Consider the following 144,179-nt stretch of genomic DNA (forward strand, 5'->3'; position numbering starts at 1 on the left):
AGAAGGCTGGTACACACATTTTGGCAGAATGGATCATTGCCGATTGTATGGCAGCGGTTTATGGATTTCAATTCAAAATAAAAGAAGAATAGAAAGAAAGAAAGAAAGTTAGTGCTAAGGCAAAAAAAACATTGATGAAGCAGTCAACATCGCAACTCAGCATCGTGATGGCCCACGCCACAGGCGAGTCGGGTGCGGATGCGACGACTACGGGTAGACTTCTCTGGCGTAGAACCGTCTCAGTAAACACAGGCAAGTGTGAGTACAAAAGTACTCAGCAAGACCAACCCCGCCCTATGGAGGGGGATAAAAGTTCATGCATAATGGAGTACAAGGAAGTGACTGGGGTTTATTTTGCGAAAAGCAGGTTTTTACCCATGCAAGGTTAATTTTGTAAAGGCATTTTAGCAAAAGAGTAATATAGTCATATTTATAAGTATTTTTAAAAAGAAGTGAGTTCAACTTTTAATGCTACCAGACACCCCGTCCGCAGTAGCCCACGGCACTCTTGCCGGATATTTCCAAAAACCAATCCCAAATCCCATTTTTTTTTAAAAAGATTTTAAAAGTTCTAAAACCGGCGACTAGTACAAGCGCTCTTGACCGTGAGCACGGATATTCGAATAGTTTTACACTCTGCAGAGGTCATACACTTTACCCACATGATATGTTTCGCTTTGACACCAGCGCGGGATCAGCGCGCATATACACAATTCCTTAGATGTGTCGGCAAGCTAACATGACAAAGCTGTTATATCAGCCGGACCCAAAATATGCTACATGACAGACTGCCGGAGTATCGTGGCTCCGTACATCTGACCAGGTTAGCTACCCCGACACCGACGAGCTCCTCGAGCACTCGGGCGGTAGCATCCTCTCGAGCCGACTGACTTAATAAGCTAAGACCAGTGCCCATTTGGCCGTATGGTTGCACTATAATACTTGACTAGAATAATGTCAATTATCGGTCCTTAATCGAGATAAGGCGGACAACTACAAGTCCCTACCACACAGGCTCGAGTCCAATCTCCAGTGGTCCCACACATGGACCCTATTCCGCCCCATCTCTGTATAATCACCATCATCGTCATCATGTTCATTATTCTTTTTAAAAATTTAACTCACACCTTTTAAAAATAACCAACCCATTTTTCTCGTTTATAAATGATTGCATTTGGTAAATGACAGTAAGTAATACTGTATAAATAAATACTAAGCATGCTAGCATCATTTATCAAGGCATTCATCTAAACAGAGCTAATCATATTTAGAGATAAACCTTAGGTTGTCAAGGGATAATCAGGATGCAAACAATAGCAAGGTATGGCCTTTCAAACGGGTATTTAACTACATCAAGGAGTAAAATATTTCAAGGTTTCATATACCAATTGAATGCACTTTTAAATAGGCTTCTACGGGTTGTGTTTAAAAACTAGGATAAACATGATCAAAAGGGGTAAGGTTGGACTTGCCTTCGCTCAACGAATGGGTAGCTCAATTCGCGGTACGTGTTTCGATTTACGTCTCGCGGTACTAGTCCTCGTGCTCGTGGTACGTACTCTGGGCTTCTGCTTGCGGTACGGCACCGGACTCCAAGCTTCTTCTCGTCGTCGGTCGTCAGCTCTCGGCGACTACTACGCGACACAAACCAAATAAACAAAGCATCCATAATAATAAACTGAACTCCTTAGTTTATAAAACTAACAAAGACAGTTAAAGCTTGATTTTTGATGAATTTAGGAAGAAGAGTCGAGCCAGATAGCATGCAGTGCTTACCAAGAGCACAATGAGCTTGCTAGGATGAGAGAGCGGAGAGCAAATCCTTGCTCTAATGGAAAAGATAGGGCGAGTGAGCTCAGGTTGGAAAGATAGCTGAGTTGGTCGGGAATGAGTTGGGAGTGATGGATGAGCTATGCAAATGCGCCTTTTATAGACCAAGAGGAGGCAGTGGCCGACAACGGCGTGACGGGGTACTAGTGTGAGAATAGAGATAACACTGTAGCGAAAAGCGGCGTTGCCGACACACATGTGACGAGACGACAAAGCCGGCACGAGCGGCAAAGCATCATGGTGCCACAGTGTGGAACGACACCAAAAGCTGCCGAACAGTGATGTGCAGTCTCATCGTGGGGCCAAAGTGTCGCGACGTGCATGAGTGCGGTTCACGCGTGTCATGGGCTCAGCGAAAGGGGATGCCACCGCGAGGGGCACCCTAAGTAGGATGTTGGCACGTGGCAACGAGTCGGCAACATTTCGTCCAGCGAACGGCTCGGCGTCCGTTCTACCGAACAGAAGCGTGCTATGTGCACGGTTGGATAGATTGTACCTTTAGATTATTTATGGAAAAAGAACGGTTGTGCAGGTTTGCGCTCGTGTGTCCAGCGACGACTAGTCCACGGCGACTTGGCTCGTGCCCGGGGCGTACGAGGACGGTGGCAATCGTGACGGCCTCCGGCAGCATGCATGCGCACGGTGCCCGGCATGGCCGGTTCGTGACCTGCCCACCCGCAGCGAAAGTGCGGGGCAGAGCGGCCGTGGTACCGCAGGTAGGCTTGGCAAGGCCAATCATGCGTTCGCGGTGACTAGCTACAGCTAGCTCGCGTCGCGACATCTGCGACGACGGAACGTTGTGCCTGTTTGGTCTGGGTCGGGGCGTGTTCCATGCATGGTCGTGGCGCTGCGGTGTGTCAGTGTGCTGCAAGGACATGTTCAGCTTCCTCGTGCTCGTGGCCGTTGACGTCGTCGTTGCTCCCGGCAATGGCTTCAGCTCGGCGGCGGCGTCTTGACATTGTGGCAGAGCAGCTCGGCTAGGTTGAGCGGCGCAGAGGCAGGGCCTTTGGCCGTGCGCAGGCACGCAACTCAGGTTGGGCTTTGAGGAGTAAAGGGAGTGCCTTGCTGCCAAGGGTGAGCACTAGGACGTCGGGAGCGGGACGGCGCTCACCGTGGGTCGACGGTGAAGGCGTAGCCGGTGCGGTGAGGACTTGCGGTCCGACGACACCGGATGTCTGGACGGCAACACGGCGGCACCCAAGGGCAGTGGCTCTCATGCCGCGAGACCTCCACGGCAAGAGAGCAGAGGTAGGCCGAGCTCAGCCATGGCGGGCGCAGGCCAGCGTGGTGTGGTCTCGCTGTTCTGCTCGTCGCGGCCGTCGGCACTCGCGGTGGCCGTCGTCATGGTCCTGAGCGACGGACAGGTGAGGCTAGGAAGAAAGAAAGAGCTGGCGCATGATGCTTGGCTGCTGTGGTGGTTGTTCTTGCGATGGAGAAATCAGTGGAGGGTGCTAGCTGTGCTCGTTTGCCTCGGTGAAGAAAGAATGGAGAAGCAGTTGTTCTTGCAGTGAAAGGAGAGAAGAGAGCAGAGAGCAGGAGGGTGGCAGGAAGGCATGCTGCAGCTGTGTGCTGCTAGTTGTTTTGGTGGAAAAAGAACAGGGAGGGGGAGTCCGAGAGTTAATGCTGCTGCATGCATGTAGAGAGTGCATGCATCAGTGCATGCTGCTTGCTGCGGTGGAGAGCAGAGAAGGAGAGAGAGAGAGCGCTGCTGCATGAAAGAGACGTGTGAGAGAGAGAGTGAGAGTTATTGCTGCTGCTGCTGCCTGCTAGTGTGTGAGTGTGCATGCATGTGTGCAAGGAGTGAGAGAGATTAGAGAAATAGAGAGAGAGAGTAAAAAGTGATTTGATGATGGTTGTTATGAATAAATGATATAGTTTAAGTTTGAGAAGGGTTTTTCATGCAAAGAAAGATGAGCTCGAAAAATTTGAAATTAGATTTTGAAAATGAATTTTGAATTCAAGCTTTTTTTTGTGTGTGAGATTTTGGGCTGTTATAGAAGTAAGGAACAAAGAAAACGTGGCCCATTAGTAAGGCCTGTCATTTTCTTGATCCTGCCCTAACTAATTTTCTTAATTATCTAGTTACTGTTTAATTTACCTATAGTAATCTATTCCCTTCAATAAGTTGCCCTCTGGATAAATCTTGTGCCATAACATGCCTGTTGGAAAATAGGCCCTCGAAGAGGCCCATTTCAGAAATCCAAAATCAAAAGTGCATGTCATCCAGAAGTCACTGCTAGTTTGAGTTAGTGCAAACCAATTTAAATAGGAGAGCTCTCCCCTATTGTTGAAAGAACAACTAAGGCAAGAATGGGGCTGGTTTACACACGCACACATATGGGCTATATATTCACTCTAACGGGTGCTGCAGTTATGTGGAGGTCCTGCAAACAATGTGAAAACTGAAAATAATTTGGCAGACCCTTTCACAAAAGAATTATCAGGGTATGTGATTTCTGTGATATCTAAGTACATGGGTACGAGGCCCATTTAAGTATGTGACACCATAATGGGGATTATCAGGGAATGTGATTTCTGTGATGTCTAAGGACATGGGTACGAGTCCCATTTGAGTATGTTACACCACAATGGTAACCCATCATATGTGATCGGAGATTTCGTAAAGTAGGAAATAGGAAGAACAAGTTGAGTGTGTAACTCAAAGAGTATATTAAAAACAATAAAATGTACCTATGTCCAAATGACAACTATAGTACTTTTTACTGCTTGGAAGGATGCCATAAAGCCTTAATATTCTTCGTTGAAAAGATATCAGCCAGCGGTATATTCTTGAAGGAGAGCACCTACATGAGTCTAACTGTAGATTGCAGTTCTTGAGACAGTGTGCTCTCATTGAAAACTCACTAAAAGATACGGGAGCAGACCTTTAACGCCCCAGTTAGGCGAGGTCACTTTGGCAGCCTAGTATCAGCTACGACTTCAAGTGAAGTCTAACTGCGCTAAAGCTAGGAATTCAAGACCTAGTCCATTCTCCGGTCGTAGGAAGATAAATCTTGTTGTTCTAGGTATAAGTTCAACGTGTACGGGACTTATGCTAAAATGTTGGTATATTAACAATATTGCAACACATTGTTCATTCGTCCTTCTTATTCTTACTTTGGCATTGGTTGGGGGGTTGCTAAAAAATAGGCCCATGAAGAGGACCATTTTAGAAATTCCAAAGCAAGAGTGCATGGCATCCAGAAGTCCAATACTGCTAGTTTCAGTTGGTGCAAGCCAATTTAAAAAGAAGAGCTCTCCCCTGTTGTTGAAAGAACAACTAAGGGAAGAATGGGGCTGGTTTATACAATGCACGTGCGCGCATATGCGCGTATGTTTTCGCGTGAGGAACCGCGTAACTTGTGACTTGCGACGCCGTGAGCAGCCAAGTTAAGTTGGTGTAAATCTTTTGTCATTTGCATATTAATCTTTTGACTATGATCATTAGATGTGATTAGTATGCACTTAATGCGATAATCCCGAGTAAAATGAGCAGTATCAATCCGAGTTATTTGGGGGATCACTACTACTAATTAATGGTGAATTTCTAGCAAAACGGTCAGCAGAGGGTTGCCTTGTCTCTATAAGAAGTCCAAGGGACATCTAGGAATATACACACGAAATCACCTACATTCTTCTCTCTCTATTTCCATCTAGTAAACTGTTTTGTGGTACTGAGCTACTGGTTCTCGCCAGCTCTTCTCCTTGGCATGCACAGAAGGGTGAGCGGTATCTCCGAGCTGTTGTCGTCGTAAAGCCTGCACGAGGGATGGCAATAAGGTTTCTGGGCAGCGCAACTGTGCGACCGCTCGAGGCCGATCGACTACGTTTTGTGCTATCTCAACTACGATCTGCACTGCATCGTTTCTTCATGAGGACGGAGCGCTGACAAATAAGTGTAATAGATTTTTACATGGACTTATTTTTAGCTCGTTTTGCTCTATCTGCTTTTCAAACTGAGGTACACAGCAGTAGCATTGTTTTATGTAATTTGCCTCAAGTTAAAATCTGGTCTCTTTAAACACATATTTCCATCAATCCAGAAACAATATCTATGCATTTACTGTAATTCACAATGGCTAGTGCTTCGGATGCAATGAAACTTGAGAGGTTTGCCTGGTAACTTCTGTAGATGGCATACTAAAGTCAAAGTTTGGCTCATGTCTATGGGACTGTGGTGGGATTTTGCCAGATTCACGGTTGAGTAGACCGCGGCTTTTCTTGGTGAGAGTGATAAAACACTCGAATGTATCTTATCCCTACTATAAGATTAGCTCTACAATCAGTACATGGATTACACAAACCCCATAGAATTGTGAGATGCACTTGAGAGCAAATATGCGGTCTCAAAAGGTTGTCCCTTACTTTACACCTGTGAGCAGTTCTATGACTTCAGCATTGATGCTGCAAGTCGATAGTTGCACAGGCGCATGAGACGCAGCTACTTGGTTGGGGAGATTGCAAGTTTGGGTTGTCCTTTGCCAGGTTTGTGGCAGCGGGCATTATTGCCAAACTCCCTGCTTCGTGGAGGGATTTTGCTACAACCCTGAAACACAAAAGAGAGGATATCTCCATCGAGGATCTGATTATTGCCCTCGATGTGGAAGAAAAGGCAAGGGCAAAGGATGTCCCAGGAACATATGCCAAGGTGCAATGCAAGTGCAAACATCATAGTGAACAAGCCTGCTTACAAGGGTAAGGCAACAGGTAAGATGAACTATGGTGGAAAGCCTTAGAAAACCACTAACTTCAAGAAGAAATCTGAGAAGGATGAGAAGATCAGAGCATGTTATGTGTGTTTCTAAGAAGGACATCTTGTGAAGAATTGCCACTACCGCAAGGACTAAGATGATGGCAAGCCAAATAAGAAGGTGAACATCACCATTGGTGACGGTGGTGAGGCCGGTGGATCTTGGTATGGTAATTTTCTAGTTGTATTTTCAGTACTTCATTCTACAGATTGGTGGGTTGATACTGGAGCGAATATACATGTATGCTCTGGCATGTCCTTGTTTACTTCTTACCAGGGAGCGCGGACTTCCTCCATCTTGATGGGAAATGGATCAGCTGTGCCTATTCTTGGTATTGGTACAGTCGAACTGAAGCTCCTAAGAGCATAGTGGGTTTTGGCTTTATTTAGGACAAATATGCATGTAATATATTTAAGGGGCTTTGGTGTTTCTACCATCATTTTTAGCCACAATGGTGATTTTACCTCCGTTTTTTTAAACTTTACATTTTTACCCTCACTTTTTCAAAACAAAGGGAGAGTGTACCCCTCATCTGTTAAGTACACCTAACGGTGTTAACTTTTATGCAAAAGGACAAGTCTACCCCTACTGCTTCCCTCTCTCTACCTTCATTGACATGTGGGCCCAAGTCGTCAGATTCTCCTTCAACCTTCAGCCGCCTTCATTCTTTCTTCCATGGTGGCTGTCCTGGGGGTGAGGAAGATGGGGGAGGTGGGGAGGGCGACGAGAGAGGGGTCGCTGCGCGGGAGCACCACCGCTGGCCGCCCGGAGCACCACTGCCGGTCGCCAGGAGGAGGAGCACTTTGTGATGCCCCATGCACGAATCGGGATGAGAGGACGAGAAGAGGGGACGACGATGATAGAGGGGCCGCAGGCTGCCTGGAGCAGCGCCGATCGCCGCCGGGAGCAGCAATGCCGCCGGTACCCGAAACCCTAACCCGCCCCCCTTTCGAAGGGAGCCGCGCCCCGCGGGTCGCCAGGCGTGGAAGTCGGGCGGCAGGAGCCGTGTCGTGCAGGTGTGGCAGTTGGGCCGCCGCCCTCGCCACCAGCTGCCCACCCCCATGCCACACCGCTGAGCCATTGCACCGAGCCGGCCGGCAGAGGAGCAGCCGGTGCGCAGATCCGACCGCCGCCGCCCTGGACGGAGAGAGAGAGGGTAAGGAGAAATGGGACGTCTGGATCCAGCCGCCTGGACGCGCGGCACTCATCCCCTGGCCGGAATCGGCGAGCAGAATCGGGGGTGGCGGCGCTCATCCCAGCACGATTCGAGCTAGCAGCGGAGAGGAAGGAGCTCGAGGGCCACGCGCCATGGCCGGAGCTCGAGGGCCGCCGCCATGGTCGGAGCTCGAGGGCGGCGTGGCTCGGCGGCCCAGCGCCTTGTGCGGCGGTTGACGCAAAACTGTAGAAGAGGAGCCTGGCGTTTTTCTTTTTTTTTTGATCGGAGCCGCCGGACGCTGCTATGCGTACAGAGTATGCGAGCGAGGAGAAAAACCCTCAGGGGCACTTTTGTCCTTCCGACCGCCTGTCTTTTCTTTTCTTTTTCTTTTTCTTTTTTTGCAGTTTATTTTAACCAATACCAATGGTGTTATATAATAGGGGTAGATGGAGGGTTCGTTTGAAAAAAAATGAGGGTAAAAAAGCAAAGTTAAAAAAACGAGGGCAAAATCAATATTGGCCTTAAGGGTAGAATCATCAAATTCTCTATATTTAAACTCTAAAGATTTTCTAATTAAATTGACGCTTGGAATTGATCGTTAACAAGCGTCAACAACCTCCCTCCTCTCCACCTTCCAGTGCAACTCCATCCTCCGAGCCCTCTTCGACCCTGCGGACGCGCTTCACTTCCTCCGCCGAATGCGCGCGCTCGACCGCCATGGGAACGCCTTCACGCTCGCCATCCTCCTCGTGCGCGACCCACGCACGCCAGCTCCACGCCAACGCCGTCGCCGAGGGCCACCTCCGCGACGCCCTCCAGGCGCCTCGCTCATGAGGTGCTACGCGAACGGCGGCGACAGGGATGGCGCGCGCTCAAGCTAGCCGTTCGAAGAAATGCGGGTGCGGGACGCGGTCACGTGGACGGAGAGTGAAGTAGAGCCGGATGATGTCACCTGCATCTTGTTGCTCCAGGCGGGCATGACTCTGGGCGCGCTCAACTTTGGTTTGCGGGTGTGGGCGTATGCGGAGGAGCGTGGTTATGCTGCCGAGCTGAAGGTGTGCATCTCGTTGATCGCGATGATTTGATCAGATGTTCCTCCTGATGAGCAGGGTTGGCGTGTGTGGATAAGCCGTACCGGGTGTTCTACGAGACTCGAGGACCGTGGTCTCGTGGAGCGCGATGATCTCGGGTTTGACAGCGAATAGATTTGGGGAGGATTCTATCTTAGTGTTGGAGGAGATGATTAGGTCAGATGTTGCTCCGAATAAACAGGCTTTTACCGGCGTGCTTTCTGCATGTAGCCATAGTGGGCTGGTTGATGAAAGTTTTCAAGTATATGACACGCTGTGAGTACTGATTGAAGCCAAATGTTCGTCACTACTGAGTGCATTGTTGACCGGTCGTGCTGGCATGCTTGATGAGGCTTACGAGCTTGTGACAAAGGAGATAAGGGTTGCACCAGCTGCCACGATTTGGCGAACTCTTCTTGGTGCCTGTTGAATCCATGGCCATATTGATCTTGGGGAGCGTGTGATAGGTCATCTGATTGAACTGAAACCGCAACAAGCTGGGGAGTATGTTCTATTGTTGAACACATATGCAGCAGTTGGGGATTTGGAACAAGGTAGCAGAAGTCAGGACTCAGGAAGTTGATGCAGGAAAAAGGAATACAAACTACACCTGGCTGTACAACTGTGGAGCATAATGGCGAGGTTCATGAGTTTATTGCACACCTAAGAAAGGTGGTGATTTATGAACTACACCAAATGTGTCATCGGAGTTGCATGATTTGGATTAAGAAGGGAAGGAAAAGTGCCCTCACCTATCATAGTGGAAAGCTGGCAATTGATTTTGCTCTCCTTGTGATGCCGCAGCACACACCAATACGACTTGAAAAGAATCTTTGTGTTAGATCCATTGGACGCATAGTCACAAAGTTCCTGGGTCGACCAGGTCGAGGAACGGGGTCGAGGGTCGTCATTTTATAAAATTGTGGTACGAAGGGGGTATACATCTATGGAACGATAAATTATTATGTGGGACGCGACCCTGATTCATCGGGGTCGATATCTTCGGGTCGATAAAGACAAAAACTATATATGTGCTACTAATCAAGAAACTAATCTGCACAAGCATATAAGAAACATATAAAAGAGTACATTTAGACCATGCTACACGTACTCAGCTCATTGTCTAACAAAAACCACACCAATACACTATCCTTAACCTCCTTATCCCAATTAAATCTGCTAGCAATGGGGCTGCGACCCCTTTCAAACCGGGACACGATCCAACCTTGAATGGGACACTGACCCTCTTTGACCCCGACCCTCGAATCGGAACGACGTTCCCGGGTCGAGGGACGAGGCATCGACCCCGAATCCTGTGACTATGATTGGACGTGGGTATATTACAACTCGTTTTCCAGAAAAAATTCTTAAGATTAATCTGCTATTGTGCATTGGCAGATCTTGCTTTCAATTTCCTACAGAATATCAGGTGATCAGTCGGCAAACTCATATCTCTCATACCAAGTGCTAATGTTTGAACAAGTGCTAATGTTTGAGCCTATAATTGATAGCTGAACACCAACAATAGTTGTAGCTGTGCTATAGCTGATTTTTTCCTTCATTGGCATGAAACATTGTAGTTCAGGGATTGTGGTGTAGTGACACTGGCATGGTGTTCTTCGATTATCTGAAATTTGATTCTATCTTTGGATTCCTAAATATTCAGATAATATTAGTCATCTTGCTTTGTAGACAGGGGCGGATCCAACGTGGGGGCAGGGCTAGAGCCCCCCTACCCCCATGGATCCAATGGAGCCCCCCCAAGAATTTTCAACCATGATCCAATGGAGCCACCCCCCCTAAAGCCCCCCCAAGAATTTTCAACCATGAATGAAGAGGAGGAAGAAGAAAAAGTGAGGAGGGAAGAAGAAGAGGAGAAATTAGCCCCCTAGATTGAGATTCTAGATCCGCCACTGTTTGTAGACTGAATGCATTTAAGAGTTAAGTTCAGTGATCAAGATATTTTATTTTATCATCTTTTGCTCAAATTCAAAATAAAACACAATTTTCAAAGGTTACTATCATGCTTTCTTTTTTGGAAAAAAAGCCTACTATCATGTTCTGAGTAAATCTTCACCATATAGCTTATATATCTTTCTTTGCAGTTCCATTTGCAGGCATGGAAGACAAGTTGATCTGCAAGGAGAATCTTTCTCCATGGTAAGAACCAGATTTTCTCCTCCAAAGCTTGGTATGTTGTAGCGATGGTATTTGTTCTTAGTATGGCAGGTTTAATTGCACTACATTTATATTGTATCTTTATGCTGGTTGGAACCAAACCTATTATACTAAAATCAACCTCGTGGTTCCCATGATTCATGTATGTATTGAAAGTTTTTTGGTTGCATATGAATATCAATGAGTCAGAACATACCATGTGTCGCAGGTGGGTTGTGTATTGCTCCGAAACTTTTTTTTTACTAACCGTAGGACAGACCTACTCCCTCTGTCCCTAAATAACTATCGCTTTCACTTACCGAAAAATAACTTTAATTAATTTAATATAAAAAATATTAATATTTATGATATATAATTAATATAATTAGATATATCTTTTAATCTATTTTTTTAATAATTTATTTGGAGATACAAATGTTGTACGTTTTTTCAATAAATCGAGTCAAATTTGTGGCATGCACACCGACAGCGACACTTAAAAAGAACAAAAGGGAGTAGTTAATAATTAAAAAGAAATTCTATGCAACCTCAGTGGCGGCGACGGCGAGATCAGATCGAGGAACGAACTCCTGCGCACGGTATGTTCCTGTGCTGAGTCGAGTCCTCCTTACTAGGGTTTTTTATACCAACCGGTGGGCTCAAACCACCACCCACAGGTAGCAGTTTACCGGACCAGTTTGACCGGTTACCGGTTAAAACCGGTCAAATTCAAAATCGCATGTTCAACCGGTTCCGATTGGCTTACCGACCAGTTTGACCGGTTTACCAGTCTGGTTTGACCGGTTACCGGTGTTTCAACAAAAAATTCCGACAGTTTTGAAGTGGTTCCCAGGTGTGAAATAAATGAAAATTTTGGCATGAGCTATGCACATATTAATGTAAAAGACCACACCAAAGCAACAATATATAATCATGCATACAAATACAATAGTAATAAGCGTGCATACAAATACCGTAGTCATAAGCGTGCATACAAATACCATAGTCATAATCGTGCATACACTAATACATATCAATAAAAGTTCAACGTAGGAATGAGAAGACCCCCATTTGGGACGCGGTTTGGTATTCGGCGGTGGACATCACAGCGATATCTCGCACTCTAAGCAGCTCAGCCTTGTAGTGTTGCCAAGTTTGGCCCATCCATACCGATGTTGTCTCTCATTCCTGAACTAACATAGTGTAAAAATGAGAGTCTTCCCATTCGTACACCCATCTCGTCGGTGGCTGCATACTGATGTCAGGTATGGGATAGTGAAAAGACTGCAAGTATTGCTTTAGGAGGAAGAAGAGTACTGTGGAGTGTCGTAGTCCGTCGGTCCAACCGTTCTCCTCTGCGATTGCGGTGCTCCATGGTCGGTGTCCTGAGTAGCATGTGTGAACTGAGTCTCCCCTGCAATCAACCATATGGTGGCACGCTGAAAGAACTCCCGCACATCTGGTGGCACATTCCTGTAATGGACCACCTCCGCCCCGCGCCCAGCCAAATGTTGTCTGAATCTAGTCGCACCACCTCCTCCTTTCTGCGTACGACAATAGTTGCATCGCCATCCGGGATAAAAATTTTCACCATGTTCCCATACAACATCTCTATCTCTGTCTGCCATTGTCTATCTGTATAAATGGACAACAAAAACATATTATCTAATATTGTAAATCCTAAGTCATAGTGTAAAAAATCATCTAATACACCTAAATCAAATCTACCTAAATCCTAATACATAGTGTAAAAAATCATCTAATACAACTAAATCTTACCTAAATTCTAAATACACCTAAGTCATATGCCTAAATCCTAAAACAAATCATATAATATTCTAAAGCATAGGGGAAAACAAAAATCATACCTGCCCGTGGCTAACCGCCGCTCCGGGCCGGTAAACCAGGCTGCGCGACCGGTAAACCGCTCGGGACCGGTAGATCCGCTACCGGCCCGTCTTACCGGCGCTCCTGCCCGGCTAGCCGCGTGCTCCGGGCGGCTGGCCGGGGCCAACCTCCGGTCGACGCGTGCTGGCAGCGGACCAGGCGCGGGAGGGTTGGGGGGGGTCGGGCGCAGGGCTCCGGGGGACCTTAAGTGGAGGCTGCCGGCGCTATGGGCCCAAGTGGGCTTTAATGGACCGTCCTTTTTTTTCTTTTTTGATTTAACTTCAAATGCCTGCAAACTATACTAAATGAACGAATATTTGACACTATTAAATTCGTCGCACTTTAAAGTAATTTTAAGAATTTTTTTTGAAATTTTCTATTTTTTAAAATTTGAATTTTAAATTTGAGCCGGTTTCAAACCGGCTCGAACCGGAAACCGGTCCGGACCAGTTTAACCGCTAACCGGTCAAACCGGACCGTTCGGTCGGGATTTTTAACCCTGCTCCTGACTCGAGAGTCGTGAGACACAGACAGAGACACTCCAGTCTCGCCTTGCCTTGGTTGCCGAGCCACGCCCACGCGTCCATGGTATGCGCGGGAACCTCCCGTCCGCCGCTGCCGCTGCCGCCACCGCCGCGTCCAGCAATGGTGCCGCCCTCCCTCTCTCCTTCTCCCACACGAAGCAGCTCCACGCGCGCCTCATCCTCGCCTCCGCCTCCCACGCCGACCTCCGCCTCCTCCTCCTCCGCTCCTACGCCGCGCGAGGCGACCTCGCCTCGGCCCGCCGCCTGCTGGACGAGGCGCCCCGTCCGGCCTCGCCGCTCCTCTACAACGCGCTCATCCGCGCCCACGCCCTCTGTCTCGACCTCCCCGCGGCGCTCGCGCACTTCGCCCGCATGCGCCGCTCCGCCACCCCGCCCGACGCGCGCACCTTCGCCTGCGTCCTCCGCGCCTGCGCCGACTGCTCGCGCCCGGGCGCCGTCAAGGTCGTCCATGGCGTCGCGTCATCCCGCGGCATGTGCCCGCATCCGATCGTGGGGAGCGCGCTCGTCAGCGGGTACGCGAAGCTTGGCCTCTTGGACGATGCTCGCCGCGTGTTCGATGGATTGCGTGAGCCGGACTTGGTTCTCTGGAACTCCATGATGTCTGCGTATAGTTACCGGGGGATGTGGCATGATGGTCTGCAGATGTTTTTGGCAATGCGGAGAGCTGGGGAGCAGCCGGATGGGTATTCAATGGTTGCCTTAGTCTCATGCTTCTGGGACCTGGAGGCACTTACATTTGGTCAAGCGGTTCACGGATTGTGTGTCAAAGGGGGTTTTGACTCCGGGCACCATATGAGAAGTGCACTTGTTTCCATGTACATGAGATGTGGGTGCATGGAATCTGGCCAAAGCTTGTTTCATAACTTGCCAGATGCGGATTTAGTTACCTGGTCATCACTGATTACTGGACTAGTGCAAACTGGCAAGTACTTGGAGTCATTTGATTTGTTTCGACAAATGTGCTTTACTGGGAGAAGGCCTGACAGAATATTGATTGCTAGTGTTCTGTCAGCATGTGCTTCTACAACTGCTATCAGTTGTACCAGGGAGGTCCATTGTTATGTGCTCAGGCTTGGAGCCGATAGGGACATTAGAGTCTCATCTTCACTAATGGATGCCTATGCAAAATGTGGTTTCGCTGAGCTCGGATATTTTGTGTTCTGCCAAATACCTAATAAGAACTCAGTCATGTACAACACGGTCATATCAAACCTTGGATCTCATGGTTTTGCAACTAAGGCCATTGAAGTCCTTGATGAGATGGTCAATGATGACCTCAGGCCTGATAGTGCTACCTTCTCTGCTTTACTTGCTGCTTGTTGTCATGTGGGAAACTTGGAGGAGGGATGGAAGTTGTTCAGGAGAATGAGGGATGAGTTTGAGATAGTGGTTGAAATGGAGCACTATGTGTACATGGTGAGGCTTCTCGCAATGTTTGGCCAGCTGAAGGAGGCATATGATCTTATACAAACAATGCACATACAACCAGATTGTGGTGTGTGGGGTGCATTGCTTTGGGGTTGCTGTGTCCATCGTGATTCCAGCCTTGGCAGGATTGTTGCTGAAAAGCTTTTTGAATTCAATCCAGACAAAGCTGCTTATAGGGTCCTGCTCTCAAACCTTTATGCCTCACAAGAGATGTGGTGGGATGCTGAGGAGATTAGGGATGAATTGTCAAAAGAAGAAATGTATAAGAACACAGGGATAAGTTGGGTTGGTGAAGTAAAGAAATGATAGTTAGCATCAGCCACTGAAAAGCATGTCAGATATCAAGTACTCCATTTCAAAAGGTAATTCGTGGTTTGAACTAATGTGTTCTCCAACGTCATACTCTGACCATGAATATCTCATATATTATAATGTATATAACCATAAAATTGACATCATATGAAAAAGTGTTTCCAAATACAAATCCAATGGTATCCAATTTTTATGGTATGATTACGTATTGGTCCAAAGATTAAAATGTTTGAATATTGGACTGCGTATGCCCCATATATTTTGAGATGGAGGGGGTAGATATGATTATATGAACTACGTATTATAATATTATTATCATATTATGTTCTGGGAGAGAAATTCTTCTAACCCCATGATAGCATGTTCTTTACTCTGTCCTCTGTTATAATCATGCAAATAGTTTGCATGCTTGAAACTGCTTACATGTTTGTTGTGGGATAAACTAAAATTTGGAGCACTAAGGGCTTGTTTGGATGAGACCCTGATACAGGAAAGCAATCTAGACCCCAAGCTCATGAAATCAAGATGCGCTGCATGGCACAGACAACGGGAGCACGCAAATGATGAGACGGGAGAATAAGCTGAATAAATGATAGGAAGAAGTCTACATAACCCCCCAACCTACTGCAACTAGACTACTTTAGCCCCCCCATACTATAAAAGCGGATATTTAATCCACTCAACTTTGTAAAACCGTTTACTTAGTCCCTTCTCGTAGTTTTGCATAGTGGTTTTCGCCACGTGGCGTGTTGAGGTGGATGGAGATGCTGAGCTGGACAGGCTTACAGGTGGGGCTCACTTGTAAGTGGGCAAGCAGTCGCCATCAGTCATGGGCTAAGCCGCCATGCCAATCCTACCACACTCCTTCCACACCCCAACGACAAAACACCACTACCACTGGGTCGGACCTTGATGTCCGGTCACTACACCACCGTGTCAGCTTCCACCCGTCACGTGTAGGAGCACAATAGGCATGTTCCGAGTAAGAAATGAATGCCGCCCTTGCCGTACTCCTCTCCACCATAGACCTTGTCTGTGCTGCCCCCGATCGAGCGTGCACTGCTTGATTTCGCTTGCCGCCTTGCTTGCTTTGAACTCGCTTCTCACCTCTCTGAATCCACCTGCCTGCTCGGGATCCACCTGTCACCTCTCTGAACTTGGTAGTGCTACTGATTTTGCGCATTCGCATGAGAAGGCGATGCGCTCCTAAGCTCGATGAGCTTGAGTGGGCGCTTGACGCCATAGTCAAAGAGAAGAACAGAGAGAAGGGAGAGATGATGCTGGTGGTGATTTGTGCTTGAGCTCGCCGCACCCAGGCCGAAGCCCGCTGCTATCTCGAGCACCTCAGGCCCGAGCTCACCCCAGCCTACCTCCCTGCGCAAGAGCTCCATGTGTCCAACATTCTCGAGTAGGACGGAATCGAGCGGGGATAGCTCGAGCAAGGCCCTTGGGGCGGGGGAGAGCTTGAGCACGAGGGCCTCCCCGATGTCGATTTTACCGACAAGCTCGTTTTGGGTGGGCACAGGGAGAATCCATGCGTGGTGGAGGAAGGAATGGAAGTCGCGAAGAGATGCTCTTACAAGTGGCCCCACGTATCAGCCCGTCCACCGCAGCGTCAACCATTATGGAAAACCATTAGAGCAAGCTAAGTAAATTGTTTTGCAAAGTTGAGCGGGTTAAATACTCGGTTTTATAGTTTAGGGGATAAAGTAGTCTAGTTGCAATAGGTTGGGGGTCATGTAGACTTCTTCCACCAATAGAGCACCTTATGATGTGTTTGGGCTTCCACATTGCTAAAAAGATTTCTATATATGAAAGCAAGGGCAAATCGCGCCCTTTCAGGCTGTCAACGTCGCCCTTTTTTCTGCCGACCATTGGATCCTCCATCGGACGGCTCCCATCGCCCATGTGCAGTCCCCACGACTTGCTACAGCCCGTCAACGCGTCCGTCCTTCGTTCCCCCCATTGCGTCTGCAGTGGTCGTCCCGTTCACACCGCACTGCACTGCATGTGAGCAGCCTGGCCACCTCGACCAGCGCGTGTCTTCTTTTCGCAGGCGCCCCCGTCCTGCTCCTTTGCTAGGCTTTGTCTTCTTCCCCTGTGCTCCTTTTTTTTTTGAAAAGCCTTCCCCTATGCTCCTGCCTCTCGCCAGCCATTGTTGTGTCCCAAGCTCAGGTCGCTGGCGAGTAGCGGCACGGAACGTACGGCGGCCTCCTCCGCTGCGCGCTTGCCGGCACCTCCCTCCCGGGCATTGGCAACCTCCTCCGGCGAGCCAAGGAGATAGGCGGGCCGGCCAGATCCGGCGGCCTCGTGCTCGGGCCACGGCAGCGGCAGCCAGGTTTGGCGGCCTCGAGCTCCATGGTGTTGTGGCGAGGGGCGGGCACGCAGCCGGAGCATCGCCGGCGGGCGCGTGAAGCAGCAGCTCCCCCCCTCATTCCACGGCGAAGCAGGGCCCCACCCCCGATGGCGGGCCTGGCGCGCGGCGGCCGCATCCTTGTCCGCCTCGTCGACCTAGGCGCCCACGGGGCTCTTCCACCGCGTCCCCGGCCTTGCCTCGCAGGCACTCCTCGAGCTCGGTCCTCCTGCGGTGGCGCCCCTACTCGATTCCCGTTGCATCCTGTTGCGCAGATTCCTCCATCCCGCTCTCCCCCTTCCTGTCCTTCCTCTCTCCCGACCCTTCTCCGTCCTCATCGACCGCGGCGGCGGCCACTGGCTCCTATTTGAACACCGCCGTCGATCTACACCGCCGCGGCGTGTACTCGGAAGTCCAGACCTCGCGGACCGTCCTCGTGCCAGCGAAGAGGTCCACCGTCGGCCTCGTTGACCTCGGTAAAGCAGGCCAGCGTGAGCTTCATGTAGTTCCTTTCACTTGATGCCAAGGGAGGCACATGAACAATATCTGGGCAGCAGTGAGTTGCATCTTACACTTCATGATTTCTTTGTTCGCGGTCGTGTCTTTGTTTCCGTTCCTCTTTGGTGCAACACAGCATGGTCAGTAGCCACAACTGCAATTCCATTCCCTGCTGCCTACAAGTACTTCGGCCATGGAGGATGCAAGCTATGTGTTTGATGGTTTGCCTCTGCAGCACTGACCAATTAACTATGCCAGATTTAGGTAACAGGGACTCCTATGTAACGAAAAGAACACACATTCAGACTACTTGCCTTGTCTAAGACAATGATTCTAGGTTGGATATGAATTTATTTTTGGAGCAATAATTTAAACAGCCTAAAAATACCTTGTATATGCTGTTTCTTTGTCTGTCCCACACCAATACCACCTCAGGTAAAATCACATGTTTGCATTAACAAACGATCAATCATTATTCATTCTTAGCAATTAAGCTCACCATATAATTTTGTGACATGGCCTTAGCTGATGCAACCATACTTTACTTCATATGAAAATTTTTTGGCCAAGATTTATACCACCAGCTGTAGCTGAGGGTTCGTCGTTATAAAGGTAATGAGGTGATGATATTATCCTCAATCATGACCCCTTGCATTAGTTTCCCGTGAGTTCTGCTGTGTCTCTATAGTAGCTATTGCTATTCTTCTACCTTTATAATGTTAATTACACATTTGATTATAACTATCAATTCTGATTTAGACTTGCTTACCTACATTTACTTTCTTAGTCCTTTTCTATGTCCAGGGAGATATTATTTATTGTACTAATTAACATTAGAAAGTCCCTTCTTCAGCTAAGCTTATTGTGGTTAGTATTTTCCTTTTTCTCATTATTATTTAGATTCTTAAAACCCTTCTAGGTTAAAGCTTGTTTCTGAACCTCAAAGTTCAGAATTACAAAGCTATTCTCTATGGCAATACTGCTTATGGGTTCATAATCTTCATTCTTGAGCTCCCTAGCAACATTGCAATAGGATTGTAGGAGTCTTGATTTGTTTTTAAAAAAGGTAGGAGTTCCAAATTAGTACTCAGCAAGAAGATGCAAGCAAAGCAAGGTATATAAACACAATGCACTTTGTACTTTTCCAACTCCTGTTTGTAGGAGGAAATGATGGCTTGTATTCCTCCAACCCTAGAAGGGTGGGTATATATAATACCTATACATGGGCCTCTAGATGAGCCTCTATACACATGGGCTCAATATACTCCAACACCCCCCCGCAGTCTGAACTACCGACGCAGCGGTGTTCAAAACTGGACAACAAGAAAGCTAAAACCCCCCGCAGTCTGAACAACCGACGCAGCGGTGTTCAAGACTGGACAAGAAGAGAGTACAAATGGCAAATACCCCCCCCCCCCCCCGCAGCCACAACTAGCCACCGGCTACGTTGAGACTGGATCGAAACTCCGAGAAGGTCGAGGAGGGCAGCCCCTTGGTGAAGATGTCAGCAAACTGGGAGGTAGTCGGGACATGGAGTACCCGAACGTCGCCGATTGCGACTCTGTCGCGCACGAAGGGTAGGTCGATCTCCACATGCTTCATCCGCTGATGCTGGACGGGGTTGGTGGAGAGATACACGGCGCTGACGTTGTCGCAGTAGACGAGCGTGCTCTTGGCGAGCGGGCTGTGGAGCTCCGCCAAGAGCTGTCGTAGCCAGGACGCCTCCGCCACACCGTTAGCGACAGCCCGGTACTCCGCCTCGGCACTGGAGCGGGAGACAACCGGCTGGCGCTTGGACGACCAGGAGACCAGGTTGCCGCCCAGGAAGACGGCGTAGCCGGAGGTGGAGCGACGAGTGTCCGGGCAGCCAGCCCAGTCAGCGTCGGTGTAGACCACCAGCTCAGCAGAGGACGAGCGGTGAAGTACCAAGCCGAGGTCCACAGTGCCACGGACGTACCGGAGGAGATGCTTCAGCGCAGCAAGGTGTGACTCCCGGGGATCATGCATATGGAGACAGACCTGCTGAACAGCGTAGGTGAGGTCCGGCCTGGTGAAGGTGAGGTACTGCAAAGCGCCGGCCAGACTCCGGTAGGCAATAGGATCAGTCACCGGATCACCCAGATCAGCGGACAGCTTCGCCTGAGTGTCGACTGGAGTGGAGCAGGGCTTGCAATCAGTCATCCCAGCTCGCTCCAGAATATCGAGGGCGTACTGCCGCTGGTGAAGGAGAAAGCCAGACGAGCGAGGCTCAACAGTGACGCCCAAGAAGTGGTGGAGCTGACCGAGATCCTTCATAGCGAACTCCTGCTGCAGAGAGGAGATGACACTCTGAAGCAACTGCTGACTGGAAGCTGTGAGCACAATGTCATCGACATATAGCAGCAGATATGCCGTCTCATCCCCACGGCGGTAGATGAAGAGAGACGTGTCAGACTTGGCCTCGGTGAATCCCAGTGTCATCAAGAACGTGGCGAACCGAGAGTACCAAGCCCGAGGGGCCTGCTTCAGTCCATAGAGAGACTTGTTGAGCCGGCAGACCATATCCGGACGACTCGAGTCCACAAATCCCGCTGACTGAGAGCAGTAGACAGTCTCTGACAAGGTGCCGTGAAGAAACGCATTCTTCACGTCCAGCTGGTGCACAAGCCAAGTGCGCGAGAGCGCAAGCGAGAGGACCGTGCGCACCGTAGCGGGCTTCACGACCGGGCTGAAGGTCTCATCATAGTCCACACCAGGTCGCTGAGTGAACCCCCGGAGAACCCAGCGAGCCTTGTAGCGCTCCAGTGTGCCGTCAGCCCGACGCTTGTGCGTCCAGATCCACTTGACAGTCACCACATTGCAACCAGACGGACGCGGCACGAGGTCCCACGTCTGGTTGGCAAGAAGAGCCGCGTACTCCTCTTCCATCGCGCGACGCCAGTGAGGATCCGCCAAGGCGTCGCGGACAGAGGAGGGTACCGGAGAGACCCGCAGCTCTCCCTCGGTGGCGGAGAGAGTCGCGGCCTGGGACGCCATCCGCCGAGTCTCCATGGGATGGATATGCCGAGGATTCCGATGGATGACCGGTGGGTGGTACACCTCCGGCTCGGCTCGAGAGGGAGCCGGAGGTGGCGGCGGCGGCGACGGCTCCGGTGTCGGGCGTCGCAGGAGCCTCTGGAGCAGGAGGCGGCGCCGGTGTCGACGCCGGTACACCTGCACCGGCTCAGCGTACCGCTGCGGTGTCGGGGTCGGCGCCGAGCGGCGCCGGTACACCTGCACCGGCTGAGCGTACCGCGCAGGTGCAGGGGAAGGCGCCAGGGCCGCGCGTGGCGCAGCGGGTGACACCGGGTCCGCGCGCGGCACGACCGGAGGTCTGGGGACCGCGCGTGGCGCGACCGCGGGCACCGGGGCCGCGCTCGGCGCAGCAGGGATCACCGGAAACGGTGCCGGCGTGCCGGGAAAACCTTGCAGGAAAAGGACAGACAGGTAACGGTGGCTGAACCACCGGGTCAGTTGGAAACAGAGACTCCAGCTCGGGGTCAGGAGAAGGTGTAGAGGAGGTGGAGTAGGGGAAATCCGACTCGTCGAAGACGACGTGTCGGGAGATCAGGACGCGGCGAGTGGTGAGGTCAAAGCATCGGTACCCCCTTGTGGTCAGGGGAGTAACCGAGGAACACACAACGAGTCGAGCGGGGCGCCAGCTTGTGAGGAGCGGTTGCGGAGGTGTTAGGGTAACACGCACACCCGAAGACCCGAAGGTGGTCGTAGCGAGGAGGGGTACCGAAGAGAACGTGGTGTGGACTGGGAGCAGGAGAAGCAGTGGACGGAAGGCGGTTGAGCAGGTAGGTGGAGGTGTGGAGGCTCTCAGCCCAGAAGCGCGGGGGCAGGGAAGCCTGGATCAGAAGGGTGCGCACGACGTCGTTCGTCGTGCGAATCATCCGCTCAGCCTTGCCGTTCTGAGGAGAGGTATACGGACAAGACATACGCAGCTGAACACCCCGAGACAGGAAGAAGGAACGGGAGGTGGAGTTGTCAAACTCCCGCCCGTTGTCACACTGGACGGCCTTAACGGTGAGGCCGAACTGAGTGGACACCCAGGCAAAGAAGTGGAGGAGGGTGGGGAAGGTCTCAGACTTGGCGCGCAAAGGAAACGTCCAAGAGTAGTGCGAGAAGTCGTCGACTACCACCAGATAGTACTTATAACCAGAAAGGCTAAGTACAGGAGAGGTCCACAGGTCACAGTGAACAAGATCGAATGCACGCGTCGCATGCGAAGAAGAAGAGGAAAAAGGGAGCCGAACATGACGACCGAGCTGGCTGGCATGGCAGAGGGGCTGAGCAGGAGCCCTAGTACCAGGAACATCGGTACTACGACCGAGCTGAGCCAGAACGTCGCGGCCAGGGTGACCAAGACGACGGTGCCAAGTGGTGGAAGACGGCGTCGCGGCAAAAGCGGCAGACCAAGACGGCCAGGGCGAAGAAGAAGATGAGAGTGGTGCAGCGGAAGAAGGAAGGCGAAGGGTGTAAAGAGGCCCCGTGCTGTCACACCGGAGTAGCGGACGCTGGGAGGCCGAATCCTTTACAGTGAGGCCAGAAGAATCAAACTCGATGGAACAAGAATTGTCAGCTGTAAACTGACGAATGGAAAGAAGGTTATGAACCATCTGAGGAGCAACAAGGACATTGGGAAGACGAAAAGAGCCAGGAGCAGAACCCACGGCGGTGACAGGAAGGCAAGATCCGTCACCAACCATGATGGAAGAAGGACAAGAGGGGTGTGGGGGTCGGACAGAAGAGGGGATACCGGCATGCGGGGTGGTGTGGAAGGAGGCACCCGAGTCGGCGATCCACTCGGTACTGACCGGCGGCGTCCGCCCCATGGTGCTAAAGGACCGCGCGAACAGGGGAGCAGCTCCGGCACTAGCAGCACCGGCGGCGATCGGCTGCCCGCTGAAGGCGTTGGCAGCGAACGGCGCGGCCGCGGTTGGCATCCCGAACGCAGGCCACGCGGCGGCGAGGGAGGCAGTGGCCCGCGCGGAGTCCCTGGGCGCAACGGCCTGCGCGGCGGCGGTCCGCGCGGCCTGTGCGGCGGGCGCGACGGCGGCCACAAAGGCTGCGGCGGCGGCCAGGTCTGCGGGCGCGACGGCCTGAGCCTGCGCGGCGGCGCCCAGAACAGGGGATGGCGCGGCGGCGGCGCCCAGAACAGAGGAAGGCTCGCGCGGCGGCAAAGAATGGGGTGCGCCTGCGCCTAGCGGCGGCGCGGCGGCCCCTGCACGCGCTAGGCATGCAGCAGCGGCGACGGTGACGCCCAAGGGGCCGTGCTGCGGCATGGCCGCGGGCAGGCCGGCCGTGGGCGGCGCGGCGTCGGCGGTAGCGGCGGCGGCGGCCTCCAGGTGCAGCGGCGGCGGCCTCCAGGTGCAGCGGCGGCGGCAGCACCCAGGGCCCACATGCTATGGGGGCCTGCTGCGCCGCGCCGGGCGGCGCACCCAGGGCCGTCAAGGTGGCGGCATCCCGGTGGCGGCCTCCCTGGGCAGCAGCAACAGCGCCCAGGGGGCCGCAGGCGGCGTTGGCGGCCCTGGGCTGCCTGCCACGAGCAGGGAGGGCGGGTGTCGGCGGCGGCAGAGCAGAGGAAGGAGCAGAGGATGCCTCTGTGTTGGCGGCTACCCCGATCTGGGCAGCGGCGGCGGCATCCCCGGCCTGGGCGCTGGCGGTGGCTCCGCCCGCTCCTGCGCCCGCGCCAGGGCCGGCCTCGGCGGCGCCCGGGCGGCCTGTAACATCCCGAAAATTTACAAAAATAAATCATGCGCTAAAGTTGTGTTTCGTCGTTGAGCTCGACTTCCCCTTAAAATCATGAACCCTAACCTCAGCTTTCCGGAAACCTCCCTGTTCCGGTCTTCCGATCCCCGAAGGACCTGACCCGACACCCGTATCCAGCACCCTGTTTCTCCCTCGACCCGCGCGTCCCGCTCACGCGCGCCCAGGCGCCGCGCATGGCCGACCGAGCGTCGGTGACGCCGCGAATCCCGCTCTCCCTTTCTCTCTTTCTCTCTTCCTCCTTTCTTTTTCTTTTTTCTCTTTTTCCATTTCTTCTTCTTTTCTTTCTTTTTCTCCCTTTCTTCCTCTCCTTCCCTCCTCCTCTACTGCGCGGCCCGACCGCGCTGCCCCTTCCCGCTCGGCCTGCTCCGCTCCGTTTGGCCTGGGCCCCCTTCTCTCTCTGCTCGGCCGCACGCACGCCGCCTGGTCCTCGACCCCGCCTCACGGCCGCGCGCACGCGCCCCCCCAGCCGTGCCACGCCGCTCGCCCGCGACCCGCACGTACGCACCGACACCCTGGGCGCACAGCGCCGGCGACCTTGGAACAGCGCCGTCTGCGCACGGTCGCCGCCTCGCGTCGCCTCGCCGCCCACTGCCGTCGTTGACGCCGCGCAGAACTGCCTGCCCGAGGCGTCACTTCGCCAACGCTCGCCCCGCTCGCTGTCGCCGTTGACGCCTCACCAGTGCCTCCGCGCCGTGCCATCGCTTCACCTGGACGAGCCCCGTCGCCCCCACACCATTACCGCCGCACCCTTGCCTCCACCGCCTTTCAGCGCCTATAAATAGGCCCTCGTGCAGCTCCACGCCACCACCGCAAGCTGCGCAGCCCGCCGCCCGTCTTCCTCCTCGCTCCAGTTCCTGGCTCCTCTGTTTCTCCCCCAAAAACAGAGCACTCTCGTCGATCTCCTCCGCGAGGCCATCACAGCTCGATTGCTTCGATGGTGAGCATCCTCGTACCCTCCTCTACCTTCCCCAACCAGCACCGCTTCTTCTGCCAGCCACCAGCGAGCTCCCCACGAGCTCTGAGTTGTCCCGGCTATGGCTGCCGCGGCCGCCGAAGCCAACCTCTATCTCCCATGCCCGGAGCCACCAAAGTGGAACCCCCTCCCCCTCCTCTCTCTTCCCATGCTCTTGGATTCGAGAATCGTGGCCGGAAGCGCCGTCCTGGAAAAGCTCAGAGAGCTCGAGCCTGCGGCCATGGCGACGCAGAGAGAAGGGGCAACGCCCTGTTCCTTTCCCGTGAGCAGATAAAGGCTCGTGAGTTTTTTTTGGGTCCAGCCCCTCACTATGGGCCTTGCGGACACCACCCGGCCCAGGAAAAACAAAGAAAAATAAAACAACAAGTTTAAGCCACGTGCTTCCCTGGTGCATTAAGCCCGAGAAGGACTCCTTTATGTTAAGTTAATTTTCGGAATTTATTAGCGTCCAAACTTTATACAGCCATATCTCAATTAATTTAACTCTGTTTCGTCTTATTCTTCTTTCTAAATTCTTATAAAATCATATACTATCCGTTCATCCTATTTTCATCTCACGTTACCCCAGATTAACCCCTAAACCTCTCGTTAACCCATCATTTCATGTGCCAAAAACCCTCGAAATATCCCGAAATTTGACCACGTCTAATTTCGGCCGTGCCATTAAGAAACCACCCGAAAATATCACTCCTATCTCCATATCTTAATTATTTCCGAATCGAGCTCAACGATAAAGCTTTTATTTCATTTTCTTGATTGTGTGTTTGTTTGTATGCGTCGTAGATCACGGTGTGAACGAAGGAGAGCCCGTCGACGAGCAGTACTGTGAGCAGGTGAACGAGGACCCGTTCCGCGACCCCGAGCCCGAAAGACAGGACTTCCCCGAAGGCTGCGAAGACGGCAAGTTCAATCCCATCCTTTGATGCATGTTTCTGTCCTAGTTTTTATATACACAACCCAATGGCCTGTTTTATAAAATTGCATATGTTTTGCTTGCATGAAAACACGGTTGGATAGCCACCCCTTGATTTGTGATGACCATTCCTTGACCACCTAGATTAATGTCTGATTTTGCTTGGACGTTAATCGATATTAGAATGCTTAGGACTTTACTAAAAATATGATTTACTTGATAAAGAAAATGTGTGCGTGTGGGAAGGGATAAAATGTGGATTTTCGAAAAATGAGTATGGACGGGATGGACGGCATTTCTGTGTGAATTGCCGACTGGTGTGCTTATGCCTGTGTGGCAGGGTAAAGAAGGGAGATATCCATCTTGTCGTGCCTAAGGACCGAGTTGGTGTGTCATCTCACCTAACTCCACTATCGTGCAAACCACTCGACCGTTGAATGGGCAACGGCGTAGCATAAATCCCACTAGTTGGTGTGGTAGCCATCAGGAGAGCTGAGAGCAACGGGTGACTAAGGAAAAGGGATAAGCCCCGAGTGACTTATGCCCGGTTATACCTAAGTGAACGGTCAATGACCCCTTGGTGCATCCCGTGATGGCTAGTCAGGCTTAGCTATGGTGGGTAATGGCTATGTTGGGATCTACACCGACACGACGGTGTTCGAGTTGTGGTATCCTACTTGTGGGTAAAGTTGCACACCTCTGCAGAGTTAAGAATCTATTCGAATAGCCGTGCCCACGGTATTGGGCGAGTTACGGTGTGGTCACATAACTAGTGTTTCTTTGGGATGGGCTGGTGTGAGTTGTTTTGGAATTGTGTCCGGCAGTTGTGCCGTGTGCTACGACGGACGGGGAGTCCGGTAGCAGTTTTAAAACCTGAACTCTGTGTTACTGCAAAAACTGATTTCTAAAAGGTTTTTCGTAAAATAAACCCCTGCATAAAATGTCGTTTTTCTTCAAATTAAACCGTAACCTTATCCTTAATTTACCTATGCATATTATTCTGTTATAACCCCCTCCGTGGGTGTGGTTGGACTTGCTGAGTACGTTTGTACTCACCCCACTCTTACTTTTTACAGAAGAAGACCCGGACTTCGTACCAGACGACGCCGAGTAGGGTTATCGTTCTACACCCAACCTTGCCTGTGGAACCGGCCCTGTTGAGATGCCTCCGCTGTCGCAGTACTCTGAGCCCGTAGTAGACCCTATGTGGTTCGCGGTCTGGTGTTATGTCGTAGCCTGGTTAATTATTATTATCATCTGTATCGAGTGTCCTCCAAGATTTGTACGGTTTTGAACCATCTGATGTAATAAATGTGGCATCAGCCTCCTGGGACTGGTGTTTTGTATCACATTTAAGTCTTCTCTTATGAGGGGACGCTTCACGGCCCCAGGCGGCGGCGGCACCAGGGCGGCCCCAAGCGGCAGCGGGAGCCGGAGTAAGGAGTGGAGGGCGGCAGCCGCGGCAGATCCTGCAGCGGGGGACCCGGGGGCAGCAGATCCGGCGGCCCCTAGGCCTCTGCCGGCGGCGGCGGCCCCGCCCTGCTCAGGATCGAGCAGGGCCAGGGAGGCGGCGGGCCGCGCAGAGGGCCATGGCGCCGGCGCAGAGAGTGGGGAAGGGAGGGAAGAGAGGGAGGGGAAGGAGGAGAGGGGAGGAGGAGGACCGGCCGGCGGCCGGCGGCCGCCGGCGGCGGCGGGCTGGAGGGTAGAGAGAGGAGAGAGATGGAACCTAGGCTACTGATACCATGTAGGAGGAAATGATGGCTTGTATTCCTCCAACCCTAGAAGGGTGGGTATATATAATACCTATACATGGGCCTCTAGATGGGCCTCTATACACATGGGCTCAATATACTCCAACACTGTTGTCAGTCTGATTGCTTCTATAATGCTGGATGGATTAATTTTTCTGTTTGCAGTCTGATTGCTTCTACAATGCTGGATGGATGGAAGATATGCGCGAAGTTGTTAATTTTCTTCATCAGGAGTATCCAGAGGCTCCACTTTTCACTCTTGGGACAAGCATAGGTGCCAATATTGTGGTGGGTTGAGTTTCTGCCTCCCTTCCTCTTCCTGTGGAAAATTTGTTGCATCTGTATGTAATAGCTTAAGCTTATTTCGATTTTGTCATGTATATTGCCCATTTAGGTGAGTACCTTGGAGAAGAAGGTGAAAGCACCCCTGTAGCTGGTGGTCCATCTATTTTCTCACCCTGGGATCTGCTGGTAAGTGACGGTAGTCAATTAATCTAGCAGAGCTGCATCCTTTTTTTCCCCCTCGTTTTACTGTAGTTCATTTGTGCATTCACATCTTTGTTTGCATCTCAACTATACTCCGCATGTAGTTTTCAAATACTGTTACTTCTATGCCCATTAACTTACGCATTAGCTTCCCTAATTGTCTTAGTTAACAAGCTACAAATGATGCTCCTGTAGTACTCCAGCTTACCAACACTACACTTTGATCTTCACTGAAAATGTACATGTATATTTTTAATATTGCAATAGCACTGCAATTATGCAGGTGACCAACAGATTTATTTCACGCAAGCTTGTGCAGCGATGTTATGACAGAGCCCTTGCAATTAGCCTCAAGGGATATGCAAAACTGTATGTACATGTTAGGTTCTTCCCTACTAAGTTTTATGCAGGATTTTCATTGCTTATGATCTGTCTTTACCTTTATGTTTTCCTGCTGAGTGCTGACTAATGTGTATTAATTACTGAAGAAATCCTTATCTGGTTGCTCATGATGCTTTACCTCACTAGATCTCTACCATTTAGAAATTAGCGTTACTTTTATGTGTAACAATGCAACTGAATAGTGCAAGATGGAATCTATTTTTGTTCCATGCTCAGTACTTTTCCCATTGTCTTAATTTTTTTGCGCTGCACTCCTGCTACGAATGCATCTGCCCGGTGGCCCATTTTCTCCTCACAGTCGTCAACATGCTCGAAGCTGCATGGTGGGTTCTTCAATGTATCCTGATCGCTGCGTACCAGTACCTTAGGAACTTGAACATGCACAAATAGCGCGTGCCACGAGAATACGATCCTCAGCTGCTACTTATTGCTGGTTAGTTACAGTTCCACCTCATGCTACACATCTATAGCGTTTAACAGTTATTTTCGCTGCTACATTTCCTGCTGACCAGAAACCTGACCATTTCATAAGCATTCTTCTAAACCCTTATGTCTGCAGGGGATTCTGTTTCAGCATCAGGCTATCAACGCAAACTAAAGTCGCTTCTGCCATCTTAATGATCGCCCTCCATGCATCGGCCGCTGCCGCTTTACTTCATCAATGTCTACCTACCATGCTTATGCAAATGGGTTCAAAACTAAACTATATCCACACCAATCCATTCTCATTAAGGAAATTAATATTACCCACACCACTCCAAACCACCACCACCACAAATCAATCCAACCCAAATATTTCAGCTCATGATGTAATAAACTATTAGTCAAACTATGGTTACAATAAGAACCTGTTTCTCCAAAAAAATTTATAGTGTAGATTTTGCCACAACGTTTTGCATAGAGTAGCTGTCAGTTATACTGAGCCATCTCCAACAAATTTTGGTTAATTTTATTAAAATTTATAGTGTGAATGCGAGATTTTATTTCTAGGGTCCGGCTCTTGACGTGGGACACACGTATAATTCTAGCCACACTGTTTTGCACAAAGTACTGCTAGTTATACCGAGTCATCTCCAACAAATTTCAGTCAATTTCGATAAAATTTATAGTATGAACGCGAGGTTTTATTTCTAGGGTCCGGTTCTTGATGTGAGACTCATGTGTAATTCTAGCCACTATTATGTGCAGAGTAGCTCCTAGTCATACTGAGTCATCTTCAACAAATTTCAGTCAATTTTGATAAAATTTTATAGTGTGAACGCGAGATTTTATTTCTAGGGTCCGACTCTTGATGCGGGACCCACGTGTAATTCTAGCCACACTGCTTTGCACAAAGTAGCTGCTAGCCATACTGAGCCATCTCTAACAAATTTCAGTCAATTTTGATAAAATTTTAAAATATGAACGCGAGATTTTATTTCTAGGGTTCGGTTCTTGATGTGGGACCCTTGTGTAATTCTAGCCATGCTGTTTTGTACAGAGTAGATACTAGTCATACTGAGTCATCTCCAACAAATTTCAGTGAATTTCGATAAAATTTTATAGTGTAAACGCATTTCTAGGGTCCGGCTCTTGATGCGGGACACACGTGTAATTCTAGCCACACTGTTTTGCACAAAATAGCTGCAGTCATTCTGAGCCATCTCCAATAAATTTCAGTTAATTTTGATAAAATTTTATAATGTAAACGCGATGTTTTATTTCTAAGGTTCGGCTCTTACGAACCGACATTTATATATAATCTTACTGTTTTACATATGGTAATGACTTCATATCGGCCGGCCGTAATTTGGTTGAACGGAACGGCCGATTTGATCTGTGCGTTTCCGCACCATTTAGAACCAACCACCACGCCGCTTTTATTTTGGGTTTTTTAGATTCACACCATTACAATTTTCAAAGTTTGGAGAAACGCCATTACTATTCGTCTATTTTGAAACATACCATTATAATTTTTCGCTTCTCACAAAAATGCCACGGAATACGTATGGAGACAACCTGGGCCCAACTGCAGGTGTACACGAATACGTATATTGCATTGAAGACCCTTTCTCCTACCACTGACTCGCGGGCTCCACATGTCATCTTCTTCCTCCTCTCGCCATCTTCCCATTGCTGAGCCGCATCCGCCATCATCGATGGTCAGCAGTAGCAGCACGTGGCCAGGCGGGCGAGCAGCAGCACGTCGAGCTCCGTGTCGGCCACGTCCGCCGCCGGCCCCTAGCTCCGCGTTGCGCGCTCCGCCCGCGCGCTCCGCGTCGCGAGCTCCGCCCGCTGCCACGTCCGACGCCGGCCCCTTGCTCCGCGTTGCGAGCTCCGCCCGCGCGCTCCGCGAGCTCCGCCCGCTGCCTGGAGCGCGAGCTTCATGCCGGCCGCGTGCTACGCCATCCGCTCGCTCAGCCTCCCTCTCCCTCCATGGCTTGGCCTCACGCAGATCCGGTGGTTGGCGGCGGCATGCTCCCGGCGGCGGTTGGCGGCGGCGCGCTCCCGGCGGCGGGCGGGGGACCTGGCGCAGGCGCATCGCGTCGACCAGCAGCAGCTCGCCGCTGCCACCGAGCCACCCGAGCTCCGTGCCTTCGCCATTGACAGCCATGGATGGTGCTCACCAAGACAAGAGAAGAGGAGGAATAAGATGACATGTGGGGCCCACGAGTCAGTGATAGGAGAGAGGGCCTTCAATGCAATATACGTATTCGTGTACACCTGCAGCTGGGCCCAGGTTGTCTCCATACGTATTCCGTGGCATTTTTGTAAGAAGCGAAAAATTCTAATGGTATATTTCGAAATAGACGAATAGCAATAGCGTTTCTCCAAACTTTAAAAATTGTAATGGTGTGGATAAAAAAAAAACTTTTATTTTCCAGTGCTCCTCCGCTCCTCTCCTCCTCCCGTGTTTCATTTTGTCTCCCCCACCCCTCTTCTCTATGGTTCTTCTCTCCCTACCCTCTCGCATACCATCCGGGTATCCGGCGGCGGTGCACAGGAGGGCTAGGTGGCGGGCCGCAGGCGCTTCCAAGGAAGGAAGGAAGGAGCTGCTCGGGCGCTTGCCCTGCTCGCAGGAGGAGCTCGCCGCCGCCCTCCATGGCTTCGCGTGCAGGAGAGGTTGTGCCCTCCCTAAGTACGCGCGCCGCAGGAGAAGGGGGTCGTGCGGGAGCGGCGCCAACTTCGGGTCCACGCGCCGCCTGGAGAAAGACGGAGCCGTTGCTCGCCGGGATGAAGGAGCCCGCGCCGAACTGGATCCGCTCGGAGCTTCGCGCGCCGCCGGGGAGGATACACCGCCGCCGCCTTGGACTCGAGCGCGCCGCGACCTCCTTGGAGCAGATCCACCGATGTGCGTGCCACCGGGTCCGATCTGCTTGGGTCCGTGCAGCACGGGAGGTCCGTGCGTGCCTAGGTTCTGCTGGTCCCTAGGTCGCCTTCCTCGAGGAAGAACCGCGTCGCCGGAGAGGAGCTGCTCTAGCTGAGGGAGGATATGCGCCCCTCCGCTTGCGCCTCGTAGTGCCCCTCCACAGTAGCGGCCGCGACCCTCGCAATCCCAATTCTGGGGGGAGACCTTTGCGTGTGGGGCCCGGTGGAGATGGCCTCGTCGTCGGCGTCCTCGATGCATGAAGTCACCATCACCCTCGCTGCCCGCAGCGTTCAGGTGAGCCGCCCCTGTCACCATTCTCCGCTAGGGATTTGTTGTCGTTGATTTGGAAGCCGCTACCGTCCTCAGGAGGCGAGACCCCAAACCAGAGCTTCTGCTCAGGGACATACACGACGAGGCTGTTGAATGGCAACACCCAGCTGCCGGCCTGATCATTCCATTACGCGCTCAGCAAGGTAGAGTATCGTTAGAACTTGTAGAAACTGGAAACCAGTTTCACGGTACATGACACTAAAATTGAATCGTCAGGCCTTGTTAATTTGGTGCTTACTTTGCTTCTCCATTATTGCTCTTTTAAACCTAACTTTGCTCGATTCAGCAGTCATTTGGGTAAACAGTTAATTATCTCATCTCTAAGGAAGACACACCATAGATTTTAGTTTGTAGACGATATGAACAAGACTATGTTAATTATCTAATTATTAAATGTTAGAGGAAAAAAAATTGTAGCTACGGTTTATGCTTGCACTGTCTTCAGTGCCTTTTGGCATTATTTCTCTATCAGGAAGGAATTTGTACTGTCTTCATTTTTCTAGGCAACAATAGTTATTTCACCAGGCAATAATGTGTTAAGAACAAAGGCAACTCAGCACATTTATCTTGGCAATTCTTCTGATTTTATATATGCTACTCAATCCATTTATCTAGGAAATAATGTGTTTTAAGAATAAAGGCAATACAATGCATTTATCTAGGAAATAAGAAAGCCACCATTGAAATAACATGTATGCGGGAGTCTATGGTTTCTAGTTGCAGTAAGTCTTTTGCTATCCAGTTAGTAGCGCATTGTCATCTTATGTCTATGCTTTGTCTAATGGATTGTGAAACAAATCTGACTGCAGCCTATGCAGATCCACGAGATTAAGGACTTTCTTTTGGCTGCGAGGAGGAAGATTGCCCATTCTGTGAAGATCTAGAGGAGTAAGGATGTTGTCAAGTTCAAGGTGCGCTGCTCCAAGTACTTGTATACCCTCTGCGTCTTCGATGCTGAGAAGGCGAACAAGTTGAAGCAATCTCATTCCACAGGTTCGCACAACTTTAATTCATATGGTATTGTTTCTATTATGGTGCATGAAAATTCAATGCTTTCACTTAGTATTTGCTGGAATTAATCATTCATACTTCTTATGAGCGTCCCAGTGTTTTTGGTTTAGCTTCAACCCATCTACATGTATTTTTGATTAATTGATGCCATTTTAAGTCTAAGCAAATTGATTCTTAAGCAAATCATTCTTATTAGTTGGGCAAGATAATATATTGAGTTAGGCAACTTTTCGCTATAGCGTAAGCAAAACAGTGCATTTGCCTAAAGGCAATTTCTAATGAGCTTTTTAAATTATAGGGATCGCAAGGGCCACGCCGCCTGCATCGTGCTGCACTAGGGGCCATGCTCCATGGTTCTCTCTCTCGAGTGGTTGGTATACTATCACTTTGGGAGTTTTGCACTAGTATTACTGGTTAGGCAATAATGAGGTTCCAACTAGGCAATAATATAGTTCTAAAATAGGCAAAATAAAATACTTCATTAGGCAATAAAAGTTCTTATATACAATAAATTAGTAGTGGTACCATACGGCCACAATTTGTATGAATTTTCTCTCAAGTTTACTTAAGCATGATTTCTAAGTTGGTATATGTTTTCCCTCGTATGTTATGGGACATCCTTTTGAATTGGATCAATTTCTTTTTTGAGTCATAGAACAAGAGAAATATTAGACTCAAGATATATAGGCATTAAATTGGGTGTCGGTGCAATTCTTGTTTAATCATAGATGAATTTTATGTTGGTGCACTAGGAAGGACAGATTTGAATACATATATGCATTGTCAAGCATGGTGAGTCAACTTATGCTATGATGGCTGCATCTCTTCTGGACTGATCGCTGGATGCACGGTTGTGCTGCAAGCACGGCATGCGGCGTCCGCTGGCTGGCAAGCAAAAGCATCACATGGCAAATGCAAGAAGGTAAAGCAACATTGCATATCTTCGATGGAAAGGAAAAGTGCAAGGCTAAGGCCAAATTGAGAGGTAAAGGATTGAAATTTGTAGTTTTCTGCATCTCCAATTTAGCATCAAATCTCATTTGGCTTTGTTTTCTTATTGGTTTTGCTAAAACTTAGTGCTGGTTTGTAGATTTGACTAGCTTTTGATTTTAAGAAGGTAGTATTTTCTTTTGCTTCACCATGGTCAAGCTCTGAAAAAAACTATTTTTGTGGCAGACTTGATACGAATGAAATCATCAATGATGTGATGACCAAAACTAGTCGAGCTTCATTTTACATGGACAGTTCTCCCACACCTGCTCCTGCTCTCACTTCTGAGGTGAGATCCTCAATAGATTTGTTCTTTTTAGTATCCATAACATCTAAACTCTTGTAATGTTCCCATACTGAGTAAGATGGTGAATAATATAGTTTCTTTTTGTCAATAATAGATCATTCATGTCATCCTTCTATTGTTGATGAAGCTCGTTTCAGCATAATTCATTCTGAAGTTCTTGTGTTGCCATTTACAGGAACCTAGGCGTGTGCCATGTGCCACCACCTCCCAGAAATGCATACGAACAAATGACATTGAAAATGTGGGATGCACAATTAGACACCAGACCTTATTTGAGATGCTTGGGAACTTCAGCTTTGGCGATTACTTCAAGAAGGGAGCAACTGCATGGGCATGGGAGCTGGCAACTAAGGAGTATGTACAGTTCCTTTATTCTCCATGGAGCGAGATCACATTATTGGTGAATTATAAGCTGTTCATCTGAAAAGTTTACCATATGTTTGGGTATTGCCGTAGAGATGCCATTCATACTCATATGCTTCTTGAATCTCAGAGTTGTTCTCATGCATTAGTATTGTCAGGCATGAATTTGTATTGACATGCTCTTTGTTTACCTGAAAAGATAATACTTTCATTTTTACCATCAATGATTGTTTTGTATAAAATAAAACATGACCTTTGTGATCAGTATTGCTGTAGTTCTGTCTGATTTCTGTCAGTGCTAATGATTTGCATGTTGAGCTTTACATTTCTGGTCACCAAACAGATTTTTTACCCATATGTCTTTAGTTCATTTGATTTTACAAGTTCTTGAATCTATCTAGTTCTCATTCTCTTTATTTAGATATGGGTTACCTGCAGAAAGGCTGTGGATTAGTGTTATCGAATATAATGATGAAGCATTCAACATCTGGCACAATGAGGTTGGTTATCTAAAATTTTTATATGATTTTTGTCACATCTCACTGCCAATTTAAGACTACAGGAGCCTGTGCACAATTAGAAAGTGAGCTATGTCTTAACCAAATTTCATGATCTGCACTTCTAGGTAGCTTTTTTATTTTTTTTTGGACAACCATAAACTGTAGTATATGGTAGAGTAGAGATGTACGGTTATGATTCATTGGTCATCTTTAATTGTCAAAGCCCACATATTCTGTTTTACCTCTTTCTAACTATGTTGCTGTTTGATACTCTTCCCTGCAAAACTGCTTTTCCCACGACAAACACAATGATGCATCAAAACTTTTTACATAGTATAGTCATGCTAGATCAACAAGCAATTTGTCAATTGTGATGTCGCATTTTTGTGTTCTTGTTTTAGCATTTTCTTTCATATGTTTGTGAATTTAGTATTTTAGTTCTACTGGTCAATTTTTGCAACAAAAATTCATTTTTGGTTTAGCATTTTATGTATTCTAGTTAAGCAGTTTTATATTATGTTCATCTGATTCAATTCTCTATGTTTGGTGCTAGTCTGCTAGAACATGCTCACACAAATCTGATTATGGAGCCAGTCCAAGCTTTTTTGGTTCTAGAAGACAAGGCGTGAACAGCATAAGGCCTCTATTTGCATGTATGTTCAGTCCATGCTGCACCTTATGAGCAGGCAGCGATGTCCCAAGTGTGGGCCACCGTGGAGCATCAGAAGGTTTCCAGATATCCTATTGCCACACTCTCGTGCGCTGTGTGCAGTTGTTTATTGTGAATGTTTTGATGGGTGAAAGTGAAACTACCTTTGTATATGTTGTAATTTGCTTATAGCTATTCAAAACTTTGCTTATAAGGTCCGAACCGCTGAGTTGAATTGCATGTACTAAAGAAGGTAGAAACGTCCAGATTCCAGAAGCAAGCGAGTAGTGGTGTGGGTCTAAATCTGTCCGGAAACATTTCTATTTTACTAATATTTGATGCGGGACCAGTAGACTAGCTTTTCTCTGTACTAATTGAGATCTCCTACCAAATATGGAAAAAAAAAACTTCTAGTCTTGTGGACCTTTCCTAATTGGGGGTGGCTGTACGGTCGGTCTAATTTACGGCCGGCCGTACGTTAGCCACACCTTTTACATATAGAATCCATTTCAGCCCACCCAAAATCACTCCAATCTATATTTATATAGAACCCACCCCACCCCATTAGCTAATACAACCAATTTGAATCCACCCAAACACAATCCATATCAAAACACAATCCATTAAATCCATTTCAACCCAAACCATTAGCAGGACGACTTATCAGGGAACTTATAATCCTTCTGAATGAATGTGTATATACGGCAACGGCTTTTGGTCACGGATAGACGGCATCCTTAAGTATTAGATCTTCCAACCTCCTTTAGCTCCTAACCTGTTGAAGATAAATTTCATGCTTGTATGATAAGTCCTGCTTTCCAGTACGCTGTTGTTGCAGCCTCTTCCGTGCCTAACCAATACAGTATTACGCCCTCTAATACCCTGAGTTTTGTCTCCAGGAAAGGCACTTCCGCATCTGCTGTGACCAGCCGTCACAGCCAGAAAAGCAACCCAGTATTGTCGCTGCTGCGTACGTTCCGCATCCTCGCTTATTGCTTGCAGTACACGCGTGCCAAACACAACAAAAAAAAAAAGAAAGAAAACTGCCATGGATCCAACGATTATACCGTCCGCCTCTTAATCTCCCTGAAATCAAAAAAAATATGCAGTTTCTTCCCGGCTCGCGCGCGTCCTGTACTAGTGTACACTAGAGCTGCCCTGAGCCTGCAGAGTAGCATCATCTACAAATCAGTGCTTCCATGAAGAGAGGCTTGGCTGCTTATTTTCAAATGTAAGGTTATTTCTTTGTTTCCAGATATTCCCGGCAGCAATGATGGACACGTCCATTTAAAGAAGCTGTTATTGTTGTCCTTTGTTTCTATCATCGTGCTGAAATGAATCCTGGAGAAATTTCTCTCTGTCAAACAGGGGTAAAAGTTAAAGTAGACTATTGTCAAATTTTGTTTGTGTCCCAGCAGATACCACTGATAGTTTTAATTCCCTTATTGGCACAATTTTTTTAGGAAGACAACTGGATATAGCTCTGTCGTTGCATGTGTTTGGCTAATTGTAAAATCAATGATATATGCGGGAGTATGAACTTTGTAAAAGATCACAAACACAGTACTTTATATTTTACATTGATGGATATTCCTTGCTGACTTTATATGTATTGTTATTTGTGCAATAAAGATGCTATACGTTAATGCTCTTCTGCAGTATTAGTGAGAAATACTAATAGCACATTTTCATCTGTATCTATCCGTGTTGAATTGAACGAATGAATAGTCAATATGCTGTTTCAGTCTCCCTTAGCAAACAGCATATGTCATGCTGTCATTTTCAGTTCTTTATTATGTTTTTCAGGTTTAGAAGTATAACAATTAAATTAACTCTAAACCATGCAAAATATGCCAGATGTTGGAAGCAAGAGACAAGCTTGACTCCTTCATACTCCATGAGGACTGCAGCTAGCTGGCCAATTTGTTCAGTATTGGACTAGAGTTGATGGACATTGTGAAAGCTTAAATACGCTATAATGTCATTTTCCAATGCTCCAAATCATTTAGAGCTTCAGGGAAGCGGATTTAACAAGGAACAACAGTGGCGGCTAACTGGCTGTGCCAGGCAATTGACATCCAGGAAGTCCAAGGTATCGTACAAGCACTGCATGACAAGTTTGTGCTACAAATAAACATCCTTTGTAACCAAATTTCATTTGCCTCTCCGCTTGCTCACCATGGCCAAACTTGGTTCCCTGTTCTTCCTCACCTTGTTTCTGCAACACCACCATACCAGCGCTTCTTTGATTGATAGGCGAAGTGTAGCATCAACTGCAGAATGGCAACCCATGCACTGCAATGCTGTGCCCATCAACCCTTCATGCAACTCATTCCTCTATGTCACTCCTGAAGGGCGTAACTTGTCAGAGATAGTCTCTGTCTTCAGTGGGAATCAATCTCTCATCAAGCCTATCAAGCGACTCTCTGGTTCAGAGGACCTGTTGGTGGGTGTGTCGTGCATGTGTGAGGCTATCAACGACACCCTGAGTGCTTTTTTTCATGACACTCAATACAAAGTGGAGCAGGGCAATACACCTGACACTGTCAAGATCAACAAATTTAGTGGGCTTGCGATGAATATTGGTGACGGCAAGGTACTGATTACAAATGAGACGATTACAGTTCACCTTCCATGTGGCTGTTCCCCAACAGCATCAGATGGAGTCTTGTCCTATGCAGTACAGGAGGAAGATACCCTGAGCACTATTGCAAGCGTGTTCGGATCAAGTTCACAAGATATCTTAAACTTGAATCCAAGTGTAACGAATCCTGATTTCATCAAACCAGGCTGGATCTTGTTTATCCCGATGGGAGTTACTGGTTCTTCTAAGAAAAGTGAGTCAATGATTATTGCCAACTAAATATTTTCATACTTAACCTTTTGTAAATTCCTTGTACTTATTCACGTGACTTTTGCTACAAGATATTCGTACCATCGGCATTCTACATTTCATATAATATGAGAGGCAGACTATTCTTTTCTGTGAAATTTAATTTTCTTTCTTCTATGGCCCTGTTTGGGACGGTGGTTGAGAATCGCGCGACGCTTATACGCGTAAGCGGCTCGGAGCCCGCGTCTGCGATTCTAGCCCGCGCAGTTCATTTTTTCGCGTTTCGCATTGCGGGCGGCGAGCGAACGCGCGTTCACCGCGGGGCGTTCGGCGGGATTTTTTCGCTTTTCTCGCTCATACGCGACGCATCGCGGTTCCAAACAGGGCCTATCAATAAGTGCTATTTTCGGCCGCATTGACAACTGAAAGCTAACATTTTGTCTTTTCTTTTTTTGATTTTGATCACTTTTAGAGATTGGTAGTTTGTCAATCATCATGGCAGCATCCATATCAGCTGCAGTACTGCTCCTCTGTGTGTTCACTGTCATCCTTCGCATCAAAAGGAGGTCTTCTCAGCTCAATGTTGAAGCGCCAGAGATTAAAATGGAGAGAGCTCCCAGCAACACAAGCATTGCTGCTCTGGAGAGCCGTTTCTTCCCTTCCATGAGAATAACAGGTCTAGTGTGTTCCTTACTCTGCTCATAATATTTAGCTAAACATGCATATCTCATTACTCTGAATTGATTCTTTGCAGATATTGATCCATTTCAAACAGAGAGGCCTGTGATTTTCAGCTTGAAAGTAGTTGGAGATGCTACTGCAAATTTCGATGAGAAAAGAAAGATTGGTGAGGGAGGTTATGGAAGTGTTTACCTTGGTTTCATAGGAGCACATGTAAGATTATCTCTATAATCTGATGCGGCCTATTGTATACGTGAAGCAAAAAGATCCTGATGTGTGACTTTGACTGCAGGAAATTGCAGTTAAGAAGATGAAAGCAAGCAAATCAAAGGAGTTCTTTGCAGAGCTAAAAGTTCTTTGCAAAGTGCATCATATAAACGTGGTATGTAGTTAATTCATAGGACCTAGGAGGTATAGAATATTTTTGTGTGATGATCATTTACATATAAATGCAAACTTTTCTGACACTTCAATTACACAAAGGTTGAGTTGATTGGTTATGCTGCTGGGGATGATCACCTGTACCTTGTTTACGAATATGTCCAGAATGGTTCACTTAATGATCATCTACACGATCCATTGCTGAAAGGTATGCGACAGAAAGACAGTGATGGGGTTGTGTCAAGTTTAAGCAGTGCTCCCGCCAGTAAATAGAATTTAAACTAATATGATTTTGGCAGTCAATGTCTGTATGGATATTTATGTATCCATCTAGATAATTTTGCTGTAAGATTTTTATTTTAATATTTTTGTTTGTTAGGTTCCATAAATGCATTACCCAATAAACTAGAGACCAGAATTATTTGAAATTGCAAACAATATCCATTTCTTATAAATATTTTGGAATCAGGAATTTCTTGTATTATATGAACCCGTGCATGTCATTGAGTTTAAACAGAAACAAACTTGCTTTCATGTTTTTTTCTTTTAGGTCACCAGCTTCTTTCGTGGACTGCAAGAACACAGATAGCATTGGATGCAGCACGTGGTATTGAGTATATCCATGACCATACAAAGGCCTGCTATGTGCATCGTGACATCAAAACTAGCAATATTCTGCTCGATAATGGATTAAGAGCTAAAGTGAGTTCCTTTTGAACCATCAAATTTTAGTGTACCTTCTCAGATATTACTAGCTTATTATTACCTGTTTAACAGGTTGCAGATTTTGGGCTAGTGAAGCTCGTTCAGCGCAGCGATGAAGAAGAATGTGTGGCGACTCGTTTAGTTGGAACACCAGGCTACCTTCCGCCTGAGTTAGTTTTCTTTTGAATTTGATGAGCGCTTCCACCAACTGATGCAATTTCATATGTAGTACTCACAAGTATGAATATAATGCTGCAGATCAGTTCTTGAACTTCACATGACTACCAAGTCTGACGTGTACGCATTTGGAGTAGTTCTTGCAGAGCTCATCACTGGACTCCGTGCCCTTATACGGGATAATAAAGAAGTTAATAAGATGAAGTCACTAATCGCCATTGTAAGAGCCCATGAAAGCACTTAACGTCTGGTGTTATTCATTTTTGTGGTTTGCTTACTGATTTTCAGCAAGGTTGTATCAATAATCCAATAGAAACGATAAATATATGTCATTCTGTCCACAGATGAGGAAAGCCTTCAAATCAGAAGATCTAGAGAACTCATTGGAGACAATTATAGATGCCAACTTGAAGGACAACTACCCCATTGAAGAAGTGTGCAAGGTTAGTGAAATGCAAATGTGTATACCTGCTATTTGATTCAAACATCTCGGTTAATGGTATCTTTCCTTTGTCGGTTTTATAGATGGCAAACATTTCAATGTGGTGCCTAAGTGAGGATCCAATGAACCGGCCTGAAATGAGGGACATTATGCCAACTCTTTCTCAAATCCATCTGACCTCAATCGAGTGGGAAGCGTCACTTGGAGGTGATGGTGAAGTATTTAGCGGTGTTTCCAACGGCAGATGATCAGACGCCATGCTTTCACCTGGGGGAAGAAGAATGCACTCCTTATAATTTTATTTGAAGGAGAATGGTTCTTGCACTGCCGTGTGTGAATTTATTCCATTCTTTGTGAACTTTTTGAAATTTGGTCTAAAAAACCTTTTTGAAATGTTCACGTTTTCGTATGAGGGTTCTTCTTGCAAGCTTGTTCTTAAGGACATCCATATCCATAGTACTCGCACAACTTTACGTGTATACATAAATGTTATTCTTTTGGGATTTAGCTATAACAATCTCTCGGCAAGCTAAAATCTAGAGTGGAATCATCATAATGATGAGTTACTGTAATGTGTATGCTGTTTAAACGAAGACTACTAACTTGAGCAGTTTGATGTCCAAAAGTCCATTGACGTGTGTAATATTGTTTAACTCTGCTACGGTTCCCCTATACCTGATGTTGCCAATGGTCGCTGGCTCGCTGGTTGGTAGTTGGCACTGCTACTGCGCTAGTTCATGAGCGATTTCACCTTCTCTGAAGTCTGTGTTTTTCCAGGTCTAATATTTGTATGAGGCGGTACCATAAAAAAGAATGCAGGCCGGCCGGCCGGTCACTCATTCTTCTGTTTCAAGATAGGAGCTACGCAGGATGCTTTTCTTGTCCAGGATAGGACAACGGGACAAGCAGTCGCCACTTGTTCAATCTCGGCACCCCAGAAATGAGTGCAGGCCAAACTTTTTACATATAATTTGACATTGTCCACCAGGCGTCGTTGAGCTTGTTGTCTTGTGCCATTTGGTTCTAAATTAAACGTCTACCTAAGAATTATTCAGCTTCGCCAGCTACTACTGTTTCTTTATTTCCTTTTAGATAATATATAAATTTCCACCTACATGTTCATCCGTCAACTACACGACGTGTTTGCATGGCGTATGCACTCAAAATATATCCTGCACCACGGCCGGCCACAAATATGAATTGCTGGAAATATATTTAGGATGTGATCTTGTCATTTAAGGAATTAAAAGAACTAATGGCATCTTTACCACCTAAATGTGATTAAGAAAAGTTATTAGGCCATAATCAGTGGGCCCAGATTAGTTTCCAAACTAAGAGCAAGGCCCTGCACCCGTAACACTATAATCTAAGGGGGTGGTTGACTCTATTATCTTTTAAAATTCTAAACATGATTAGCCATCCTAAATCCGATTTCTAAGCGTACTGGAGGGGAGCATAAGATCTTGGCCTGTTGTTCATCTACATTCTTTAACAACTTAGGCTATAAGCTTTAAATCTGGTGAAGATTCAAGTCTACTTCACCTACGTCAACACATCTACAAGAACAAAGGCATATATGGCATTGCAAGGCTCTGGTTAGTTCTAAGTTTATGATTTTTGCATTAAGTTTGATTAGTGATTATTCTGTTTATGGTTAATTAGTTCTAACAATTGATATCAGACCCACCTTAGTCCTGACAAGATCCTAATCCAGAGTCATAAATTATAATGTCTTTGTTAATCAGATTAGATCCATTTATGCACAAATTCATGATCAGATTAATGCACAGAACCACCTTAATGCCTATCATGAGATTAGTTCACATCTGGATCAGTTTTTATGTTTAAGCTTTATATGCAATTAGCATCTACAATAAAGCTTATGTACGAGGAATGCATCAGATTAGATCTAGTTTCATGCAATTAGTCCTTGCAGATTGGGTTTACGCGTAGCTTTAAATGCTAATTTGATAATGTTATGTGCAAATCAGTGTGATGCAATTAGTAGATTGGATCTACTATAACTTGTTTCACGTGCAATGAATAAAGATTGGATTTGTCAAGCCTAACTTATATGTAATAATGCTAAAGCAGATCCATGTTAAGTATATTAATGTGCAATTAACCCTAATCTAATTCGGTTTAAGACTAATTGTTAATCTGTTCATGTAATTAATGCCGAATTAGATCTAATTTTAGTTCGTTAATGCATCGCTGAGAAAGTTAGAGCCAAAATTAGATGAATTTCATGATTAAATTAACAATTTGGGTTCTAGGGTTTTTGGCTGCTAAGTTTTTTCCCCATATCGGTCCCTGGTAAGTTATTTTTTCGCAAAATTAGATGCATCAATAAACAATTGGGAGGGGAAAGCAAATTTCAGCCGCATAAGAAAATTCTGCAAATTTTCTAATGAACCCTAACCCTAACCCGAGGCTAAGCACGAGGATGTGCCTTACCTCAGGATGATGGGGGCCGTTCGTTCTGTGCGCCGCATAGCCGCCGGCGTGCATCTTTGACGAGCAACTCGTGCGCATCAGCTACGCACAACTCGGCCAAATAATGCACCAAGGTGGAGCCCCTCGACGGCGTGCGCGTGATTAGGCTGCACGGCGGGAGGGTCCACGATGGAGCATGGCATGGTCAGAGCTCGCCGTAAGAGGAAGCGGCGCCGCGTGAGTTGCGGCGGACTGAGCCAAGGTGGGCGCACGATGCTCACGCACTACTACAGAACAGGCCTTTGTTCCAGGCCATTTGTCCCGGTTGCCTTTGGGCCCGGGACAATAGGTGGCTTTTGTCCCGGGTCCAACGGCTAGCCGGGCCAGTAGGGGGGACAGGGGCCTTTTGTCCCGGTTGGTTCCACCAACCGAGACAAAAAGGGTTCCTTTGGTCGCGGCCTTTTGTCACGGTTGGAGCCACCAACCGGGACAAAAGGGGTTTCTTTGGTCCCGGTTGGTGCCTCCAACCGGGACAAAAGGCCATGTCCCCCTTATCCCCTTCCCTCTCCCCCGCCTGAGCCATTTAGCTCACTTGTTCTTGCTGTTTTTGGCTCGGGAGAGGGGAGTTCTTGCTCATTTCTTCACCACATTTGTGAAGATCTTTGATTCCCCGTCCATCCATCGGCTCTAAAGGTTTGGGGCTTGTTTTTCTCTTCTTCCATTGCTTGTGTAGCCCATTTCTTGCTTTAGAAATAGAAAAAATGTGTAGCTCATTTCTTGGACATTTAGATTGCATATGTAGGTGTGATTTTATTTTAGATTTAGATGAGCATGTGGATAGTAGAAATTTTTAGAATGAGTGTAGACACTTCATGTGATTTACTTGTATATATGACCATATTGTGGATAGTTGATTTTTGTATTAATGAATAAATTAATGAAATGGGTATATTAGAATTTTTTGTATTATGAATGGATTATTTTGACACTCTAGTGATGTATTCGTTCATGCTCACACTGAAACCATCTAGAAGCTTAAAAAATCTTTATTTCGAAACAAGTATACGTCGTTAATCTCCATTCAATGGTGATGGCACTATATTTCAGGGATACACGATGCGTTATAAGGACGTCACCAATGGGCTGGTCGCAACACCAGCACTTGAAGTTAATACGAACACAATATTTGGCACAGTCAGCGTGGCCGTTGTTATACTGAGAGCATATCAACGTGCATACTGCTTGTGCCAAGTGTTGTGTTTCTATCAACCGTAAATGTTAGTGTTGCGACTGGCCTATTGGTGACGTAATTGTACAGCACCGTGTCCCCCCAAAAGGCAGTGTCATCACCGCAGGGTCGAGGTTACCGACATATATATTTTCTAAAATAATTTTTTTCTAGAGGGTTTCTGGATATTAAAAAGAGTGTTCTCCTGGAACTGAATGGTATCAAAATAATTAGGAGTTATAGAGATTTCTTTCAATTAATTAGAGATTTTGTCTTTTTTATATGTTTTCATTGTTATTTGCAAAAGTAATTAATTTGATAATTGTAATTGTAATAGTAAATAATATTTGTATTGTAATTGAAAGAATTTATAATTTTGTGAAAAATAAAAGTGTTTTCCAGTAAAATATGGCTTCAGCAGCTGGAGGGAGTGGCGCCGGTGGGGTGATCGTTGTCCTTCTGGAGAGAAGGACACTACTCTAGTAGGTCGTCGGTGCACGAAATCTAGCGCTTTTCATAGGGTAGTGATCCGTTATTTGGAAAAAAAATATAGAGAATGTGTGGCAAGGGGCGAGGAACCTCCGTTTGATCTTGAGAATTTGTTGTGGTGTTACGGTTCGTCACCACCAAACTCAGAAGTTTCAGCTCCGCCATCTTCTTCTGCGCCAGCAAAAAATCTGTTAGAGCATTCTGCGTTCCCACACAAGGACGATTGAAAACGTATGTGTTGTTGTGCGAATTTTTAAGTTGCATGTTGAGTACTCCTTTGTTAAGTTCTGTAATAGATTAAGTACTCCTTTTAATTAATCATGATGTATGATGGATATTGCAGATCTTTAAATTATTCATGTTATGTTACATTTAGTTTAATTTAGGTTTGATATATTTTATTTATTCAATATGTGTAAAGAATTCAAACCGATTCCTTTAAAATGCAGATGGACCGGCAATAGATGTACAATGCTGACCGATGTTCTAACGAATTCATTGAAGGTCTGCATTATTTTTTATCTGTGTCTGAGGCAAACAAGAAAAATAGTTTTATGTGCTGCCCGTGTGTTAATTGCAAGAATAACAAGGATTACTCCTCTTCAAGAATCCTACACAGCCACATTTTCGCAAATGGTTTCATGGAGAAGTATGTTTGTTGGACGAAGCACGGAGAATAGGGGGTTACCATGGAAGACAATGAAGAAGAAGATTTTGACGACCACTTTCCCGGGAATGCTGGATTCAGTGCATTCGATGATGATATACCCATGGAAGAGCCCGAAGTAGATGTAGCAGAAGTTGATCCCAGCGACGATCTGGGGCAGGCACTGCACAATGTGCGGGCAGACTGTGAGAGTGAAACGGAGAGGTTGAAGTTCCAGAAGATGTTAGAGGACCACCGTAAGCTGTTGTACCCAGACTGTGAAAATGGATTGAAGAAGCTTGGCACCACCTTGGAGTTGCTGCAATAGAAGGCGACAAATGGTGTATCCAACAAGGGATTTGGTGAATTACTGAAACTTGTTAAAAAAAATACTTCCTAAGGACAACGAGTTGCCTACCACAACGTATGAAGCCAAACAACTTGTTTGCACTCTAGAATTGGAAGTGCAAAAGATACATGCATGCCCCAACGACTACATCCTCTACCGAGGCGAGTACGAGAATTTGGATGCATGCCCCGTATGCAGTGCATTGCGTTACAAGATCAGAAAAGATGATCCTGGCGATGTCGAGGGAGAGCGTCCCCGGAAGAGAGTTCCTGCTAAGGTCATGCGGTATTCGCCTATAATACTATGTTTGAAGCGTCTGTTTAGAAATAAAGATAATGCTAAGTTGATGTGATGGCACAAAGTGGAACGCAAGCAAGACTCGATGTTGAGACACCCCGCTGATGGGTCGCAGTGGAGAAAAATAGATAGAACGTACCCAGAATTCGAATTGGATGCGAGAAACATAAGGTTTGGTTTGAGTACGGATGGCATGAATCCTTTTGGTGAGATGAGTAGTGGTCATATCACTTGGCCTGTGACTCTTTGCATGTACAATCTTCCACCATGGCTCTGCATGAAACAAAAGTTCATCATGATGCCAATGCTTATCCCGGACCCAAAGCAGCCCGGAAATGACATTGATGTGTACCTAAGACCATTGGTCGAAGAGCTCTTATTGCTCTAGGGCGATGAAGGTGTACGTATGTGGGATGAATACAAACAGAAAAACTTCAACCTACGAGCATTGCTGTTCGTAACGATCAATGACTGGCCTGCTCTTTGTAACTTGTCAGGATATTTGAATAAGGGATACAAAGTATGCACACACTATTTAGATGATACCGATAATATATGGTTGACTCACTGTAAGAAGGTTGTATGCATGTGCCATCGTCGGTTTCTTCCCATCAGGCATCCGGTACGAAAGAAGGACAAGCATTTCAAAGGTCTAGCGGACCACCGAACAAAGCCGATGCACCGTAGTGGTAAAAACGTCTTCGACATGGTAAAAGATCTAGAAGTTATTTTTGGAAAGAGACCTGGTAGCCAACCTGTTCCGAACGAAAACGGAATGACGCCCATGTGGAAGAAGAAATCTATATTTTGGGAGCTACCGTATGGGGAAGTCTTATATGTTCGACATGCAATTAATGTGATGCACCTCACGAAGAATCTTTGCGTCAACCTGATAGCATTCTTGGGAGTTTATAGAAAGACAAAAGATACACTAGAAGCACGTCAAGAATTGCAACGTATAGAAGAACGAGATGTCTTACATCCATAATAGCGAGATAATGGACGAGAATACTTAAGTCCTGCCAGCTATACTCTTAGCAAGGAAGAGAATGAAAGCATGTTTGACTGCTTGAGCAGTATAAAGGTTTCATCTGGATACTCATCCAATATAAAAGTAATCCTAAATTTGGCAGAGAAGAAATTTACAAATCTTAAATCCCATGACTGCCACGTGCTTATGACCGAACTTCTTCCGGATGTGCTGTGGGGGATTTTGCCTGATAACGTCCGATTAACCATCGTGAAGCTATGTGCCTTCCTCAACGCAATTTCTCAGAAGATAATTGACCCGGACAATTTGATAAAGCTGTAAAACGATGTGGTGCAATGCCTTGTTGGCTTTGAGCTGATATTTCCACTATCTTTCTTCAACATCATGGCACATCTTCTAGTGCACCTTGTGAAAGAGATTGATATCCTCGGACCAGTATTTCTACACAACATGTTCCCATTCGAAAGGTTCATGGGGGTACTCAAGAAATGTGTTCATAATCGAGCTCGTCTAGAAGGAAGCATCGCCAGTTCCTACGGAACTGAGGAGGTCATTGACTTTTGTGTTGACTTTATTGATGATCTTAAACCGATTGGGGTCCCTGAATCGCGATATGAGGGGAGACTAAATGGAAAGGGTACATTAGGAAAGAAATCTTATGTCTGCACAGATGATTTCTCATTCAAGAAAGCGCATTATCCGATTCTTCAACAATCATCCTTAGTTGACCTGTATATCGAGGAACACAAGAAGATTCTGCTCTCCGAATTTCCGGAAAAGTCTGAGGCATGGATTACACGTGAGCACATGAACACTTTCGGCAGCTGGTTGCGGAAGCATCTAATGCATAACTTGGATATAAGTGAACAACTGTTGTTATTGGCTAGGGGACCATCTTGGAATATCTTAACATACCAAGGGTATGAGATAAATGGAAACACATTTTATACGATAGCCTAAGATAAAAAGAGTACCAACCAAAATAGCGGTGTCCGTATGGATGCCACAGACAATAATGGAAAAAAGGACACATATTACGGCTACATTGAAGAGATATGGGAGCTAGATTACGGTCCTAATTTCAAGGTGCCTCTATTTCGTTGCCAATGGATTAAGCTATCTGGAGGAGGGGTAACAAAAGATGAGTATGGGATGACAATAGTTGATCTCAACAATCTTGGGTATAGAGACGAGCCGTTTATCCAAGCCCAGGATGTCGCTAAGGTTTTCTACATTAAGGACATGTCCAGCAAGCCAAAGAAGGGGATAAACAAGCAAAAGGATGAGCCTAAGTGACACATAGTTCTATCAGGGAAGAGAAACATCGTTGGAGTGGAGGACAAGACAGACTTGTCAGAAGAATATAATAACTTTGTTGTCATTCCACCTTTGGAAGTAAATGCTGATCCATGCATCCTACTAGCCAATGATTATGCTCCATACTTGCGCCGTGATCATAATCATGGGATATTTGTCAAGAGAAAGTCTGTTACCACTAATCTTTCATATACTTGAATCATTTTCTATTATTCTATAGAAAAGTAATGACAATTCGAATATTTTTATTATATATGTACCGTGCCATTATCCTTTATGTGTTATATATATATATATATATCATTTTTATAGTTTTCACTTAATTATTAGACTCAAGTATAATTTTCATACAATAATATGGATTACTCAACTAATTTTATTTATTTCATGAAACTACATTCACATTAACACACTATACTCTCTCACTAACACACACAATCTCACTAACACACACTACCTCACAAACTCACACACTACTCATTAATATCATGAAATTGTTTAGTTTTATGTAAAACTCACTTTCTGTCGAAAAGCAAAAGTTTAAAAAAAATTATTCACCTAATATATTTTTGCATGGTCAAAATAAAAATTACGATTTCAAAAAAGTATATTTCGTTGACCCAATCACTTGAATGAAAATTAAACATTTTTATTGCGTGTATCAAGCCTATATAGAGATAAGAAATTTTGTTCCATAATTTTTGGAACCATAATTTTTTTAACTAAATTAATAAGTGAAAGCCTATTTTAAAAGAGAAGTAAAAAGAAACAAATAAAAAAGAGAAAGATTTGGCGGTAATGAGGAAAAACGGGCCCCTTTTGTCCCAGGTGGTAGATCCACCCGGGAATTTTCCCGGCCCGCATAAAAACACCTTTTGTCCCGGGTGGAGATAAGACCCGGGACAAAAGGACACTTCGTGCTTTTCTTGATCTGCGCCGGCGCGCCATCGTCCCTCTGATCCGAACTGCCTCCTGCTTGCCACCGTCATCGTCCCTGAGCGCTGCTGACCACCGCCGACAGAGGACGCGCCGCCCGAGCTTCGCCGCCTCATCGTGCCATCGTCCCCGAGCGCCGTTGTCGCCAAGCGCTGCCCCAAGCGCTGTCGTCCTCCACCCGCGCGCCGCCGTGCCAGCCCCGACCTCACCTGCCGCCCTTCCGGCCCCCCGCCCTCGACGTCCCCCACCGCCCGAGCTCGCCGGCCCCGCCCTCGCCTGCCACCGTGCCGGCCCCTGCCCTCGAGCGACCTCCACTTCCGCCGGCCTGAGCTCGCCGGCCCCGACCTCGCCGGCCGCCGTGCCGGCCCCTCGCCCTCGACCGCCGCAGTGTCGCCGCGACCTCGACTGCTGGCGCGCTGCCCCTCTCGGCCGCCGCCTCGCCGACCCCTCGTGACGCACCACCACCGGCGCCGCCCAAGGATGTGAGCCCTTTGCTGACGTCAGCACTACTATGTGCTGATATCAGCACTACTATGTGCTGACGTCATTTTTTTATTATGTTAGAAAAAGTCGAAAATAGATAGGGGTTTGTAGAAAATAGGTAGAAAATTATATAAAATAGGTAGAAAATTATAGAAAATAGTTAAAAATTTAAAGAGAATAGGTACGAAAAAATAGATAATAGTTAGGAAATTGTAGAAAATTATTAGAAAATCATAGCAAATTGTTGAAGAATCATGAAAAATAGTTGAAAAAATCGTAGAACCATGTACTTAATATATATATAGTAGAATTGATTTATAGATATATTATTAGAATTCAATTATGGATATAGTGTTTTCTTTAATTATAGAGATATAGTGAGAATTATAGACTTTAATTATCATGTATTCATTATTTTATTATGTCATTCAAAGTCTTTAATTTATCATATATTTATTATTTAATTATGCCATTCAAAGACTTTAATTACATGTATTCTTCATTCTTAATTCAAAGGTGTCATTTATATTACTTCTCGAGCTCGCAAACTCGCGCTAACACACAAACTTACGCTCGGTCTCTCGCTCACTCACTCAACGGCGCGCGCGCACACACACACACACACATTCGTTCAACGCTCTCTCGCTGTCTCTTCACCGATCTCGACCGCTTGGAAAACCGGTTCCTAAGGCCGTTTCCAACCGTTACCAACATGTTTCCGATCGAATGGTTAGAGTATTTTCCATCTAAACGTCCATGTAAACGTAGTCCGATCCAAACACAGTCCCCTTCTCGACCTCGTCCATCTAAACGAATTCTGATCCAATCCTTGCAAATATGTGCATTTTTTAGAGAATTTTCTTAAGGGTTTTATTTGTATTCATTTTTTAGTTACGATGGACCCGCGACAACAAACAGACGCGGAAGACGAATAGTTCCTGTTGAATATGATTGCCGAAAGTGGTGGTGCACAAGGAGATGCCCCCGAATAAGCTGATGATGGCAGCAATACCGACATATATTTGAATATGTCCGGTGACGGAATTGAGGCACCATCCATTCAGGATGACGCTGCTGCAGAGGAAGATGACGCTGCTGGTGAACAAAGTGCTAATATACATATCACAACTATACTTACTTGTTTTGAAAAATCATATTTTCATCTGAATCTATATGAATACTATATAAATATATGAATATTTTTGTATAGCCGTCTGGATCATCGTCGCATCAGAAAAAGACGAAGCGAGGCCCGACAAAGAAAATGGAAAGGCGGTACATTATAATGGAAGTTGGTGCAGATGGTGAACCGATCGCTCCAAAAGCTGCCGCAAAAAAATTCGTAAGACAATCCGGATGTATTGTCAGGGACCACATCCCGATCAGCTTCAGGCTTTGGAAAGCTTCCAATCCAAGCGAGGAACGGGATGCGGTACCCGAAAGAGAAAAAGAATGGTGCTGGCAGAAGCTTAAGAAGAACTTCACAGTTCCAGTTGAATCAGAAGAGATATGCCTGGACCCTGAGCAAGATGGCCGAACAGCTGCAATCATTCAAGAAAATTTTGACGAAGAAATATATCAAGACTGGGACCACACCCGTGTTTACTGGTGAGCTCTAAAAGCTCAGGGGTCACTGGGATACATTTGTGCAATACAAGTCTTCAGAGCTTGGGCTTCAGAAGGTGCAGAAGGCCAAAGAAAATGCCTCGAAGAAAGTGTACCATCACACTCTAGGGCAAGGAGGCTACAAGCTTGCAATACCCAAATGGGAAAAGATGGAGCAGGATCTGCTTGACAGAAGCATCCAACCTGCGACCATGAACTGACCTGAAAGATCAAGGACCTGGTTTTATGGTCACGGGGGAAGCTTGAACCGGGCCAAAAATCCAGCTAGCAGCCCAGAGACTATAGGAGGCCATACAAGCAGCGACCGAGGGAACATTCTAGCTGGATAGAGAGAGGGACAAGTGTGCCCTTGGGAATCCAGAACATTCGGCCCGCACAAGAGGCAAAGGTGTGGTTCGGTGGAAGTATGGGTTCAGGGATTACATTGAATCATATAGAAGTCAACAAAGAAGAAAGAATGATGAGTGGGAGCACTTGCGAGGGCTAGAGGAACAGCTCATGTCACACGATCAAATACTGGAGGAAGAGGTTCAACGCCAAGTGGCCATAGCAATGAGCCCGCAACAACAAGCGCAACTAGTGTCTCCAGAGCCTAATGTCGCAGCTGATCATCTATATTAATGGAAAAACAACTGCGCTTCCACAAACGTCGCCGTCGAGACAACGGGGATCCAAGACGCAGTTGAAGCGACGGCCCCACAACAATTTTCAGTGGATGAGATCACCCAGCGGACACCTTGTGACCTGTAGACTGCCATTAAGAACTTAATGTTCACTGTTGCATACGGTACCGCCATGCCAACCCAACTAGCCGACGTGTACCACGGGCAGCAAATTCCAGCAGGATACACAAGAGTTGGCGTGGAGCAGGTGTGCCAGGATTGGGAGACGCTCGAGCTTGATATTCCTGGAGGTGATGGGGAGAGGACACTAGTAGAAGTCATTCATGGCTACATCATATGGGATAAGCGCTACATCGTCCTAAAGTCGGATGATCGAACACCAAGACCGGCATCTCAGCATGCCTCTCCAAGGCCGTCATCTCCGCAAAACTCCCCAAGGGCAGCACTGTCTCGGCAAGGTTCACTGGCACATTCTCCATCACCATCATCTCATGTGCCAATGAACACTCAAGCGTCACCGTCACCTCCTTGGTCACCCCCTCCGCCGGCAAAGAAACAGAAACAGCTGCCGGCAAAGAAGGTAGCTGCACCGACTAAGGAGCCTCCAAAGAAGGAAAAGAAGAAAAAAAACCAAGGAGGCTCCTATTAAACCCTGGAACATGAGCCTTGAAGAATGCGATCGAATAACTCATGATAGAGTTAAAGAGCACTTCAAGCCGAAGCCGAAGCCCGAGAAAGTGATAAATCTGGGAGATTTGAAAATTTTAAGGGAATGTGCGAAGCAAATAAGAGAAAATTCATTCCGAAAGATCCCCCTTCAGACTATGACCGCACAATTATCAAAACTACTGAGAAAAATAAGAGACAATCAAAGTTGTCGTCGTCCGACGTTCCACAGCTCAGAGCCCAAAAGAAACAATCAATAGAGCCTCTCGTAGTGGGATAGACGACACAACAACAAGACTTTGTTACATTTTTGAAAGAAGCAAACCTGACGGCGGCTCAGATTGCAGGGGGAGAAGATATTCCAATGGCCGAAGTGGTCGTCAAATGGACGTATGAGCCGGGCAAATCTCTTGTACCCCCCGAAGTAGTGTCTGTGCTTCCAACATAAATGTATAAGCTGCACCAGCACTACATGCGTGCAATGGCCGAATGCAACTTCATGCAGGGCGCAAAAGATTAAAGATGATGATTTCTTACGGGGGGAGGCCATTATATGGATAAACTGGGAAGAAGTTTACCAACTATTCCATCAGGAGGACCTCGACATCTCTATGGTCGGCTTGTGGGTTCTGTAAGTATTTTACTCTCCTTACGTATTGTTTTGCATGATCTCAACATACTGATCCCTTGATTTATTCGGTATCATGTAGAATGGAGATACAAACTTGCAAGAGAAAGGGATACTCTCACCTCGGCTTCATCGACCCAATTACATGTAATTGGAGGCTTCTACGTGACAATTCCGATGAGATATTCCAAAACTTGTTCAAGTACTTAAGTGTTTATCACAACAAGCAAATGATATTGTTTTCTTACAACTTTGCGTGGGTGATTCCTACCATCTAACTCTTTCTATTCTGTATCATCGAATTGTTTAAACCGTAACTATTCCGTATAATCTTGCAGTGAACACTGGGTCCTAATGCTCATACTTGTCGACATTAGCATGATGGTGGTTATGGACTCATTAAGGAGACCTCCAGAATAATACAGTGATCTTCTTAACATGATGAAAAAGTAATTCTACCACTACTCCCTCGATTACCGATACTTTGAATCACTTTGTTACTTGACTATAATTGTTCTAATCATGCACAGGGTTTGGAAAAAAGTCGCTAAAAATCATCCAGCCAAATTCGACATGGAATTGAAGATCAAGACAGATTTTGCGGTACGCACTTGGATGATTCTTTGCACGTTTCATTAGTTTTATTATATATTCATGTAAATACCTGATAATTTCTTCTCTCTTAAAGTGTATGAGGCAGAAACAAGGCACTAATTTATACGCATACTATATATGCGAGAACATCCACGGTCTGGTAGGTCCTTCAAGGGCCTTGGCAAATTGGGAGGAGGAAGTAAGTAAAAAACTTGTTAATGTTTGAACTCGTATTTTAATTAGTCAAAATTAATTATCCCCCTTTTCCATAGGTCGAGGAGATGCACGATAAACTCATACGGGAGAAAAAGATTATGGCGATTCAAGAACAATTGTCCGGATTTAATGTTGAGCAAGTCCTCGATCCAAAAGGCGAATTCTACTATGATGGACAATCTCACATTGACAATCACGGCAAATATGATAATATACGCATATATATGTAATTCAGAACGAATATACCTACGTAAATATATATATGTGTGTGTATGTATTATATTTCTATTTATGAGTATGTATGTATTATATATTTAAGGCCTCCAATAATATATGTGTATATATATATGTTTATATATGGAAACTATCTAGGACAAATATTATATAAGTAAATATATATATATGTATATATTAATGGTGATCTTACGCACTGAATTCCAATACATAAGTTTAATTGAAATGTAAAAGTATAATTGAAATAGAAAAAGAATTGAGAAAAGAAAAACATGGAAAAAAATGGACCTTTTGTCCGGGTTGGTAACACCAACCAGGACAAAAGGGTGCGCCGGCCACGTGGCGCTGGCAGCCCCTTTTGTCCCGGTTGGTGTTACCAACCGGGACAAAAGGGTGCTTTTTGTCCCGGTTGCCAGACCCGGGACAAAAGGGCATTGGCGGTCCCGATTGGGAAACCGGGATAACAGGGGTTTCCCAACCGGAACAAATCAGCGTTTCTGTAGTAGTGACGGATGCGGCCGGTGTCACGGCACCTGCGCACGCCATCAAGAGGCGAGCGAGGCCGGCGGTCTTGACACGGAGGCCGCATGAGCATATCTCGTAGCCGAGGCTATCCGCACTCATCTTCCTCTATATTCATCTTACAAAGAATATTCCTATCTAGTCATCCATATTCTCTCCTCTGTGTACAGTTTTGCTACAACCATTCATGCTCTATATATCTACTCTATCCCAACTATCACATATTTTATTCAATCATCCCACTACCATCTCATTTTTGTTTTTTTCTCTCCCTTTCCTTTCCACTCCTCTCCGCGCTCCACTGTGTCTATGCCCCTTCCTGCTCTCTCTTTCTCTCTCCGGCCTCCCATTCACCGAGCACGCGCGTGGGGCGGGCGGCCGGCGGCGCCGAGCGCGCACGGGAGCGGCGCGCGGGCGGCGGTGCCAAGATCGCGCAGGAGCGGCGAGCGCACGCGGCCGGCGGCGCCGAGCACACACGGGGCCCGGGCGGCCGGCGAGCCGCGATCGCGTGAAGGGCGGTCGGGCAGCGAGCGCGCGGCTCGAGGCCAGCTCCCATGGCGGCATCGATCTCCGCCGCCACCTCGAGCTCCTCCCTCCTCCTCCCTCGCTGCGCCGAAACCACTCCCTCCTCCCTCGCCGCGCTCGGACGCCGTCCTCGCCGCTCCCGGACGTCGCGAGGCGCTCCTTGCCCGCCTCTCCGGTGTGCGGCCCGGCCACCCTCGCCTCCCATGGCCGGCGCATCGAGCAGCCGGGGTTGGGGGCGGCGGGCGCGCGGCACAGCCGCACGGCGGAGGCGCGGCGAGGAGAAGCTGTGGCACGCACCGGCCTGTGCGGCGCGTCTGGCGCGGCGGCGGCGAGGTGAAAATGCGGCATGCGGCGGCTGTGCGGTGGTGCGGCCTCATGGGTGCGGCCAGGAAGCATAGCAGAGCCGTGTGCGGCAGCAGCAACTGCTGCGCGTGGCAGCGGCGGCAGCGGCCTTGTGTTTTTTTGGCGACGAGGGCCTCAATGGCCGGAGCAGGCGCCCTTCTCTTGCGCCGCTCCGGCCACGGCGAGGTGGTCCGCGCGCGGCCAGTGACGGCGGCAGCGGCACATGCGCAGCCCGCGGCGGCGACGGCGGCGCGCGCAGCCCCGTCCTCCCTCGCCGCGCGGAGCCGCCCCTCCTCCCTCCCTCCCGGCGCTTCCTCCCGGCGGCCATGGGCTTGGGCGGCGACGGCGGCTGGCGGGCCGGGGTGCGGCTGCGGCGGCGGCGGGCGCGCGGTGGCCTCCTCGACCCCGAGCTCCGGTGGCGTCCCGACCCCCCTCCCCCTCTCTCCGTCCGCTTCTCCCCGTCCCGGCGGAGGTCGCCAGCGGAGCTCGGGCATCAACGGGCTAGTGCGCGGCGGTTGGGAGGCATACGGGCCCGAGCCACGGTGGCAGGTAGCGGGCGTCCACTGCCAGCGCCAGATTTGGCGTGCGTCACGGCTTCCGCAATGATAGCGGGAGCCGTTGCGTACCCCGCTGCAGCTCTTTTTCCTCCATCGATACACTGAAGGAGCATTTACATGTCCCCGCTGCAGGCAGCCTAAGGTGGCCCGACCTGAGCGGCGACGTGGGGTTCTGTGCGCGTCAGGCGGCGGTGTAACACTCGCGTGTAAAGATAGAAACATATCGAATTTTTATGAAATCAAATTCGAATAGCACCTTTTGCAACATTTTAAATCGAATACGGATATGAATTCAGATATTCTCGGATACGAATGCAAAACGGATACCTTGGATTCGAATTCTAATTCGGATATTTACTCGATATATAAGATAATATTTAGCTATTTTCTTTATCGGTAGTTTTAGATTACAAAATCGTTATACATGGACAAACTAAAGTTTAACAATATAATAAAGATAGCTAGTTAAAAATAGATTATTTATTAGCAAATATGTTGATAAATAAATACATAAAAATTAGAAGGAAAAATATATTGCAATAAATATATAAATAATTTTTATTATATATAAATGAAAATATAAAAGTAATTTCAAGATAAAACAAGAATATATAAAAGTAAATTTAATCTTTTTATATCTTTGTTATAAAAATTAATATTATGGGGTATGAGAAATGAATATAAATTTTTAAAAAGTTTTTGAATGAAAATGGATACGGATAATGTCGGATATTGTCGAATACGTATATGGAATCAGATAGAGAAAATTAATGAGAATCTGATTCGGATGTATCCACTTTACTACCACATTAAATTCGAGTATAGATACATATATTCATATTGATATTTAAACAGATACATATGTAGGATAATTCGAATATGTAATTAAGATTAATTGTATGTCTAACATGATAATTAGCGCTAATTATATAAGTTAAAAGTTTAGTGTTTAGATAAAATAAAATTTAAAAGTTTAGTATTTAGATAAAATAGCCCAGTGTAGTCTTTCTAAAAAGTTGAGTGGCTTTTAACCAACATGAAAGTATAGTCAGGCCCAGTTTAGTTCGCGAAATTTTTTAGATTTTGTAACTGTAGCACTTTTATTTTTATTTAGTAATTAGTGTCCAATCATTAACTAATTAGGCTTAAAAGATTCATCTCATCATTTACAGCTAAATTGTGCAATTGGTTATTTTTTCAACTACATTTAATACTTCATGTATGTGTCCAAAAATTCGATGCGATAGAAAATCGTGAAAATTTTTGGAAACTAAACATACCCTCACTGTTTACATGCTAAGAAATTTATTGCCGTAGTATTCTCGTCCAAAAATTCCTCTGAAACCACGTTCGGATGGCTGAGGCTTATTGACGTAGTAGCTGATTCAATAGTATTTTGTATGAGAATATGATACTGTAGAGGTTGATAGTGGCTGATACTATAGCTGCTGGTTACTGTAGCGGCTATAGCTTCATGAATTTAAGCACCTATAATTCGTCAATATGTGTATGTACTCTACTGTAGCCAGCCATCCGAATAGGCATCGAACCAGCTGTTCGCTTGTCCTTGCTTCGTCCTCGTCCACTGGTCTTAGTCGTCGATGACTTCTTCAGGTCGTTTTCAAAAAAATTCACAAGCTACGGTATTTCGAACATTTAATTACTAATTAGGAGATCTTCGAGTAAAATCGCGAGACGAATCTAACAAACCTAATTATATAATGATTAGATAATGTCGTGATGTAGTAAACAATATCTAATGACTGATTAACCCTTTGTTTAGTTGCAAAGTTCAAAATTCCAATTTTTTTCCGACACCTGCATGGAGAATTAAATCTAGACGAAATAAAAAACATATTGTACAGTTTGCCTATAAATCGCGAGACGAATCTAATGAATCTAATTCGGCCGTAATTAGACGCTAAATTGCTATCGTAATGCTACAGTAAACAATCTCTAATGATGGATTAATTAGGCTCATTAGATTCGTCTCGCGATTTATAGACGAGTTTTTTAATTTATTTTGTGATTAGTCTATGTTTAGTACTTCAAATGTAGGAAGATGCCCTTTCAAAAATTTTACATAGCGCAACTAAACAAGGTCTAATTAGACTTAATAGATCTGTCTCGAGATTTTCTGTCTATCCGTGTAATTAGTTTTATAATTAGTTTATATTTAATATTCATAATTAGTCTATACTATAAAGATCGAAAATAATTGAAAATATTTGTTACTCAAATCAGATCCATCGTACTCCTCACATTGGACCCACCTGTCAGAGTCTAGAGAGGTGGGAAGAGGTGCAAACCCATAGAAACACCGTGTTAAAGGATGTTTCTGGCCAAAAGTTAATTCTTTTATCACCACACCGCTACGTACCCGCCCGCCATACCCGCTCATCATTGCATTGCCATTTCCTTTACCCACCCGACCAGTGGATGGACAGTTCGGCAGCGAGGGGAGCAGATTCCACGCCGCAGGGGCTCCGGCGGCATGAGGGCCGTTGTGGTGGCATGGCTCCAGCGAGGCGCTATGCCAGCGAGAAGGGGGCGGCGGCTCCAACGAGGTGTAGCGAGGTGAGGATGCTAAAAAAAAGTGTTATCTAAAGGAGCAAGCAACTGCAACGAGCAAGCGGACCAAGGCGGCCGGAGGAAGGAAGATGAGGTCGGTGGTGATCACGCGCAGCAGCGGGCCTGAGGTGCTAGAGCCCAAGGACGTGGAGGACCCGCCGCCGCTGGGGAAGCCGAGGTCCTCCCCCAGGCTGCCGGCGCGGGCGTCAACCGCCCCGAGACGCTCCAGCGCCACGGCTGCCACCACCCGCCGGCCCATCCCCGTACTCGGGGCTCTGAGTGCTCGGCACCATCGTCGTGCTCGGTCCCAACGTGCCCTCGCGATGGTCCGTATAGTGGCCATGCAGCCCGACAGCCCGCCTTATAGCCTATTTTTTGGCCCGACTTGGCCTGTTTCGTGCCCGAGCTGGCACAGCCTGGTACTTCGGGCTGTGCTTGGGCCGTCATCATAGCACGGCGGGTGGCCCGGCCCGGCACGAAGTTTAGACTATGGCCCGAAACGGTCTGTTAGCTTCATCTCCATCACTTCAGTTCGGGCCATACGTGAATAATCAGGCACAAGGCCTGCTTCGCTCCTCCTCTTCCCACGACCACACACCCCAAATCTTATCTGTTGCCCCTTTCTCTTCCCAGTTCCCACGACCACGCATTCCAAACGACCAAACATTATCTGTTGCTCGCTCTGTTGCTCACCATCACACACGCACGAATGCCAGCATCCTCCGCCTCCCTCATCCCTCCGGCCACCTCGCAGGAGGTGGAGACGGCGCGCCCGGGTTGGACTCATCCGGTTCTTGTCGGGTACTATGATTAGGAACACCCTAATCGGGGTACTAAGATTATTCTAAAAAACGCAAACACGTGTTAAGGTAGCTGGGCCCGCGAAGGCCCACGGCCTCCTTCCAATCTGGAAGAAAGGAAAAGACTCAAAGAAGCCCAGCATACGGCCCATTCGCACCCCTCTCGGACCCACGGGACGATCTCCGCCTCGCTCGAGGGCTCCCATTGGGACCCTCGACTACGCCCCGCATCTCCGCCTCACTCAAGGGTAGCGAACCTACCCTTGAGCGGGCAAATCATCTCCGCCTCGCTCGAGGGCAGTGAGCCTCCCTCGAGCAGGTAACTCATCTCTGTTTCGCTCGAGGCCACCCCTCGGCGTAAGGGACAAACGGCCCTGCCGCTCAACCGCCCGTCGTACGGAGGCATTGAATGCCAACCACTCCTCCACAGCGCTCAGGACAGATGGCGTCAGGCCGCCATTCCCCACAGTGGCTGTGACCGGAGTCCCATCCGCCAACTCCGGTCACTACTCCGCCATCCCGGATGTTGTGGCAGCACTGTGGGACCTACGACGCGGGACGCAGCGTGCTCGGCACTGCTCCCCGCACTATTCTGCCAACTCCGGCCGTCCGGACTCCACCTCATCACATGTATGGCCCCGGACCCGCCTCCTGTTTGGGAAGGAGTCCGGCGACGCTACACGCCCCTCCAAGAGGGACGCACAGCACACGCAGTCGGAGTCCCGGACCTGCCCCTTCGAGGGGCTCGGGACCTCCACGCAACCCTCGGACCTTCTTAATGCGCACGTTGGCACTCTATCCAAGGGGTCCGGGATCGCCGCGTGCCCCGCCACCGCTGGAGCACGCAGGACCCTGACCCGTAGGGCCCACAGAACGCCACATCGGGAGGATTGAATATTCTACAGTGACGACCACGTCGCCTGCTGGAGTTGGCAGGACGCCGGCGCGATCTCCGCGAGGTCAAGGACGACCACCACGCCCGACGCCATACCTCACAGTGTACTTCCCACAATACTCGATTATTGTATCCCCGCAACTTGGGGAAAAACGACAACCTCCGCGACCCCCTGTGCATGTACTCGTCCCTCCTTGTGTCTATAAAAGGAGGAGGTGGGCATCCCTTAAAGAGGTCAGTCGGCTCTCTAGGCACACACCGCTCAGAGCATACGCACTCACTCCTAGCTCCGACATCGCTATTCGCCACGCTCAACCCCTCTTCTAGCAGGGACTTGGGAGCTTCCCTCCCTCTCTCGCCTCGCTTGTACCCCCTACTACAAGCACTCCGGGTGCAGGATAATACAGTGCCCTCGCACACCCCTTTGCTGGACGTACGGCCCTGTGGCCGGAACCAGGATAAACTCGTGCGTTACTGTGTTGCCTCTTGCATCAATATTGGGGATGAGGAAACACACAACATTTACTAGTTTGGATCCGGACCCCCGGGTCAGGACACCGACAGTTGGCGCGCCAGGTAGGGGGTACGCTGCGTGACATTTTCTCTCTTTTGTTCCCATTTGATCTCCAGGGATGGCGAGCAGATCCAACCCATACCCCATGGGTGTTTCGGATCCGCTCCCAGCAGGATTCGTGATCTGGTTCGGGAGTCTTGAGTTTAGAGCAACCGGTAACGGTTACCTCATGGAGCTCCTCTCACCCAGACGCAACCCCGTCACTCCGACTTCACCAGCCCAGCACAACAGGCGCTCGGGCCATCATTCGCGACAAGCATGCGTGGAGCGGCGTCGTGCGGAACGCCACAGCTCCCCCACGTGGGTTGAGGCTGGCATGTCGCAACTTAGCATCGTGGCCAATGGGGCCACCGCTTCGTCATCACTTGCCTCGCCATCATCTGCGGCGGCACCGTCATCTGCTGCAGCACCAGTGCCTCCCAGGGGGGCTCGACCTCGCCGTCGCCCTTCCCCTTCGGGATGCGCAATGCTGCGACCTACGCTTCTTCGATCAGTTCTAACTTCACCGAGTATGTGGATCTGCCGGGTCATCACCTTCTGCCGATCCGCAACCTCATCGCGTCATCTCCTGACGAATCCTACCCTGAGACGGCGAGCTCAATCGCCGACGACGTCCACTTCTTCATGAACAACTTCATGGCCGAGGAGGCCGAGGACTACTCCGGGGTCCGCGACCCCGACGCATTCCGCTCGTTCCAGCTCGCGATGGCGTATTGCCTCACCTGCTCTGAGGACTCCAACGAGGGGGATTATGATCCCGCCCAGGAGTGTTTCATGGCCGACCTTGCGGACGAGCGAAACGACAACGCCCCGGGCGACAACGGGGACGGCGGGGTGGACGCACAAGCAAACCAACCAGTGGTGCCGCCTGCGGCCCCTTCTTCTTCGTCAAGCTCGGCGGCGCGGCAAGCACAGTTGGCACAGCTCAAAGAGCTCCAAGCCAAACTCGACGAACAGCGTCGGCAGACCCAAGAGCTGCGCACCGCGCTCGAGCAGCAGCGCACCGCACGTGGTGCACATGCTTAGGCGGCGGCGCGCGTTGCCCGGGAGCGTATCCTGGCGATGACAACGTCGACAAACCTCCGAAACTAAAGACGGCCGGCGAAAAACTCGTCGCTGCGGCCTACCTACTCCAAGCCATGCCCGAGCCATCGATGCCTTCGGGCCGCAACCTGCGCCGCGAGGCACAGGCGCTCATCGAGCAAGCTGCCGTGCAGCAAGCCGAGAGCTCTGCGTCTCGAATGCGCTCGAAAACCCGGGACTAGCCCGGTGGGACTGCACGCCAGGACCACGAGGCTACCGTGCACGCTCCACTGGCAGAGAAGGGCAAGGCAGCCGTAGCGCCCGGTGTGAAGGTACCCTCGGTGCACGACCACATCGGAAGGCCTCCCGCGAGGGAGCGGCTCCACGACACACGCGGGCACGCCAAAGACGGCAACGCCCGCTACATCGTCGGCGGCAGGAAGTACACCCCTCGACGGGGTGGACGCTTCGACCCCGAGCACGACAGGGGTGAGTCACCGGAGCCTCCGGGCACCCGGGTGTCAGCCTGGAGATTCGAACTGCTTCTTTTCCCCCGCGCTTTTGACAACCCACCACCCTCGTCAAGTACTCGGGCGAGACCGATCCTGCAGTCTGGCTCAACGATTACCGCCTAGCGTGCCAGCTAGGCGGTGCGACGGAAGACGCGATCATCATCCGCAACCTTCCTCTTCACCTTGCTGATGCCACACGAACGTGGCTCGAGCACTTGCCCACGGACCAGATCCACAATTGGCCCGACTTAGTCATGATCTTCGTGGGCAACTTCCAGGGCACATACGTGCACCCTGGGAACTCTTGGGACCTCAAAGGGTGTCGCCAGAAGCCCAACGAGTCCCTGCGCAACTACGTGCGGCGCTTCTCCAAGCAATGCACCGAGCTCCCCAGCGTCACCCACGTCGAGGTCATCAACGCCTTCCTCGAGGGTACGACGTGCAAGAACCTGGTGCACGAGCTTGCGAGAAGCCGACCCGCCAACACCAATGAGTTGTTCGACGCCGCAACCAACTACGCCGCCGGCGAGGAGGCTTTTGGTGCCATCTTCGACGACAAGCTGAGCAAGAGCAAGGACGATGCGCCCGCGGAGGGCAGCAATATCAAGCCCAACGCCCCCGCCAAGAAACAGAAGCGGGGGAGGAAGGGAAAGAAGCCGGTCCCACCGAACCAGCGCGGATCGGGGCAGGCAGAGGACTCCGAGGAGGCCTTCGCTGCCGCCCCGGATCGCAAAGGACCTCAAGGCCCCCCTCGAGGCGGTGGTGGCCCATTCGACGACATGCTTAAGAAGCCGTGTCCTTACCACAAGGGCTCGGTCAATCACACCCTCGAGCAATGCGAGATGCTCAAGAAATACTACAATCGCGTTGCACATCACGACGAGGACAGGAAAAAGGATGCTGGTGACAAAGGTGGAGACGACGAGTCCCCCACAGTGGAGAATGCCTTCTTCATCTTTGGAGGACCAACGACGAACATGACCTCTCGGCAGCGCAAGCGTGAGCGCGGGGAAGTTTTCTCCGTCACCAAGGCCATGCCATCCTACCTCGACTGGTCGGAGGATACCATCTCCTTTGGCCGCGAGGACCACCCCGACTACATCCCGCACCCGGGACGCTATCCGCTTGTTGTCGACCCCATCATCGGCAACACCCTCTTCTCCAAGGTGCTCATGGACGGAGGCAGCAGCCTAAACATCATGTACGCCCACACCTTGGAGCTCATAGGGATCGGATTGAACAAGCTTCGCCCCAGCAAGTTGCCATTTCATGGCGTTGCGCCAGGGAAGCGCGTACAACCCCTCGGCCAGATCGATCTGATTATCTGCTTCGGCACGGCAACCAACTTCCGCAAGGAAGTACTCACCTTTGAGGTGGTGGGGTTTCGGGGATCCTATCATGCCATTCTTGGTCGTCCCTGCTACGCCAAGTTCATGGCCATCCCCAACTACACCTACCTCAAGCTGAAGATGCCGAGTCCGAAGGGCGTCATCACCGTCGGCTCTTCGTTCGAGCACGCCTACGAGTGCGACGTCGAGTGCGTTGAGCACGCGGAGGCTCAGGCGGAGGACGAGGCCCTCACAGCCACCCTCGACAAAATGGCAAGCGAGGCCTTGGACTCCATGCACCGATACGCGGGAAGCTTCGAGCCCGCTGAGGGTATCAAGAAGGTGCCCCCGACCCGAATCGCTCCGACGACAAGGCGTTGCAGATCAGCAAATAGGAAGTGGTGCTCGTCGACTTTCTCCGCGCCAACGCAGACATCTTTGCGTGGAGCCCTCGGATATGCCTGGCATACCGAGGGAGGTCGCCGAGCACTCCCTTGATATCAAACCCAACTCCAAGCCGGTGAAACAGCGCCTGCGACGCTTCGACGAGCTCAAGCGCCGGACAATTGGCGAGGAGTTGCAGAAACTTCTGGCGGCTAGGTTCATCAAGGAGGTATTCCATCCCGAGTGGCTAGCTAATCCTGTATTAGTGAAGAAAAAGAGTGGAAACTGGAGGATGTGTGTAGATTACACTAGTTTAAATAAGACATGTCCGAATGTTCCCTTTCCTTTGCCACGAATTGATCAGATTGTAGATTCTACTGCGGGGTGTGAACTTTTATTCTTTCTTGATGCTTACTCCGGTTACCATCAAATCAAGATGAAAGAGTCCGACCAGCTCGCGACTTCTTTTATCACACCTTTCGGCATGTACTGCTATGTCACGATGCCCTTTGGCCTCAGAAACGCCGGAGCTACGTATCAGCGGTGTATGCTCCACATTTTTTGGGACCATCTCGGGCGCAACGTAGAGGCATATGTCGACGATATCGTTGTAAAATCCAGGAAGGCGGATGACCTGGTTGCCGATCTTAGGATCGCATTCGATTGCCTACGGGCCAAAGGGGTCAAACTCAACCCTGAGAAGTGCGTGTTCGGGGTGCCTCGAGGCATGCTCTTGGGCTTCATTGTCTCCCAGCGGGGCATCGTACCCAACCCAGACAAAGTCTCGGCCATCACTCGGATGGGACCAATCCGAGACTTAAAGGGGGTACAGAGGGTCATGGGATGCTTAGCGTCCCTCAGCCGGTTCATCTCACGTCTCGCGAGAAAGGCTTACCCCCTGTATCGACTCTTGAGGAAAACCGAGCGCTTCACGTGGACCCCCGAAGCCACAAGAAGCCCTCGACAGGCTGGAGGCATCGCTTACTCACGCATCCATTCTCACACCACCCACGGACGGCGAGCCCCTCTTTCTTTATGTAGCTGTGATGACCCAAGTGGTCAGCGCGGTGGTCATTGTCGAAAGACAAGAAGAGGGCCATGCCCTGTCCGTCCAACGGCCGGTGTACTACATCAGCGAGGTGTTGTCTGAAACCAAGACACGCTATCTGCAGATTCAGAAGCTGCTCTACACAGTGGTTTTGACTCGGCGCAAGCTGCGCCACTACTTTGAGGCCCATCCCGTCACCGTGGTCTCGTCTTTCCCTTTGGGAGAGATAGTCCGCAACTGGGAAGCCGAGGGTAGAATTGCCAAATGGTCTGTGGAGCTGATGGGAGAAACTCTCACCTACGCCCCCGCAAAGCGATCTAGTCCCAAGTCTTGGCTGACTTCGTGGCTGAGTGGACGGATACTCAGCTACCCCTACTGCAGATCCAGGCCGAATGCTGGACTATGTACTTCGACGGGTCGATGATGAAAACTGGTGCCGGTGCCGGCCTCCTCTTCATCTCACCCCTCGGGGAACACATGCAGTACGTGATATGTTTGCATTTCCCTGCGTCTAACAATATGGCGGAGTACGGGGCCCTCCTCAGTGGCCTCCGCATCGCCATCGATCTCGGCGTCAAATGCCTCGACGTGCGCGGTGACTCTCAACTCGTCATCGACCAAGTAATGAAAGAGTCTAGCTGCCACGACCCGAAGATGGAGGCATACTACAATGCAGCGCGCCGCCTCGAAGACAAGTTCGACAGCCTAGAACTCAATCATGTCCCGCGCAAGTACAACGAGGATGCCAACGAAATAGCCAAGATTGCGTCGGGGCGGACCACCATCCCCCCGAACATCTTCGCTCGCGACATCACCAAGTCCTCCGTCGAATTCAAGGATCCGACAGAGCCGGGCCCCTCGACCACCGGGCCCTCCGACGGGAACCCCCCGGCTAACGAGGCCGAGCCCATGGACATTGACTTCGGGACCACCTCCGCGGACGAGGCCGAAGCAATGGAAGTTGACGAGGCCCCCACTTCGCGAGATTGGCGCGTCCAGTACCTTGACTGGATGATTCGAGGGGTCCTACCCTCAAAGCGCGTTCAGGCACGGCGCCTCGCTAGGCGGGCCAAGTCCTTTGTTCTAATCAACAGCGAGCTATACAAGCGCAGTCCCTCGGGAGTCCTGCAGTGATGCATTCCCATCCCCGAGGGCAAGGAGCTGATCCGCGACATCCACGCTGGCGTTTGCGGCCACCATGCCGCGCCATGTACCCTCGTGGGTAATGCATTTCGACAAGGTTTCTACTGGCCCACCACGGTCGCCGACGCCACTGACGTCGTGCGGACCTGCGAGGGTTGCCAATTTTACGCTCGAAAAACACACCTCCCCGCGCACGTTCTGCAGACCATCCCCATTACATAGCCTTTCGCTGTGTAGGGACCGGACCTCGTTGGTTCGCTGTAGAAGACGCCCAGGGGCTTCACCCACTTGCTGGTGGCAGTCGACAAATTCTCCAAGTGGATCGAGGCTCGACCCATCAGCAAGATCAAATCCGAGCAAGCGGTTCTATTCTTCACCGACATCGTCTTCAGGTTCGGGGTCCTGAACTCGATCATCACCGACAATGGCACCCAGTTCACAGGCAAGAAGTTCTTGGCGTTCTGCGATAGTTTCCACATACGTGTGGACTAGTCGGCTGTGGCACACCCACAGATGAACGGGCAAGTGGAGCGTGCCAATGGCATGATCCTCCAAGGACTGAAGCCAAGAATCTTCAACAACTTGAACAGATTTGGCCGGAGGTGGCTCACAGAGCTACCCTCAGTCATTTGGAGCCTAAGGATGACCCCGAGCAGAGCCACGGGCTTTACCCCGTTCTTCCTCATCTATGGCGCCGAGGCCATACTCCCCACGGAATTGGAGTATGGGTCGCCTAGGCTCAAGGCATACCAAGAGCTGCAGAACCAGCGAGCCCGCGAGGACTCGCTGGACCAAGTGGATGAGGCTCGAGACGTGGCGCTCCTACACTCTGCGCACTACCAGCAGTCTTTACGAAGGTATCAGGCACAGAGAGTCCGTCGCCGAGACCTCGACAAAGGGGACTTGGTGCTGAGGCTTCGACAGGACAACAGGGGCCGCCACAAGCTCTCACCATGGGAAGGACCATACATAATCGCCGAGGTGCTCAAACCCGGCACGTATAAGCTGGCGAATGAAAAAGGCGAAGTCCTCACCAACGCTTGGAACATACAACTGCTACATCACTTCTATTTTTAGAATTCCGAGCTATTTGTACATTATTTATACTCGCATTCTCGATTTCCCGAAATAATAAAGAAGTCGCCCGTTCCCACCAACCTTCCCCGCGTGAACACAGAGAAAAACGCGCACCCCTGAACCCCAAAGTCACCCGTTCCGACCAATCCAGAAAAGGCCTTTCACACCGACCTGTGCACCCGTGACCGCACGTTCCGGCTGTCTTCTTTCTCTTACCTTGTCTACCGCACTGCCGCCGCCCCGCCGCCTCCACCCCGCGCCGCCGCCGCTGCCCACCCCCTCGCCCCTTCCCACACCGCCTCTGCTGCCTCGCCCCCTCCGCACCGCACCGCCGCCGCCACCACGTCCCGCACCGCTGCGGCGAGCGGATCGCCGCCTCCTCGCCCTCCCCCAGCCACCGCAGCCCGCCCCCTGACCCACCGCCGCTGGCCTTTGTGTGGCTCGTCGCGGCGAGGCGCCGGTAGCCCCACCGCTTCCACCGGGCGCCGCCACCTGCCTCACCCTTCCTTCCGTGCGTCCGGCTCTTCCCTTGCAGCGGGCCCGGCGGCGGCGAGCCCCGCCTGCCTTGGCCTCCGCCGCGCGGCAGGCACTGCTGCTCCCTCCTCTCTCTTCGCTCGTCCTCCTCCCAGAAGGCGGCGAGGACGTTGCGTCAGCGGGGTGGCGTCGGTCGCGGCCGCGCCCTGCTCCTCTGGCTCTGGCTGCCCACATCCCGCCTCCCTGCTCCTCCGACTCCCCGCCATGGGGGCTGCCGCTGCCAGATCCGGCCGCGGTGGATCCAGATCCAGCGGCACGGCCAGGCAGCTTGTGGGTGGATCCAGATCCAGTGCCATGGGGCGCACGGTACAATCCAAGCAAACAAGCAGCAAGTGTGTCACCTACCCCCCCCCCCCCCCCCCCCCCCCCCCCCCGAAAAATTTCAAGTGCTAGCCTTTTGGCACGCCAAATTTCACATGTTTATCTCATGAAGGTGTCAAGTCTCATGTCCCTTTTCCCTCAAGGCATCATAGTTACATATAGTTAGGGCCTTTTTGGAACATATGATTGTTTTAAAAAAAACATAGAAATAGTAAAAAAAAACTATGCAGGGTTAAAGTTGCAGGGAACTTAAAATCTTACATGGATTCAAAATGTAGGAGAGTTTCTAAAGTAGCCTTTGGATACAATACAGGGAAAACATATATACGAATCCAAACAGAGATAGACATAAAGGAAAGTTTTCATGAGGTCCACCTCATATTAGTTTTTCTCCAAAATTTCTATGAATGCAGACAGTGAAGCATGTTTTTGAATAGCCCAGGTCACTCCATATGCACTTGAGACATCAGACCTTCTTGGCATTCAAATTGATGCAGCCATAAATCCAGGTTTGTCTTTTATATCTGCTTTTGACAAAAAAAAAAACTTACACTATATCCTTTTGAATAGCCCAGGTCACTCCGTATGCACATGGGACATCAGACCTTCTTGTCATTCAAACTGATGCAGCCATAAATCCAGGTTTGTCTTTTACATCTGCTTTTGACACAAAAAATGCCCTATGATTCTGTTATTCGCTATACAATGAATTCAGAGCATTGACTTATTCTGCTTGAGACCGATTATTCATGGAATTGATGAGCTGCTTTTTGTTGTCCTGATCTTTTGTTCAGGAAACAGTAGTATTATTGGCAATGTTATTCCAACTACAATGTTATCCCATTTCTTAAATGGCTATAAGAAAAATGGAAAGTACACAGGTAAAGTATTCTTTCTTTAAAAATTATAAGCAAGCTAAAACCATATCTACTTTACCAAATTAATTGTAGCTATTGACGTATTACAAAGTATTCATAGATGTGCTTGCATAAGTTTGTTTGTACATTCAACCAAACATTACAAATAGATGCTACACCAGTTCCCGAGTGTGCTAATATTGAGTCCGCATTACATAGTAAATTTGTGTTGTAGTACTCTGTTTTTTTTTACGAGTGTACCTGCAGCTTGTTGAAGCCATGCTCAATGTTTTCTAACTATATGTAGTATTTCCTTGCTTGGGTGTCTCACTTCAGAAATTGGAAAATCCGGCGTTGCGTGAAAGCTTGAAGGTACCTTCAAGTGAGGTATGCTATCTGTATCTGATGAATTTCACCTTGTAAACATTGAAGCATCGAGTATATCGCTTTCCAAAAAAAAAAATCAAGTATACTCTGGATCTCTGATGCACACAACTCGACATGGTTCAGCCTGCCTTTTCCTTCTTAGATCTATATAATTTGTGGTTCCACCCAGCATTTTACATATTGCATATTCCCTAAGCGTCAGTGGGTAGGGAACTTTGACGAATCACTGAAATGCATATTCCCTTTTAATTTTAATTTAAAGAAACAATAGATGATATCCGTGCTTTAGATAAGTTAGTTTATTATTTGTGTCACTACAACATTTTCCTTCAATCAAAGAATTTCCTTTGCATTTTATTATTTGTTGTCATGGTTGTGTCTCCAATTGCTTTGCTCTTGGCCGCCGACCCTAGAAGCTATGCCTGACATGTTGTGCCTAATTTACAGTTGCAAATTCATGGAAGTAATACGCTTGCTTTTCTGAATATGAACCAAATGAAGTGTCAAAACCGCTTCCTCAATTTTGAGACATGCTTCCTATCCTTTGTTTTGATAGTGAATGTTTGCTTGTTTAGTATAGTATACTCAAGTTCCTTTCTCCTGGCAGATAACCATAGGCAGAGGACCATTAATTGGCTAGATATCACTGGAGGACTCTGCTGCATTTGATTCCACAACAAAGGGTATTCTTCAGATCAGGAATGAAATTCCTCTGCAGGAGCAAATTGCCTTTTGCAATTCATCTGACTACTAATGCTGTTCCTATCAGGAAGCTGTCAAAAGGAGATCTGTGTCGGTTGCAAGATCTGGAAGGAAAACCACCCGGTGTAATGGGATGGTGGCAAGATCAGTTACATTTGTTGAAAATCATGACACAGGGTCAACTCAGGTATAATAGTCCTTCTGTCATCCTTCTTTGGTCTGCACCAGCTTAGCCATGTTAACATTTGCCAAGTATTCATGTGCTAATAGAAATGCTCCCAATTTCAGGGTCATTTACCTTTTCCATCTGATCATATTATGGAGGTATAGTGACTCTTTTATCAATTTGGTTTGACCACTGGACCCCAACAAAGAAAAAAAATGAGTTTCTTGCTCCGCCACTACCGGAAATCCCAAGATTACCGAGTGTTCACATGTTTGCCGAGTGTTTTATTTCGGGCACTCGGCAAACAATCTATTTGCCAAGTGCCAACGAAAAAATAATCGGCAAACAAGGATGTTTGCCGAGTGCCAAGGGATGGGCACTTGTCAAACAACCCATTTCTGAATTTTTTAAAAGTTTTAGAAATAGCAAACAAAGTTTAAAAATTATGAGATTTGGCAAGATGTCATAATATCATATGTGTAGGTTGTGGGGGAAAACATTGAGGGGGTTTCGCACACTTTGTCACTACATGCTTACAAACCGATACATCTCTGGAGAAGAATAATAGAGTTGAGAAGGATCCGGTAAGATTTGGAGTCAAATTGATGGTTGAATTGTTGTTTGAGTTCAAAACTTTTTGTATAGGCAATAGACAACATAGATTGCTTAACATGAAATTTTGGTAGTTTTTCAGGTCCATTTGGTATTTTAAATTATTTTTTCTTAATTTTTTTTGCCGAGAGTATTTTATTTGGCACTCGGCAAAGTCTCTCTTTGCCGAATGCCACAAAAATACACTCGGCAAAGCCTCTCGGACATATTTTGAAATAGAATTTTTGGAGTGTTTCAAAAGATCTCGGATGAAGAAACTCACAACATCAAAGTTGTAGATCTAAAAAAGTTAAGAAACTTTGTAGTTCACGACTTGTTTATTTGAATTCATTTAGGATCTCGAATATGTGTTTGAATTTCTCAAATTTGAAATTCAAATTTTGCAAATGACCTCGGATCAAAAAACTTACAATATCAAAGTCGTAGATCTCGAAAAGTCACGAGACTTTTAATTCAAAATGTTCTTATTTGAATTCGTTTAGGGCCTCATACAAACAATTTAATCTTGGGTTAGTATAATATGTAGAGAATCAAAATGGAATCCATACACATGTGATGCAGGGGTGGAGTGGTAGAGGAGGCTACACGCGAAGCATGAGGTCACGGGTTCGAATCACAACACGCAATTTAACGTGAAATAATAGCGCGCCGACTTAATGACGTTGGATGATTGTTGTGGTTACTGGGTAAAAATAATAGTTTTTGCTATTTTTAAATGCTGTTTTCTGATTGGATCCGAAATATTTGCCGAGTGTCCGAAAAAAGGCACTCGGCAGAGGTGTATTCGCCGTCACTTTTTTTACCAAGCCCGGTTTGCCGAGTGCCGCACTCGGCAAACCCTTTGCCGAGTGCAAAAGGGTCTTTGCCGAGTGTATTCGACACTCGGCAAAGGCGGCCAGTCCGGTAGTGCGCCGCTGACTATTGTAATTTCATAAATTTTAATTTCCATTGTTTTCTTATCGCTTGTGTGCCCTCCCAAATCATAACTTCGTTTTTTTTAATTTGACAATATTGTTAAGTAATTACTTTTCACATCTAGAGCTAACAAGATGTGCCTTAAAATTTCAGGGACACGTTATGTGCGGTGGGAATTTCAAGTTCTAAAATAGTGATTTCTAGATGTTCTTAGGTATTGCTCTATAGTTCAGCAAAATAGAAATACAATATGTACATTCGAGGATATCCGCTATGATCATCGTTTGCATAATATTCTTATTGTTTCGATTCATTATTAATTTATTATGCGTTCTAACTACGTGAACACTGAGATTATCGGTGGCAAAATATTATACGCAAATACCTGCTACTATCCAAGTGTAGTGGACTTCTTTTACATCCAATTTGTGCGCCAAACAGTCATTTCGCATGTATTGTTATGAGAACCTTCTATGCTGCTTTAAAATTATTTTTCTTAGGGACAATGGTGGTTTCATTCGCTGCTCAGCAGCGTCGCTTTCTTCAGCTCAAACAAATCACGCCTCTTATACGCTTAATGCACGCGCGCGTCAATGACGCGCCTCATGCACTAGTGAGATGGAAGGTGTGTGTTCGGGAGTGAAGTTAACGAGAACCAGAAGCTCCCAAAGAACGGGACAGGATTCAGGGATGGCCCTCAGGTGGGTAGGCTAGATATTTATTAGGCCACTCCCACTGGCTGGTGCCTTAAGGTGATGTCTTAGGAGAAAAAGAGCAATTTAGACACCACCTTTCAGATGCATAGTGTCTTCAGGTGGTGTCTTAAGCAGAGAAAAAAGAAAATAATAGCTAAGAGTATCTCCAAGAAGCTCTCTATTCAGCCCTTTATTCTGAAATATAGGATTTTCCCACAAAAAAAACATCCCTCCAACATCCTATTGATAGGATAATCCTAAACAGACACTACTAGAAAACAGCTCATTCGTCCACGACAATTAGTACCGGGCAAGCTTTAGTCCGGTACAAATGTTGGCACGGAGCCATTTTAGTACCGGGCCCAAATTTATAAGCCCCCAGAGCAATTTTAGTACCGGGCTAAGACACCGGCTGGTACTAAATGTCGCATTTTAGTACCGGCCTGTGTCTTGACCCGGTACTAAATATATCTTACCCTCTTTAGTACCGGGTGAAACCCTCACCCGGTACTAAAAGGCAACGTTCCCTCGGTAGCTCCACTCTCTCTCCCCCCTTTATCTTGAATCCTTATCGTCTCCAAACTCGCACTGGCTCCTCTCTCTGGATCTCTTCTTCCTCTTCCCTTCATCTGCCGCCCTGGCCGTCGTCCTAGCTTCTCCTTCCTCTCTCTAGATCTGCATTAGCGGACGCGAGCCTGGCCACCGGAGGCCCACGACTCGGGGGGAGGCCGGCGGCGCGCGGCGGCCCGCGACGCGGTGGGAGGCCGGCGGCGCGCGGCGGCCCGCGGCGCAGAGGAGGCCGGCAGCGCGCGGGGTTGGCGTGGCGGCTCGCGGCGGGGGAGGCTGGCAGCGCGCGGCGGCCCGCGGTGTGGAGGAGGCCGGTGGCGTGCGGGGTTGGCGCGGCGGCTCACGACACGCGGCGGCCCGCGGCGCGGAGGAGGCTGGCGGCACGCGGGGTTGGCGAGGCGGCTCGCGGCGCGGAGGAGGTCGGTGGCCTGTGGCGTTGGCGCGGTGGCTTGCAGCGCTGATGGCGGGATGGGGCGGGCGCGGATGGCGCGACGGGGCGGCCGGCGGGCGCGCGCATCTCCGCCAGGGACGCCGACGGCAACGGCACCGTGGAGTTCGACGAGCTTGCCTCCTCCCTCGCGCCGCTGCTCCTGGGGCCCTGCCGTCGACCCTCGGCGAGCAGCTTTGGTCGGCGGCGCTCGCGGCAGCAGATCTTGTAATTTTTGTGAAATTCGGATCTTGTGATTCTTGTGTAGTCTTGTTAAATGAAATTTTGTGATTCTTGTGTAGTCTTGTGAAATAAAATCTTGTGATTGTTGTGACTCTTGTAAAATTGGGATTGTGTAGTTCTGAAATTTATGATGGCTGCTGTGGGAAGAAAAATGAAAGAAAATGAGAAAAGAAAAGGAAAAGAAAAAAGGTCACAGATGTGGTAGGTGCAAAGCGATTTAGTACCAGTCGGTGTTACCGACCGATACTAAAAGATTCATTTAGTACCGGACGTTTTGACCGGTACTAAATGCAAGCACATTTAGTACCGACCAAACAATACCGGGTGCCCGACCGGTAGTAATGGGGGTTTTCGGCCCGGTACTAGTGTCCAATTTTCTAGCTGTGAGACCTCGTTACTTCCTATTTAGCATAGGATAATCCTATTGATAGAAACCAAAGTAGTTTAGGATACCTCCTTACTCCATCATATAGGATGTTTAGAATAGAGGAACTCTTAGAGATGCTCTAAGACAGTACCCCAAGAACTGCACTGGGTGGCATTGAGTGACGTCTAGCACCAGTTTCCTATCTTTTTTTCATTAAATCATGTGCCACATCACCATTTTTCACCGGTTAAATGGGTAAAACATCACCTTAGCACATCCATTGGGACTGGCCTTAGGTGCCGGTGATGCATTAACCTCAACCACACCAATGTTTGTTTGGAGTGGATGACCGCACGAATGTTTGTTTGGACTTTGGAGTGGATGAGGATTCCTGTGGCGCAAGGATATCTGATGGACATTTATAGTTTTCTGTGGCAAATGCACTCGGTGTCGATGATTCTGCATCCCTTGTTTTTGTTACAACTACATTAACATTCGGAATACAGTGCCAATATCCTTGATGCTCATGCTCCTTGTATACAATGAGGGGTTTTGGGGTTTAGGATGTTTATTTGGATGTTTTGTCATGTTTGAAAGTTATATATATATTGCTGAAGTGCTTTCCATGTTGAAACTCTATCGACATCTACAGATATCAACTAGTTCAATTCGATAGCCGACACCACGAAAAAATATTTAGGCAAAATCCTTCCTAGATAGCGCTATGAGATGCAATTCGTGGCTACCATAATCTGAAGGGAACCAGGATAGGGGGAGGATCACGCCAAAAAGAAACCCAAAGTTATTGATCGACGATCTGAAAATGTCCGTGAGTTCACACATTAACTTAAATTATTGATTGATGAACTGAAGTCCATGATCAGTCATAAAACATACGGACCCGATCGACGTAGCAGACTAGATAGTCTGCCAGGCTGCAGGGGCGGTGCAGCGGCGACACATCGAGACCCTTGGCGACGAGGAACTCCTGCACTGGCTCTGTCCGACGCCCAGTGCTCTCGGGGTCTAGGTAGTAGATACTGAAGCCAGACGACTCCTGCAGAAAGCGGCTCAGGTACACAGCGTTGGGAGCGAGCGAGGGGAACAACTCCGTGGAGACCATGAGGCCGTGCGTTTGCCCCACAAACACCGCGCGGCGGCCGAGGCTCCTCACCGGCACTAGCCTCCGCGCCGCGAGGTCCACCTCCAACAGCTCGACGCACCTGGGAATGCCCTCCGCCGTGAATACCTCGGAGGTCAGTGGCAGCTGATCTCTGTCGTTTTCGTAGGAGCTAACGTGAACACCATAAGCATCCCGTCGCGGGCGTCATGAGACGGCACCAGGTAGGAGCCCACAAATGTGCTGCTATTCAATGTTCTCTCGTAGATGAGGCAATACAGCCATGGCTCCGGCCGGTGCAAGTTCGCCGCCCAGATACTCCCCTCAGGCAGTCGGGCTTGGTGATTGTGACGAAACCGTCAAATTAAAACTCTCAATTAAGTATAATGGCCGTCATTTAAATACATCAGACGCATTAGCTTAATAGTTTAATTTGACAGTCCTTTGTCAGCCCACATCCCGATCGAAACGACACTAATAGTCTCACGCGAAGGTGAGCGAAGATGGTACAAGCACGACATATAATTGAAAATACAGTATTGTACACAAGGTCTTGCCATAAGTTTTACAAACAAAATTTTAATACATACAATTTACAAACCTTACATTACCGAAACTAAGGTTCGAGTAGAGGAAAGGGCTGGCAACTACCACAAGTGTACACCAGGTAGTTCCCTATCTAAACGTCTGGGTCCACAACTTCCCATCCCTCTGCGTCCCGCCGGATGGATTTGACACAACAGGGACAGAAGTCTACGTCTGTGTGCCCTGAAAATAATATTTCAACAAAAGCCCTGAGCAACTAATATTCAGCAAGAATTACCCGACCAGTGGGTATAACTTAGCCCACTTACCTATACAAGCAAGCTTTTTGGCTGGTAGTTAGTTTTGCGGAAAAAGCGACTAAAGTGAATCCTTATTTCCATATTTTAGCTCATGATTCTATATATCTTAACCAACATCTAATATTGGCATATCTAGAGCAAACATGGTAAAGCATTTAATAACATTACAAATAATCATAACCATATATCATTCATATTTCATCTCATTTCTACGATGTGACGCAGTTGATCAAGGTGCCCGTGTCCGAGAGCGACTGACGGCGAATCGATTCGATTTAACCTTGCAAGGTGGACCTAACCAACGCTGCACGCAAAAGCCCCGTCAGACCCCACGTACCAACCTTTCCCCTCCCTGCCGCGAACTACAGAACCGCCTCACCTGCATATAGTCAACCGAGCCCTACGAGAGACCACCAAAAGTAAACTCTTGCATCCCAATTCTCCAAGGCCACTCGATTCGCCCTAAGGGTGGGTAGAAGTTCTGTACTTTCGAAGCAAGGCAGGACTCGGCTTACCGGTTTCGACTACCTCCTACTCCCGGTATGATGTTAGTACAATTCAAACATGATCAGCAGGGCCAACAATGGTACGGTCCTTAACCGACACAGACGGAGCTACTTTTTTCCCGCCCGGTCTCAAGTTCTATCTTTCTTTTCATTCCAAGATTAGTATCTCATATATGGAAACTTAAAATATCCTATATCTCGCGAGTAACTGGAAATTACTCGACTTCTACCAAACCCTATTTAGCATAGCTCGTCTATCGTCTGACATATACTAGTATAGGACTCCTGGTACCTAAGGGTTATGCATCTAAGGTTCCATTCAATTCTTATGACTTTAATGCACAAGAGTATATATATATATATATATATATATATATATATATATATATATATAATGTTGTATAGTTTGAAATAAGGGTTATGCACCGGGATTTGCCTTCGGGCTGTTGCTCAGAGCTAGGGTCAGACGGGTCTTGGGCCAGGTCCTCACGCCTCTCCTCCTGGGTTTGCTTCGGCTACTCCTGCGGTGCCGCAATCACATCATATACGGCGCCCTCAGCTAGCGGATGCTACACGAATGCATATGAAATGATTGAGTGCAACTCAAACTATATAATCACTATACTGTAAAAAGAAATGTCTTGCGGACTGTCCGCGCCCAAATGGCGGACCCTCCGCAGTACAATTCCACAGACCCACCAGACCCAACTACATCTCTGGACAAACTTCAAAACTATAGGGCAGACTGTCCGCTCCAAAATAGCGGACCGTCTGCGGTTCAACTCCGCAAAACCACCAGAGGCAACGACGCCTCTGGACAAATTTTGAACTCTACGGCGGACTGTCCGGCCCTCCTTGGCAAACCGTCCGTAGTTCACTCTGCCAATTCCACCAGAGACGATAACGTCTCTGGACAAAATTCTAAACTCTACGGCGGACTGTCCGCCCTCCAATAGCGGACCGTCTGCTGTTCAACCCTGTGAAACCGACTAGAGACAACATCATCTCTGGGCAAATCTCGAACTCTACGGCAGACTGTCCGCTCTCCAGTAGCTGACCGTCCGCAGTTCAATTCTACGAAAACACCAGAGACAACATCATCTCTGGACAACTTCTAACTTGACCTGTGGACTGTCCGACCCTTCTAGGCGGACCGTCCGCAGTTCATAACTTTTGACACCGCGCGCCGCCACCAGTGATGCCGGCGCGGCAGCGCGGGGCGCCGTTCCCGCCGACAGTGGCCCGACCGACGGCGAGGCCAGCACTACACCATCTACTGGATGAGATGCACATGGGCATGGGTGTTGCATGCGAAGAAACCAAACCTAACCTAGTCGACGATGTGCGGCCCATGGCGGTCAAAACGACTTTGTCGAGAACGTGCATGGAAACGATTTGAACGTGGAGGAACGAGGGGAGCACGAGCATGAGTGGCTCACTTATAGTCGATTTGAGCCCTTGGACGAAAGAAATGGTGGCCGGCGATGGAGTTCCACGGTGAGGTCAACTTTGGGCGAAACTCCAACCGGCGGCCGAGAAATTCGGGATTCCCAGCGAGGGGAGGTCGTGGCTATGGTTTGAGGGGTTGAGGAGGTAGCTAGGGAGGTGGTCGAGCTCTGGGTGCGGTGGATTTGAAATCCATGGAGGGCAGCTCGCGAAATTGGCCGGCGAACGTGGAGGGCGCTCAAGCGTCGCCCATGGCATCGGGAGGGAGAGGGAGAGTGAACCGAGAGAGAGAGTGAGGGAGTGGGCGTGGGTGGGTGAGGAAGATGGTGCTCGCCTTCAATGCGGCGCATGGGGTGGCCGGGGAAGGCTCGATGGCCGGCACGTGGCGGCGACCGATGATCCTCGGTCACGGAGCAGGTGAAACAGAGCCGTCGCGGACCGTTCGCCGGTCCCAAGCGGACTGTCCGCGAGGCAGGGCGTTACAATCCTTCCCCCTGAAAGAAATCTCATCCCGAGATTTAGAGTGAAGTTGCTAATTGAAACAGGAGTGAAAAGTTAGGTACCTCGGTAAGCTTGCAGCAACTCAGGACACTTGGATTGCATGAATTCTTCCGTCTCCCAAGTAGCTTCCCGCTCGGAGTGATTACTCCATTGCACTTTATAGAAATCACTGGTTTGATTCCGAGTGACCCTGGTCTTGTGATCCACAAATTTTATTGGATACTCGGGATATACAAGATCGAGCTCCAGTTGCAATTTCTCTATGTTAATCACCTTTTCTGGAACACGGAGGCATTTCCGGAGTCGAGAGACATGGAAAATATTATGAACCGCGGATAATTGGGTAGGAAGTTCCAGGCAATATGCTACCGGCCCACACCGCTCAATGATAGAAAAAGGGCAAACATAGCAAGGGGCGAGCTTTCCTTTCACTCTGTGAACCGCTGGACTCCTTTCATTGGCGATACCCGCAAATAAACATAGTCTCCCACTTGGAACGAAACTGATTGATATTTCTTGTCCGCATAGCTTTTCTGCCAGGATTGTGCTATTTTCAAATTCTCCTGTATAAACCGGACTTATTCTTCTGCCTCACTGACCATATCAGGGCCGAACACATTCCTTTCCCCGGCTTCTGACCAATTCACTGGAGTTCTACACCTCTGTCCATATAGTGCCTCAAACGGGGCCATTCTGATGCTTTCTTGATAACTGTTATTGTAAGAAAATTCTACCAGACGTAGGCACTCATCCCATTTCTTGCTGTAAGAGAGTACACAGGCTCTAAGCATATCCTCCAAAATTTGATTGATTCACTCAGTTTGACCATCGGTCTGAGGATGATAGGCGGAGCTACGAATAACCTGAGTACCCAGAGATGCATGCAACTGTTCCCAGAAACGTGCAATAAACTATGAGCCTCTATCTGATATGATTGTCTTGGGTACACCATGAAGACTCACAATCCGAGCCATATATATCTCAGCATATTGGTGAGATGAATAACGGGTCTTCACTAGAAGAAAATGAGCGGATTTAGTGAGGCGGTCAATGATAACCCAAATAGAGTCATATCCCTTTGACATGGGAGGCAAACCAACAATGAAGTCCATACAAATATCCTCCCACTTCCGCGAAGGGATATCTAACGATTGTAGTATACCAGTAGGTCTGAGATGACTTGCTTTGACTCTTCGACATATATCGCACTCGGACACATATTTGGCGACCTCACATTTCATCCTGGTCCACCAGAACCACTGCCTGAGATCTTGATACATTTTGTTACTGCCCGGGTGAATGGAATACCTAGAAAGGTGAGCCTCATCAAGAATTTGTTTCCGGAGTTCTAAATCCTTAGGTACCACCAGCCAGTTCTTAGATCATAAAACACCCTCGCCATCTAAATGGAAACATGCCACTCGAGGGTCATTTTCTCTGAGCCTTTGCCTAATCTTTTCCATGCCAATATTGTCTTTCTGAACCGCAATAACTTGATCTCGGAGGGTTGGAGTTAGAACAATGTTAGCAAGAGCACCCTCAGCTACAATAGCCAAATTCATCTTCTCCATTTCTTGACACAAAGTCTCATGCAAACCAGTAGCTGAGATGCAGTTGCAACTTGCCTTGCGACTCAGTGCATCGGCTACAATATTTGCCTTGCCCGGGTGATAATGAATTTCCATGTCATAATCCTTAAGTAACTCTAACCACCGTCTCTGGCGCAAATTTAGCTCACTCTGGGTGAAAATATATTTGAGACTCTTGTGGTCTGAATATATATGAATCAGATTACCCAGAAGATAATGTCGCCAGATTTTCAATGCATGGACCACAGCTACTAGCTCCAAGTCATGAGTAGCATAATTCTCCTCATGCCGCCTGAGAGCTCTGGAAGTATAAGCAATCACCCGCTGATCTTGCATAAGGATGCAGCCGAGGCCCGTACCTAATGCATTACACACAAACATCAAGGCAAGGGTAATACCTGGCTAAGCCAAAGGCAGTAATGAGAATGCGGCCAAGACTCGTACCTGATGCATCACAATAAACATCAAAGGGTTGAGTGACATCTGGCTGAGCCAGAATAGGGGCCGACGTTAAAAGCTTTCTCAAAGTCTGGAAAGCCTGATCACATTTGTCGTCCCAAACAAATTTCACCCCTTTCTTAAGCAATTCTGTCATGGGCCTAGCAATTTTGGAGAAGTCCGGTACAAACCGATGATAATATCCTGCTAGCCCAAGAAAACTTCAAATTTTCGGAACTGTCTCAGGGGTCTTCCAATCTAGCACATCTCGGATTTTGCTGGGGTCGACAGAAATACCGTCCTCCGAGATGACGTGGCCTAGAAATTGCACCTTTTTGAGCCAAAATTCACACTTGCTGAATTTGGCGTATAACTTGTGCTCCCTGAGACGCTGAAGGACAATGCGAAGATGTTCTGCATGCTCTTCTTCATTCTTAGAAAATATAAGCATGTCGTCGATGAAAACCATGGCAAACTTATTTAGCTCGGGCATGAATACCGACTTCATGAGATACATAAAATGAGCAAGGGCATTTGTTAGCCCAAAACACATGACCAGATATTCATAAAGCCCATATCTGGTGGAGAAGACCGTCTTGGGAATATCCTCAGCTCTAATTTTTATCTGATGATAACTAGAGTGGAGATCAATTTTTGAAAATACCCGAGCCCCGAATAGCTGATCAAATAGGATGTCAATTCGGGGGAGTGGGTATTTATTCTTGATTGTGACGGCATTCAAAAGTCTGTAGTCCACACACAACCTGAGGCTTTGATCTTTCTTTTTAACAAAGAGTGCAGGACAGCCCCAAGGCGAAGTGCTAGGACGGATATACCCCTTATCAAGTAATTCCTGCAGCTGCTTCTTTAATTCGGCTAGTTCATTTGGTGGCATCCGATAAGGTCTTCTGGAGATCGGTGCCGTTCCTGGTTGCAATTCAATGGCAAACTCCATGTTACGATCTGGGGACATACCGGGTAAATCATCTAGAAATACATCCGGGTATTCACATACCACCGGTATGTCTGCTAGCTTCTTGCCCTTGGTGTGGTTCACCGTATGGACCAACGGGGTGGAGCTCCTAAGACCCAAGGTCATTGAACCATGGATAGGAGAATTGATGTGCACAGATTGAGAAACAGTGTCAAGAACGACTCCGTGAACTTCCATCCAATTCATGCCAAGAATAATATCCATCTTTTGGGATGGCAACAATATAAGCTGAGTGGCAAAAACCCTCCCCTGTAACTACAAGGGTACTTGTCTAACAAGTTGATTAGTAATTAAGTGCCCCCGGGTGAGTGAATATTATATGGTCTGGATATGCTTTCCACTTCCAATTCCAATCTACTTACACATTCATTGCTAATAAATGTGTGAGAGGCGCCAGAATCAAATAGCATAGTAACAGGGTGCTCGTTAATGGAAAACGTACCCGACATCACCTGTGCTCCCTCAGGGATGGCCTCGAAGGTGGTGTAGTGCACCTGTCCTGGCTTGAAGTGAGCCACTTTCTGCTTCTGGCCCTGCTGACTTGATTGTTGACCCTGCTTGGGTGGCATCGGGCAGCTCCGTGCAAAGTGTCCAGGCTGCCCACAGTTGTAACATGGGAACAAATTTGGGAGCACCCCTTGCTGCGGCACCCAATTCTTCTACTCACTCTGTTTAGGAACAGGAGGCCTGGCTAACCCCGGTGGCTGTGGTGGCTGAGGTGGCCGATATCCCCACTGCTGCTGTGGTGGCCTGTACACAGACTAGTGCTGGAAGGGGGCTCGCTGTGGACCAGACTGCACGAGACGGAACCTCTATGGAGCACTGCTAGAAGATCCCACTGCCGGTGCCTTTCTCTTCTTCTCCGCCTTGTGAGCTAAATGGGCATCCTCCTGAATGATAGCCCCATTAACTAGCTCACTGAAAGTGTCAAACTTGACCATGGCCAGGCGATCCTGGAGCTTGCTAATAAGTCCCTGCCGGAAACACACTTGTTTCTTCTCATCAGTATCCATGTGATAACCGGCGTACTATGACAGTGTGTTGAAGGCCTGGCCATACTGCATCACACTGTTATTACTCTGCTTCAGGGCTAAGAACTCGGTGAGCTTTCTTCTGATCACCCCTGCAGGAATATGATGGGCCCGAAACACTACCTTGAACTCTGCCCAGGTAAACCGAGTACCTGCTGGGAACATGGCCACATGGTTATCCCACCATGTGTGTGCGGGACCCAGAGTTGCTGAGCTGCAAATTCTGCCTTGTCGTTGTCATTGTAGGGGTGCAGGGTAGACTTGGACTCAATGGTCCGGAGCCAACTGTCCGCCTCCAATGGATCATCTGCCTTATGAAAAAGCGGTGGCTGAGTACCCAGAAACTGCTCATATCCAGGAATAGGTGGTTGGTGGTGTTGTTTAGGCCGCGGCACTCTGCCCTGCTGCACGATCTCACGGAGGAGCGCCATCTGCTCGTCGCGCCCCGTAAGCATGGCCGCAATGGCCTGGGCCAAATCAGGAGGGTTTGGGGTGCTGCCATTCTGCATTTAACCCTGACAAGATTAGTTCCATCATCCAGATTAATTATAACAATCCCGATAGTAACTAATCTCTCTATACATAGCACATTGCAGAATATAGAGCTTCAAAACAATTTTTTTGTGTGACGCTTGCAGGCGGGGCCAGGCGGTCCGACCGGCTCAGTTCAATCGGTCTGACCGGGCTGCCCTGATCCAGCCGAAAAAATGTATGGCAAACGGTCCGGGGTACTAGGGCGGACCGTCCGCTGTACAAGAATCCAGTTAATCGGACCGTCCACTGAGCTTCTGCGGACCGTCTGCTTTACAAAATTCCAACCCAACTCGGTTTCAGATGGTTCTGTGTATTTTTTCCTCAACGGCCGGCGGACCGTCCGCGTGTCATGACCGGACTGTATGCGCAACACGTTTGAACTACCAGACAGTGTCTCCGGTCTGACCAACAACGCTTTCACAACTCTTCACGCCGCGCCTATAAAATCTTACGACCCGAACTTCATCTACATAAGTCCTTAAGGTCTTAAACTCACTCCCCCCATCAACTCCTATGGGACAAAGCCCAAAACCAACCAAAAATATGATGCATGCTCGCCCTACGCAAAAATTCATTTTTATATTTTTGGAAAAACTTGAAATTAGTCATGCCTGTATCACCCTCGGTGTGTTTCGGCTCCGATACCAGCTGTGATGGAACCGCCAAATTAAAACTCTCAATTAAGCGTAATGGCCGTCATTTGAACACATCAGACGCATTAGCTTAATGGTTTAATTTGACAGTCCTTTCTCAGCCCACGCCCTGATCGAAACGCCACCGATAGACTCACGCGAAGGTCAGTGCAGATGGTACAAGGACGACATATAATTGAAAATACAGTATTGTACACAAGACCTTGCCATAAGTTTTACAAACCAAATTTTAATACATACATAATTTACAAATCTTACATTACCGAAACTAAGGTTCGAGTAGAGGAAAGGGCCGGAAACTACCACAAGTGTATACCAGGTAGTTCCCTATCTAAACGTCTGGGTCCACAACTTCCCATTCCTCTGCGGTGACACATCGAGACCCTTGGCGACGAGGAACTCCTGCACCGACTCTGTCCGACGCCTAGTGCTCTCGGGGTCTAGGTAGTAGATACTGAAGCCAGACGACTCCAGCAGAAAGCGGCTTAGGTACACAGCGTTGGGAGCGAGCGAGGGGAACAACTCACGGAGACCATGAGGCCGTGCGTTTGCCCCACAAACACCACGCGGCGGCCGAGGCTCCTCACAGGCACTAGCCTCCGCGCCGCGAGGTCCACCTCCAACAGCTCGACACACCTTGCCATAAGTTTTACAAACCAAATTTTAATACATACATAATTTACAAACCTTACATTACCGAAACTAAGGTTCGAGTAGAGGAAAGGGCTGGCAACTACCACAAGTGTACACCGGGTAGTTCCCTATCTAAACGTCTGGGTCCACAACTTCCCATCCCTCTGCGTCCCGCCGGATGGATTTGACACAACAAGGACAGAAATCTACGTCTGTGTGCCCTGAAAATAATATTTCAACAAAAGCCCGGAGCAACTAATATTCAGCAAGACTTACCCGACCAGTGGGTATAACTTAGCCCACTTACCTAGACATGCAAGCTTTTTGGCTGGTAGTTAGTTTTGGGGAAAAAGCGACTAAAGTGAATCCTTATTTCCATATTTTAACTCATGATTCTATATATCTTAACCAACATCTAATATTGTCATATCTAGAGCAAACATGGTAAAGCATTTAATAACATTACAAATAATCATAACCATATATCATTCATATTTCATCTCATTTCTACGATGTGATGCAGTTGATCAAGGTGCTCGTGTCCGAGAGCGACTGACGGCGAATCGATTCGATTTAACCTTGCAAGGTGGACCAAACCAACACGGCACGCAAAAGCCCCGTCGGACCCCACGTACCAACCTTTCCCCTCCCTGCCGCGAACTACAGAACCGTCCCACCTGCATATAGTCAGCCGATCCCTACGAGAGACCACCAAAAGTAAACTCCTGCATCCCAATTCTCCGAGGCCACTCGACTCACCCTAAGGGCGGGTGGAAGTTCTGTACTTTCGAAGCAAGGCAGTACTCGGCTTACCGGTTTCGACTACCTCCTACTCCCGGTATGAGGATAGTACAATTCAAACATGATCAGCAGGGCCAACAACGGTACGGTCCTTAACCGACACAGACAGAGCTACTCTTTTCCCGCCCGGTCTCAAGTTCTATCTTTCTTTTCATTCCAAGATTAGTATCTCATATATGGAAACTTAAAATATCCTATATCTCGCGAGTAACTGGAAATTACTCGACTTCTACCGAACCCTATTTAGCATAGCTCGTCTATCGTCTGACATATACTAGTATAGGACTCCTGGTACCTAAGGGTTATGCATCTAAGGTTCCATTCAATTCCTATGACTTTAATGCACAAGAGTATATATATATATATATATATATATATATATATATATATATATATATATATATATATATATATATATATATATATAATGTTGCATAGTTTGAAATAAGGGTTATGCACCGGGATTTGCCTTCAGGATGTTGCTCAGAGCTAGGGTCAGACGGGCCTTGGGCCGGGTCCTCACGTCTCTCCTCCTGGGCTTGCTCCGGCTGCTCCTGCGGTGCCGCAATCACCTCATATACGGCGCCCTTAGCTGCAAATGCTACATGAATGTATATGAAATGATTTAGTGCAACTCAAACTATACAATCACTATATTGTAAAAAGAAATGTCTTGTGGACTGTCCACGCCCAAATGGTGAACCGTCCGCAGTACAATTCCACAGACCCACCAGACCCAACTACGTCTCTGGACAAACTTCAAAACTATAGGGCGGACTGTCCGCTCCAAAATAGCGGACTGTCCGCGGTTCAACTCCGCAAAACCACCAGAGGCATCGACGCCTCTGGACAAATTTTAAACTCTACGGCGGACTGTCCGGCCCTCCTTGGTGGACCGTCCGTAGTTCACTCTGTCAATTCCACTAGAGACGATAATGTCTCTGGACAAAATTCTAGACTCTATGGCGGACTGTCCGTCCTCCAATAGCGGACCGTCCGCTGTTCAACCCTGCGAAACCCATCAGAGACAACATCGTCTCTGGCCAAATCTCGAACTCTATGGCAGACTGTCCGCTCTCCAGTAGCGGACCGTCCGCAGTTCAATTCTACGAAAACACCAGAGACAACATCATCTCTGGACAAATTCTAACTTGACCTGCGGACTGTCCAGCCCTTCTAGGCAGACCGTCCGCAGTTCATATCTTTTGACACCGCGCGCCGCCACCAGTGATGCCGGCGCGGCAGCGCGGCGCGTCGGTCCCGCCGACGGTGGCCCGACCGACGGCAAGGCTAGCACTACACCATCTACTGGACGAGACGCACACAGGCATGGGTGTTGCACGCAATGAAACCAAACCTAACCTAGTCGGCGACGTGCAGCCCGTGGCGGTCAAAACGACTTTATCGAGAACGTGCGTAGAAACGATGTGAATGTGGAGGAACGAGGGGAGCACGAGCATGAGTGGCTCACTTATAGTCGATTTGAGCAATTGGACAAAAGAAATGGTAGTCGGGCGATTGAGTTTCATGGTGAGGTCAACTTTGGGCGAAACTCCAACCGGCGGCCGAGAAATCCGGGATTCCCGGCGAGGGGGAGGTCGTGGTTATGGTTTGAGGGGTTGAGGAGGAAGCTAGGGAGGTGGTCGAGCTCTGGGTGCGGTGGATTTGAAATCCATGGAGGGGTGCTCGCGAAATTGGCCGGCGAACGGGGAGGGCGCTCAAGCATCGCCCATGGCGTCGGGAGGGAGAGGGAGAGTGAACTGAGAGAGAGAGTGTGTGAGGGAGTGGGCGCGGGTGGGTGAGGAGGATGGTGGTCGCCTTCAATGCGGTGTACGAGGTGGCCGGGGAAGGCTCGATGGCCGGCACGTGGCGGCGATCGACCATCCTCGGTCACAGAGCAGGTGAAACAGAGTCATCGCGGACCATCCGCCGGTCCCAAGCGGACTGTCCGCGAGGCAGGGCGTTACAGTGATGTAGGTGCGGCCCCACCGCGTGAGCAGCGACCTGTACTGCACCTGGCCGTACCAGTTGTAGGGGCCGACGGAGACCCAGTGTCGGTCGCTAGGACTGGCGAACACTATCCACCGCACCCGCCCTCTTAGGCAGAGGAACAGGGTCGGCGGGGAGGTCGAGTCGTGGATGCTGGCGCCGTTGATCACGGAATGATCGACGACGTCGGTGCACCATGACGGGAGAGGGAACCTCGGCGCACAGCGGGGCGGGACGGACACCCACTCGGTGATCGGCGGGAAATCGGTGAGGGCGCCTGTGAGCGGGTTGAGGTGACACACAGCCTCGGTGGCCCTGTCGCAGAGGACGAGGAGGCCTTCTGCAGAGCCCTGATTGTGGTGCATGGAGAGCGCCGGGAGGTCTACATCGACGCGGGCGGCCGTGGCGAGGTTCAGGAGGCGGCGGCGCGTGGTGCCGGCGGTGCAATTCGAGAGTACGATCCAGTCCCGGGGGCGGAAGTGGCTGTCCAGCCCAAGGTTTTCCTTATCGATATAAAAAAATATCGGTGGTCATTGGTAAATAGAAATATCGGATATATCGGACAAAATTTTTCGGACAAAATTTAGAAAAAAACACTAAATTTGTGCAGAATTAAACATAGATCCTTCCCAAACCAAAGAACATGAAAAAATAGACATAAATGATGTAGAAAATAAGAGAAAGTCACCCTTTGATTGCACATATTCAATAACACCTATTGGATTGCCCACCATATAGGCTCATGGCATTCTACATTAATTTAAGTGGTGAAACAACAAATAAAGTCCAAAATATTTCAACCAACAGTCCCAAATGCTACTGGTTAGAATGAAATTGTTGCAACAACAGTCCATAGCAAGCTTGGTCCACAGTCTCAAATATTACAAAGTTCGAATGAAACTTGAACACACACACAACAATTCATAGTCCCAAATACTACAGTCCACAGACCCAACTTTGGACACCAAAGTAGTATGTAGTCCAAAATATTACAATCACAACATAGCCACATATGGCTCAAAATTCTGATCTCCAGATCAGTTCATAGTCCGTGGCCCCTAGGATGCTCATATCACTGCAAAAATTGCATATATGCTCAAAATCTGGTCACTAAATTCCAATTCAATTAATTCATATGATGGCAAGAAATCCATCTAACCTTTGCACCTGGGTAGAAGCAAGAGACTTTCCTCAACCTTTTTGATCTTGGACGAACAGAGGCATCCTGTGTATTTTCAGCACCTATAAAGATGTACATAACATAAGCATCCTAGCTCAACTATCAACACAAGATTGGGCTGTCAAATATTATTCAGAAATACTACAACATTCAGATCAATATTATTCAAGATGAAATGCATATATATAATGTGTAGCTGAAAATATTATCCAAATGCATATATATATATATATATATATATATATATATATATATATATATATATATATATAGTGTTGCTGAAAGTATATGCTGTGCAAGTAAAATAAAAAGTTAGTCAAAGGTCATTTGTACCACCACCATTATTTGGATCGCCAGCAGGTTCTTCATCACCACAAGCCCGTCCAATGTCACCATCATCACCGTGACCTTCAACAAAAATAACATTTCGATCGAATATATGTGGCCTTGACAAACTTAATACAAAGAATGTGGAGAATACAATCAAAACTTAAAACTCACCATTATCACCTCCATCATCAGAGCTGCTGTCCCCTGACTCGACATACGTAGGGCTACCTTGCGCAGAATCTGATTCAACATCATCTGCAAAATCTTCTTCCTCTTCTTCCTCAAATGCTAACCTTGTTTTCTTACCACATTTTTAAGGAAAAGTAACATTCTTAAATGCAGCCACCTCTGCTTCGTTCATCCCCAACTCTTCTACAATAAATGCACTAGGATTGGGTGGTTCAAGGTCAAGATCACTATCAACATATTCATCAAGAGTCGGTACTGACTCACTCCTAGAGTTGCACAACCAATCCATGATCGGGTTGTCTTCATCATACATAGCACAATCCATCAAGATGCTACAAGGATCAGAATCTGATTCAAGATGGCATTGCATGTCCTGAAGGCTTTGCATTTCATCTTGAAATAGTTGGATGCGCAACTTCAAATTATAGTGCACATAAACTAATTTATGGAGCTTGTCATAACTTAAATGATTTCTCAATTTGGTATGAACCAAGGCAAAGGTGCTCCAATTTCTTTCATAACCGCTAGAAGACATACATTGTGAAAAAAATACGCTTTGCAAAGTATTGCAGGTCCGGGTAGTCCCCGCCATATTGATCCCACCAATCAGCTAGAAAAATGTAAAAAATATTGCTTAATAAAGGTACTACAGATCTAATTCATTTTAATACTAATAACATGGAAGGAAAGTATTGCTTACTAAAGGTTCAGATAAGAATAAACTACTAATATGCCTAAGCTGCAAACAAAAGAATGACATAAAAACTGAGAATGTCATTGAGATATAAGTCAATTCGGGAATGGCAACAATATAAAATCACCTGCACTCACACGGCCATTAAGGGCCGACCTTCGAGCCTCTTCTCCTCCAAATAACTTTCCTTGCTTTCTAAAGAGGATATATTGGTCAATTGCAGCGGAAGCCTTTGAAGATGAATGAGCAAGCTTCTTCAGAGCCAATGTTACAGCATGTTTGCATTTTGAACTTTTTGAAAGCTTGGTAGTATAAATTGTTTTTGGGTCCAGTGCAGCAGCTAGAAAAAGAACAGGTTCAACAAGGTTAATAAATTGACAATGCATAAAAGAGGCACATGAATATAAGAAGTTTTTATTTCTACCCTTACCTGCAACTATGAGAGTATCATTAAGAAGATAGTGAAGCCTTTTGTTGATTATTTGCTTCCAACTGTCAAGGAGATCTTTATGTCTTCGGTCACTTAAATTGGTACTTATGTCCTTTACAGCACGTGACATTTTTTCAAGGAATCCAGATACAGTAGCATTTTTTCTGCTGATCAGCAAACCGAAGGACAGTATATATTGGTGAGACAGCTTTTAACACCAACTCCATATCACTCCACCAGTTCGTTTGGGACAAACAAGCCTCATGTATTCATGGTCCTCTTCACCAGCCCATGCACAATACTCCCAGTCCTTAGATGCCATCCATAACTTAAATTGATCCTTCCTATCCCAAAAACTCTGAAGAAATAGGTAAAGCGTGCCAAACCTAGTGGCGTTCCACCGAATCAGCTCTCCTCCTATCTTCTCTCTCATCATAGCATGCAACCTGAAGAGAAAGCAAGCATAAGAGTCATTACACAGCACATTTATATTCAGCATCTAAGTTTCTCAATTATACTAGTCATTACCTATTATGGTTATACAAGAATCTACAAATTTTCTTTGCACTATCCACTACATGCTCAATAAGAGGAAAACGCCCTAGGTCCTTTAACATCACATTAATTGTGTGAGCAGTACATGGTTGCCAAGTGATGTGAGTATACTCAGCAATGAGCAGCTTGCAAGCTTTCTTGTAGTTGGCACCATTATCTGTGACAATCTGAACAACATTTTGTATCCCAACCCCAACAACAACCACTTCTTTGAGAATCTTATAGATAAAATCTGAATTTTGGGTACAACCAGATGCATCTACAGTCTTGTGAAAGAACATGCGTCCATGGCAAAAGATCATAAAGTTAATAATAGACATCATAGTAGGGCCTGTACAATCAAGACAAAAGAAAAAGGTAAGAACACAACTACAGTTATATTCAACATGTACAACAAATTATACATGTATCTACCTGTCCATGAATCACACATGATGGTAACTCCATATTCATTCCAGTCTTCCTTGAATTCAGCTAAGTGAGCCTCCACATCATCAAAATTCCTATCCAATAATGGGCCATCTATTTCTTTTCCACGTGGAATATGCACTCCATCTCCAAGCTCTTGAGATAACTTGACTGCTGCTCGAAAGTATGGGCAGTCCGCTTTCCTTCCAGGAATATCATTAGCATGGAACCACTTTGCCCAAGCTTTCCCAAGCTTCTCTCTAGCACCCGCAGTGAGCATAACATCCACTCGAGGCTGCACTTGATTCCTACTACGTGCCAAATCTATGTCAAAGGGAGCTTGGAAAGAACTACCAGGACTTTTGTAAAACTTGTCAATTCTAGTTTGATGATTAGCTGAACAACTTGCAGCCCCACTACCACTTGCCTTACCAATAGATGGAGGACTGCATTGTTCCAAAGCATGTTCCCTTAAAGACTCTCTCATTGCCATCTGAATTTGAGCTTCTTCATCAAGAGGAATTCTTGTGTTGCAGTGTGTCCCATAATTTCTGCTCCCTGCCATGACCTCTCTTTGAATAAAGTGTTTAAGGTCTGTATTTTTCTTTGACCTTATCCTTCGTTTTGTCACATCATCAACCATCAATTCCTTAATAAAACGCGGCACCTTGGGACAGGAAACTACAGAACCAGAAATACCGCCCAAATGCTGCCTGAATCGGGTTGCACCTCCACCAGCAATAGTTGTTCTACAATAAAAGCAGCTAAAGCCACTTTTATACTTCTCACCATGGCTCCATACATACTCAATGGACCCTTTTAATTTGACCCGCCTCCCTGCAACGAAAAAGGAATTACAAAAGTATGTAGTTGGCATACAAAAATGTGGCTAGAATGAAACAATATAAATGATCTTTTTAATCTAATTGAAAGGGGCAAAATATAACAATTGCATAAATTGAATGAATAAAAAATAAATTCATAACAGGCCTACAATATTGGCCAGCTATACTAATTAGAAATACAGAGAATTTTTAACCTGATTGATGATTTATTGCCCTCTAATTTTATTCCATGTTATAGTGAGTCACATACACTCTAATAAGCAACTGAAATTAAACGAACAAAACAATGCTAGTGTTCTGTTGTGCCTCTTTACTGTCTTCGCAGACCACCTCAATGCCGGTGTCCGTCGTCGTGCTCGTGCTCCTACCACCGGTCACAACACCAGTGGTTGATTCCCTGGCGATACCCTTGCCTTTCACAGCGGCTGATGCCCTAGCAACACCATTGCCTTTACCAGCAGCAGCAGCAGTTCCACTGCTCGACGCCCCAATAATGGCTACATCAGCATCATCTTCATCGCCTCCTGTCACCATCAGCACCCTGTTTTGCGCCATATGGCTTTGTGGAAATGACTTGGCAGCACGTGTCACCCTAAGATGCAAAGAAATCGAGGGGAGACGATCAACGAGGTATTTGCAGAGGCAGCATTCCTATGTATAGTCAACTCTAGGAATAGCTAATGCAGGTAATTGAATCACTTCCCTAGGTACTAAAAAGCATTGTAAGACAACTAATGAATTCATACATACTATTGTATTTTTCTTGAACATACATGAAAGAATTCATACATACTATTTCATTCATCCAATACGCTACGAATGTGGAAGAGCAGGGAGGGTTGACGGCACGAACCTGCGGACGTAGATCTGACGGCGGCGACGGTGACCATGATCCCTTGACTAGAATAGAGGGGGTGTCGTTCTGCTGCAGTGAATCAAGTGGAGAGGAAGAGGATCGATGACGCAGAGAGGTGGGTTGCAGTGCAAGGCAGCCAGGAATGGCGTGTGGGTACCCCGAGCGACGTCCCAGCGCGGCGAGGGTGGAGCGACTCAGCCAGGACTGGACGCGCCGCCGACGAGCCACGCGCTGTCCAGGCGGTGGCTATACAGCCCAGGAGCGGGGGCCCGGCACAGCACGGCCTGAGCGCGGTGGTCCGGCGCAGCGCGGCCGGAGAGTGGCGGCCTGGGGCGGCGACCGGAGCGCGGCGGCCCGGGGCGGCGCCCTAAGCGCGGTGGCCCCGTGCGGTGGGCTATCAGACCATTACTAGAAAACACGCCAAAGGTCCAGGACAAAGGTACCAGCTGCTTTTGCAACCGGTACTGATGCGTGAGTACCGGTTGCAAAAGCAGCCGGAACCTTTGGCCAGCGGCGATCAAAGGTATGGGGTTTGGTACCGGGTTAAAGTATTACCCGGTACCAAAACACCAGTATAGGCAAGGTATCGGTTGGTGGCACCAACCGGTGGCTAAAGGGCGGACAATGGCACCGGGTTTTGTCATGACCCGGTGCCGCCACGTGCCCACAACAAAGGCACCGGTTGGTAACTTCAACCGGTGCCTATGCCTATTATTTGGCACCGGTTGTTGGGCATCAACCGGTGCCTTTGAGCCACGCCTATAAATACCCCAACCCCCCTCCCCTCCAAGCTACCGTGAACTCACTGTTCATGGAAGCTGAGTGAGGGGAGGGGAGGCGAATTTTTTTTTAAAAAAAAGGTTAGTTATTTTTCTCCATAACTTAGCAATTGGTTTTTAAAAGCAGTTATCACTTAATTTAGTTTATACATGTGATAATTATTTTTAGTTGTAGCATTTTATTGTAGTTATATGCGTTATCAATTTATTTGATTTGTGAATACTATCAAATTATTGTATTTATATGTTTTATCAATTTATTTGATAAGTGAATAGTATCAATTTATTATAGTTATATGCATTATCAATTATATATTTGAATTCAAATTTTGTATGGAAATATTATCAATTACATATGCAATGGTGCTTTATTTAGTTCCCTTCAAAATTCCAAAACTTTGCAAGATTCTACATTCGATATGCATGCTGCGCCAATTCGAGGCTCGCAGCTCAGCTAGGCCAGAAGGCCACATGCGTCATTTCTTGTACAAAAATATAAAGTTCCATATAGAAAACAAAGTTTTTACACAGTCATGCAGTCAGAAGGCCATATGCATCGTTATAATTTTGTAGTTCAGTTTTATTAATAGCGTATTCAATATTAGTTATAAATTGGTAGTATGAATGAACTATTTGTACACTACAATGATGTATATGAATTTATTGTGGACCCAGATGAGTCGGCAATGGATGTACATGGCCGACCGGCGTTCAAAGGAGTTCATTGATGGCGTGCATGAATTCATAGAAGCGGCCGAGAAACACAAGTTTGGCGGTTTCGTTCATTGTCCATGCAAATTCTGTAAGAATGAGAAGGATTACTCAACATCAAGAACCATCCACAGTCATTTGTTCAATAGTGGTTTCATGCCGAACTACTATGTTTGGACCAAGCATGGCGAAAGAAGAATTATGTTGGATAATAATGTAGAAGAAGAGGACAGGATTCCTGACTTTGCAGCCAATTATAATGCCTTTTTCAATGACACTGCAATGGGTGAACCTGAAGAAGATACTGAATGATACGTTGTAGAAGATGATCTTGGTGAGATGCTGCGCGAAACTGAGGAAGGTTGCGAAACAGAAAAGAAATCGAGAGATCTGAAGCGTATGTTCGAGGACTACAGAATATTGTTGTACCCTGATTGCAAACAAGACCAAAAGAAGTTGGGTACGACATTGGAATTGTTGCAATAGAAGGCATCAAATGGTTTGTCTGACAAGGGATTCGAGGAGTTGCTAAAACTTATTAAAAAACTTACTCCCTGAGGGTAACACCTTGCCGGCGACAACATACGAGGCAAAAAAAAGTTGTTTGTCCTTTAGGATTAGAGGCACAGAAGATACATGCTTGTCCTAATGACTGCATCCTATATCGAGGTGAGTATGAAAATTTGGATTCATGCCCTGTATGCAATGCATGCCGGTATAAGATCCCTCGAGATTATCCAGGCGACGTTGAGGGGATGCGTGTCAAGAAGAGGGTGCCTGCCAAGGTGATGTGGTATTTCCCTCTAATACCACGTCTGAAATGTTTGTTCATGAACAAAATGAATGCGAAATTGATGCGATGGCACAAAGAAGAACGTAAGCAAGACAATATGTTGAGACAGCCCGCTGTTGGGTCACAGTGGAGAAAAGTGGACAGAACATTCCCAACATTTGTAAATGATGCGAGGAATATAAGGTTTGGCTTAAGTATGGATGGCATGAATCCTTTCGGTGAGCAGAGCAGTGGCCATATACCTGGCCTGTGACACTCTGTATATACAACCTTCCTCCCTGGTTGTGTATGAAGCGGAAATTCATTATGATGCCGGTGCTTATCCCCGGCCCGAAGCAACCCGGTAACGATATAGATGTGTATCTGAAACCACTGATTGAGGATCTTCTATTGTTGTGGAAAGAGGAGGGTGTTCGTATGTGGGATGCGCACGTAGAGGATCATTTCAACCTTCGTGCATTGCTTTTCGTAACCACCAACGATTGGCCAGCACTAAGTAACATCTCCGGACAATCTAATAAGGGTTATAGGGCACGCACCCATTGTTTAGAAGAAACCGACAGCACGTACCTCAAGCACTGTAGGAAGATCGTGTATATGGGTCATCGTCGATTTCTTCCAATCAAGCACCCATTAAGGAGGAGGCATGCTCACTACGATGAAAAGGCAGATCATCGTACCAAGCCTAGGCACCATTGTAGGAAAATGGTGTTTGAAATGGTCAAAGATATAAAAGTAGTATTTGGAAAAGGACCCGGCAGCAGATCAGTGCAGAGTGATGATGGACGTGCACCTATGTGGAAGAAGAAGAGTATTTTTTGGGAGTTACCTTATTGCGAAGTCTTAGACGTCCGCCATGCAATTGATGTGATGCACCTAACAAAAAATCTTTGTGTGAACCTTCTAGGCTTTCTTGGTGTCTACGGTAAGCCAAAGGATACATTGGAAGCGCGGCAAGATCTTCAACGTATGAAACAACAGGCCGCCCTACATCTAGAAAAAAGGGATAAAGGACATCATTATCTAGGTCCTGCGTGCTACACTCTTAGTAAGGAAGAGAAGCAAAGTATGTTCGACTGTTTGAACAGTATCAAGGTCCCATCAGGCTACTCTTTGAATATAAAGAGGCTACTGAACTTGAAAGAGAAGAAATTCGCACACGTAAAGTCCCATGACTGTCATGTGTTGATGACGCAATTGATTCCAGATGCACTTAGAGGTATTCTACCAGCTAATGTTCGAGCAACAATTATAAAGCTATGCGTCTTTTTCAACATAATTTCTCAGAAGGCAATCAATCCATCGAGTTTAAGCAGGCTACAAGAGGATGTTATCCAAAGTTTAGTCAGTCTTGAAATGATATTTCCTCCATCATTCTTCAATATTATGACGCATCTTATAGTTCACCTGGTCAAAGAGATTAGTATTCTCGGTCCTGTTTTCCTTCATAATATGTTCCCTTTTGAAAGATACTTTGCAGTCCTAAAGAAATACGTTCGTAATCGGGCTCGTCCAGAAGGAAGCATTGCGAAGGGTTACGTCACAGAGGAGGTCATTGAGTTTTGTGTTGACTATGTGGAAGAACTCTGCCCAATTGGGATTCCAGTATCACGTGATGAGGGGCGGCTGATTGGAAAGGGCACACTTGGAAGAAAATCAGTAAATGCCACATATCATGCCACGTTGAGCAAAGCACATCTCACAGTTCTGCAACAATCAGCCTTGGTGGCTCCATACATGGAGGAGCACATACAAATTGTGCAAAGCATATACCCTTTGAAGTCTGAGATATGGATTACAAAACATCATAATGATACATTCGCCACCTGGTTGCAGAAGGAAGTCATGGCCAACGATCTAATTCATGAGCAACTAGCTTGGCTGGCCAGGGGTCCGGCAAATTCAATCCTGATGTACCAAGGATATGAAATTAATGGTTACACATTTTATACAAGAGCCCAAGATAACAAGAGCACCAATCAAAATAGTGGTGTCCATATAGATGCCACCGACTCTAGTGGCCAAACGAACTCATATTTTGGTTACATTGAAGAGATCTGGGAACTCGACTATGGGCTGTTGAAGATACCTCTATTTCGTTGTCAATGGGTTAAACTCACAGGAAAAAGGTGTCTATATTGACGAGTACGGAATGACAATGGTAGACCTCAAAGAGCTTGGCTATCGAGACGAACCATTCGTCCTAGCTAAAGATGTCACTCAAGTTTTCTATGTGCAGGACATGTCTAGCAAACTGAGAAAGGACAAGTCCAAGAATAAATCAAGTTTTGTTGGTGCCGGAGATGAGCCAAAGTGCCATACTGTTCTGGCAGGAAAAAGAAAAATTGTGGGAGTCGACGATGTCACAGATGAAGAAGAATACAATAAGGTTGAAGATATGACTCCGTTCGCAGTGGAGGTTGACACAAGTATTCTTTTATCTGAAGAGGAGGCTCCGTACGCACGTCATGATCATAATGAAGGGACGATTGTAAAGCGAACCATCGTTAATATTCCCTTAGTTGAATGATTATGTCTTGTAATATTTTCTGTGAACATTATCAGATTTCTTATGCAATAAATTGATTTATTGGGCAATTAAATGATTAATAATGCGATTATTTGATTTATTATGATTTATTATGCAATTAAAATGATTAGTTATGCACCTAAATGATTTATCATGTAGTAATTAGAATTATTGTGCATTTAAATGTTTTATTATGCAATTATTTGATTTATTATGCAATTAAAATAATTAGTTATGCACCAAAATGATTTATTATGTAGTAATTAAAATTATTGTGCATTTAAATGATTTATTATGCAATTATTTGATTTATTATGATTTACTATGCAATTAAAATAATTAGTTATGCACCTAAATGATTTGTTACGCAATTATAAGAGAAAAAGAAAGACGAAAAAAAAGAGAACCATTGGTACCGGTTGGAAAATCCAACTGGTACCTTCGCGGCCTATTTGGGTAAAAAAAGTGGGGCGTCGCGCGGGAGTCGAACTGTGGCCGCGGAGCCCAAATTACATCGTGTTACCATTGAGATACTGAAGAATTCCATTAAAATCTGGTCAAAGTAGACAGAAAAGTTAACTTCAAAAGGCCTAAGGTACCGGTTCCAGAAGTCCACCCGGTACCATAGGTGATTTTCATTTCCCGCCCGTTGGGGCCTATGGCACCGGGTGTGCCAAGAACCGGTACCTTAGGCTTGCCAAGGGTACCGGGTGGGTCCACAACCGGTACCTAAGGATTACATAGGTACCGGTTGTGTTTTTTACCCGGTACCTTTGGCCTGGGGTATAAATCCGTCTCCTCTGCTTCTTCCTCCCAATTCTCCACTGCTCATCGCCTCCTCCAGTCGACCGCCGCCGCGCGCCCTCGCATCGTCGCCGCCGGTGCCGCTCCGGCCACGCTGACCTCCCCCCCTCGGCTTCGCAGGAGCCTCGTGCGTCGACCCGTTAAGTCCAGGAGCCCGGAGGTGTACTCCTGCAGCCCCATCCACGAGCACCGCACCGCCCTCGCCGCCAGACATTGTAACACCCGGTTTATAAAAGAACATAAACCAAGCAATCATATACGTGCCAGGATCAAGTCACACGTATATACAATAGAATGAACAGTATATCACAGCACATATCACGTAAAAAGATATAATAAAGCGAATACGAATGTTATTTATTACATTAATGACAAAAATGTCTGATACAGCGGAAGCGAAGTACAAAATACGATAAAAGCTCTCCGAAGCTGAGCAGGGCGCCACAGGGACGTCGACTGGGAGACGAACGCCTATAAGTCCTCGTAGTCCTGGTAGCGCTGGACGAACTCCCTCGCGTTGGCAGGAACTAAGCAGCAGTAGAGTATCCAAGAGGAAAAAAGTAGAGAAGAGGCAAGAGTGAGTACACAACTTGTACTCAACAAGTATAACACAAACTATGAGGCTCTAAGGTTGGCTGACTCAACTGCATTAGCTTTTAAGTCTTGGCAAAATTTTATTAAAACTATTTACTACAAGTTGATGAATTACTATAAACCCAGTTACATAGTATTTAATCAAAATTAATTATGTAACTGCTGAGAACCAAACCGAAACCACCAGGGTAACCCCGAGAGGCACCTCCCTCGTCGGAAGGAGATAACCCCGCTAATCAAAAGGAGGATCTGGGCCGCTCATAACCGTGAGCACGGCTAGTATACCAGTTTTACACTCTGCAGAGGTTGCACATCTTTACCCACAAGTCGTGAGTTACGCCAGTTGTTCATCACACTTCCTTAGGTGAGATGACTAGCAAACTCACTACGAGGCCATTACAAAGGACATGTTGGTAAGGTGTAACCGCTAAGGATTCGGTCAATGCAACGATGGTACCCACCTCGAGGAGGTACAAGACACACAGACCAGCCTCGTAGCCTGACCACCATTGAAGCCCGACTCCCCTCTTGCCCCGTCGGTAAGTTACTCCCGAACCAAAATGGCCTAATTAGTAAGCCAAGACCGTCCCATTCCAGTCTTGTGGTAGCGCTGTTGTCCCAGGTTGTCGCTCTATGAACCGGTCCTTATGGAGAGTGGCCAACCAAGCACTATGCACCGTGCTGGCCCCCTAAACTATGTTTCTACAAAAACCATCTTTTAACGAGAAGTGAGCCACTCAAGCCACACAGAGGGCCACTCTCAGAAATAAGTTGCATATACCATTAATCATATTAATTAAAAAGGACCAAGTGTGTTATAGCGCGGCACTTAGCACAACTAACCAAAATGCAACCCAAAGGATATATATAAAGGATATATAGTGGCTAGGAAGTCCTTATAGGCATACAGTATTAAAATGCAGTATGAAATTGTATTTAAAAGTGACAGGTTGTTCATGTTATACTTGCCTTCCTCGTACTGCTCCTGCTGCTCAAACTGCTCAGAAGACGGCTGCTCCGGGTACTGGTACTAGGGCTCCTCTGGTAACTCAACGTCTACTCACGAACACATGGCCAAAAACAATGCGCAACAATAAGCATTCATGCAAACAAATGCTAACACTAAGGAACAATACATCAATACATAAAAACAGTACACTAAACTAGTCTAAAACTATTCTACGCATTACAACGATCGCGTGGACATAAAGAACGCTTAAAACGGAGCTAAAACGCATAAACTAGAGCTAAAACAAGATCCAGGGACTAAACTGTAAGAAAAAAACAGAGCTGCAGGGGGTTCTGGGCAAAAACTGAGGGCTAAAACATAAATAACGCATAGATCTAGGGTCCAACATGCAAAAGCTACAACTCTGGACTGCGGGTTCGATTTCTAAGAAGGCCAGGGGCTAAAGCGTTAAAAACAGGACCTATTTGGAAATACTTTTGAAAAGACACGGACCGCGGGTGGATTTTGAAAGACAGCAGGGACTCTTTTGCAAAAAGGACGGCTGAACCGTTATCTTCGCTCAGGGGCCGTTGGATCTTGATCAAGAGGCTCAGATCTAATGGCCTCGGGATCTAATCGTGGGCGTCCACCTGAGATCGGGCGGCCAGGGCGGTTCGGGCGCGCGGGGCGGCGGCGGGACGTCGCCGGAGCTCTGCTCCGCGGCGGCGGGCGGTCGGAGTTGGGATATCTGGGTTTACAGACCTCCGTGGAAGGGGTTTAGGGCTCGGGATGTCGTGCGCGGCGGCGGGGAGGTGCTGGGCCATGGCGGGTCTCGTCGGCTACGGCGTTCTGACCACTAGAGTGGCCTATACGCCTCTTTAGAGTGCGCAAACAGGGAAGGGATGCCAAGAGGTGCTCACCGGGGTGCAGGTTGGTCGGGGAAGCCATGCAGAGGGTGTGATGGCGGCGTCCGGCAGCGAAGCTTGGTTGAGCGCGATGACGGGGTTGCTGGAGTGGAGCTCCAGCCTTCTGATCCTCTTGGTTCGACTCCTGGCGGTGCTGTGGAAAGGCTACGGGGGTCAGGAGGGCTCCGGAGTCACCGGCTGCGAGGAATCAGGGCGGCGGCCGGGGTACCTGCAGTGGGGGTTCGGGTGAAATTCCCGGCGAGTTGCGGACTGGAGTCGAAGGCTGCGGGCTCGGGAAGATCCCAGGGCACGGGGGCGGAGATTTTGTGCGGCTCCTGTGAAGCTGGGGCGCGGCGGAGCGTTGTGGTCGCGGCGGCACAGGCGACTCTGCGCGGCGGGGCGACGCGGGCGTGGCTGCTAGGGTTTGGGGGTGCACTGGCGTAGGGGAATAAGGGCGTAGAGGGTCGCGGGGTGCGTTTAAAGGGGGCTCTGGGGGTCTCGGCGTGCGGGTCGTGGAGGGCACGGCGAGATTCTCGGCGGTGAGCTCGGGCGGACAGCGCGGGGAAGAAGAAGGAAGGTGAGAGGAGGGCGCCGACACGTAGGCCCGGGGCGTCAGAGAGGGGGCGACGCAAGCTGTGCCGAGCTATTCGCGCGGAGGGAGAGCAGGGAAGCGGTCTGCTGGTGTTCGCGGCGTGCGGAGTGAGGCGCAGACCGGTGGGCCGGCTGGACGCGTCCGCGTGGGCGTTGCGTCGCTTGGTGCCACTGAGAGGTGGGCCAGGTGGAGTGGAGGGCGACGCGCGGGAGAAGCGGGGGCACTGGACCGGCTGCGAGGCGGGTGTGGGGATCGGAGCGAGCTGGGCCGCGGGAGGAGAGCGGGCCACGCGGAGCCGGGCCGAGTGAGAGAGGAAGGAGTGGACTGGGCCTTGCGGGAAAAGAGAAAGGGAGAGCGGGCTGGGCTCAGGGAAAGGAAACGGGCCAAGCAAAGAGGGAGAACTGGGCCGGGGTTTTGGGGAAAGGGCTGGAAAGCTGGGTATTGCTATGGATTCCCTTTTCTATTTTGATTCTAAAACAAACACACATGTTGGAATTCAAATGCGAATTTGAATTCAAACCACAATCACTCAATTAAAAACCATGCATCAGCATGAATGCACAAACAAGTTAGTCCTAAAATAAATTTTAATTACTTGTGAACCAAAAACTAGATTAAATGCGAGTCTAAACACAAAAATCCTTAGAAAATCGAATAAACCAATTAAATTTATTGTTAACAAGGAAAGTTAAAATTAGGGTGTTACAGACATCGCCGTCGACCCCTCTGCACCGTGCCATCTTTTGTGTTGAACCTCGGTGAGCCTCGCCTCCCTCTCCTCTTCCTTTTAGGCCAGCTTTCGTAGCCTGTAGCAAGCCCCAGGGGCTGGAACACCAGACGCCGGTGCCTCGCCGCCGCACCCACCGCGGATCTGCCGTGGCGGACCTCACTACAGCACAGCACCGCCACGCGCGGCCCTTGTTTTGGCCCGCGCTAACCTTGCGCATGCTCACTGACCCGGTTACGCCCAGACTCGAGCACTGGCGTCGCCCAACCGCTTGCGCTGGCGAGATCCGCCACCGCAGCGCCGCCTCCGCTGCTGCGCACCACGCTCTGACCCCTGCAGAACCCCGCTGTTGCCCTAGGAGAGTTACGCATGTCGCGTACACCACCCCTGACCAGAACTCGGGTTGAATTGGACCCCTGAGCATCGGATTTAGCCAAGTTCGGCGAAGTTCGCCCAGCGCCACCGCGGGATAGCTCGTCGGCGTCGTATCGCCGCCGCCCCGCGCGCCCAACCAACCCTGGCCACCCGATCCGGGACACGCGGCCCAGATTAGATCCCGTGTACCCCTTCGCTCGGGATCGCGAGATCGCGGTCCAACAGCCCAGAGCCGTTTGACCCGACCGCGTACCGGTCAGCCCAGGCAGTTTTGCTAAAGAGCCCCTCTGTTTATTAGAAATCAACCCGCAGTCCAGCATAGTTCAAAAATAATTCCAGATCAACCCAGTTTTTAATGTTTAGGCCCCTGACCTTTTTAAAAATAGGACCCGCCGTCCAGCCCCTGTCTTTTTGCATGTTAGACCCTTGATCTAAGGTTTAATTATGTTTTAGTCCCTGGTTTTTGCGCAGAAGCCCCAGGAACCTTAGTTTTTCTCGCAGTTTAGTCCGTAGACCTAGTTTTAGCTCTAGTTTTCACGTTCTAGCTCCGTTTTAGGTGTTCTTTTTGTCCACGCGATCGTTGTAACGCGTAGAATAGCTTTAGCTCAATTTTGGTTGCCTCCTCTATTCTTTTCCTCTTGTTCTCTTTGGAGATACTCTACTGCTGCTCAGTTCTCGGCGACGCGGAGGAGTTCATCCAGAGCTACCAGGAGTATGAGGACTTCTAGGCGGTCATCTCCCAATCGACGTCCCTGTGGCGACCAGCTTCCAAGTTTCGTACATGTTTTACGCTTCTGCATACTCTGTAACAGACATTTGTCATTTATGTAATAAATAACATTCGTACTCGCTTTATTATATCTTTTACGTGATATGTGTTGTGATATACTGTTCATTCTGTTGTATATATGTGTGACTTGATCCTGGCACGTATATGATTGCGGCTAAGCATATAAAACTCACGCATTCGCTGTCTCTCGACTCTCGACTTCGACCCTCAACCCCGACTCTCAACCCCGTCCCTCGACTCTTGACCTCGACCCTCAACCCTAGACCTCAACCCTCAACCCTCGACCCGGTTCCTTGACCCTGTTCCACGACACACACACACTCCCACTAACACACACACACACAGACACACACACACACACACACACATACACACACACACACTGTCTAACACACTCTAACACACACACACACTCACAATCTAACACAATTGTATAAAGAATCGACCCTCGACACACACACACACACTCACACTAACATACACACACACACACACACACACTCTAGCACACACACAAACACACCCTAACACACTCTAACACATTTATATAAAGTATCGACCTTTGACACACACACACACTCACTCACACACACTCACACACACACAAACTCTCTCTTTCTCTATCCCACTAACACACAAACACACAGACACACACACCCACACACACTGACTCACACACACTCACTAACTCTCTCTCTCTTTCTCTGTCCCTCTAACATACACACACACACACTCTCTCTCAAACACGCATATTCGTTCAAAGAATTGAATTCTCCTACTTTATTTAAGGATGGACACATACTCTAACACATTTTTACGGTTTCAGTTAAGGATGGATTCCTTCGGTGATGACGAGGTCGCCAAGCAATACATGTTGGATGCAATAAACGAACATACGAGGGCCAACACCACCCAACCAATTGCTGAAGAAGATGCTCAGATAGCTGATTCGTTCCTGAATATGTCTGGAGATGCCGATGAAGAAGATGATGACTTTGCGCCGCCGCCCAATCAACAGCAGCATATTCCAGTATGAATCTTAAAACCATATGCATGGCGACTTTGCTAGATTAGTTTTGCTATTAACATATCTTTTCTGTAATTTAGTCGACCTCCGCATCGACTTCGTTGAGCCAGTCAAAAGGGAGACGCCGGCTATGACATCCCGGAAATTTTACTAATTAAATCACTCGCTAAATTTTTAAAATTTATTTTCATCGATGAGCTCAGTAACCCAAGCCCTAATCAGAATTTTTTTCCACCGTCCCAAATCCTGAATTCATTTAACGCTTTGTCATCTCCTTTCTGCCGACCATTCCCTCCCTCTTTTTCCTCGCCGCTGTCCCATCCCGCGCTGCTCGGCCACCGCTCGGCCACGCGCTACCGCTCGCCGCGGTCGGCGCCGACGCATCTCTCCGTTTCTCTTTTCCCCCCTCCCCTTTTCTTTTTCTTTCTCTTTTTTCCCTTTTCCCATTTTCTTTTCTCCATTTTCCTTTTTTTCCTTTCCCTTCCCCCTCTCTCCTCCTTTCCCTCCTCCCTGCCGCGCGCCCCGAACGCCGCTCGGCGCACCGCCTCTCTCTCTTCCCCGCGCGCGCTGCTGGGCAGCTCGCCACCGCGCACGCCGGCCACGCTCCCCGGTCTGCCACTGCTCCACACGCCCCCCTGGCCCACGCACCCCACCGCGCCAAGCACCCCGCGGCCTCCCTCTACACACGCCGAGCGAGACGAGGCTGCGTGCACACCGCGCTCGGCGCCGCCCGCTTGGCTAGGTGCCGCTTCCCCGTCCCACGCACACGCGCGCACTGGCACACGCGTGCACGCACACGCTCGCCGTGCACGGCGCGACACCGGCCACGCGCACCACATGTCGTGCCGCTCGCAGCGACACCCGCCGTTCACCTGGTGCCGACGCGCACGCACGCGCCATGTGACGCGCGCCGCCCTCCGTGCCGCTCGACGCCAGACGCACCCAGTCCCGCTCGCCCCGCTCCCGGGCCCGCCTGCGCTCGCCAAGCCACTGCTCCATGTGCACCCGCCGTGCCGCGCGTCGCCTAGCAACAGCGCTGCCACAGAGACGCCGCCTCGCCGCTCGTGCCAAGCCCAGCGCCCAGTGTTTCTCCTCCACGTGCCACAGTGAGCGGCCTCGACGTCCTCGCCACCGCACGCCGCTCCGCGACAAGCCAACGCGGCCAAACACCATTAACTCCGCCCGCACCGCTCGCCGGCCGACCTCACCACTACGGCCTCCCCCACCGACCTAAATCGCCTATAAAAGGGCACCCAGCGCGGCTCACCCTCCCCACAAGCCCGCTCGTCGGCCGTAGCTTCCCTGCCTAGCCCGCAGCGCCGCCGCCGCAGTCTCCTCCACCCGCCGCCGCCCGCTCCCGTCGACCCGCCTCTGCGCGCCACCCCAACCCAAGGTGATGACGAGAATCACACCCGTGCACCTCCCTTCCCCTTTCCCTCTCGTTCCCGGCCGCCGCCGTGGCCCAGAACGGCTGGATTGGCCGCCGCCGACGCCCTATGGCCGCCTCCTCTATTTCCCGTGGAGGGAGGAGGAAGAAAGGGGCATATTTACCCATAGCCCCCTCCCCTTTCTGCTATTTGTTAAAGAGCCCCTCCACCCTATTGGCATTTTCCAAAAGAAACCCTTTCAACAATTCTATTTCAAAATAGACCCTTCCCTCATATAAACTTAATTCTAAATAGACCCCTGACCTTTCCAGAATGATCCAGATGTTTCCAAAAATTATAAACAGGTCCCTGCCTTCTCGAGATTAATTACAAATAGGTCCCTAACTCTCTATTTAACCCCTAAACCTCTATATAACCTATCATTCATGCACTAAATAATCTCATATCGATTTGAACCTTTACCACGCCTCTCATGTCATAGTTTTGGCCATGCCATTAGGAAATAGCTCAACAATATTACTCCGAACTCCATACCTTAATTATTTCCGATTCGAGCTCAACGATAAAACTTTTATATCTTTTTCTTGATTGTGTGTTTGTTTGTCTGCGTCGTAGACCACGGTGTGAACAAAGGAGAGCCCGTTGATGAGCAGTGCTGCGAGCCAGCGAACGAGGACCAGTTCCGCGACCCCGAGTCCGAAGGACAGTGCTTCAACCAGGACCTCCCCGAAGGATTCGAAGACGGTAAGTTCAATCCCATCCTTTGATGCATATTTTGTCCTAGTTTTTATAAACACAACCTATTGGCCTGTTTTATAAAATTGCATATGTTTTGCCTGCTGAAAACACGATTGGATAGCCACCCCTTGATTTGTTATAACCATTCCTTGACCACCTAGATTAATGTCAGATTTTGTTTGGATGTTAATCGCTGCTAGAACGCTTAGGATCTTATACTCAATACAACCTATTTTATAAAAGGAAAATGTGTGAGTGTGTGGGAAGGGATAAAAGTGGATTTTCGAAAGATAAGTCTAGACGGGATGGATGGCATTTCTGTGTGATTTGCCGTTTGGTGTGCTTGTGCCTGTGTGGCAGAGCAAGGAAGGTAGATATCCATCTTGTCACCACTAAGGACCGAGTTGGTGTGTCATCTCACCTAACTCCACTATCGTGCAAACCACTCGACCGTTGTATAGGCAACGGCTTAGCATAAACCCCACTAGTTAGTCTGATAGCCATCAGGAGAGCTGAGAGCAACGGGTGATCAAGGAGAAGGGATTAGCTCTGTGTGACTTATGCCCCGGTTACAACCTCTGTGATAGGTCAATGACCCCTTGGTGCATCCCGTGATGGCTAGTCAGGTCTAGCTAAGGTGGGTAATGGCTTTGTTGGGATCTGCACTGACACTAAGGTGATCGAGTTGCGGTACCCCGCTTGTGGGTAAAGTTGCACACCTCTGCAGAGTTAAGAATCTATTCGAATAGACATGCCCATGGTACTGGGCGAGTTACGGTGTGCTCACATAACTAGTGTTTATTGTGGGATGGGCTGGCGTGAGTTGTTTTGGAAATATATCCAGCAGTTGTGCCATGTGCTATGGCGGATGAGGTGTCCGGTAGCAGCTTAAAACTTGGATCCTGTGTGGATCAACCCTTCATGTTACTCGGTACAAGAAAACTGGTTTCGGAAAATGTTTTCTTTCAAATGAACCCCTGCATAAAATATTGCTTTCCGCAAATCAAACCCTAACCTTATCCTTGATTTACCTTGTGCATTATATTCTGTTTATACCCCCTCCGTGGGTGTGGTTGGACTTGCTGAGTACGGTTGTACTCACCCCATTCTTAATTTTTACAGAGGAAGACCCAGACTTCGTTCCAAAGGACGTTGAGTAGGGTACCATCCTGCACCCAGCCTTGCATGTGGATTAGGGTCACCCGCAGGAGATACTGCATGGCGCAAGACTCTGATGACCTTCTTTTTATATTTAATATTGTTGTGTGGGTGTGGGTTGTAATCCTCGCAATAGTGGCGCTTCTCTGCTCACTACCGCGTAGAGTTGTACTGTAATGAACCATCTGATGTAATAAATGTGTCACCAACCTCCTGGGACTGATGTTTGTATCACATTTAAGTCTTCTCTTATGAGGGGACGCTTCAGGTGGTATCAAAGCCGTAGGTTGTCCGTAGGACGTGACCCTTGGAGCAAAACCCTTTTTCTGGCCCTTTCACATTAGGACTTTTCTTTCCTTAATCCTTCTTTCACACAAACACTCACCACTGGTTCTTGCCCTGTTCCAGATGGCTGACGATGGATGGATTGGTGGAATCTGTCACGCAGAGCCCGGCCTTCCTAAGTTATGGATGGATTGCGACGTAATGATTTTCGTGGTAATGAGCACCCGTTACCCTGATGTGGATCCCTGGTTCATCTCCACCACTGGTTTTTGTTTCCCTGACACCTATCGGAAAATCGCCCGTAAAGCCCTCCGACGTCTGCGTCTGATCTACAAGCACCATCCTCGGCAGACTCCTATGGGATTTTTCCCGACTGCTGAGGGAAGATGACGAACATGGATTGCCCGGATGAGAGGACTCAGAAGAGAAGAAGAAGAAGACCTGGAAGATACGGTCTCCCACCTATCCATCTATCTCACCGGCCTGGATGAGCTCTACCGCGAACAAGCGGCACAACTGAAGCAACAAGTCCACAAAGCAGAAAAGGCAACCCAAGAGCTGGATCAACAATGGACAAGAGCCGCATGCGCCGAGTATTCCCTAGCCGCTCTCCAAGCCCAAATGCAAGAGTGTGAGGCAGAACTGGAAGAACAACAGACAAGAGCCACACGCGCCGAGACTTCCCTAGCCGCTCTCCAAGCCCGAATGCAAGAGTACGAGGCTCGCAGAGGAATAGGTGGGTGTATAGAGGAAGAAGAAGAAGAACCCGAAGAAGCCCAATGGGATGTAGGCACTCAGACCGAAGAAGAAGAACCCGAAGAAACCCATTGGGATAAGGGTACTCAGACCGAAGATTACGTGATGGATCAGTGTCTTCCACTGAAGAAGCGCCCTATCAGGATCGAGGAGGAATCCCCATGATAGGAGTATTATCCCAAGCTATAACCTTTTCCCTAATAATCGTGTATCCATGGAGTATGTATCCCACCATGTTGCAATAATAAATATCATCTACTCCCTTTGTGTACCCCAAATAATTGTGCAAGTTTACTCACCCTATCTTTGTTTTCATATGGCTAAGGAAGGATGGACCCAGGGCAATTGCCAAGCTACACCTGGCTTCCCCAGCCTGTTGATCAACGCCCTGGAGAGCCTTGGAATTACGGAACGCCCAAGGTACTACAACAGAGAGTACGACCATCATGGCACCCTCCGCTGCAGGGTGATCTTGGTCATCGCCAGGAGTGAATGCTACCCCGACATCCAGCCTTGGCGAGTGACCGCTACAGGATTTAGGCACCAAGACACCTATCCCTTGGCCATCAGAAAGGCACTCCGTTACCTGTACTGGATTTTCGAAGAATACCTAGCCCCCACGCCAATGAGGTTCTTTCCACCGGCCATCAGAACCCTAGTTTGGGAAGCACGCATGAGAAGTCTGAAACGACGCCACCATGAAGAGGACCCTCTGTACCAAGTTGCTACCTACCTAGCCGCCTTGGATCAGCTCTTTGACGAGCAAGCCAACATTCTGAGGGAGCAGACCCATCGAGCCGAGCGAGCAGAGCTCGCGGTAAGACTGCAACAGGTACGAGCAGCCCAAGCCGAGGCAAGAGCCGCAGCCATGGTCAGCAGTGAAGCAGTTGCTTAGGAGAGCTTCAGGCAAGCCCGAGGCTGGCGTATGCAAGAATGGACCAGAAGTGAAACCCCAGTCCCGGCAATTGGGGAAGACCAAGTTCTACTCGGGACACCTGTCATAGGATGGGGACCACTTGTGATAACCCCACAAGCCCCACCCGAGAACCCTGGAAGGTCTACTACCGCCGATGAAGGAGAAGCTGCTACGCAACCCTGGGCAAATGGAAACCTAGAGGACGGCGAGCAAGGACTACTCACACACCCCGCCCTAGAAGAAGGCTCGCCCCGCGAGTAGAATGCCTGACGCCACCCTAGTGTTGTACTTCCCAGCCCCACTGGCTTAAGTTGTACCCTTGAGTATGAACATGTACCCGGACGTTTAGTATGCGTTTTAGTCTTACCCTGTGTTGTACCCTCCCTTGCAGTAATAAAGTTGTGTGTGATTGTTGTTTGTCATGTTTATGTGCTTGTTGGTTGTGTGCTTACCGGCAGAAGATAGATTCTGCCTTTTCAAAAATACGAATTAAACAACTTAAACATCACTTAATCCCAATCTCACAAAAACTCTATCCAATTTACAGATGGCTTCCCGAAGCGTTACGAGGGCCTCCCTCATTCGGAACCCCGCAGTCGCTGGTACGGGAGTGCAGCCTAATGGACAGAACCCTCCCAGGATGAACTGGAAGTAAGCCAGAACCGAGGAGAGAATCAAGGAGAAGTACCACTGCCACCACCTCCACCCCTTGGAGACCTGGCACAGATAATCCACAATCAGACCCTCATACTGGAAACATTGGCCAATGCTCTCGTGGACAAGCGGCCCCGAGAGCAAACCATGAATGACAAGCTGACGGCTTTTCTGTGGACCAAGCCGCCCACCTTTGCCGGATCCAGCAACCCCTTGGATGCAGACGATTGGCTGTGTGTGATTCAAAGGAAGCTCGAGCTGTTCGAGTGTCAGGACCGAGACAAAGTCCTTCTGGCAGCACACCAACTCACCGGGACTGCCTTAGCCTAGTGGGAAAACTACTGTGCTGCCGCCAAGGATGCCTCCACCATCACCTGGAAGGAATTTGTGAAGGAATTTCGCTGATATCATATCCCCTCGGCCACCATGATGCGCAAGGCGGATGAGTTCTGCGCACTTCCGCAAGGAAGCATGTCGGTGGAAGAGTACACCCATCAGTTCATGGAGCTGGCTCGGTATGCACCAGAAGAAGTGAACGACGATGAGAAGAAGCAAGATATGTTCAAGAAAGGATTAAACCCAGAGCTCCGGACCTTGCTTACTCCGCAGATCTACCCTGATTTCAATACACTGATGAACAAGGCGATTCTTACAGAAAGAGCCAAAATTGATGAAAGGAAAGATAACAAGCGCAAGTTTCTGGAAAGCAAGTCCCGCCAGCAGGATCGCTTCCAGAAACCAAGAAGCTTCAGCTATACTGCACCATGGTATCAGGCTCCAATGCAGTATAGGACTCAATCTCAAGTGACAGGCCCACAGGCCTCTAACACGCAGTTCCGGAGCCAGAACACCATGAAGGCCCAGCAGAGCAATGCCAGTCAAGTCACCACCAACAACAACAATGCTAGGGTCTGTTTCAACTGCCGAGAGACAGGGCATTTCATTGCCAACTGGCCTTATGCCAAGAATAAGCCTGCTACATCAGCCTTCTCCAACACGGTGAATGGACCAAGGCCAGTTCTGTCAAGAGCCAACCGAGTGCCCATCCGCAACAACAACAACACCAACAACAATAGTCAGCAGATGAGGCAGCCCCCGCAGTCATTTGGACGAGCCCGCGTCAACCACATCAACGCATAGGAGGCTCGAGGAGCTCAGGGCGTAGTGCTCGGTGAGTACCTAGTCAGCTCAGCTCTTGCAACAGTATTATTTGATTTTGGAGCATCACACTCATTCATATCCTCGAGTTTTGTGGAAAAGCACAACAAGCCTAAAGTACTACTAAAAACACCCCTAATAACCCGGACGCCTGGAGGTGACATCAAGTGTCAACTAGGTTGTCTACGGGTAAGGATCAATTTAAGTGGGGTAGAATTCTTAGCAGACTTAGTAGTACTTAAGTCTAAGGGGATAGACATGATCCTTGGAATGGACTGGTTAAGCCGACACAATGGCATCATAGGTTGTACGGACAAGGTGGTACACCTGACAAACCCGGAAGGAGTACGAGTGACCTGCCATACCCGGGCAAGTGGATCGGACCCAATGGTGTTTAGCATGGAAGCCAAGTCCTTAGAAGAAGTCCCAGTAGTAAATGAGTACCCAGATGATTTTCCGGAGGAACTCCCTGGAATGCCACCAGATAGGGACATAGAGTTTGTTATTGACCTGGTCCCTGGAACTGCCCCTATAGCCAAGAGACCCTATAGGATGGTAGCCTCCGAATTGGCAGAACTAAAGAAGCAGTTAGAAGAATTACAATGAATTAGCTTCATCAGACCAAGCTCGTCACCTTGGGGAGCCCCAGTCTTGTTTGTCAAGAAGAAAAATGGGAGTATGAGGTTGTGTGTAGATTATCAGGCGCTGAACGAAGTAACCATCAAGAATAAGTATCCCCTCCCCAGGATCGATGACATTTTTGATCAGTTAAAAGGGGCCAAGTTCTTCTCCAAGATCGATCGAAGGTCATGATATTTTCAGCTCAAGATTAGAGAGAGCGACATCCCAAAGACAGCCTTTGTCACCCGATACGGGCAGTTTGAGTTCACTGTAATGTCCTTTGGACTCACAAATGCTCCTGCTTATTTCATGAACCTCAAGAACAAGATATTTATGGATGAGTTAGATAAATTTGTCGTAGTCTTCGTCGACGACATACTTATTTACTCGAAGAGTGTCCAGGAGCACGAACAACATCTGAGAGTAGTTTTTGAAAAATTAAGAGTACACAGACTATATGCCAAATTCAGCAAATGTGAATTCTGGCTAGAGAAAGTAGCTTTCCTTGGTCATATTATGACCGCGGAAGGAGTAGCAGTGGACCCCGAGAAGGTCGAAGCAGTCTCCAACTGGCAGCAACCGACCAACGTCAGTGAGATCAGAAGTTTTTTCGGATTAGCTGGGTATTATCGGACATTTATTGAAGGATTTTCCAAGATAGCCCGACCCATGACAGAGCTGCTCAAGAAGGAGAAGAAATTCACCTGGACGGAGTCATGTGAAAGGAGTTTTCAAGAATTGAAGAACAGGTTGACGACCGCCCCAGTGCTGACCCTACCAGACATTCATCAGGATTTTGTCATCTATTGTGTTGCATCCCGACAAGGATTGGGTTGTGTACTCATGCAAGACGGGAAAGTCGTCGCATATGCTTCCCGCCAGCTCAGGCCTCATGAGCAGAATTACCCAACCCATGATCTGGAACTTGCAGCCGTGGTACACGCCCTTAAAATTTGGAGACATTATTTGATTGGAAATAAGTGCGAGATTTATACTGACCATAAGAGACTGAAGTATATCTTCACCTAGCCGGATTTGAACTTAAGACAAAGGAGATGGCTGGAATTGGTTAAGGATTATAATTTGGAAATCCATTACCACCCCAGAAAAGCAAACGTGGTAGCTGATGCCCTATGCCGGAAATCCTGTGGGCCCAAGGATGATTATCTGCGAGAGGAAATGGCACGATTGAATGTGTACATTGTTCCTCGAGGTTCCAGCCAAGTGCTGAACGTCCAATCCACACTAGAAGACAGAATCAGAAAGGCACAAAGTTCGGACAAGGGGCTGATGGAAATCCGGAGGCAGACTGGAGAAAATAAGGCACCAGATTTTATGGTGGATAATAGGGGAACCTTGTGGTATAAAGATAGAATTTGTGTGCCCCAGAAAGGAGACTTCAGGCAAATAATCATGGATGAAGCTCACAACTCAGCATATTCTATTCACCCAGGATCCACCAAAATGTATATGGACTCAAAACAAAAAATATTGGTGGAATGGGATGAAGGCGGATATTGCACGGTTTGTCGCCCGTTGTGATACTTGTCAAAGGATCAAGGCCGAACATTAGAAGCCAGCAGGGCTGTTGCAACCCCTACCCATCCCGGTTTGGAAGTGGGATGAGATAGGAATGGATTTTGTAGTGGGTTTGCCCAGAACCCAGAAAGGACACTACTCCATATGGGTAATAGTGCACCGACTTACTAAATCAGCCCATTTCATACCCGTACGAACCAACTACGGCGGAGAAAAGCTAGCCAAGCTCTATGTGAAAAACATAGTAAAGTTACATGGTGTACCTAGCAGAATTGTTTCAGATAGAGGGACCCAGTTCACCTCTAGGTTTTGGAAAAGTCTGCATAAAGCCATGGGCACCAAGTTGGATTTCAGCTCCGCCTATCACCCGCAAACGGATGGCCAAACAGAAAGAGTAAATCAGATTATGGAAGATATGTTGAGGGCATGTGCCCTTACCTATGGCAAGGATTGGAAACAGAGTTTACCCTATGCCGAGTTTTCATACAATAACAGCTACCAAGCAAGCTTGGGCATGTCACCGTTCGAAGCTCTGTACGGAAGAAAGTGCAGAACTCCGCTGATGTGGTCGGAAGTTGGAGAATGTGCCCTAGTCGGGCCCGCACTTATAAAGGAAGCGGAAGAAAGAGTTGCCGAGATTAGAGAAAAGCTGAAGGCAGCCCAGTCAAGGCAAAAGAGCTACGCAGATAAGAAAAGATGGGAAATAAGCTTCAACCCAGGAGATTTCGTTTATCTCAAGGTGTCACCCATTCGAGGAACCCGAACATTTCAGGTGCAAGGAAAGTTGGCCCCTCGGTACATTGGACCGTACCGAGTTCTGAAGAAAGTTGGAGCAGTAGCGTACCGTCTAGAGCTACCAGAAGAAATGTCGGACATACACCCAGTGTTTCATGTCTCGCAGTTGAGAAGGTGTTTGAGAGTACCCGAGGCAGAACACATGCCAATAGAAGTAATAGATCTGCAGCCAGCGATATCAGGAGATACCGGTCAAGATTCTGGACACTGTCACAAGAAGGACAAGAAATTCTGAAGTACGGATTTGCAGAGTTCAGTGGAGCAGACACGGAGTTGAAGAAGCTACGTGGGAACGCGAAGACGCTCTGAAGAAGGAGTTCCCCCATCTGTTTAGGAGCCAGCCGAATCTCGAGGACGAGATTCAATTTAAGTGGGGTAGGTTTGTGACATCCCAGAAAATTTACTAATTAAATCATTCGCTAAATTTTTAAAATTTATTTTCATCGATGAGCTCAGTAATCCCAAGACCTAATCAGAATTTTTTTCCGCCATCCCAAATCCCGAGTTCATTTAATGCTCTGTCATCTCCTTTCCGCCGACTGTTCCCTCCCTCTTTTTCCTCGCTGCTGTCCTATCCCGCGCAGCTCGGCCGCCGCTCGGCCACGCGCGACCGTTCGCAGCGGTCGGCGCCGACGCATCTCTCCCTTTCTCTTTTCCCACCTCCCCTTTTCTTTTTCCCTTTTCCCATTTTCTTTTCTCCATTTTCTTTTTTTTTTCCATTCCCTCCCCCCTCTCTCCTCCTTTCCCTCCTCCCTGTCGCGCGCCCCGAATGCCGCTCAGCGGGCCGCCTCTCTCTCCTCCCCGCGCGCGCTGCTGGGCAGCTCGCCACCGCGCACGCCGGCCACGCTCCCCGGCCTGCCCCTGCTCCGCACGCCCCCCTGGCCCACGCACCCCACCGCGCCAAGCACCCCGCGGCCTCCCTCTACCCACGCCGAGCGAGACAAGGCCGCGCGCACACCACGCTCGGCGCCGCCCGCTCGGCTCGGTGCCGCTTCCCCGTCCCACGCACACGCGCGCACTAGCACATGCGTGCACGCACACGCTCGCCGTGCACGCCGTGACACCGGCCACGCGCACCACGTGCCGTGCCGCTCGCCGTGCCGCTCGCCGCTACGGCTCGACGCCGCCCGCCCCCTGTCCCGCTCGCCCCGCTCCCGGGCCCGCCCGCACTCGCCAAGCCACTGCTCCACGTGCACCCGCCGCGCCGCGTGTCGCCTAGCAACAGCGCCACCGCAGAGCCGCCGCCTCGCCGCTCGCGCCAAGCCCAGCGCCCGGTGTTTCCCCTACACGTGCCACAGTGAGCAACCTCGACGTCCTCGCCACCGCATGCCGCTCCGCGACAAGCCAATGCAGCCAAACACCATTAACTCCGCCCGCACCGCTCGCCGGCTGACCTCACCGCCACGGCCTCCCCCACCGACCTAAATCGCCTATAAAAGGGCACCTAGCGCGGCTCACCCTCCCCACAACCCCGCTCGCCGGCCGTAGCTTCCCTTCCTAGCCCGCAGCGCCACCGCCGCAGTCTCCTCCACCCGCCGCCGCCCGATCCCATCGACCCGCCTTTGCGCGCCGCCCCAATCCGAGGTGAGGACGGGAATCACACCCGCGCACCTCCCTTCCCCTTTCCCCCTCGTTCCCGGCCGCCGCCGTGGCCCAGAACGGACGGATTGGCCGCCGCCGAGGCCCTATGGCCGCCTCCTCTGTTTCCCGTGGAGGGAGGACGAAGAAAGGGGCATATTTGCCCGTAGCCCCCTCCCCTTTCTGCTATTTGTTAAAGAGCCCCTCCACCCTATTGGCATTTTCCAAAAGAAACCCTTTCAACAATTCTATTTCAAAATAGACCCTTCCTTCATATAAACTTAATTCTAAACAGACCCCTGACCTTTCCAGAATGATCCAGATGTTTCCAAAAATTATAAACAGGCCCCTGCCTTCTCGAGATTAATTACAAATAGGTCCCTAACTCTTTATTTAACCCCTAAACCTCTATATAACCTATCATTTCATGCGCCAAATAATCTCAGATCGATCTAAAACTTTACCAGGCCTCTCATGTCATAGTTTTGGCCTGGCCATTAGGATATCGCTCAACAATATTACTCCGAACTCCATACCTTAATTATTTCCGATTCGAGCTCAACGATAAAACTTTTATTTGTTTTTCTTGATTGTGTGTTTGTTTGTTTGCGTCGTAGACCATGGTGTGAACGAAGGAGAGCCCGTTGACGAGCAGTACTGCGAGCCAGTGAACGAGGACCAGTTCCGCGACCCCGAGTCCGAAGACCAGTGCTTCGACCAGGACCTCCCCGAAGGATTCGAAGACGGCAAGTTCAATCCCATCCTTTGATGCATATTTTGTCCTAGTTTTTATAAACACAACCTATTGGCCTATTTTACAAAATTCCATATGTTTTGCCTGCTGAAAACATGGTTGGATAGCCACCCCTTGATTTGTTATAACCATTCCTTGGCCACCTAGATTAATGTCTGATTTTGTTTGGACGTTAATCGCTGCTAGAATGCTTAGGATCTTATACTCAATACAACCTGTTTTATAAAAGGAAAATGTGTGAGTGTGTGGGAAGGGATAAAAGTGGATTTTCGAAAGATAAGTCTAGACGGGATGGATGGCATTTCTGTGTGATTTGCCATTTGGTGTGCTTGTGCCTGTGTGGCAGAGCAAGGAAGGGAGATATCCATCTTGTCACCACTATGGACCGAGTTGGTGTGTCATCTCACCTAACTCCACTATCGTGCAAACCACTCGACCGTTGTATGGGCAACGGCTTAGCATAAACCCCACTAGTTAGTATGATAGCCATCAGAAGAGCTGAGAGCAACGAGTGATCAAGGAGAAGGGATTAGCTCAGTGTGACTTATGCCCCGGTTACAACCTCTGTGATAGGTCAATGACCCCATGGTGCATCCCGTGATGGCTAGTCAGGTCTTGCTAAGGTGGGTAATGGCTTTGTTGGGATCTGCACCGACACTAAGGTGATTGAGTTGCGGTATCCCGCTTGTGGGTAAAGTTGCGCACCTCTACAGAGTTAAGAATCTATTCGAATAGCCGTGCCCATGGTACTGGGCGAGTTACGGTGTGGTCACATAACTAGTATTTATTGTGGGATGGGCTGGCGTGAGTTGTTTTGGAAATATGTCCGGCAGTTGTGCCGTGTGCTACGGCGGATGAGGAGTCCGGTAGTAGCTTAAAACTTGGATCCTGTGTGGATCAGCCCTTCGTGTTACTCAGTACAAGAAATCTAGTTTTGGAAAATGTTTTCTTTCAAATGAACCCCAGCATAAAATATTGCTTTCCGCAAATCAAACCCTAACCTTATCCTTGATTTACCCTGTGCATTATATTCTGTTTATACCCCCTCCATGGGTGTGCTTGGACTTGCTGACTACGTTTGTACTCACGACCTTCTTAATTTTTACAGAGGAAGACCCAGACTTCGTTCCAGAGGACGTTGAGTAGGGTACCGTGCTGCACCCAGCCTTGCCTGTGGATTAGGGTCACTCGCAGGAGATACCGTATGGCGCAAGACTCTGATGACCTTCTTTTTATATTTAATATTGTTGTGTGGGTGTGGGTTGTAATCCTCGGGATAGTTGCGCTTCTCTGCTCACTACCGCATAGAGTTGTACGGTAATGAACCATCTAATGTAATAAATGTGTCATCAGCCTCCTGGGACTGATGTTTGTATCACATTTAAGTCTTCTCTTATGAGGGGACGCTTCAGGTGGTATCAGAGCCGTAGGTTCGTGTAACACCCGGTTTATAAAAGGACATAAATCGATCAATCATATACGTGCCAGGATCAAGTCACACGTATATACAACAGAATGAACAATATATCACAGCACATATCACGTAAAAAGATATAATAAAACAAATACGAATGTTATTTATTATATTAATGACAAAATGTCTGATACAGAGTATGCGGAAGCGTAATACATAAACGAAGCCTCTCGGAAGCTGGGCACCACAGGGACGTCGACTGGGAGACGAACGCCTAGAAGTCCTCGTAGTCCTGGTAGCGCTGAGTAGGCAAGAACTGAGCAGCAGTAGAGTGTCCCCAAGAGGAAAAATAGTAGAGTAGGCAAGAGTGAGTACACAACTTGTACTCAACAAGTATAACACAAACTATGAGACTCTAGGTTGGCTGACTGACTGCATTAGCTTTCAAGTCTTGGCAAAATTTTATTTAATCTATTTACTACAAGTGGATGAATTACCATAAACCCAGTTACATGGTAATTAATCAAAATTAATCATGTTACTACTGAGAACCATACCAAACCAAGCCACCCGAGGAAACCTGCCTCGTCAAAGGAAGATAACTCCACTAATCAAAAGGAGGATCTGGGCCGCTCATGACCGTGAGCATGGCTAGTATACCATTTTTACACTCTGCAGAGGTTGCACATCTTTACCCACAAGTCGTGAGCTAAGCTAGTTGTTCATAACACTTCCTTAGGTGAGATGACTAGCAAACTCACTACGAGGCCGTTACAAAGGATCACGTTGATAAGGTGTAACCGCTAAGGATTCAAGCAATGCAACAATGGTGCCCACCTCGAGGGGGTACAAGACAACACAGACCAGCCTCGTAGCATAGGGACCATCGAAGCTCGACTCCCCTCTTGCCCCGTCGGTAAGTTACTCCCGAACCAAAATGACCTAATTAGTAAGCCAAGACCATCCCATTCCAGTCTTGTGGTAGCGCTGTTGTCCTAGGTTGTCGCTCGATGAACCAGTCCTTATGGAGAGTGGCCAACCCAGCAGTAAGCACCGTGCTGGCCCCCTAAACCATGTTTCTAACAAAACCAATTTTAACGAGACGTGAGCCACTCAAGCCAACACAGAGGGCCACTCTCAGAATTAAGTTGCATATACCATTAATTAAATTAATTAAAAAGGACCAAGTGTGTTATAGCGCGGCACCTAGAACAACTAACCAAAATGCAACCCAAGGGATATATATAAAGGATATAAAGTGGCTAGGAAATTCTTATAGGCATACAGTATTAAAATGCAGTATGAAAATGTATTTAAAGTAATAGGTATTGTTCATGTTATACTTGCCTTCCTCGTACTGCTCCTGCTGCTGCTCAAACTGGTCGGAAGACGGTTGCTCTGGGTACTGGTACTGGGGCTTCTCAGATGGATCAACGTCTACTCACAAACACATGGCCAAAAACAATACACCACATAAACATACATGCAAACAATAGCATAAACTAAGAAACAATACAACAATACATAAAAATAGCACACTAAACTAGTCTAAAACTATTCTATGCATTACAACGATCGTGTGGACATAAAGAACGCCTAAAACGGAGCTAAAACACAAAATCTAGGCCAAAAACAAGTTCCAGGGACCTATTTGTAAGAAAACTAGAGTTCCAGGGGGTTTCTGGGCAAAACCGAGGACTAAAACATAAAATCTGGAAAGATCCGAGGGCTAATGTGCAAAAAGACCTCATCAGGACGGCGGGTTCTATTTTAAATAAATTCAGGGGCTTAAATGTTAAAACCTGGGTATAACTGGAAATTCTTTTGTACAGGTTAGGACCGCGGGTTGATTCCCAAAAAGTGCAGGGACTCTTTAGCAAAAAGTCCAGGCCGAAGGGGTACGCGCAGATTTTGGCTGTGGGATCAAGATCTAGCGGTTCAGATCTAAAGGGAGCCCGATCTAATCTTGCGCGTTGGATCTGAATCGGATGGCTCTGGGGATTTGGGCGCGCGGGCGGCGGCGGAGCTCGCCGGAGACGTGCTCCCGCGGCAGCACTGCGCCGGAGAAGACCGAATTCGGTCTTCCCAGGGCGGATTCGAGCAGGGTCTGGGTCGGGAGGCATCTATGTGGCATGTGTAAAGCACTGGTGGCAATGGGGGGCTGTTCGGGGCTCGGACGGGGCTCGTGGCGGAGCGAGGTGGCGCTAGCTCGCCGGCGAACAGTGCCCGGGCACCTAGGGTGTACCACGGGTCCTAAAACCTGGCGCAAAAGGAGCTGGGGATCAAGGCATGCTCACCTAAGCTCGGGAGTGAGCAGCAAAGGCGCGCAGAGGCGTCGACATCGGAGTTCGGCGGCGGCGATGGCGTGGTGGTCACGGACGGGGTTGACGCAGCGATGCTCCGGGCTCCGGATCCCCACTAGTCGACGCGGGGTGGTGCTGTGAAGCAGAACAAGGGGGTCAGGGAGGTTCAACGGTCAACGGCGGCAAGGTATTGTGACGGCGGTGAGACTCACCCGCGGCGAGGTTCGAACTCGAATCCGGCGATGCAGTGGTGCAGGCTCGGTGCTGAGGGCTTGGGAAGGTTCACTGGCCCGCGGCGAACCTATTGCGGGGCACGGGGTGGCTGGTGCTACAGCGGAACAGCGTGGCCGCGGTGGTGCAGAGCGGCGGCACGGCGGAGCAAGGCGCGGATGTGGTTATGATGCAAAGGCAGCGGCTGAGTGGGGAAGTGGATGCACATGAGAGGGTCACGGGGTGGTTTAAAGGAAGCAGGGCGGGGATTGCGGCGTGTGGGCGAGGAAGGGGATCCCCGGCGATCTCGCCGGTGGTTTCGGGTGTGGGCGGAGCGGATCGCGCCAACGCCCGCGTGCGTGACCCTGGGGTCGGCAGGGAAGGTTCTGGAAGGGAGGGGCTCCGGGAGGCTGGCCGGTGGGTCTAGCAGGGAAGGGTGGTCCACCGGGCAGGCGTGGGAGCCGGAGTTCACGGCGGAGCGGATGAAGCAGAGCTGCGCGGGGAAGGAGAGGGAGGTGACGGCGCCGACAGGCGGGCCCGGGCTGCAGTGAGGGGAGAGAGGCGACGCGCGGGTGGGTGAGCGAGCCGTGTGCGTAGAGGAGTCAGCTGGGCTGCTGCGCGTGGCGCGGAGAGGAGGTCATGGACCGTGAACTGGGCTTTGCGGGAAAAGAGAAAGGGGAGGTGGGCTAGGCTCAGGGAAAAGAAACGGGCCATGGGGAGAAGGAAAGGTGGGCCAGCGGGTTGGGCTGCCAACTGGGTTTGGGCTGGTTTCTCTTTTCTTTTTCTGGGTTTTCCTTTCCTTTCCTATCTCACGCACCACTCAATCTATTTGAATTCAAATTCCAATTTGAATTCAAACCTAACACTCAAACAAAAAGAACAATGCACCAGCATGAATGCAACAACAAATTTTTAAACTTAGACAAATTTTAATTACTGGTGAAACAAAATTAGATTAAATACAAGACTAATCACCATAAACCTTAGAAAATTAAATAAAGCTAATTAAATTTATTAATAAATGCTGGAATTTAAATTAGGGTGTTACAGATGGCCGTAGGACGTGACCCTAGGAGCGAAACCCTTTTTCTGGCCCTTTCACATTAGGACTTTTCTTTCCTTAATCCTTCTTTCACACAAACACTCACCACTGGTTCTTGCCCTGTTCCAGATGGCTGACAATGGATGGATTGGTGGAATCTATCACGCAGAGCTCGGCCTTCCTAAGTTATTGATACTCAGCCTGGAACGCATTGGAGTGGTGGACCCACCAGAGTACGTCTACCTGGAGTATGACTCTAGGGGCACTCTTCGGTGCGACGTAATGATTTTCGTGGGAAAGAGCACCCGTTACCCTGATGTGGACCCCTGGTTCATCTCCACCACTGGTTTTCGTTTCCCTGACACCTACCGGAATCCGCCCGTAAAGCCCTCCGTCGTCTGCGTGTGATCTACAAGCACCATCTTCAGCAGACTCCTATGGGATTTTTCCCGCCTACTGAAGGAAGAGGACGCACATGGATTGCCCGGATGAGAGGACTCGGAAGAGAAGAAGAAGACCTGGAAGATACGGTCTCCCACCTATCCATCTATCTCACCGGCCTGGATGAGCTCTACCATGAACAAGCGGCACAACTGAAGCAACAAGTCCACAGAGCAGAAAAGGCAACCCAAGAGCTGGATGAACAACGGACAAGAGCCGCACGCGCCGAGTATTCCCTAGCCGCTCTCCAAGCCCAAATGTAAGAGTGTGAGGCAGAACTGGAAGAACAACAGACAAGAGCCACACGCACCGAGAATTCCCTAGCCGCTCTCCAAGCCCGAATGCAAGAGTACGAGGCTCGCAGAGGAATAGGTGGGTGGATAGAGGAAGAAGAAGAAGAACCCGAAGAAGCCCAATGGGATGTAGGCACTCAGACCGAAGAAGAAGAACCCAAAGAAACCCATTGGGATAAGGGTACTCAGACCGAAGATGACGTGATGGATCAGTGTCTTCCACTGAAGAAGCGCCCTATCCGGATCGAGGAGGAATCCCCATGATAGGAGTATTATCCCAAGCTATAACCTTTTCCCTAATAATCGTGTATCCATGGAGTATTTATCCCACCATGTTGCAATAATAAATATTATCTACTCCCTTTGTGTACCCCAAATAATTGTGCAAGTTTACTCACCCTATCTTTGTTTTCAGATGGCTAAGGAAGGATGGACCCAGGGCAATTGCCAAGCTACACCTGGCTTCCCCAGCCTGTTGATCAACGCCCTGGAGAGCCTTGGCATTACGGAACGCCCAAGGTACTACAGCAGAGAGTACGACCATCATGGCACCCTCCGCTGCAGGGTGATCTTGGTCATCGCCAGGAGTGAATGCTACCCCGACATCCAGCCTTGGCGAGTGACCGCTATGGGATTTAGGCACCAAGACACCTATCCCTTGGCCATCAGAAAGGCACTCCGTTACTTGTGCCGGATTTTCGAAGAATACCTAGCCCCCACGCCAATGAGGTTCTTTCCGCCGGCCATCAGAACCCCAATTTGGGAAGCACGCATGAGAAGTCTGGAACGACGCCGCCATGAAGAGGACCCTCTATACCAAGTGGCTACCTACCTAGCCGCCTTGGATCAGCTCTTTGACGAGCAAGCCAACATTCTGAGGGAGCAGACCCATTGAGCCGAGCATGCAGAGCTCGCGGTAAGACTGCAACAGGTACGAGCAGCCCAAGCCGAGGCAAGAGCCACAGCCGCGGTCAGCAGTGCAGCAGTTGCTCAGGAGAGCCTCAGGCAAGCCCGAGACCGGCGTATGCAAGAATGGACCAGAAGTGGAACCCCAGTCCCGGCATTTGGGGAAGACAAAGTTTTACTCGGGACACCTGTCATAGGATGGGGACCACTTGTGATAATCCCACAAGCCCCACCCGAGAACCCTGGAAGGTCTACTACCGCCGATGAAGGAGAAGCTGCTACACAACCCTGGGCAAATGGAAACCTAGAGGACCGCGAGCAAGGACTACTCGCACACCCCGCCCCAGAAGAAGGCTCGCCCCGCGAGTAGAATGCCCGACGCCACCCTAGTGTTGTACTTCCCAGCCCCACTGGCTTAAGTTGTACCCTTGAGTATGAACCTGTACCCGGAAGTGTAGAACACGTTTTAGTCTTACCCTGTGTTGTACCCTCCCTTGCAGTAATAAAGTTGTGTGTGCTTGTTGTTTGTCATGTTTGTGTGCTTGTTGGTTGTGTGCTTACCGGCAGAAGACAGATTCTGCCTTTTCAAAAATACGAATTAAACAACTTAAACATCACTTAATCCCAATCTCACAAAAACTCTATCCAATTTACAGATGGCTTCCCGAAGCGTTACGAGGGCCTCCCTCATTCGGAACCCCACAGTCGCTGGTACGGTAGTGCTCGCCCCGCTCCCGGGCCCGCCCGCTCTCGCCAAGCCACTGCTCCACGTGCACCCGCCGCGCCGCGCGTCGCCTAGCAACAGCGCCGCCGCAGCGCCGCCGCCTCGCCGCTCGCGCCAAGCCCAGCGCTCGGTCTTTCCCCTCCACGTCCTACAGTGAGCGGCCTCGACATCCTCGCCGCCGCACGCCACTCCGCGACAAGCCAACACGACCAAACACCATTAACTCCGCCCGCACCGCTCGCCGGCCGACCTCACCGCCACGGCATCCCCCACCGACCTAAATCGCCTATAAAAGGGCACCCAGTGCGGCTCACCCTCCCCACAACCCCGCTCGCCGGCTGTAGCTTCCCTTCCTAGCCCGTAGCGCCACCGCCGCAGTCTCCTCCACCTTCCGCGCCCGCTCCCGTCGACCCGCCTCTGCGCGCCGCCCCAACCCGAGGTGAGGACGGGAATCACACCCGCGCACCTCCCTTCCCCTTTCCCCCTCATTCCTGGCCGCCGCCGTGGCCCAGAATGGCCGGATTGGCCGCCGCCGAGGCCCTATGGCCGCCTCCTCTGTTTCCCGTGGAGGGAGGAGGAAGAAAGGGGCATATTTACCCATAGCCCCCTCCCCTTTCTGCTATTTGTTAAAGAGCCCCTCCACCCTATTGGCATTTTCCAAAAGAAACCCTTTCAACAATTCTATTTCAAAATAGACCCTTCCCTCATATAAACTTAATTCTAAATAGACCCCTGACCTTTCCAGAATGATCCAGATGTTTCCAAAAAATATAAACAGGCCCCTGCCTTCTCGAGATTAATTACAAATAGGTCCCTAACTCTTTATTTAACCCCTAAACCTCTATATAACCTATCATTTCATGCGCCAAATAATCTCAGATCGATCTAAAACTTTACCAAGCCTCTCATGTCATAGTTTTGGCCAGGCCATTAGGAAATCGCTCAACAATATTACTCCGAACTCCATACCTTAATTATTTCCGATTCGAGCTCAACGATAAAACTTTTATTTGTTTTTCTTGATTGTGTGTTTGTTTGTTTGCGTCGTAGACCACGGTGTGAACGAAGGAGAGCCCGTTGACGAGCAGTACTGCGAGCCAGCGAACGAGGACCAGTTCCGTGACCCCGAGTCCGGAGACCAGTGCTTCGACCAGGACCTCCCCGAAGGATTCGAAGACGGCAAGTTCAATCCCATCCTTTGATGCATATTTTGTCCTAGTTTTTATAAACACAACCTATTGGCCTGTTTTACAAAATTGCATATGTTTTGCCTGCTGAAAACATGGTTGGATAGCCACCCCTTGATTTGTTATAACCATTCCTTGACCACCTAGATTAATGTCTGATTTTGTTTGGACGTTAATCGCTGTTAGAATGCTTAGGATCTTATACTCAATACAACCTGTTTTATAAAAGGAAAATGTGTTAGTGTGTGGGAAGGGATAAAAGTGGATTTTCGAAAGATAAGTCTAGACGGGATGGATGGTATTTCTGTGTGATTTGCCGTTTGGTGTGCTTGTGCCTGTGTGGCAGAGCAAGGAAGGGAGATATCTATCTTGTCACCACTAATGACCAAGTTGGTGTGTCATCTCACCTAACTCCACTATCGTGCAAACCACTCGACCGTTGTGTGGGCAACGGCTTAGCATAAACCCCACTAGTTAGTCTGATAGCCATCAGGAGAGCTGAGAGCAACGGGTGATTAAGGAGAAGGGATTAGCTCTGTGTGACTTATGCCCCGGTTACAACCTCTGTGATAGGTCAATGACCCCTTGGTGCATCCCGTGATGGCAAGTCAGGTCTAGCTAAGGTGGGTAATGGCTTAGTTGGGATCTGCACCGACACTAAGGTGATTGAGTTGCGGTATCCCGCTTGTGGGTAAAGTTGCGCACCTCTACAGAGTTAAGAATCTATTCGAATAGCCGTGCCCATGGTACTGGGCGAGTTACGGTGTGGTCACATAACTAGTATTTATTGTGGGATGGGCTGGCGTGAGTTGTTTTGGAAATATGTCCGGCAGTTGTGCCGTGTGCTACGGCGGATGAGGAGTCCGGTAGTAGCTTAAAACTTGGATCCTGTGTGGATCAGCCCTTCGTGTTACTCAGTACAAGAAATCTAGTTTTGGAAAATGTTTTCTTTCAAATGAACCCCAGCATAAAATATTGCTTTCCGCAAATCAAACCCTAACCTTATCCTTGATTTACCCTGTGCATTATATTCTGTTTATACCCCCTCCATGGGTGTGCTTGGACTTGCTGACTACGTTTGTACTCACCCCATTCTTAATTTTTACAGAGGAAGACCCAGACTTCGTTCCAGAGGATGTTGAGTAGGGTACCGTGCTGCACCCAGCCTTGCCTGTGGATTAGGGTCACCCGTAGGAGATACCGTATGGCGCAAGACTCTGATGACCTTCTTTTTATATTTAATATTGTTGTGTGGGTGTGGGTTGTAATCCTCGCGATAGTGGCGCTTCTCTGCTCACTACAGCGTACAGTTGTACGGTAATGAACCATCTAGTGTAATAAATGTGTCATCAGCCTCCTGGAACTGATGTTTGTATCACATTTAAGTCTTCTCTTATGAGGGGACGCTTCACCGGCCAACCAAGAAAATGGGGGGAAGATAGGTCGTCACAGAAGTGGACGCAGAGGGTTGTCCAAGTGCTCTAGTGGCTGCTAGCACAAAATTTGTCAACCAATGTGGGGTTATTGTTCGGGCAAGAATTCCGATCACCACAAGACTATGGAAAACGAGCAAACTCGAAGAATAGCAACACGCCGTGCCTGCACATCAGAAGGAAATGCTATGGGCAGAACTCACGGATATGTTCACTCTTCCTAAAGGAGTTGACCAAGAACTTGTGAAGAAATATGCCTTGAAAAAGATGGCCCTTGCCTTTGCAACTTGCAAGAAGAAGTTGTACATCAATTACATCAAGAAGAATAATGAGCCGAACTAGGACGATCTTCCTCAGGTTAAACCATACTGGGAGGAGTTCAAACAATACAAACTATCAGAGGAAGCCCAAGAAAAATCCGAACAGGCCAAGGTGAATGCAACAAATAAGAAGTACAGCCACCACCTTGGGGCTGCCAGGTACAAGAAGTTAGTTAAAAAATGGCAGAAGATGGAGCAGGACCTTATGGATAGAGGCATCAGGCTGACGACTTGGGATTGGCCGGATAGATCCAAGTAGTGGTTATTTGCTAATAGCATGACACTAAACCAGTTGGATGGAAGTTTGGTCGTGCCCGAGCATATGCAAGAAGTGTCCCGCGATCTAGTCGCTGCAATAGATGAGACCCAACAAGGAACATTCCAGCCTCAAAGGGAGAATGATGAGCTGACAAGGGCATTAAAGAATCCGGAACACCCTGGACGAGCCCGCGGCATCGGCGTGGTCCCATGGAAAGTTGCTTGGGCGGGAGATTCCTCTTACAAGACTCACCGAAAGAGCAAAGCCGAACAGGAAGAGAAATTTCGTGCCATACAAGAAGAGATGAACAGGAAGTATGCATCCTTGGAATCTCATATGGACGCCAGGGTCAATGAGGCAGTGCGGCTAGCTCTGAGCCAAAGGGCCACTGCTGGGTCGCACACGGATGTTGTGATAAGCCCGGCCTCTCAGCGACGCAGCAGCTGTGCATCCACGGCGGCGGCCGACGTACAAGCGGAAAAGCAACTCCAGATTGAGCCAACGGCGGTAGATGACCAGAGGTATCTAGTGGATGATGTCACCATGCCGACACCGTGCAAGCTTCATGTGCGAGCAAGAAATATATCCATTCATGTCGCATACAGGTCAGCCCTGCCCCTGAATCCTTCTACTACAATTCATGGAAGGCTGATACCCCCTGGCTACACCTCCGTCATAGTCGAGCAGATAGTTGGAAACAATGAGGATCTTGAGCTCGACTTCGTTGGAGGGGATGGAGAGAAGACATTGGGAGACGCACTGCACGGGTCGTTCTATGACGCAAGGCCGACATCAAACTTACTGCAAGCACAACGGCTCCCGTGCAGACCGATCGCCCGTCTCCGCGGCCTCCCTCACCGCCGTCCCCACAACCACCTCCTTCACCACCATCTCCGCCGGCGCAAAGGGCCACGAGTACTCCAACTCCTCCTGCACCAAAAAAATGAAAGAAAAAGACAGCATCCCTCCCAGCGGCTGGACCCTCAAAGAAGAAGCAAAAAACGGTCGAAAAAAATTAACCTACGAGAAAACCGCTGATTAAAAGTTCCAACATGTGTACATAAAAGAAGATTATATCATATGGCTACCTATTACATAGCTACAAATTAAAAGAAAAGACTAGTCCTTGACTCCGTAGAAGGATGCCTGCCGCGTGGGGTGAATTTCATGCTATAAGCTTGTTTGTTTCCAAAGCTTATGCACACGCATGATGTACCATAAATTTAATGCCCGCATGTATATGGGTCGCTGCTTGCCTGCTCAAATATTTGAGACGCAAGTGCATGACGTGATGTGCACCAGCACTTTAACCGGCTCATGTGCGATTAGTCGTGTATGACTATATAGCATAGCCAGAGAGGATATCAGTTGCTATAGGAGTATAGCCTTGATTTAATTTGATATATATATCCAAGTTTTATCTCATCGCTAAGTATGGGTGGAGATTGAATCCACATATGGTTTTGTTTAATAATCACTAGAGCATGCATGCTTTAGTGGACTTGATAGACTAATTTGAGTAGTCTCTAACTTGCATATTTCTTCATATCAGCAAGGTTCGCCAAGCTGTGCTTAGATGTTCGGTGCCGGACTTGCCATGGCGCCTTGTTCACTAAGATATGGTAAAGCTTAACGAATGATGATCAACAGGGACAACCATGTATGGAGACTATATGTTGCCACTGCGTTTGATTAGCATTTAGCATGTGTAGTCATGGTCTTTTTCTGATGCAGTTTAGTTCAGATGCAAGACATGCACGGCCGTGGTGCTGGACATGAGTGCAATGTAGGACTGAGTATATATGCCTACGCATTTTATTTTAGGCTATCAGACTACTGTTTGAGAATGAATGATGCAGTCTAGAGAAACCTGTATATTATTAAGAACATATATGCCCTTGCTTGATTTGTTTTGTGATTTGGCTAAACATGAGATGAAAGATATTAGCATTTAATTTATCTATTTTCTTGACGCCGGATTTGCCGTGGCATAATTCATTTATTTGGTTCGTCCGAGATGCTTGATGGCTCTCGACACTAGCTAGTTGAAATGCAAGTGTCAACCATATGACATTGTTCAATTTAATTCATTATTAGCCGGGTATGGCTTTTCATGGATGTGAGCCTCGGAGATATGAGGCTGTAGTTGTTAGAAACATGCATGGCGTAGGAATTATGCAAAGCTAGTTGGTTTCATATACCAGTAGTTGCTAGCTAGTTAATTTCTATGTTTCCGCACATAGTTTGTTTCTTCAGAAGCAACCAGTACTATCTCTTAGTTTTGGTTTACTTAATGACCAGAGCAGATCGACATGCTTATGCGTACAGCATGCAACCTTGCTTCTTTTCAGTTTGCATTTTCTGCCATCAATGAACAGCCATCGCGTAGTTGCCGGCGGCGGGCGGCAGCGACCGAACCATGGCGAAGTCATAACCAACTTGTGTATTGGATGGAGCCAAGATCGCGTCCAAACCAATCTTTTGCCATGAAACTTTAGATGGAGCCAAGATCGCGTCCACACCAGTTTCGTTCATGAACCAAACGGGATGGAGCCGAGCCTGCATCCAAACCGGCGCATGCCAAAGGCACTATTGCCTGCTAGATTTTGTTTACCAGGAACAAAGTCAGCGTGCAAGGAGCAAGCATGATACTCTGCTAGTCTTTCTACTGGCAGAGTTCAGAAACCATGATAGAGGGAGAAGAAGAAGGCGATGCTTCTTGCTTGTGGCTGACGAGCCGGAAGGCGACAGAGATCAATGTAACACCATGAGGCTTCTCACCTTCTTCAGGACACACGACGTTGCTTCTTGCGGTGAACTCCCGGCGGCCTTCGGTGCAGCAGAGCAGCAGCCGGATGGCGAGGGATTTGTGATGGGCAGTTAGCAGCCTGGCAGCGTATATGGGCAGCCTGACGGCAGTATGGAATGGAGGATCGGGGGTCGACGGATGATGGCGGAGAGGGAAATCCGGGGGCCTTTCCCGTAGCACTTGCCTGCTATTTATAGAAGCAAGCGGCAGCCAGAACTGGGGCTAGCCCAGTTTGATTTTCGTATTCACTAATCACACGTGCGCGCGGTAATTTGGATCATTACGCGCGAGACTTGGAGATCGTGGAGTCCGTGAAGGTTTGAATCACTTGGACTCGGTCGCTGCTGCAAGTTACGCTTGGACTCGATCAACGCCTGATTCGTTTGAAAGTCTTCCGCGCGCAGAAAGTCTGTCGGCACCGTAAAGATCGTTTTGCCCTGGCAACTGGGTCTCCGGCCTTTCCATTTAATCATGTAATTAAGGAAAATACTTAATTAGTTTCCGGCCAACATGCACCTTTACGTCATCAACACGTGTGTTGGACGCCACATGGACGCAAGCTGTCTTGATGGTATAGGTAGTTTGCAAGCTACGTGAACTTACGTGTATTATTTTTTGGTACGTGTATTTAGCTCAGAGCTGCTTAGTTGGAACGTTCATCCAACCAAATATTTGCGAACATGACAACGCACTTATTTATTTTCTTTTCTTTAATTTGGTGATTATCTAGGCAAGCATGTACGTTTCATGCAGGCCTCTTACTAGCAAGATGTGGCTAATGATTTATACACGTGAGCACGCATGTGCTTGTTTATTTCTTTTACTTTCATGTTTATCTTTATATTGATCAACACGTAAATCACATAACAGACTGCGTGAGCCAATCGATTTTTTTATTTAGTTAGTGAACAAGGAGGGTATTTCCTTTAATTGGTATGTTCTTTGTATCTTTGGAGTAGCCAGCCAGCCGGCGGCGTATTCGTCTGAATAGACCGTATTTGCACGTGGAATATATATGAATATACTTCCATCTATATTGCTCTCGCTTATCACTCGTATTCACGGAGAAGTACCTGATCTGGCCGCGTATTCGAGCTGAGTGGGCCATATTCATAGCTTTTTTTCTAATTTATGCTATTTGATTTGGTTTTGATTTGGATAAAATCTGGCCATAAACACATTTTATTTGATAAGGTATAATTATTACTCATATTTTGGACTATGCCAAAATTGGTGTCAACACAACTCATCAATGGAGGTTGGAACAGTGTACCCGAATATGCTGGAGTTCAAGTTGGCGGTGCGGCAATATACAATCAACAACGAGTTTTATATAAAAGTAGAGAAGTCATGTAAGATGATATATAGGGATTTTTGCAAGTTCGGTGATGAAGGTTATCGTTGCCCTTGGAGGATAATGGCAGGAAAATAAAAGGCACCACAATTGTGGAGGTAACCATTTTAGTTAATAAATTCATTCATTCTTCTTGTTGTGTATTAATATAATTTTTTATTTTGCAGGTAATCATTTTAGTTGACAAACATGAATGTATGTCTAGCATGAGGATGTCAACTACAACTCCAAGTTGAAAGTGGGTAGCTAGCAAGGCTGTGCCTATACTTAGAACTGAACCAAAAATTGGATGTAAGAAATTGCAACTACGGTTAGAGAAGGAACACAAGTGTCAAATTGCATATGACACTGTATGGCGGGGTAAAGCAAGAGCTCTTGATGAGGTTTATGGCAAATGGTCAGATAGTTTTGAATTGTTGTTTAGGTGGAAGGCCGAGGTGATGAAGCGCAGCCCTGGAAGTGTCATTGAGATTGATGTTGCTGAAGTGGATGGTGAGATATATTTTCACCATTTTTTCTGTGCACTTAAACCTTGCATAGATGGTTTTTTGGAAGGTTGCAGGCCTCATTTAAGTGCAGATGCTACTGCACTTAATGGAAGGTGGAATGGTCACTTGGCAGCAGCTATAGCAGTTGATGGACACAACTTGATGTATCCGATCGCTTATGGCTTCATGGTTTCAGAAACAACAGACACCTGGACTTGGTTCATGGAATAATTAAAGAAGGCTATAGGTGATCCTCCTCTCCTTGGTATTTGTTCTGACGTTTGCAAGGGCTTGGAGAATACAATGAAAAATGTATTCCCAGATGCAGAGCAAAGGGAGAGCTTTTATCATATGGTCAAAAACATCCAGAAGAGATATAAAGGGTTTGGCCAGATATATCCTGGTGCAAGGGCTCAGGGATGAGATTTTCTATGAAAATATAGCAAAATGGTAAGTGAATCACCACAATCTATACAATTGTTACAAGCCAATCATAAGTTTGTTGTCGGTCGAAACCCACCGACGAGCAGCGACAGGCAACACGAAGAGCCGGGAGGTTGCCGGGGCGCTGGCAGGCACTGCTCCCTCGTCGACGGCCCGCAATTCCAGCACACGCCGCGGCTTGTGAAGACGCAGGGCGTGCCACCTGACCTATACCTGATCAGGAAGGTGCGAACATGCTTGCAATGATTTGCCTGCATACACAAACACGTGGAAACATAAGTCCGAGCCGTGGTCGGCTCCCCGGGACGACTCTTGCATCGGCTTTAAAGAGCCGATCGAGTCCCGGTGTCAGATTGGATCTGCATCTATCCGAATATCGATAAATAAAACAAATGAGTGTAAAGCTGCTTCAATTAAATCTACTTAATCTAATCCATGACGGTAAAAACTTCACTGCTAGATCGGAACATCCTACACGTGATTGGGCCTAATGAACGTAACAGATAACTAAACCATAACCAAAACAGAGGCCTAAGAACTAGCAAGAGCCGATTCTCGGATCAATTCCCTGTTAAGACTAGAGCAGAGCATCTAACACGCCACTGGATCATCCAACCCGTTTGCAAGGCCTAACCTAGCAGATATTACGCCAACTCTTAAGAATAAGAGCAAACCATAACAGATTAGATCTACCAGACATAAAAGAAGCAGGGTATTGCCTTTACGCAGCTAACTCTATGCAACAAGAGCTAGTATAAGATGATGACATAATCGCATAAAGACAACATGATATTCGTAGATGATAAGCAACAAAGTACAACAGATCTACTAAAAGCCATGCTATGAACATCGAGATAACTAGTACTACTCGCCATAAAAAACGCTTCAGTACGAGTAATACCAAGGTAAAGGTAATAACAACGCTGCCCTGATCGCGAGAAGCGATCAGGGCAGCATGGCACTTACTTGGATGAAACCCTAAGATTAGGGATGGCGATGCGCCAAGAATTGTTATTTTTGAGACGTGATGACGTTCTTTTTCATGAATAACATAGGGTACATATTTATAGTCCGGAGACTTAGGAAACAATCTAAACTAATCTTGTCCCGATCGGACTCTATCTCTGATCTTAAACTGAATCTAAAGATACATGACCCAAGTGGCCCAAATGCCCACGCAGGAGCCGATTTACAAGCCTTCTTATCCTCCTGCATCAAGCCCATCTTGCTTTCGGCCCATAAATTGTTAATTTATGGCGATAACAAAGCTATTATGGTATATGTGTGGTTTCAATCCAGAGATTAAGTGTGACTACATAACTAGTAACATTGCTGAGTTAAGTGTGACTACATAACTAGTAACATTGCTGAGTCATTTAATAAGTGGATTAGAGACATCATGGACTTACCTGTTGCTGATCTAGCTGACAAGTTTAAAGAAATGATCATGGTACCGTGGAACAAGAAAAAAGCTATTGCATACAGGCTACCTGAAGGCATGATACTCCTAACTGTTATGGTTCAACTAAGGACAAATACTAGAGTGAACACGCATTTACTCATAATTCGCGTCAGATAATAATTGACATCAATGTTTTAGGGAAAGAAAGAAAGACTTGTATTATTTTTGGAAAAAAAATAAATGACATCTTTGCTCGACCACTTTACTTTTCTTTGCACATGCATTAATTCATAATTCGCGTCATTATTTATTTTAGAAGGATAATAATTGACCTAATTATTTTATGAAAGAAAAAGAAAGACTGTATTATTTTTAGAAATAAATAAATAATATCGTTGTTTGATGGGAAAAAAAATTAAATACGTGCCACCCCTGATGTAAAAAAAACTCGCCCACTCCTCGGTACTCTCCCCTCCCGCTCGCCCGCCGTCGCTGGATCCGGACGAGGATTCGGTGGTGCAGTTGTGTCGCTGGACCCATGCGCCGTGGGGCCCACATGTCAGCGGCAAATGCACACTGGATCTCCGTCGGCCGGATCCCGTCCTGGGCGACGACCCGCCCGCCGCCGCCTTCGGTACCTCGTCGGCGCCGCATCCTGTACCTCTGCCCGCTCCGCATCTCGCGCGCCGACCTTGACGACGAGGACGCCGCCGAGGAACGACCCCGCCCCGCCCCCGCCCCCGCCTCCGCTGCAGCCGAGGAGCGATGCCTAGTCGGTGCTCGGCCGGTCACGTCGCGCACCTACAAGGTGGCTGCCGAGCCAAGCCGAACTCTAGAAAACCGCTGCCATAGACACCATGAAGCAGAGCTCCGCCCCCTTGTAAAATACTCTCAAACCGGCAGGCTGTTTATCGATTCCTCGTGCCAGCACCACGCCCACGACCTCCTTCGCCATCCTCAACCATCATCCGGCCAAATCCGTGGCAGTGGAGGGCGCACCACCAGCCGCACAGCCATGGCCACTATGAAGCAGAGCTCCAATACTCTCAAACCGGCATGCCGTTTCTCGATTCCTTGTACCAGCACCACACTCACGACCTCCTCCACCATCCCCAACCATCATCCGGCCAAATTCCTCGCCGTGGAGGTCACACCAACAGCCGCAGACACCATGGATAGCTTACGAACAAGCTCCGCCCTTTCTTCGATTCTCCTTCCACGAGCCGCAAAAGCTCAATTCTTTTTGCCGGTAGCTTCGCCTCAGAGTCCTTTACAATCCACAAGCACCGCCCGGCCGAGTGCCCCACCGGAAGGTTGTGCCGGGGAGCGCCGCCACGACCATGGCCGCTGTCCATGGTGCCAAAGTGAGCTCTGGGTAGGGCGGCGGAGACAGAGACGCCGATGGGTGGGGCGGAGGCGGGTATGGAGGCTAGACTGCTAGAGGACGCCGGCGGTGGCGACGGCGCACAAGTGGATGTGGGGCATACCGCTCGGTATCGAGGGTGTCCGCGATGCAGCATGTGTGAGACTGTTCGCAGTGGGTATTGGATGGCAACGCTATCCAGTCCTCCAGTATTCATTTGCCATAAAAACTGCCGCACCGGCATACTGGAACCCATACGCTAAAAAAGCGTATGGCTTCTCTTTCGTCAAATGGAGCGAACTTGCAGGAGCCAGCTGTTCCCGTGGGGCCGTCTTGGCCGCTGCTGGTCTACGCTTACCGGAAGTCGCTGCCGCGCCTGGTGCAGCCTGGCCACCCGCGCCCGAGGGAGCCTCGTCGGCGAGGAGGAAGCAGCCCGCGCCGTAGCCCCGCCACGTGCGCTGCCCCCACCTCCGCCGACCGCCGCTCATGTCAAGCACCGCTGCAGCCGGCCGCCACGTGCCGCGCCTCCGCGATGCCGCCGGAGAGGGAGATGGAGGGCGCGGACGGCACGAGGAATGCCGTAGAGGGAGGGGCCGACTGAAGAGGGAGGGGCCGCCGCACGCACGCCTCTGCCGCGTGCGCGCCATCGCCCAAGCACCGCCTCTGCAGCGTGCATGCCTCCGCCGCGCGTGCACCATTGCCCGAGTGCCGCACCTCCGCCGACGCCGAGGACGAACTCACCGCGTGCACGCCTCCGCCCCTGCGGCCCTCCCATGCGCCGCCGCGGGCGAGCAGGCCGAGCGAGCGCGGCGGAGCTCGCAGCGGCCATGCGCGCGACAGCGGACGGAGCTAGAGGCCTGGCCACCACGCCTCCGCCTCGCCACACCGCGCCGCATCCACCATGCGCCGCTGCGACCCTCCCCTGCTGCGGTCGTCCCCAACAGCCGGAGAGAGATACTTCGGAGGGAGGCCCGCAGCCGCCGCGCGCCTTGTCGGATGGAAACCCGCCGCCGCCGCGCACTCCGCGCTGCCGCGTGTGCCGGCCCACCGCTCGCTCGACGCCAAGGGCGGGCTCCGGCCGCCTGCCCGCCACCCACCGAGCCCCGGCCGCCTGCCCGCCCCGCGCATCCCCCCGAGCTCCGACCGCCTACCCACCCGCGGAGAGGGAAGTGGAGGAGGTGTCACGGCGCATGGGCCGACTGGGCCGCGCCATTACTATAGCGCACGGCTACTGTAGCACCGCGGCACCGCTCCGCTTTAGTCCCATACATATTGGAAACGGAAAGGGGGTTGAACCAACCTAAATAGCCGGTCTCTGGGAAGCTAGTAACTCTGATTCGAACTTTTTGCCGAGAGGATAGAAGGGGCAGTGAGGGAGAAGGAGACGGGAGGGACAGAGGAAAAAATAAAAGAGGGAGGGGAGAGAGAGCGTGCGGGGAGGAGGGAGGAGGAATAAAAAAACTGACTTGTGGGACCCGTTTATTGGTATAGTTGGTATACAGAATGTAATATAAATGATGATGGGTACGGGAAAATTGGATATAAATGAGAAAATTTTGATGACTAAGATGGAATATTGTTTTTAGATGATAAATTTAGAATATAACAAGTGCAGACAGCCTGATGTAGGGATCTGGATACTGGATTTTGACGTGTGGTGCATGCAGCTCGCGTCGTTCGTTTGGTTTTTAAGTAGGTTAATTGAAATGTTCGGATTTATAAACATAATTACATAAATTACAATTAGAATTCTAGACAAATCTATTATAAAATTATTTTTATAATAAATTTATATTCTGTACTTTTAATTAATATTTAAATATGCGACGAGATTGGATTTATGATTTATATTTAAAAATCAAATCTGGTCTTAGTAATTGAGGATCTGTCTATATGGAACTTTATTTTTTGGGCTCCGAGCACACGTGTGTTTGTTTGTCCCAAATCACTCGGATACTTTGCATATAAAAATCGAGTGCTGGGGTAGCAAGCAACACCCGAATTTGCATGCGTCAGATTTTGATCAGAGGAGTCAAAAATAAATAAATAAATTGAATATATCAAACAAGAATATAATTTGGCTGCAGACAAGACAATAAGAATTAAAAATAAATAACCACACACAAGTACTGAACTTTATAAAATCCAAAATAGAAGTCTTAATACATGAACTTGTTACATCATGAGGAAAATAAGCAAGGAAACAAATATTATTAAGGGATAAAAGCAAGTTTCATCTACCACATATTGCCCACCAAAAGAAAGGCACATTATAAATAATTTGGAACCACACAAAATGTCTGATCATGATAGAAGAAGATAAGTAACCCAAGTTACAGGTATAAGTAATCCATGTTTACAGTTATAAGTAACAAAACTTACACCATAAAGATAACTGTAACAATAGTTAAGTTATACTGTAACTTTCTAATACTTAATTGTACTAGTACTAATTTTTATCCAATATGTAAATTCACTATAATGAGAAGATGACAGGGTGATAAAATCAAATAAGCAATCTGGTCAAATACTATTTGTATAAGAAGCTAATCATAAACAAACTACAGATAATGCAAATATATCAGGAATAAAAATTGCATATTCTCAAAATAAAAAATAATAGATTTTATGTATAGTCAGTAAGATGCAAATTTATTTTGGATACTGACGAAACCCAGTCATATTCAAATTGCAGATAATGCAAAATATCATGAATAGAAAATGCATATTCTGAAAAAGAAACAAAAAAAATTAACAGATTTAATTCATAGTTAGCAAGATGCAAATTTTTTTGGATACTGACGAACCCCGTCATATGCAAATTGCAGATAATGCAAAATATCAGGAACCAAATTTGCAGATAATTGCACAAGGATCGATAAACCAAAATGCCCCCTGAACTATTATATTGTTGTGTCAATCCAGCCAAAGAAGAGCTAAAAAGATTTAACTATACAAAGGTTCCAATTTACTGAAAAAAGGATCAGGCTTGTGTGCAAAAAAAGAAAAACGACAATCTTGTTATTTGGTGAAAAGGAAACCCACTAGTAATTGAAAATAAAGAGATTTTCAGATAATTTTTAATGAGCTAATTAGAAATTCAAAGGAAGAACTACCCAAGTATTTTGCAGATACCACTTACACAATTATCATAATGAAATTACATGTTAGCATCTCAGAAGTTATAGTGTAGTGGATAGTGTAATACTAGCATTGTCATGGTGTAAAATTCATTTCAATTTCAAGGGAGGGTTAAAATGCAGCATTGCCTTTACGAAGAGTGATAAACAACCATGCATATATTAAATTGTTTCACTAATGGAATACAATTGCAAAATAATATATGACATAGTACACCATGGAGATGGAAAAACAATTTCAGAAAATGGTCAAAGACCAAGAGGATAGCGACAAGGTTAAAATTTGTAAAAAGATGACTAGATGAGCAACCCACTCTAAAACCTTACCATCAAATGCTATATGACCAGATTTTCTAATTAATGAGATAAGCAACCCTCTTTGCAAATTTATTTAGAATAAAACATCTACTAGTATCGCTAAAAGTTAACATATCACTTAAGAACCCTAAATGGAAATCTAAAAAATGTTAAGTAATATAAGCAAAAGTTAAGTAAAACTTAATGGACAATATTACATAGTCAAAGGCTAAATGTATAAAATTTAAAAAAGGTCAATAATATGATTATCACACGACTTCTAACTGTTATTTGCTATGGTTCACTTGGCACACATCAGCAAGCCTGATGAGATGGCCAAATAATGAGAACACTAAACCAACAGTTCTAAGAAAAACTACCTCCCATCTCTTTCAGTATCAAATGACCCCTAGCAAATGCATTAAAGTAACATAAGTCAAGTGAACTGTGACGAAAATGGGAAGAAATAGAACAAATCGCCACAGCCTACAGATTTCTTAATCTGTTCAGGAAACTCAAATCCAAAAGGGGGACAAATCCAACTAGAAAGCAGAGTCAGGACAGCAACAACTCTATTGATTTGATTAGCTAGCACTCCTGAGAACACCATTCCTGCATACCCATCGAACCCTAAAGATTCCCCTAGCAAAACACAATTAGCAAACCATGGCATCTAAATATTGCCCAAGTCACAAATCCCCAACTAGAATCCAGATCTAAGATTTGAGGGTGGGAAAGAAAAACGAAAGCAAAGCAACAGAGCAAATGACATTCAACAGAAATCAAACAAAGGGATTCCGAAATAGCTCGGCGGAGCCGCACAACTAAAAAATAAATCACGCACCTAATCTACAGACAAAGAACTGATCAAACATGCAGAGGAGAAAAATACATCCCGAGGGAGTGGAAAATCGCCGGAAGAACAAAACCCTAGACGAATCCAAAAAGAAAATCAAAACTATAAACCCCATCCACAAACAGGTATCGAAAAGGAAAATTGCCTACCCCAATCGTAAAGGCAGCAAACAAAAATTAACCAAATCTAAACATACAACTGCACACAGAAATCGCTGCTGAAGAAGAACAGACCTCACGAATCGCCGCTGAAGAAGAAAAGACCCCACGAATCACCGCTGAAGAAGAAAAGACCCCACGAATCACCGCTGAAGAAGAAAAAATTGGCTCACCTGCGACTCCTCCTGATGGCCCAAGCTAGAAAGGGAAAAGCGAAAGAGGTCAAAGCGAAATGACCTGACCTCTATAGGGGGAACCAAGGCCGTATTTGGTTTCTACGGTGATTTTTACGTGCATGTTTTTCAAAAAAAAATCTCAAATGAAATCTATTTGCAAAATCTTTTCAAGAATGAGTGTAACTTTTCGAGACGAATCTAATGACGGTAATTAATTGATCATTTGCTACAGTGATACTACAGTAACCATTAGATTTTATTTAATACTCTAAATTAGTGATCAAAGGGAAAAAATATTTTTGCGAAAACTTTTACACGACCAACCAAACACTGCCAAAATAAAGAGGCGCGGTTCCCGAAAATTGAAAAAGATGATAATGATAGGTGGAGCCCGCCTCAAAAAAATCCAAAAACCACCGCATAGATCAAATGCTTCCGCAAAGACGTCAGACAAAATCACGGTTGCAAAATCGGGTGCCACATCCGTTTAAAACACTCTAGCAACGTTTAGCTTCTCCCTAGTAATTAAATAGGGTTAATTGGATCCATGCAATTACAATTTTGCAAGTTCTGTGATCTGCCACTACAATTCACCTATTCCGAACGATGCTATTACAATTCTTATTTTCTCTGAGTCATGCCATTTTATACGTATTTGATGCCCTCGGACCCACTCGCAGGTCTCTATATTTTCGTATGGTCTAAAATGCTCCTGCTACATCTACTCTCTCCACTGGCTGACGTGTGGGCCCCACTTTAGCTGCTTCCTCCCTTTCTTCTCCAATCGGCCGGCGGACTCTGCGGCGGCAGCAAGGGCCTCGGAGAGCTGCTCCTGGATGAGCGACGGGGCGGTGAGGAGGTGCTGGAGGAGATTCACCTTGATGATGGCACAGTCGGAGGTGGGGAGGCGGTCGGTGGCGTCGTTGGCCTCCTCGTCGGACTTCGGCCACCGGCAGCGGAGAAGGTTCTTGAATGGACCGAGGCCGCGAGGCGGGCCTGGAGGTCGTGTCGCGGGGAGGCGGAGAGGCCGGGGAGCGCGAGCGCGAAGCCCGGGGAGGCGGGTGCGGAGGAGGTGCTCTGCTCGGCGGCGCGGCGCGCGGCGGCGTCGGGGGAGAGCGACTGCGCGAACCAGCCCGCAAGGACGTCGAGCATCTCCGGCGGCACCTCCAATCTGCGCCGCCGCTGCTCGGTGAAGCGTCCCCTCATAAGAGAAGACTTAAATGTGATACAAAACACCAGTCCCAGGAGGCTGATGCCACATTTATTACATCAGATGGTTCAAAACCATACAAACCTTGGAGGACGCTCGATACAGATAATGATAATAAGTAACCAAGCTACGACATAACACCAGACCGCAAACCACATGGGGTCTAGTGCGGGCTCAGAGTATTGCGACAGCGAAGGCATCTCGACAGGGCCGGTTCCACAGGCAAGGTTGGGTGTAGAACGATAACCCTACTCAACGTCGTCTGGTATGAAGTTTGGATCTTCCTCTGTAAAAAGTAAGAATGGGGTGAGTACGAACATACTCAGCAAGTCCAACCACACCCACAGAGGGGGTTATATCAGAATAATATGCATAGGTATATCAAGGATAAGGTTATGGTTTAATTTGCGGAAAGCTAAATTTTATGCAGGGGTTTATTTAGCAGAAAACATTTCAGAAACCAGTTTTTGTTTTGAGTAACACGGAGTTTAAGTTTTAAACTGCTACCGGACTCCCCGTCCGTCGTAGCACATGGCACAACTGCCGGACACAATTCCAAAACAACTCACACCATCCCATCCCAAGAAACACTAGTTATGTGACCACACCGTAACTCGCCCAATACCGTGGACACGGCTATTCGAAAAGCTTTTAACTCTGCAGAGGTGTGCAACTTTACCCACAAGTAGGATACCACACTCGAACACCATCGTGTCAATGTAGATCCCAACATAGCCATTACCCACCTTAGCTAAGCCTGACTAGCCATCACATGATTCACCAAGGGGTCATCGACCTAACTCTGAGGTATAACCGGGGTATAAGTCACACTGAGCATAACCCTTCTCCTTGGTCACCCGTTCCTCTCAGCTCTCCTGATGGCTATCAAATTAACTAGTGGGATTCAAGCTAAGCCGTTGCCCATTCAACGGTCGAGTGGTTTGCACGAGAGTGGAGTTAGGTGAGATGACACACCAACTCAGTCCTTAGACACGACAAGATGGAAATCTCCCTTCTTTACCCTGCCACACAGGCACAAGCACACCAAATGGCAAATCACGCAGAAATGCCGTCCATCCCGTCTAAACTCATTTTTCAAAAACACCACTTTTATCCCATCCCACATACGCACACATTTTCTTTATAAAAACAAATCATATTATGAGTAAAGTCCTAAGCATCCTATTATCGATTAACGTCCAAGCAAAATCAGACATTAATCTAGGTGGTCAAGGAATGGTCATCACAAATCAAGGGGTGGCTATCCAACCGTGTTTTTATGCAAGTAAAACATATGCAATTTTATAAAGCAGTACATTGGGTTGTGTTTATAAAAACTAGGACAGAAACATGCATCAAAGGATGGGATTGAACTTGCCGTCTTCAAAGCTTTCTGGGATGTCCTGTCCTTCGGGCTCGGGTCGCGGAATGGGTCCTCGTTCACCTGCTCACAGCACTGCTCATCAACGGGCTCTCCTTCGTTCACTCCGTGGTCTACAGCGCATACAAACAAGCACACAATCAATACACAGAAAAATAAAGATTTATCATCGAGCTCGAATCGGGAACACATAAGATATGGGGCATGGAGTAATATTTTTGGGTGTGTTCCAACTGGCATGGTCAAAACTATGTTATGAGAGGCGTGGTAAAGTTTTAAGTTGATCCGAGGTCGTTTGGCGCATGAAATGATAGGTTACATAAAGGGTTAGGGGTTAAATCAGGGTCCAGGGGCCTAATCGTAATTAAATTTAAGAAGGCAGGGGCTTGGTTTGTATTTTAGAAATTACTTGGGTTAATCTAAAAGAGTCAAGGGCTTATTTATAAATATTTTCATAAGGTGGGAGGATCTGCTTTGAAATATAATAAAAGCTAGGGTATCTTTTGCAAAAAGGTCAAATGGTGGGGGGTTTCTTTACTGAATAGGGGAAAGGGGAGGGGGCTCAAGGCAAAACTGCCTTTCCTTTTCCTCCCCTCGACGCAGAACAGGGGAGGGGTGGTGGCGCGTCGGCGTCGGCCCGATTCGGGCACCCAGGGCGAAGACGGTGGCCGGGAGGAGGGGAAAAGAGGGAGGAGGTGGGTGAGGTTCGATTGCTCTACCTAGCTCGAGCTAGGGCGGCGCAGATGAGCGGGGCAACGGGAGCAAGCGGCGGCGAGCAGAGGCGGCTGCGGCGGCGCTAGGCTACTCCGGTGGCGGGGTTGGGAGGCTCGGGGAGAGGCGGCTCGGGGTTGTGAAGCTCGCTGAGGAGCTCGGGGTGCCCCTCGGCCCTATTTATAGGCGGCTAAGGCGGTGGAAGCAAGGGTGCGGTAGTGGCGACATCACGGTGCAGGCAGGCCTTAATGGCGGTGGGGGCCGGCTCGGCGCTGGGCGTCAACGGCGGTCGGGGTTCGAGCAGCGAGGCGACGTGACGCCGCGGGCAGGCGGCGACCGCCGCAGGCGGCGCTGTGCCGAGGTCGCCGCCGTTGTGCAGCGTCAACGGCGGTCGGCCCGTGTCGTGGCGTGCGCGGGCCGGGGTGGAGCACGGCGCGCGGGCGAGCGGGGTCGGACGGCGTGGTGCTGCGTGCGCGAGCGCGGCCAGGCGGCGTGG

General features: G+C 48.2%; 2 protein-coding genes, 1 long non-coding RNA gene and 1 pseudogene across 18 annotated transcripts; all 4 read left to right on the top strand.

Moving 5' to 3' along the window:
* Positions 1-6,428: 6,428 nt before the first annotated feature.
* Positions 6,429-10,240, top strand: LOC120674775 (annotated as a pseudogene).
* A 3,151-nt stretch (positions 10,241-13,391) lies between these two features.
* On the top strand, positions 13,392-36,083 carry LOC120673842 (putative pentatricopeptide repeat-containing protein At1g64310). 13 transcript variants are annotated; one of them, XM_039954868.1, is made up of 14 exons: positions 13,392-15,186; positions 27,586-27,708; positions 27,815-27,891; positions 28,190-28,275; positions 28,607-28,741; positions 28,868-31,951; positions 32,024-32,130; positions 32,797-32,980; positions 33,297-33,368; positions 33,751-33,983; positions 34,175-34,277; positions 34,471-34,649; positions 35,080-35,158; positions 35,712-36,083. In XM_039954868.1, exon 1 carries the CDS (start codon positions 13,442-13,444, stop codon positions 15,128-15,130), a length of 1,689 nt encoding a protein of 562 aa, XP_039810802.1. In that variant the 5' UTR covers positions 13,392-13,441; the 3' UTR covers positions 15,131-15,186; positions 27,586-27,708; positions 27,815-27,891; positions 28,190-28,275; positions 28,607-28,741; positions 28,868-31,951; positions 32,024-32,130; positions 32,797-32,980; positions 33,297-33,368; positions 33,751-33,983; positions 34,175-34,277; positions 34,471-34,649; positions 35,080-35,158; positions 35,712-36,083. The 13 variants fall into 13 exon arrangements, with proteins under 13 accessions (XP_039810802.1, XP_039810803.1, XP_039810798.1 ...); XM_039954869.1 differs by having other exon boundaries at positions 32,806-32,980; XM_039954864.1 differs by having other exon boundaries at positions 28,868-32,130.
* A 1,587-nt stretch (positions 36,084-37,670) lies between these two features.
* Positions 37,671-41,560, top strand: LOC120675987 (lysM domain receptor-like kinase 3). Its single transcript, XM_039957190.1, has 10 exons — positions 37,671-38,644; positions 39,113-39,316; positions 39,395-39,534; positions 39,614-39,703; positions 39,805-39,910; positions 40,253-40,404; positions 40,480-40,577; positions 40,666-40,804; positions 40,929-41,027; positions 41,110-41,560. Exons 1-10 carry the CDS (start codon positions 37,987-37,989, stop codon positions 41,272-41,274), a joined length of 1,851 nt encoding a protein of 616 aa, XP_039813124.1. The 5' UTR covers positions 37,671-37,986; the 3' UTR covers positions 41,275-41,560.
* Positions 41,561-68,224: 26,664 nt separating this feature from the next.
* LOC120673426 lies at positions 68,225-72,971 on the top strand. Of its 4 annotated transcripts, XR_005674649.1 has the most exons (9): positions 68,225-68,952; positions 69,355-69,583; positions 69,736-69,822; positions 70,135-70,185; positions 70,793-70,868; positions 70,955-71,074; positions 71,176-71,211; positions 71,537-71,637; positions 72,734-72,971. It is a non-coding gene; the product is annotated as an uncharacterized LOC120673426 (long non-coding RNA). The 4 variants fall into 4 exon arrangements; XR_005674651.1 differs by lacking the exon at positions 68,225-68,952 and having other exon boundaries at positions 68,977-69,583; positions 70,106-70,185; XR_005674648.1 differs by lacking the exon at positions 68,225-68,952 and having other exon boundaries at positions 68,979-69,583.
* The last annotated feature ends 71,208 nt before the right edge of the window (positions 72,972-144,179 follow it).

Source organism: Panicum virgatum, chromosome 5N (genome assembly GCF_016808335.1).
Source record: "Panicum virgatum strain AP13 chromosome 5N, P.virgatum_v5, whole genome shotgun sequence".
In the NCBI taxonomy this organism is placed as follows: domain Eukaryota; kingdom Viridiplantae; phylum Streptophyta; class Magnoliopsida; order Poales; family Poaceae; genus Panicum; species Panicum virgatum.

What these genes read in the sequence shown, in the direction of transcription:
- LOC120675987 (XM_039957190.1), top strand. Translation starts at nt 37,987, where the DNA reads ATGGCCAAACTTGGTTCCCTGTTCTTCCTCACCTTGTTTCTGCAACAC. An exon ending in ATAATGGATTAAGAGCTAAA is followed by an intron (nt 40,405 to 40,479) that starts GTGAGTTCCTTT and finishes CCTGTTTAACAG; the next exon opens with GTTGCAGATTTTGGGCTAGT. An exon ending in CCATTGAAGAAGTGTGCAAG is followed by an intron (nt 41,028 to 41,109) that starts GTTAGTGAAATG and finishes TCGGTTTTATAG; the next exon opens with ATGGCAAACATTTCAATGTG.
- LOC120673842 (XM_039954865.1), top strand. Translation starts at nt 13,442, where the DNA reads ATGCGCGGGAACCTCCCGTCCGCCGCTGCCGCTGCCGCCACCGCCGCG.